The sequence below is a fragment of the Camelus bactrianus genome, chromosome 27 (assembly GCF_048773025.1).
Source record: "Camelus bactrianus isolate YW-2024 breed Bactrian camel chromosome 27, ASM4877302v1, whole genome shotgun sequence".
Taxonomy (NCBI): Eukaryota; Metazoa; Chordata; class Mammalia; order Artiodactyla; family Camelidae; genus Camelus; species Camelus bactrianus.
This window is the reverse complement of record NC_133565.1, coordinates 17,934,598-18,078,776: the sequence shown is the minus strand read 5'-3', so window position 1 is coordinate 18,078,776 and position 144,179 is coordinate 17,934,598.

Genomic DNA, 144,179 nt, shown 5'->3' with positions numbered 1-144,179 from the left:
GCCCAGTGGGAAGGGGATTTTCTGGTATTCTCCTCCTCGAGTGGACCTGGGATAAAGTTGTTCTTAAGAGAGTTCCGCATGAGATTTAGAAAGTGGAAGTGAAGAATCAGCCGTACATGTGGGGGCTAAATGCAGGGCCACAGAGGCCACCACTGGACCACGTGATGTCTCTGGTCTGCTATTAACCTCATTGTTGTGAGCCAGCAGTCAGGCTCCTTCAGCTTCCTTGAGTCCTGGATGGGCTTCTTTTTTTTTTTTTTTTCCTATGGGAAAGGGGACAAGCACATCTTGCAGCAGTTCATCTGCTTTATCAGGTTTCGATGCACGAGCACCAGGAACGGGATTCAGCTTGCTTTCATGGATTCTGCTTTGTTCTTTCAGGTCCCAGATTGCTCTTGCTTTGTATCCAGCTGTTTCCCAATAACCAGACAGGTTTGGAAGATACTAATGGAGTAAAAGAATTACATGATTTTCCAAGTTATACTGGCAGACCTTGGGGTACATGTATGTAGAGGGAGCCTAAGGGTGTTGGATAAGAATGAGAGGAAAATAATGTTGGACTGAGTCAAATTTGTAGGTGCGGTTGTGCCAAGCAGGTTGGCTGAGAGTGGCTTAAATTTCCTTCCTTGGTTGGTTGAAATATGGAATTGGGAAGCACTGAATGAAGTTGAAACACCAGTGAGATTATTATATGAGGCCTTCTTACTCATCTTCTAACTGTGCTCTCCACAAGGGGCCAGAGAATACCTCCTTCATCAAAGCTTTGAGAGTTACATTTGTGAGCAGAGCCCCAGTATCCTCAAGAACTCTGTGGTGGCTATCACCTGCAGGCCAAAAGTAAGAGTAGTGAATACTGCCAACAAACTAGGTTCCCTGAATTCAATGAAATTGATGGAAAGTTGAGGTTAGAGGGGCTAAGTGGAAGCACTTAATCACCAGAGACAAGATGGGTGTGGTAACCACAGGGAGAGCAGAGCCATAGTCAAAATCAAACGCATTTGACCCACAAAGATCTTTGGCATTGGCTAATTAATCATGGTGTTCTTCTAAATTAAATAGATGTACATCCTACTAATGTCTTACTTAACATATGTGAGTGGAAAATCTCTTTATCTGGTGAAAAGAAATATAAATGAATCACCATACTAAACAGGTATGAGACCTCAACAAATTCCCAGACTCGATCCAGTAGACCGTCTCAGGGCAAACTTGTAAAAAGGTCAGGGAGGAAGGAATCACATCCACTTTAGGAAGACTCTTACTACACTACCAAAAATTTATACTGTAATTCATTCTCCTAACATTATTCAGAGGGACCTATAACTGTTTATTAGAGTGACATGAACCAGGAAAGGAGAAATAACCCAACTTTCTAGAAATTACTAGCCACCAGCTCTGAGTCAACACTAATTACTAAAACCCAAAACATCACTGTGGTCTACCAATCAGAATGGGCGCTTATGAGATCAGGAGATCGGTGGAGTTTTGGCTTGCGTCCATCTCATTAGGGAGCTCAGTAGATACCTGGATCCACCCTGTGGTTATTTCCCCAGATTCAGAATGTATAGTTGGAAGAGACACACTTAGTATGTTTGCAAAATTCTTGTATTGAGTCTCTGACCTGTGGAGTGGACTTTATGAAGATAGGAAAGTTAAGCAGAAGGCGGTGCAGCTGAATTGTCATCATTGCAGGGCTGGGATGATGTTCCCCAAAAGATGTTCTATGCTCTATATCAGTGATGAATACATGAGGCTATTTCCTTCATAGCAAAGACTCATGGGTTTGGGAATCAGGGGATGGAAATGAGTGACTCTTGTCATTCTTACTGCCAATAATCCATTAGTGGAATACTTGCATCTTTTTCCTTTAACTGCTGATTCAGAGGTCTTAGTTTCCAAGGGAAGACTGAGTCTACCGGAGTTTACAGGACAGATTTCATTAACATGGAGGGTGAGATACCTCCCTGGCCTCTGTGTGCTCGTCACAGTAGTGAACCAGCAGGAACTGGGTGTTTACTGTACAAACTGTTATGATTAATCCAACTAACAAGGAATAGATGAGTTGTTAACCTTTCCCTTAGGAATAAAGGTCTAGGTCACTCTACCAAACAAGGAGCTAAAACGACCCAAGGTTCTTGCTGAAAGCAAAGGGAATATGGAAGAGGTAGTAAACAAAGAATACTTTAAATTTCAGCCACAGCCACGTGCTCATTGCAGAAATAAAGATTATACAAGATTCTCTGCATTATCTTAATACAACTATTCTTGCGTACCCATTAGCCAGTCCCTTCCCCTCTACTCAATACTGACTTCACAGGATATCAAATGGGGAGTGTGACTCAGTTTGAATAGGAATAACTTATCACCCAAAGATGGATAAACTGAAATTTGGACTTTGCCTCCTTTCTTGGGAAAGATTTATTGTGCTTTCCTTTGTAAAAGGATTGATTGCATCATCTTAGGCAGAAGCGTAATTTTGCCATCGTCTTTATTCGGAAATTAAATATAGTTGGACAGACGCGCATACGCATGTCAAGCTGACAAGACGCAAACTGTGCGTCAACTTAGCTAAGCTGGTACTGCATATCCCAGAATCTCCTCCACATGTGTTCTGGGTTTGGCGGGGCTCAGGGGAAACTGGCACAGAGCTGGGAAGCAGAGCGAAGCAAAGGCCACTTTCTTAGAGTTTAGCGGAGGACCCAGCTGCTGACCGGACGTGCTCGCGGGGTATTGGTGCGGGGTAGCAGCTGGGTCCAAAGGTAACTCCAGCTGGAGCCAAAGGGCTTCTCCTTCCGCCTCTCTGAGTTCTGGGCCAGCCGTGTCTGTCACTCTGCGTAGAAGGGAAACTGCCTCCTCTGAAAGTCACCAGGTGTTGGGTTAAGATGCAGTGAGGAAGTTCCAATTTGTCCACACGCGTTCTGGCTTGTCCTTGCCTTTCCAACCTGTGCTTCTGTCTTTCCTGCTTGCCTGCCCACCTTGCTGACCTCCAGAAAGATCAGTCACATCATTAGACTCTGAGGTCTCCATGGGTCACCTCTTTGCTTTCCTGCTTAGTGATTTCTTTTTTTTTTTTTTTTACTGATTCTCCACTTAATATCTCACGGACCTTTATTTTCCTAGCTTCTCATATAATTGTGTATGGTGAAATAATTATGATAAATCCTTTAATTCACATTATTTCATCATTCCTGACTTAATCTGATACACACTTTGAGTCTGAACCTCTTATCAAATGGGGTATCCCTTGATATCCAGCAAAACTATAAGTTACATTATTCAAGTTTAGATTCCTTGAACAGGTGTCATGATGGCAAAGGGTAAGGACACTTCCTGGAGCCCTGTTACCGTGTTTAGGCCTCGGTGGGCACTACCGAGTTGGAAGACAAAACTCACCAACTTTGCATTTTGCCCATGTCTTTATTTTGCACAAGTGTGTTTACTTTCCTATATTAATTTCTTCCAAATTGTATGCATGAAGAGGGGATTGAGTTTTGAGAACCTTTGTAAGAAAGCAGGGCTGGGGTAAAGACAGCATTTAACAAAATGCTGCTTGGCATTAGAAACAGTTGAGACTTTTCCCCATTTTTTTTTTTATGTTTTATATTATTCTGCATCAATCTCCATGTTCAAAACAATGAAGTCCCATCAGCACAAGCTAACGTTGTACCTGCAACGGGAGGTATCTGTTCTCTTACCTCCTCCGGACTGCCCTTGACAATGGACTCTTAAATCCAAGTGAGAAGCCCAGCTTAGCTGGTTTGGGTTCCTTCTTCATTTGTGTGGCTCTTTCTTGTCCTTCAGGACTTAGGTCACACACTAAGAAAGATGGAAAATCATCATCTGGGACCAGCTGGAGATGCTTCTCTTCTTAACTTGAGATCCATAAATGGTATTTAGGAGTCCTGTCAGCCCTCTAAATAATATGTAAAAAGTTACATGTGAACATACAACTTGTCTCATATCATTTATCAAATGTCACAACCTTTACCACTGTGGCTCCTCCTGGAGCTGCATTTAATAACTAAGAGCAGGTGGATGAACTGAATGACTACCCAAGTGGTCACTTTTTTACCCTATAGCTATGTCGTCCCCAAATCGCCACTTCTCATGGCTTCAATTATAAATGCTTTTAAACATTTCAACCAGCATTATGGCTAAAATGAGTATGACTCTTACTTGTAAGCAAAAACTACGTAAATAATTTAAGTGCATTAAGGACCCACTAGTATTAGTATATCACATGGGGTTTAATGTATCAAGTCAGGATTGTCCTAGATCTGTAGAAAAATACAGGTAAAATACAGATCAAACTTTTTTCTTGTCTTGATGCTCTCCTTAGGTGAGTTTATTCACCTCCAGGGCTTCACCAGCGCCTCAAATGCAAGTGACCCCAATGTACGTGCAGGATCATGAAAATTCTCCACTGGTGTCCCCTGACAGGTGAACACCAGAGACTTGAGGCCTGTGCTGAGAGAAGCAGACTATTCACAGGGAACCACAATTAGAAAACAAATCACAGTTGATACGTACACACACACACACACGAATTGGCAGGAATTGTCTCCCCTGGGATGTCCAGGGACGTTCTCCTGGCCTGCAATGTATAGATGTCAGATGCTCTGCTTATTACATTACATGACATTAGCCAAGTTCTCTTTTAACATACAACTGCCATTCAGTGCCTTAGTGTACGGAATACCATGTTCCTACTTTGCCTGTAGGAAAATAAGATTTTCTTTTCTTGCGATGAACTGTGTAGGTTTTTCCTCATTCCATTCCCTGGCTTGTTCCTGGCTTGTTGCTTTAATATTTCTGAAACACAAAGAAAGCAAGCCATTTAAAAAAAAAATACCAACTGGTAAAGATAAATGTACTCTGGACCCATGCACAAAATGCTTGAAAGTTAAAAAAAAATGAAAAATAAAAAGTAGAAAAAAATAAAAAGGGATAAGAGCTTTTCAATCAATTTGATCAAAAATTTAAGTTAATTAAAAGAAGACTTTATTTTCCCTAGAAGGCGACAACAATCTTTATTATTAATGCGTACCAGCGTCCCATAGCTGTGCATAATGATGGCCTGTAACACCAGGAGCATTTTCATCTGGAGCCTCATTTGTTATAAAATCTTTTCTAGCATTCTTGAAATGTGGCCTCTGCCACTGCCTCCCTCCTCCTTCTGGGCTAGTTCTGAACTCTGACAGAATGTCTTCCTTTTTTACTTTCACCTGAGAATTAATTTGCAAGATTGTTTGCAGCTTTAGTTTCCCAACCTTCCAAAAAAAAAGTCATTTATAGGATTTTCACTTTTCTTTCATTTTTTCCTTATGTTTTATTAATAGAAGCTATTGTCAAAACATCATACACATGTGATCTTCTGTTCAGTGATTACAAACTCATTAGAGTGAAGAGAAAGGAGATTAAAGAGTGTCGTATTTTAATTCAAATATTGGAGTTGGGGAAGATTAATATACTCTCAAAATAAGAGTATGATGCTTAATTGAGTCATTCCTACATTCATTCCTACATTCATTCATGTAAATAAATATTTATTGAGTGTTCTTCATATGCCCTGCACTGTATTTGACACTGGGAAGATAGAGATGCTTAAGACAGCTCCTGCAACTGAGACAGAAAGGAAGGGGACAGAGCACAATGATCGAAAAAAATGACATAGCAACTGAGGACAGGACAAACTGGTTAGAACCAAGATGGCAGAAGGTCCAACTTCCAGTAGACCTTGAGCCTCATGGCACATCCACAGGAGCCATGGCAGTTCCTAGGCTGACCATAAAAGGTCAAAAAGTGGGTGGGGCCCAATTCCCGGGAATCCTCGACGCTTCCCCAGTAGTTAGAATAACCCTCCTACTCACTGACATATGGAATTACCATCCCATAAAAATTCACAACCCCACACCTCGTGGGCTCTCTCTCCCTCTCTTGCCTTCTCAAACAGCCTGCGCTGTGTCTCTGGAGTGTGTATCTACCTTTACTTTAAACTCAACATCCCCTCCACCTCTCAGTCTCTCTCTCCCTCTCACTTTTTTGAGGTAGCTCACATTCTGCCTGTGGAGAGTGCACCTCCTAGGTCACCTTCCCTTCTGAGTGAGGTGGACCGCACTCTGCCTACGGAGTGTGTATCTCTCTAAATGAACTTGCTTTCACTTTACTATGCCTTCTTCTTGAATTCTTTCCTGTGGTAGGCAAGAAGGCAAGAACCTATTCTCCTGCAACACAACCAAAGGGTTACAGTATTTAATGCCTTGGACCTGTTGTTCTAGATACCAGAAGGAAAAAACGAAAATTAAGTTACTATCTCTACTTTCAAGGTGCTATGATTTCATACAAATGGATAAAATAGAGCCCAATATAGAACATTGTTCCAGCCTATGTGTGTGAAAGTCTATATGGGCCAAAGGGTTTGAAGGAAACTCTGTGATGGAGATAGTACTTAAGTTGGATCAAGAAGGATGGACTGAATTTATGGTACATTAATACTGTATAATATTGTACAGCTAGTTAAAACAATGAGCTAGGTGAATAAGCAGACGTAATAAACTGTTGAGTAAGAAAAAGAAAGTTGTAGGGAAAAAATACGTTGTTGATTCATTATTTGTAAAATTAAAGTCAAAGGCTCTAATGTGAGAAGGGGCGTGAATGACAGAAAGATTTTCCAAAGCCATATCGTGTTCAGGATCAGGGAAAAGATGGTGCTATCTACAGTATATAGGCAGTAACCGTCACAGGAGAAAAATATAACAATGTGAGAAGAGATTTACACTCTCTGTTGCAATCTGCAACCCAAGAGCCAGGTCAATAGCAATGTCTTCTCCTGAGTAAGACATCACCCAGGAGTGGGGAAGGACAGCCGGGGAGGGACTACAGCCTGGAAGTCTGCTTGCCTCCCTTGTAAAGAAGATTCTGGAGAAAATGATCAGCTACTCAGAAAAAATCAATCCATGAGAGAGAAGGGTGTACCTGCAATCACTCATAACAGGAAGTTATCCAGCGATTAAACAACGGTGTACAGATACAGTATTCAAAATTGATTTTTTCTTGGTTCTTCTCCCAGTTTTAATATCAAATTTTTTTCCTGACACCTGATAAGTCATAAACTTCGTTTCCTATCTAAAAATTAGAATTTGAACAATGATGTCTCTGAAGTGTCTGCCAACTCTAAATCCTGTGTTTCATTGTGATTAGCCTCAGATCTAGCCCTTTTGTCCTGAGTCACTGGCGTATCCTTGCTTTGTAGGACCTACAGATCTGAGAACCGACAGTGCTTCTCGCCTCCCAGCAGGAGCCTGTGTTATGATATCTGTTCTCCATTTGCCATTTTCAGAATGCCTTCCTTTAACCTGTTTACCAGCAAATGATGAAGATCTAAAAGTGGAGTGGGTCTTTTAAGTCTCTTCTCCAATGAAGCTCTAGGAAACTTACAGACAGATCAACAAGTGACATCTGACAAGCACATAAGACCTTATTCATACACTAAATACAAATTATATATTTGCTCCAGCTGACAAAACTGGCATTATATTCCCTAATTTGTTATTTTTCAGGTATTGTATTATGCTATGTAAAATAATCTTTGAATTTTTTTTAAATTTCCTTGGAACATTTCACAGATTAATCAGTGAATTACAAGCTCACAGGGAACTTCAGACTCATAGTCCAAAATCATCATTGATTTTCCCCATTCCGTATTTTTGACATTTTCATTTACACACTTCCAATACTTCAATTTATCTGGCCTCTCATCTGCCAGCCAAGAGTGGCCTCAGCAGATAATGGTGCAGTGGGAGCTGTTCATGTGAAACAGACTGGGTTCAGATCCAGCAGAGGTCCAGAGAACAGTTTTTGATACTTGAAACCATCTAAGTCTTTACTTAGAATTTATTGCATATACATTAGTGTCTTTCTCTTTAAAAAAAAAAAAAAAGCACATATGGGCATGCTCAGATAAAAGCTAGATCACTGTTATCCATCCTATGGGAATCTATCTCCCTAACTACAAATCAAAATGCTAACAAAGTTTTCCGTGCCACTGCTGAGTGTAAGAGGGCATCTGGGTTACAGTATGGGTTACATACTGAAATGCTGGAATTTCAGAATAGTATATGGCGACTAAGAGAGCTGGGTAATAACCAGAATCATAACTTCCCTGAAAAATCCAAAGCATACAGCCCTCTTAGGTGATTCGTTTTAATTCAGAAATGGTAACCTCTATTATGTGCACTATCAAGATGTTGAGTTTCTTGATAGGAAGTCTGGATCTTATTTTGGGTCCATCTTTGCACATTGTGCAGTCCTGGGAGCACACGGGCAGAACTGACAGTCAGCAATGAGCCCCAGTAAGGCTAAAACAATGATTTAGCTACCATCTATTCTGCCTGTCAGCGCTCATACCATACTAGTTGCTAAATATTTTTATAGTGTTCTCTCTCTTTCTCTGTCTCTCTCTCTCTCTGTCTCACATTATCACAAATATGTTTCATTTTATTTTAGAGCACTGATTTCCCCAAGAGGGAATGGAATGTATTGCAGAAGGGAGGCAAGACTGTGCATTTTTGCATACTGACAGTGTGTTTCTTCTATGTTTTATAAGAAGGTGATATAAAATACATTCTATATACACACATATTAGTATGTGCATACACACATGTATCTTATGCATATGTATGTATACTCTCTAGAGCATATACCTGTACATATATAATATGCATATATGCATATGTACACATATATACTCATTATGTATCACCTCTCTGTAAAATATAGAAGAAACATAGTTGTATAAAAATAGATGGTCTTATCTCCCATTTGCAGTGTATTCCACTCCCTCTAGGGGAACTCTGTGCCCTAAAATAAAACATTCATCTTTGTTTTTGTAAGTATATGTACCAATAACAAAAATACAAAACTAGAAGCTCTTCGCTTTTGAAGCTACAGTTCTGCTCAACTTAAATCTCCTGTGCCAACTGCACAGTAGTGACTCGGCTCAGGTGGCTTCCCAGTCATTTATTTAGGATTCCGGCTTGTGTGCTGAGATGTGGATTTGTGCAGACAGTCAGACAGATCTGAGTGTGAGTTTCAGTCCACCAGCGTCTGAGCCCCTTGATCTTGGTACTATGCCCACAATATCGCCTCACAATTTTACTGTACTGTTTTTCTAGGAAGCAGATTTTCCTCTTAACTGCAACTAGATGATATTAAATGTTTCCCATTCTTGTCAAGCCCTTAGCTCATCCCCTTCTCAACTCACTGTATGAGTTACAGACAAGATGGAAGCCTTTAGATGAGACCTTTCTCAAAACCCGCAATCTTCCTGCAGCCAATCTCACCTCCTCTTATTGTGATGGAAGAGATGTGTCTTCTCCTACTGGGGACTGATCTTTTCAAATAAGCTCCCCTTCTGACTCCTCAGGAATCTTCTCCAGAAAAGCTAGTGTGATCCTCTTTCTTTTGTTGATATTTAACATCGCCCTAAACAACATTGATGGGATATAGACTGAGGAACTTTACAGCTAGGTAATAAAATACTTTAACTTTACTAAATATTGATCAATCGTTCTTCTAATAGCTTAAATCAATTATATTACCAGCAATAGGTAAGAGTTCCTTTGCTTCACTTCCTTGTCGACATTTAATACTGTCAAACTTTTTAATGTTTCCTAATCTGATGGGAGTAAAACTAGATCTTATTAAAATTTAATTTTATTTAGCTGATCATTTATGGGATTCAGAATACTTTCATACATTTATTGCCCATTCATATTTCCTCCTTTGTGAATTGTTCAAGTATTTCCCCAATGTACATAAGATTTTTGTTTTCTTCTTTATAATACTATCTTCCCCAAAGATCATTCCAAAAGAAAATAGTTGAACAGATGTCTTTCAATGAACAGAGCAGAATATATAATGTTAACTTGGACTTGGCCACTGGATACATTTTGATTCTTTGGAAAGATGATAACAAAAAAGACTAAAGTTCATCACTAGACTATTGGGATCTCATTAAATTATAAATTGGCCATTGAGAAGGTCTCTTTTGGTGGCAATTGTTCTAGAGGAGTTGCCTTTATTATGGTGGTCCCCTCGTCTAGAAAGGATCCTGATCTAGCAATGGAGAATGCCTTGGATGTGTCCAGGGGAGGCACTCAGAAAGGCTTGAATCCAATCCTTACTTTAACTTATCTCACTGATTATAGCATGATGTCCAGACCCTACTGGCTCTTCTAAACAGATGTGTGCAGGTGGACTGCAATCTTAAGTGCTCCTCTATAAATAAAGTTTATTAGGGGATTAAGTGATCGCTTGTCAGCCTTGAAAGGAGTGCATTGGACCCCTGAGCCTGACCGCCAGAAGATCTGAGGGATGCCCATGGAAGCTATCTATTCTAGATCTGCCTGTGTCTCAGTACCTCTAGAGATTTCTGATTTTTTCCTTTTTTCTTTTTTTTTCCACAAAATACATGGCCCATAAGCAATGCAATGTATTAGTTTATACAGGGCATAATAAAGCATTCACGTTTTCCTCTCTCAACAGATAGAAAACAGATGTGTTTCTGAAGCAGCTCAGAAAGTGAAGGTGTAAGGAGGGAAAAATCATATTTTGCGGCCAAGAAAATGAAAGAACTATATTTTCATACTGGGGTCATGATGTGCATATGGGCTCACCTCCACACCTGGGCAAGGCCATTTGTCAACATAAAAAGGGGAAAAAGTGAGTGGTTCACTTGAGTGTAAGTTATCTGTGTGTAATATTTGTGGTCACATTGAGATGAATATACAAATTAATGATAAAATTAATGAGGCAAAAGCCTCTTCAGTGGATTAAAGTTTCATCGTACTCAGTGCAGTGGAGATGACTGAGTCCTCCTCTATGGATTTTAAGGTCATATTATGGTGGGAAATAGAATTAACTTATTTGACTCAGTCTCCTGGTGTGTAACCTGTGTATGTTGCCATACTGTTTGAGCCCAAGTACTAGTCTTAGAACTTAAGTAAGAAAAAGTATAATCTTATACTGTCATTTTAGCAATGAAAAACCACCAAGTCGCAGTATGTTTTCCAGCCCTCCTCATAGCCATAAGGCTTTATAATTGAAGTCAGATTCAACCTAGACGTTAAACCTAGTGTTATTTCTGCTAATCTGATTTACTTCTCCTGTTGGTACAGGGAAGCTTGATGATCCACTGAGGCAAGGGTATGAAAGTGTTTTTAAAAAGTAAGCCTGCAGTCAGTTATATGACTTGTATAAATTCTTATAGAGAAAGAAAGAAAGGGAGAAAGGAAGGGAGGTGTCCTTGTTCAGTCTATGTCAATCAATTAAAAATAAACTGAACAACAAATCATTAAGCTGAGTGCTCAGGGTGCAGAGCAGGGTTTCCCAACATCAGAGCTTTTGACATTCTGAGCTGGACAAGTCTCTAGGTGGGAGTGGGTTTGCCCTACACATTACAGGATGTTTAGCAACATCCCTGGGTTCTATCCACCAGATGCCAGTAGCAACTCCCCACGCCCCAGTTGGAACAACCACAAATGTCTCCAGACATTGTAAGAATGTCCCCACCCCAACACTCAGCAGGGAACCATTTGTGCAGTGATGTCAAGTCTGAAACTTGCTCTCTAAAGACCATGTGCATCGTAGGATGGAAGGGTAGTGTATAGATGTGTGGTAAATTTCTATACGTATGTAGTGAATGCAAAGGCTGGGAAGGTTCATATTGAACATATCATGGAAGGCTTTAAGTGGGACACCAAAGAACCTTGTTTGTGTCTCTGTTTTTCAACATTTATTCTGTAAGTATGAATAACAACCAAGACTTCTATGGCGGGAGATGAAACAGAATAAGGAGACCTTAACTTCCCTCTCATAAGAAGTCAGTCTGCATGTCCTGCATCAAAAAGTTTATCATAAATTAACAAATGAACAACAGAAAATTCATGCTCTGTCAAAATTCAAAGAGTACAGATTTTATTAGTTGAAAAGATGTCATTGCCTTCAGTTCTCTCATTTTATTTGAAATATATTCCTTGCTCTTGCTATTTCATTGGTTACTACCACTTTCTATAGGATTGAATTAGTTTTTTGGGGGGGTTTAATGTGTTTTTCTGATAGTTTATGCACCAATTATTGCCACACTAGATTATCCCTGTCTACCTCTACGTACGCTAATTATTTTCATCTTCTAATCTCTTTCCTTCTAATTTTTTCCTTTGTTTCCCTCAAACCTGTCTTCTGTGTCAGTGGTTCTACAGGAACCATTATCTACTTCTTGCTGCTTGGGACATACTTTTCATTTCTGTAGCAAATTTTTTTGTCTGAATTTTTTGAGACCATCGAGGAGGTGTTGAAAGAAAAAAAAAAATGCCGGAAATTGCTAACAGGCTAGTGTAAATAGGACGAAGACTCAAAGAGGAGGTCAAGGATAAAGACTGAAAAGCCATCTAACCTGCCAGAGCAGGGACAGAGAGGAGAGGTTGGAAGGAGCACAAGAAGAGGTCAATTGTTGCTCATGGTGAATTTGAGCCAGCATCACAGTTTTGGAATAGGACTTCTGGATGTGGTCAAACGGACTTAGAGCAGAAGGTGGAATACTGGACTTCTTAGTGCAGGGTGGAAAAAAGAAGAGGACAATGTCAGGTGGCTGTTCAGGTGGACCTCCAAGATAGTGTGGGTTCAGTTCTAGACCACTGCGTATGTTTTATGTCCCCTCCTAGGGGCGGGCGTCCCGACTTGATCACGCATCCTCCCTTCCTACCTGACTCCTTGTGGACCTTTCTTTACAGTCTGCATTGTAGAAGAGACTTTCTGCCAGTCTTCAGTTTGTTTTCAGTGAGAATTGCTCCACGTGTAAGTGTATTTTTGATGTATTCATGGGGGAGGTTAGCTCCATGTCCTCCCGCTCTGCCATCTTGATCTCCCTCCCCCACTCCTTCTTAATAGACGAGAAACTGAGGCTTGGGAAGCAGGAAAAACCTGCCCCCAGGTCAGCCCTTCTGAGCCCAGTTTTGTTGACATGCAGTAATGAGACGCAGTCTTATCAGAGGAAGCCCCCTCTTGGGATAATTCAGTATTTTGCCAAACACCGAAGACGCAGTTGGACCACAGCTCAAGTTGCTTTCTGTAGCAGGGTTCTGTTTTTTTTTCGCCTGAGTTGGCAAAGTTTCTCTGTGAGGACCGAGAAATCTCTGCATCTTCAGCAGGAGGCCTGCCGTCGGAGGGAGGGTGGCAGGCAGGGGCTGCTGGTTGTCAGCCTGTGAGGATGTCTTCAGGTGGTCACTGCATCTTAAACACAGCCCTGGGAGAGCTGGCGTCTCCTGGAAGGGCTGCCAAAATAATCCCACACAAATATGGACATTTGAGCCGTTAGTAAGTAGCTTACAGCTCCTGCTGCAGCCAGTTCAGCCCCCCGCTGAGAAGATCCCCACCACGTCTTGACAGTGATGCGGAAAGACCAGCCAAGGAAGAGAATGTTTTAAGGAATCCTCGTTCCAGCGGAGAAGTCACCTATCTTGCTACCACAGTCTCAGCTGGGAGGCTGAACTGGGACAAACAGGCAGTGGCCTCTCTTTCTCTTTCTCTCTCTCTCTCTGTCTCTCTCTTTCTCTCTCTCTCTTTCCACGTGTGTGTTGGTGAATCCCCATTCAATACATAATGCGATTTTTCACAAATATTGATTTCCTTGATTTAGGAAGGAAAAAAAAAATCTAAGCATAATTAGCTTGTCAACATGAACGTATTACTGGTTATAATTTATTTCAGAATGTTAAAGGTATTTGGGGTAAGGAGGCACCCTCAGCTGAAAATTTGCAATATTTTGCACCCAGTTGATGACCTTTTGCATATGGACTTGAGTAGAGTCCGTGGGTACATTTCCAGCATCCCAGTGGGTCAGGCCTAATTGATATCATTAGCGCCCCAGTCCTTTTGCACGTGGCCTTGGACATGTGTGTGTTACCAAGAAAGCTGCTTTTGATTTATTTTGCTTTTCTTCTTCATTCTTTCCCTCTTTTCTTTCTTCCTTTCTCAAGTTCTGCTCAAAGGCCAAACTTGTGAAGGTTAAAAACCCACAATCCAACTGCAGGGTTGGAACGTTCTGGCTTGCAAATCTGTTTCTAAAGTCGGGACATCTAACGAGACGCCCTTGGCATGTCTAACGCATAGCAAGGGAGTCCTTTTTTTTTTAAAGGGAGCAGTCTGTGTAAGACACACTAAAACAGTTCAGTCATTTCTCAGATGTTTCTTGTTCTCATTGGAAGAAAAGTGTCTTCTGGCTCCAGCTGCAGCAAAGAAAAAAAAGAAAAACTTGAGGTCTCTAAATGATCTTATAAAACTCTTGTCTGTTCAGGTTCAAGTTCTGTGTACCCTTAGCTCTAAGTTTTCATTCTCAGTCTTAAACTCACAATGGAACTTTTATGGTGATTGACTCTGGTAAAAAGTCTTTAGGTTTGACTTATTTTTATTTAAGCTAAAACAATCCAATAAATATGTTCAAACTCATTGTGGTAAGTAAGCTTATGTGTTTTAGATTATTTTCAAATTTCTCCATCTGTCAAGAAAAGAGATTCTGAAAGCCATCAGCCAGAGATCATGAATTTCTGTGGATTCTGGCAGAAACCAGTGTTCCAGCATGCCACCTAATAGTATAGATTCTGTTATTTTGTGTGTGTATTTCTAACAATTGGACCGCATTAAAATATTAAATGCCTCATTCTTTGATGTCTCACTAAACTGAAAACGTGAGAAAAATACCATTCACTGGAGTTTTATCCTTGAGATTTTGGGGGGTAACGTCTTATATTTATTAAGTACAGCATAGATTATAGGGCATTTTCACAAGCTCTCTCTTAATTGATGCTCAAAACCATGTAAGGCATACAGAGAATATACAATAATTAGTTTGCCTCAGTTCACACAGTTGAAAAAAAACAGAGGCTAGTGCTCATTGCTTATAGCTTCTAGTTCAGGGTTATGTCTACCACCCATAGCAGTCTGTTTTTGGAGGTGTACCAAACTCATAACGTGGCTTGCGAAGCTACGCGAAGTTTGTATTGCTAGGTCAGCGCTCCCTGCGTAGGCTTAATACCACTTCTTGTTCTGCTAAATCAAACTTAACTATATCAAGTTTTATTTGCTTGTGTATTTGTTTCTTTCTTTTTTCTAAACCTTCTCTGACATACTTCTCTCTGCCTGAAATATTCTTCTTAGTACATTGATACACTTGCTATGGGGGAAAATATAGTTACATTCCCTACGCTGTGGGACTTCTCAAGGTCTTTAATATGCTAGTAAGTGTTGCCAATCTCCAAGAGGCAGACTATGAAGGGTTTGCCTAATTTAAATAATCTTGGGAGGTAAATGATTTGCCCAAGATCATGCAGCCTAATTAGTGACGCCACCACGTGAGCCTCTGGGTTCTCAGCCTAGGGTACATGTCATCACGTCATACTGACTCTGCTTCTCCAGCAGTCATTCGTCTGCTCACTTTGGTCAAAAATATTGTTTGGGAATAAGGAAATCATAGAAAGAAGCCGATATGGCAAAGGAACTGAGATTGTATAAAAGAATCGAATCTCTTCCCAGCTTCCATACGAGCTGGGAATTGAAGGTGAGGGCGTTCTGAAGCAGAGAGGGCTTAAGAACTCATCTTCAACTTGGTAGCAACTTCTTCAGACGCAGGGGATCATTTCACGTGTTCTCCAAATCAGTAGCAGTGATTGGCTCTAATTTTTCACACATGGATTGTTCCATATAAAATATTATAATCTACAAGATTAAAATAGAAATAGATAAGCTTACATCGATATCCTGCCCTAGCCACTGTTGTAGGGAATTTTTTTTTTCTTTTACAACACACATTTTAAAAAAAATCAGTACCTCCGAAGTCTCATAAATTGGCAGCATCTGACCATTCATAAATTTCAGGAAGAGGACGTAAATGGGAAAAAGATTTGATCCAGCGAGAGATCACAGGGAACAGAAACTTAATCTTCAGGCTCGATATTCCTGACACTTCTGGGTTCCTTGGCTGCAGACCCTAGTCCACTCTACGCGTTTAGGCAAATTAGAAAAAGATGGATCTCTTGAGCAGAAACAACCCTATTACTAAGGCACCTCTTCTTCCAGGAGACCCCGGCCCTTTTCAGGGCTGAGGGCTTGGTGAGCCGGACTCAGGCTGGATTCCAGCTTCTACTCCCCCCTTAGCTGTGTGCTCTACTGCAGTGAACTCCATGCACAACTGTACAGGGAGCCCTGGCCATAGCGAACACTCTCCTCCCCTTCTCTCTCCTGCCTCCTTCAAAATAGGATGTGTCCTGCTCGGGCACGGAATACAGCACTACTAGAGTATTACCACTTGATACATTTTTATGGGCAAGGAGTGATCTTCTCTAGACTTCCACTTTGGGTACAACTCACACAACTACACATTTCCTGGGAATCTCTCCATTTTTTTGTTATGAAGCTCCATCTTCTCTCCACCCCATCAACCCTGCTGTCTGGAGTCCTCTTTCCTATTCATCAGAATTCCCTCTGTCCCACCTTTCTGGGCATAGGCACTCTGACCCTTATCTCTCGGAGCATGTGCCAGGTGCAAAGAGCTCCCTGGCCACGATCAACAATAAATAAATCCCAGAGGCAGCACCGAATTACCATCGTTTTATTTCCATCATCATTCTCTCCTGCTTTGCCCTCACTCTCAAAGTGTGAAGAAACTTGATGTTGTGGGGAACCCAGATGAATGTGTTCAGTGAGCAGAGATACAATTCTCATGCTATTTCTTTGGGACATTTGAGGGCTAAGGTGCAAAAGAGCCTCTCTTTTTAGGTCAGGGAGGGGCACATGAGCTGTTTGCTTTAAAAGGTGCTGTTGAGAATTAATCAGAATGAAACACAGGTTTTCACTCTCTGGGGGAAAGGTTAGACCCAGAAGTGAGGTCGATCTGAGACTAAATCTTGGTTTGTTACAAATGCATGGGAGTGAGCCACAGTTCATCTTGCACCTCAGTTTTCTTATCTGCAAAATGGGATTGACAGCACCTCCTGCTGGCCTTGTGTGGGAACAAAGGCATGTGGCATATTTTCAGAGGATGTTAGATTCCTGGCTCTGCTCTGTCCAGAGTCTCTTGCTTCTTTATGGCATTTCTTCCTCTTCAACTTTCCCTCTTGCCAATGGCGCCACCCTTCTTCCCTGCTTCTCTTCTGGTCTCTCCTTGTCCTCCTCTTCTCCCATTTTCCCAAAAGAAAGCATTATCTTTTTTTTTTTTTTTTTTTAGCCACCTTGTTCTTTAGAGAATTTTCTTGTGCAGGATGATGTCACAGCCCTTCCTCTCCTGTGAAAAGAACCATTTTGATCAAGACAAAACCACCGTGGGATCCCAGGAAAGGTCATCTGGAGCCACCATGTGTAGAACCAGCCCCACAAAGAGACCGCCCTTCACCAAGAACTTTTGAATTGAAAAGAATGTTTCTATTCACCACCACATCTTTCCAACTTAACAAGGGGAAGTTAAAAGACTCACATGTGAACTCGAGGATCGTCACACTTTACATATTTTGCTTCACCGTAACCCTAGAACAGTGACCTCTTCCTGGAAAAAGGCTTTTATGGCCATTTCAAGAGAAATACCCTGCAACTGATTAAGGACCTGACCCAGCTGCAAAGCAAGGGATGAGATTTTTGGGGTGATTTTCCCCCTGAGGTTATAGTCCCTGGGTCAGTAAAAAAGTATTTGTGTCTAATAGCTTTATACTGATTAAAAGAAAGTAAGATTCTACCCCTCCACCCTCAACTCCATCCAAAACCCCTTTGGGGCCAACTCAAACTTTGCAGGTGAACAAATTCAGTATTTTTTCACAGTATTAAAATACATTTCTTTCCTTACAGTTAAAAAATATATACCCTGGATTGAGTATCTGGACATTATTATGTAGATCTGCCATAGAAATAAGATTGCGCCCAGGTTGAGTTGGGAGGAAATATTTATCATTTCTGGTTCTACCTCTCTCCTGGTTTCTTTTTTCTTTCTGCCCTAGACTCCTCCTCCTTCTCAGCCCCGCCAGATACTCTGAATTGTGGTAAGCACCTATGACAAAGCCCCAGCAAATCACAACAGCTTTTCCAAGAACCAAGATCTTCTGATGAATTGATATGTCAATCCAGTTAAATGGTGAAATTCCAGCAGCTTTACTCCAAAGCTGTTTATTCAAACATATTTATAAAGCAAACACCAAAAACCCACCCGAAGTCAGACGCTCACACACACAGATACCTCAACAGCCCATACTGACCTGACAATCACCTTGGCTGCTATATTTTACATTATTCAAAATGCAATCATTAGTGCCTATTAAAGGAAATTTTAAAAAGCATCTCTACCTGGAAACAAATTCGTGAAATCAGTATGTTCAGTTTTCTAAGACTCAGTGCTGGAAGGAAAAACCCCTGCTGTAAGTTGATATCATGTAGCAGTCGTGGTGACTCTTGTCAGCAACGCGATATCAACAAATGGCTTTTAGTTTTTCTATAACAGGGAGACAAACTTCATCAGGATTCTTGGAGGGAAGTGAGCTGGAAAGCAAACTATCTCAGATTTTAATAATTTACTGCCTAGGTTTGCATTTCCTTTTCTAGTTTAATTTGGTTGTTTGTTTTTGTTTTTGGATGCAGGGTAAAATGTACTCATCTGTCAGGATGAAGCCATGTTCTTTCTCCTTCCCCATGGATGATCATTTCAGTCCATCCCTGTAGATTCCGCAAACTTCAATTCTCTAGTATGTCCACCAGGATGTAGGTATCCAACTCTTATTTTTCTCTGGAAGGAAACAGCATTCAGAGTGACTGACATTTCCAAAAGCAGAGAATGATTTAACGGGGAGGTCAGGCTTGATTCCCTAGGCTCTACCCAAACTGTCCCTTTGGGCTCACAATGTCATTTTATAAAAATAAAAAATGTATTCAAATAATATACTCCGAGAAGATAGTGAACCCAAAGCCCGGAGTCCTAACTGCACAATTTAAACTGACAGCAGTGGGATTTCTTTATACACAAGAGTCAATTAAAATTATGAAATTGGGTCCAGGGTAGGTTCAGGGCATTAACATTCAGAAACTCTTTGACGTTTGCAGCAGACATGGGCCAGGCACTCCCTCCAGGACACCTTTTAGTTCATCAGTTAAGCTTGCCTCTCTTTTCTCTTGATTTCAGAATAAGGAGCTCAGTGTCTTTGCTTCATCTTGCAAGGCTGATTAGCTGGCTAATGGGCCATCTTTCCATGGCTTCAGTTTTCTCATATTTCATTAAATGCACAAGACTTCTGTATCACCACTTGCTCTCCGGAGAACACTAGTTTCTCAGTTTTTTCCTTCAGGAACACAGAAGTATTTATGTCTCTTCTCTGTTTTCCAGAGACAATTCTAGAGAATTGCATAACACTTTTAGTCCTCAAGTCACTGACAAATGCCTAGTCCATTAAAATAGGTCCTGCGTTTGGTTTCAATTCCCCCACATCCTGAGCTGGAGCCAAGATAAGTGTCAGGGGCAAGTGAAGCCACAGGTCTCCCTGGTCCCCAGTCACTGTTTACTCTGCCTTGCCAAAGTGAGGGGCATTGTTCCGCCGTCCAAATGGAAACTTTCACCTGAAGCCGTCTCACGGTCCCTTCAGAGCTTCCCCGTGCCCTGAAGTCATCCCACAGTTCATGGAATGTGTGTTTGAAGCAATCGATGCAACAACTCTGTAAGGTAAGCACAAACTATATAACACTGCACGTATTAAAGATGAAAGATTCAAAATTCAGTAAAAAATTACAACATAGCCATAACTGACAAAGCTTGGGCTTGTAATTTAGTCTCGTTTATCCTATGCAATCTAATGTCACTCCTAATTTTAAAATTCTTCAGGGTCCAGCTTGCCTTTTTGTACATAATATGTATTAAAATCCACTTTTTATATTTATAGTTTTACCAGTGGTTCACAAATCTGATCAATCCTTTGTAATGGTTTAAGACGTCAAGTATGACAAGATAATTGATTACATTATGTAAACAGTGTAAAAGTTAAAGAGAATAAACTTGAGCATCAGACAGCTTGGGTTAGAATCCTGGTTCCACCAAGGCTTGGCTGGCCATGGGCATTGTTTAAAATGTGTTTGTGCCTCAGTTTCTCATATATAAAAAGATAGTGGTATTTTTTTCACAAGATGACTGCTTTATTAATTAAGTTTTAGAAAATTCACACCTGTTTTATCAACTAAAACTTTGATCTGACATGGCAAATTCTATTTTAGAAGATGTTGTGAATTGTCTCATAGCTAACAAACAGTCCAGTTCAAGCACGGTAACTGGAAGCGTACAACTCGCACGTGTCTGACCTGTGGTGAATGACTCGGTTGCCTCTCAGGTACATGTCTCCATCCAAAGAAGGAACACAAATTCCCCACGTGCACCAGGGAGAGTCGCATTATTTCTGGGACCTCAGGTCCTATACAAGCTCTGAATGAAATTATCTAAGTAAGACACCCCCAAGATGAGTCCCAGGGTTCTTCCACTAGGGGGGTAACATAGGGATGCACTCATGAATTTGGATAAATAGAGAAAGATAAATGGCAGCAAGTGGTTTAATAGGCTCGAGCAGTGTTCTAGTGCTTGCTAGAGAAATAGATTGGTACAAGCATCAGGCTTGCTGTTGCTTTCAGCATTTATTATTATTTAACCAATACATTTTCAACGTATAAGGACTGCTTCACACAACACATACCCTGTTTTCAATGTCACATTAAAAGAAATATACCAAAAAATGTGTGCCTTAGAGAATAATAACAAAGTAACTCCTATGGGTTTACCTAAAAGCTAACCCTCCCATGGAGGCACGCTCATTAAATTACAGTTCAGAGAACTGAAAAAGCTTGGAGTTATCTGCAGTACCGTGTATGACTGACTTCCACTTGAGTGCAGCAAGAGTGTCCTTATATGTTTTTATGTTTGTTCCTCCCTGTAAAAAATCCTATGTGGGATTTTGAAATAACATATTAAAGAGAAAAATCAAAGGAAAACATGTAAAAATAGGTTATTTTTAAGGATGGTGACCAACTGAACAATCATGGTGGTACAATTCATTCATTCTGTTTCCAAACAGGTGCTAATGTGGTCTTTTCATCATCACCGTGTCCACACTCAATATACATATGTGTGTGTGTGTGTGTGTGTGTGTGTGTGTATTTTTAACCCATTAGGGTTTTCCCTCATTTTACTCAAAGAAAATAATCCCAGTGAGTGAAGTATTTTAGTGAATCCTTGTCTATCTGAAGAACATTTTTCTGTATCAGGTCTATAGATTCTGAAAAGAAACCACTTTATGAAGAGTAAATGTTTTTAAAATGATGAGGTGCAAGAATTGTGACAATTGAAGGATTCTGACCAACCACGTCTTCTGCTTCCCTGGGAAACACGTGGCACCCGTACTGGGCAAGGATGGAGGCAGGTGTGGGTGGGGACAAGGAACACCAAGGATCACGGTGCCACTAAAACCTGGGAGAGGCATGGGACCTCCCTCAGGACCTCCAGAAGAACAAACCTGCCCACACGTCTATCCTGAACTTCTAGCCTCCAAAACTGTGAGAAGACAATTATTTGTTGTTTTAAGCTACCACGTTTGTGATATTTTTGTCCAGTGGCTCTGGGAAACTAATAAAGTAAATAACGTTGTTTTAGACATCATATTTTTTTCCTTATTCTTCATGAAAAGAACCCTGAAAAGTGAAAATGTCAGTGGTGCCTCAGTTTCTTTGTATGTGTCTCTAATAAATAAAATCGAATGGACTGCATGCTACCATGTAAAAAAAATGTTTGATTGTATATAAAAATTTATTTTATCAAATATAATTAAAGAGTAATTTGTGCATTTAGGGAAGCTACATTGCCATTTCCTAAGTCTAGATGTCTCTTAGGCATTTGGAAATTAGCAGGAAATCAATTATAGCATAGGTCTACAAATTTGCAATGATAATTCATAGAGAAATGGGATTTCAAACAAAATATCCAATACTGCAAATCTAACACTTTATCTTAAAGACAGTTAAGCAATTCAGTTGGGGGGAGGGAGGTTTCCTACACTGTGTAGCTGTTAAGATCGGAGGACTCGGAAGATTCTAGAACTCTTCTATCTGAATTAAAATCTGCGCTCCCCGATTTTAGCCATGACAACTTGGACAAGTCAATTAACCTGTCTATGCCTCAATTCCCATTTTCATAAATATGGAAATGATAGCTATCTCACTGGGCTATGGTGAAGATTAAATGAGCACATAAGGGTAAAGGGCTTAAGAACAGTGTCCAGCATGGATTAAGCTTTGATGGTTCCTATTATGAGGGCGACCGCATAACTTACCCTGTTCTTCTGGGGAACTGTGACGCTTGGTGGGGCTCTGCTCTAATTAACTTGGGTCATGTGATCTCAGTGTCCCGGGGAGCCTGAAGCAGATGATGACAGACGTTTTAATCGTTCTATGAACAGAAAAAAGTTCATCACAAAAGGACTAATATGACTTTGCATTAAGTTTTATTAACTTCCTTAGAAAGCCCTTATGGGTTTCCAGGTCCGCAGTCTTTTCTCTGCAATTATGAAATCCAAACAACTCTGAACTCCAAAAGTTGTGAAGTTTTTGTTCAATAGTGTTTTGTTTTGTTTTGTTTTTTCCATAAAACTGCAAAACTCTGAACGCAACTGGGACAGCTTACTGTCTTTATTTATTCCACTTAGTAAGAATATTGTGATGTTCCACAGCCTGAAATGGTAAAGCACTGAATGCAGGGGATAGCTAATTCTAGCTGGGGGCACCGTATTTCCTTTCCAAAGTCAGAAATACTCTTAATTCAAGACACACCTTGCTGTAAAGCTTTCTGCTAAGGAAATGTGGACCTGTACTTGTGTTTATTTAAATTCAACAAGTTATTGTTAAAATTCTATTTTATTAGGCATTATTATATTCAGTTAAAAATAAATTTGACATAATTTGTGTGTGTCAGGAAAAAAACATTGAAATTACTGGAGGAGGTAAGCACATAAGCTTTTATCTGTTACACAAAGCACATTGTCTAATTGTTCGATGGAAATATAAACACTGAAGTTTGGCCATGAGAATTTATCAGGGAGGGCTGCATGAAAGAGGAGTCATTTGACCCAAGTTTTGAAAGATGATTAGGATTTTATTAAACAAAAAAGGAGGGAGACAAAAACACATTTGAGATGTTCAAGACATGGCAAATGGTATGACTGAAGCAAAGACTGATGACAGAAAGGAGTAAAACCTACTGGAAAGATTAATTTCTGGGGCCTGAGAAGAAAAATATTTTAACTTTTACAGAAGATAGTTCTTTCCCCTGTTACTGAGAGAAGGAAAAAAAAGACAGTTTTGGGTAGATCTTTCATGAAAAATTTCTTTTCTAATAAAATTACATATTGTGAATGGCAGAATGTGACATTTCTGATTCGATCTTCTGAGACTGCAGAGAGAAGTAACAAAAAGATAAAACCTTTAAACCCTGTGCATTATCATTTCATGGAAGATATGGGGCACTGGATACAGAGCTTTGTTCCTCGGGGTGGAAAGCTTGCAGAGTAACCAGCTTGTCTGCTGCCACGGACAGTGTTAAGCCAGCCTTTTAGGACCAGAAGGTAGTTTCCTGTTTCTGGAAATACTAGAGTAACCCCGTTCCTACCAGTGTGCCATACAGGAGGGTGATTTTTCTGTTTAATCAAGGAAATGGGCACATGGGCAGCCCAGGTAGCCGGGCCATCACAGGTCTCCTTGTCTTATAAACCGTAATCCGAGTGGATGGGGGAAAGTGAGGGCACTTCATGTATTAAGTAAGCTTCTTTCGCTTTTGAGGACTGAGAACCAAATTAAACCAGCAATAAAAGTGATAGTTGTGGGTATGACCTTTGAATATTCAGTGTAGAAATCAAGGGTCTCAAAGGATCACAAGAATGCATGCTACCTGGCCTCAGAGGGGACCGCCCCGGGAATAAGGGAGCCCAGACAGCATGTTCCTCCTCTTGCTTGCCTCTTAGCTGTCTGCATCTACTTCCTTCTTTCGTCTGGGCAAACCAGCTGTCTGCTTCCTGCTTCTCAGCCTTCATGGTAGAAGATGACTGTCCCAGAATGTCCAAATTGCCTATTTCTCACCACCAGTTGCACAGAGGACTAACTGATTTTCTCTGCATTCCATTCCCAAAATCCAGAGAGATCTGGAGACACAGCTTGACAAGTATCTACTATAATTATTTTCTTAAATTAGTTGGTTCTTTGGATGATATTGGGTGAATAATATCAAAGTACAGTTTCTCTTTTGCCAAACCCTCACTGTGTATATAAGTCAACTTGCTGTGCAGTATTGACGTAACCACAGATTTTGGCGGTAGGCAGACCTGTGTGCCAGTCTGGCTTTCCAGTTTGGGACTGTGTGTTTTTTATCAAGTTCCTTAATCCCTTCTAGTCTCAGTTTCTGCAGCTGTAAAATGAAGACAATCATGCCAACCATATAGGGCTGTACACATACAAAATGAAAAAGTGCGAACAAAATAATCAAAATAAAATACTCAACATAGTATCTGGCAAAAAGCAGTTGCTCAATTAATAGTGATTAGTGAAAATATTGTTTATTTGGAATATACACTATTATTACAATAAATTTTTGAACCAACTCATTATTAGCATTGGCTTCACATTGATATTCCAGTGGTCAATCCGGCAGATTCACATATTCTAAGATGCAGTGATGGGATCAGGCTAATTCTATTACTCATTTACCTCTCCTATGTGCCATCTCCACACACCAAAAAAGGATAAACTGCAATGAAATGGAGAGTCACCCTGGCAGGTAAAGACAGGATATTGGCCATATTCTCTGGTTAAATACTGTAAGAAAAGTCAAGAGCAGATTATCAAAATTCACATAGAAACAAGAGTCCCCAATTCACTCTGTTGACTCACTGACATTATCACAGAGGGAGCAAGCAGCGACCCTTCACCACATGGGCTCAACCCAGAGCAAAAAGGAGGTAACATCGAATAAGCATTTTTTAAAGGGAAAATGTCTTTTACACCCTATAAGCTTTGAGCTGTCACGAGTTTAAAAAAGAAAAAGGAAGAAGACAAGAAGACGAGTGAAAGATGAGGATGTACAGGCATAACCAGTGCTTTCTGTTTGCTCTGTGCTCCAGGACGCAGCCAGGACAAGTCTCAGGTCTCAGAGTGAATTTTCTAGTTACCGGGGATGATGCATTCGGTTGGCCGTGGTGATGGATGGTTGGGATTAGTGGTCCTGAGTGTGATTAATAAGGCTGCTCTGTCTCTGACAGAGTAGGAATGGCACCACTGAAATTGAATGGAGGCAATCCTACTAAAATCTGTTAGGGATGCTCCTTGGGGGAAAATAAAATGGTACAAAGGATGTACCAGGAGTAGAAGCGTCCGTTCACCAGCTGGAGCCACATAGATCAAAGCAAGATGGCAAGGTCCCATTAGCCAGAAGAACCTTGTGCTTCTCTCTTGGTCTTCTTAATAACGAACAAGGCTGGATTCCTTCCTTCCTTCCACCGAGGCATGTGCTTTCTAAGTAGCACCACGTGTGTTCCACGTATGTACTTGTGTGAACTCTTATCTACACGGACGGAAGAAGAAAATTAAAATAATAACACATTCACCACTGAGTACATTTTTGTTTAAAAATTTGTCAATTGTCAGATTTGAAATGAAAAGGGAGGGGTCAAACTTTGGTCTATTAACAGCTGTGTTTAACATTCAGATCCTGGAGCCAGGGTTTTATGTGACACAGAATGGAAATATATCCTTTTATGACAGTGTATCTTTCATCACCATTAAAAGACAACAAGACTGTAGGATGGAAAAGAGGAAATATTTGAAAAGTTGGGGGAGGCTGTGTCATATAGGAAGAGTTACTATCTGAGAGATATGTTTCTGGTTAAGCCTGTATCAGACTTAAAAAAGGGTAAAATGTACCTTTGTCTATCTCTCAAAGCTTCAGAAATTGGAATGTGTAAGTCTAAAATCAGACACCTATTCTTACTGATCGTCTGTCCCAAAGGACTGACAGCACAGAGCTTGCTCTTTTACTAGTAGACAGAGTGTGGGGTGGGGGTTGCTTATAAGGTGCTATTACTGATCAACTGCCTTGTAAAATCAATGTGGACTTTGGAGGCATGTCCGTACCATCTCAGCACAACATTCTTGCCTCTCAAGGATAGCGGAGTCTTGCAGAGCAACATCATTAGTGACAACATTATTATTCATAGTGAGGATCTACAAGAGGCTAGGTGAGCTTCTATTAGTTCTAGAGAAAATAAACACCACTCTGTTGGTCCAGACCCTCCATTCTAAGCAGACACTCTGGAATCTTTTTCTCTCGTAAATGATTATGATTTCACCACGTTTACTTAATCTCTATTTTTTTAGTTGCAGTTAGGATAATTTAGCAATGGAAATAATCTATACGTTTATGACACTTTACAACTTACTAAGTACTCCGTACACATAATTTCACTTGAATATCACAACTTTTTGAAATATGTTGGGCTGTTCTAAATCTTTTTCTTTTTCTTCTTATTTTTCCCGCCACAGGTTATTGAAGTCTGGGAGAAGGAATGGAGAAAAGTTGAAGACTCTTAATGCCCAGGAGATGGAGATGATCTGAGATTTAGAAGTTGCTCAAGGGTAAGTTAAATGATGGAGTAAGTAAGGTGGTGATTCTGGGTTGATTTTATGTTTTGACTTTCAACCAATTACTCCAGCATCTTATAGATGGAATTCACATTTTGCCTACATGATGGAGATGTAGTGCTCACTTGCTATAACTGGGGTAATATCCCTTTTCTTACAGGTCTGGAGTGTGCTTAACAAAATGTTTATACTCATTATTCATTTGTTTGTGCATTTCTTTGTAAACACAATTAAACACAATTACAAACCTCATTCTTGTCAGATACAACCCTTTGTAATTGTAAGATCAGATCAAATCCACGAGAGAGCAACACGCAGCAGGCAACTTTTATTAAATACCAGATTCTAAAGATACAAGCAGAATCTGCCAAAAAGCCGTCCCTGTATCAAACTCAGGTATGTGCTCAATTTTTGTAAACACATTTTTGTGCTTTATTAAGTCCAAAATAGTTGACATACATTTACTCTTTCAAGTGATAGAAATATAAAGGTTTAGTTTTAAATTTTTAAGTGAGTAAAGCTATATAAATACATGTGATTCTAAAGAATCAGCAACTACCTGCCATACACCAATTATCAATCAGTGTCTATATTTCTAAATTAAATTCTTGATTTCCACGTCACCACTAAACACTGATGCATTCTTATGCTACAGTTATACGGAAAAGCATCTCACACCTGCTAACCCTCAGGGGTTTAATACACATAGAAAAGAAGACAGAACTTGGTCTGCAGGAGATGCCAGCCAATCTCACTGTGGCCCCATTCCATTCACTCATCGTGGTGCCCAGGCATGGTGAGGCGGAGATACTGTGTCGGAGTAAGAGAGGAGGGGACTCAGTGTCCGAGTGTCCAAGGTGGTCAGAATGTTTATTCTAGTCTGGGTGGGTCTGTATGGCCTGTCTAGATTTGTCACAGTGTCACCAGTAAGAGACCCAAACCTGTACAGAGATCAGCTTTTTTTTTTTTTCTCACATTGCCATCCCTTAATCCGTGTGCACAGCTATGCTACTTAACAGAAACAAAGGCAGATGGTCACAGAAACACAACTGCAGAACCAACCCAAGCCAGAAAGGCCCAAGGTGGCGACAGTCAACTGCCCTGAACGGGTTCCAGCCCACCACAAGGTCAGTGCCTGCACGGATGAGACCCCAAGTGTCCAAAAGTTGCCTCTGCCCCATGCGAGATCTCTGCCCCAAAGCGGGGACTTCCACTTTGCCAGGCACAATGAGAGCCACGTGCAAGGGAATCCAAAGGGCTGCACATGCCCCAGGTGTTTCTGGAAGTCACTGCTTCTTCTGAATTCAGATGATGCCCTTACCTCTTAGCCCTTAGAGGCTTCCCTCCCTCAGAGAGAAAGGGTCCTTAGAACATAAGCGCTCCCTTCCACATTCTCTGATCAGCTAAACAAGTTTCTGCTCTGCTTTGCTGAGCCCAGTCTAGATCAATTTTTGTGAGCGGCACTGTGCTAGGAAACAACCCATCAGAGTCAATAACAATAGTATTGACCATCCTTTTCTCCAAAATTTTTTCTTGGACAAAGTACTAATCTTCAGACAGTGAGCAGAACTTCAGGGTTGATTTGGCCCATATGGATGTGAGACAAGTAGTGGAAGAGAGGCTTCTATAGGAACTGGGATGGGGGGGGTGTCCCAATGCCACAGCCATTTGCCACTGCCAAACAACCTACACCTTAGAGGAGCCACCCCGAGCACCGGAAGTTGCCACTGCCTGGTCTCTACCCAAGGTCCACGCCGCCACTTCTAACTCAGGTTCTCCATAAGTCCTCATCGCGGAGGGACCCTTTTCCTCTCCCCTCAGGCAGCCTCCGGTTCTTTGGTCAGCAAGGGTCTCTGTGACATGGCTTCGGGGCTGGTCACTCATCACCTTTAGCAAAATCATTTTCTTTGTAGCTCTACCACTGATGCACTAAAAAATCTTGGGCAAGTCACCTAGACATGTTTGAGCTTCAGTTTCCTCACCTATAAATAAAACAGATAATAATAAACCATATATTATTCTGAAGGAAGTAAGTATCATGTTCTAAAATGAGTAAACTCAATAAATGGATTCCACACAGGGAAATATATACAAGATCTTGTGGTGGCTCACAGTGAAAAAAATGTGACAATGAATATATGTATGTTCATGTATAACTGAAAAATTGTGCTGTACACTGGAATTTGACACAACATTGTAAAATGACTGTAACTCAATAAAAAATGTTAAAAAATAAATAAATGGATTCTATTGACTTAAATCATCATTAGCATGAAACTATAAAATGTATATGTGTGTGTGTGTATTGCTCCATAGGTTAGTCTAGTATTTTCCTCTCAATGCATGTTTGTTTATTACATGGAGCTACACTTGATAAACATGCATAAATAAGTGTTGAGAAAAGAAAGAAAACCATCCTAGTGGGACCAAAGGGACATGTAACAAATACCCCATGCAGATGCATTGGTATTGGCTATAATTCAGTCATCCTCATTCAGAGTGTTATACTGTACAACAACTGGTAGACCTGATTACCATTACCTTCATTGACTCTCATTTTCACTGTTTTTTTTTTAATTGAATCACATAATTTTATTACTTATGCTTGATTTAATTTCTTATGCTTGATTTTATTTGGCATATTGCTACCATTTGTTGGATTTCTTAGGTCTTTTGCCATTGAAATCATGAGAGCCACTCTGGGTAACATAAAAGGCTTTATAAGGCGTTAGTTTCATAACACCTGGAAAGGAATAACGTCTCAGCTGCTTTGAAAGGTCTACAGTGATCCTGTTGAAATAGAGTTTGGAGTCCTATAGATCATGGCTGCCCTCCGTAAATGTTGACAATAGAATGGCCAGGGTGTACCTTTTTCATCTGGCCAGGCTGGGGCAGAGTCAGGATTAAGATGTAAAGCTCTTCATAGCTGTCTTAACCATAACAGTTAGAAGCTTTTCAGAAAGAGTCATAATGAGGTCACAGTAACTCATTTCAAACATCATATATGGCAAAATGTGGGACACCACGAAATTGATTCTCTTCTATAAGAGTTACCATCGATTTTCCTTTTTCAAATTCGAGCCTGGTTAAATTTTTATTTGAAATGGTAACAGTGCTCTTCTCATAGTTTTGCTAGAAATGAATGTTTATAATCAAGAATACACTGCCTTCTTTTTAGGTCTGTGGACTGTATTTATGAAGTTCTCTCAAAGTCTCAATTTTGTTTAAAGAAAAGAGATCAGTTTTCATCGTCTATGAGATCAGGTCACCTCTCACTTTGAGCCAATTCTGTTTATTGTTCATTCTTGATATTACCCAGTTTCAGAAATTTTCAACGGATGAAAAAAAAAAGCTAATTAATATGTACTAAAAAAAATTCTGTCAAAATGTCAAAATGGACATGAAACATTTCTGAAGGATTAGCTCGGGTGAAACAAGGGGCAAAAGAAATTGAATTAAAAAGAGAAGGAGGGGTCCTGAAATATCCACGCTTAGGTTAAGATAAAGCCATATAGTAAAACGGGGGTAGATCTGTTTGTTGTATTCATGAGTTGTAGATAGTTCAATTGAGCAGAAAGAGAGTATTGCTATTAAGCTTTCTCAGGTATGATCACAGGTTGTCGAGTGGGGTAGTAAACTAATCCATTGGGCAGATGAACACCAAGAGACATTTGGGGATAATGTTATATTGCAAGCTGCCATAAGGAAGCTGCTGCTAAATTGTCAAAACTGCACATTAAAACAATTGCTTAACTGGATGTGCTGGACCTACCAGGAACTAAATAGTTGTATCTCTGTCCAGAGCATACAGTTTGGAAGTTGAAAGACCTTAGCATTTTAGCATCGTGTGCCTTAGACCAGTGAGTTTAGGTACAAGCATTTAAAAAATAAATAAATATTGAGTAAAGCTTACTTAAAAAAAGAGGAGGAAAAAATCCTTCTCCTGGGCAAGGATCAGGTGGGTGATGCCTCTCAGGACAAGTTCTAACAGGGAGGGTGAAGGCATAGTTAGATTAGTGGACGAGACACAAACCCCGAGGAGTGTGCTCAAACAAGTTGAATGGGGGCTGAGAGTTGAGTTGGACACCAAGTTTTATACCCCAGCAGAGTTCAAAAAAGTCCTTGAAATAGAGCCCAGAAAAAGAAACATCAGAAACAAAGAGTTGAAGTTAAGGGTAGAGAAGAAGGAAAGGGGAAAGCCAAGGTAGGTCAAGTGGAAGCTCAAGATTTGCAGATACTAACTACTACATATGAAATCGATAAACACGTTTCTACTGTGTAGCACAGGGAACTATATTCAATATCTTGTGGTAACCCGTAATGAAAAGGAATATGAAAACAAGTATACGTATGTATGTATATGTATGACTGAAACATGATGCTGTACACCAGACATTGACACAACACTGTAAACTGACTATACTTCAGTAAAATGAATAAATAAAAATTTAAAAATCAAGGAAAAAAATGAAGTGGGAAGGGGGGCACGGTCCTGAGCAACTGCTTCACACAGCCTCTGTTGTTTCTGGTGCACTGGAAACTAAGTAAATCAAACAAGCAAACAAACAAACAAAAACACGAAAAGGTTTGACCCAAATCAAATGGGATCTATTTTCTGTGTAATAGAATCACTGAACTCATGCTGTGCTTCAAACCTACATTAAGGTCTTCAATGAAGGGGTTCCTTCTGGCTCTTGAATTGCTAAGTCTCACCTGCACTGAAACACAAAGTTGTAAGCATAGGAGAATGAATCCTAGTGGATTACCTCTTGCTTCTTACTGCTTCTGGACGTCTTAACAGAAATTGGCATTAATGGAGGTGCTGGGACTGAACTTAACATCTTAAGGTGTCTGTAGAGTCCATCACACACAAAAGAACAGTGGATATATATATATTTTTTCCAAACAGTGCAGCCAAAGGATAACAGGACTGTGTCCAGCCAACTTTTGACAACAGTGAATTTTCTCAAGTGAAATATAAAGGAAAAAATTGGCCTTCAGTCTCCTTTTTGAGGAGGATGGATGTGCTGCGGTTGTTTAACAGTGCTATCAAATGCCAAGTGTTATGCAGCTCAAAAGGCATTGTGAACCTGTTAGGGATACTTTGTTGTTGGGGAATCTGTTTTTGGTGTTATTTGAGTATGAATTTCAAGGATAGAAATAACTATTACTTATTGAAATTTTACTCTAGCTCATGCGAAGGATTTGACATCGATGATGTCACTCAATCGTCATGGCCACTCTATGAGTCGGTTCTTATCCTTATTTCTCAGATTTTCCAAATTTATGCAACGAGTAAATACAATACGATGATGCTTCCTTCTATTAAATATCAAGAACTGGTTTTTTTTTAATTTTATTGATAGATTTTATGGTTTAGACAATTTTAGGTTCACAGGAAAATGAAACAGAAAATACACAGTTCTTAGGCACTTCCTCCTTCTCAACACATAGTTTGACTGAACATAGTACATTTGTTACAATTGATGAAGCCATGACACACTGTTCTTAATTAAAGTTCAAAGTTACTACTAGGGTTCACTCTTGGTCTTGTATACAGTTCTGTGGGTCTTTGCAAATGTATAATGACAATGTATGGGCAATTACAGTTTTATACAGAATATTTTCACTGCCCTAAAAACACCCTGTACTCTACCTACTCATCTCTCTCTACCTCTTCTCTAGGCCCCAGCAACTGCTAAGCTCTGTACTATCTCCATTGTTCTGCCTTTTCCAGAATGTCTTATAGTTGGAATCACACAGTATGTAGTCTTTTCAGCCTGTTATCTTTCACTTAGTAATGTACATTTAAAGCTCTATGTGTCTTTTCATGGTTTGATGGCTCATTTCTTTTCAGTGCTGGATAATATCCCATTGTATGGATGCATCAGACTTTATTTATCCATCACCAACTGAAAGACATCTTGGTTGCTTACATGTGTTGGCACTTTATGAATTATAAAAGAACAGCTTTTTCTCTATGTAATTGTGATCTGCGTTACTGGGTTTTCATCATGTTATCTTGAATCGTGTGTACCTGTGTATATGTATATAACCGTTACAACATTCTATTAAATAATTTATTAAATACACACTATCCAATTCTATAGTTTGACTTTCAGCATTTAAGACTTTCAGCTTAAGATATAAGGAATTGAATGGACAAGTGCAAAAAATTGGATGGCCAAGTAAAAGCATACAACTATTTTTTATGTTTGCAAAAAAAATGCAAGTTAAAAGTATATGGAGAATTACTTTTTGATAATGAAAAAAAACAATGTTAAAAGTGTTTAATATAGTAGTAAAAATACTACAAGCAAAAATTTTTCTAGACATGAAAATTCAGATTTAGAATAAGAATCAGAAGAAAAAGCCATCTAATTTTTTCAAGGGATACTTGATTATAATGGAAATTTAGCTTGACAAAGTTGCAGAAAGATGAGGACATTTGAAGTAGAAGGAAAGGATATTATATATCCATGAAATAATTCATGTTTATAGTGTCAGAATACTCTGACAGTCACATTTCCTTGTGTAGACCATCTGTAATGTACTGAAGACTTAGACACCTCACAAAGAGCACCTTCTCAGGCGTGGAGACAAGGATGTTATCGTTCTAATTAAAGATAAACTGGTGCATAGGAGGAATATGTGGTTTGTTCTTGGAAAAAAAAAATACCTTTAAGATGATGCTGATTTTTATGAGGATCAAAAACCGAAGCAAATAAACAAACAAAGTAAACACACACAGAGAGACACAACAGAGAAGAATGCAAATCTAATGACTTCTAAACGCTGGTAGTAGGTTACTCACAAAATATCTGGAAATATTTTCTTTCAGATTCTCTACCTTTGACCATAAAAACAATTACTTTCCAAAGTTTTTACAAATAAGAAAAGAGCATATAGATATGCATAGCCAAAATATAGTCAGAAGGATAAATGTATTAAACCAAATCCAAAGTATTCTCAGAGTATTTTCTTCACATGCAAGTTAAATCACAGTGATGGCTTGGATGTATCAGCCAAATCAAGTTCCCAGATTAAATTAGATGAAAATTGTGAAGTTATCTTTTTTGCATCCACTCCTCCTTTACTGGAAAAATGGTGCTCCCTGCTTTGCTCATTACCGTATCCTTTGTGCCTAGATGAGAGCTTGGCGTGGAATAGGTTCTCACTCAGTAGTTGATTAACCAATTGTTTCTGTGCAAGTACGATTCTCAAAATCATGGAGACAGAGAAGAGGTGTCTACTATACCTACTCCATGTCCAGAAGCCTGTCCTTACTGTTACCTTCAAATTAGGGTACCATACAGCTTCATAGAGTATTAGTTTGCAAGGTTAGTGGTAAATATTCAATCTGTCTGAGCTATCTCCAGTGCAAATAAAAGATATGCAGTCTGTGTAAGCCAGTAAAAAAAAAAAAAAAATCCAAAATTATAGACTAATGGATATTGTCCTCGTGGCTCACTGCTTTCCAAATGCAGATCTTGGCTAAAGCTCATGTGTATATATGATAATCATATGCCCATACAGAAATGACATCCAATTTCCAGTATAAGCACTCACACAGCAGCATTTGTCATTAGAGGAGCTAGCGTCAGGCGAGGGAGGAAACACAATGTAGCCACGCTGGAGAGGATGGGGACCTCTGACCCAGTGTCCTATGTCTGTGCTATCACGCTTTCTCCATTTCTCTCTCTCCTACACTCACTGTCTCTGGGGATCGAGACCAATTCACAGAGTGGTACTGCCTTTAGAAGAAAAAAAAAAAATCAATGACCTTTTCTCTTGGTCAGAGCATGAAGTGTTGTGATGGCAGTCAGCACAGCAGGAGATACAGAGGAAAATGAAATAAAAGGATGCAATAGCAAGGGATGGGGGATATAATTATGCTTGCAGAAAAGTCCGCTCAGTAAGTAGATTTCTGGGGAGTGGCAGAGGCTAGCTTTTCATACATATGAGATTGGAACTGGGTTGAAAACTCAGGATGCTGAAGCTCTTTCTCTGAGTCACGAAAGCATGATAACAGAGCATATTTCCATCTCCGTTGCTACCGGCCATTTGCCAATCACCTAATTACACTTCGTAGAAGGGGCTGCAGCCAAAGTTCTCCGGGGTGCTGACAGCCTGGGTGAGGTTTCTGTGGGGCTCATTTGCTTTGTTTTGTGAAGTCAAACTAGTTTTAGGGAACTGAGTAAGAAAAGGAAAGGAAGGAAGGAAGGAAACAAGGAAGGGAGGAAAGAGGGAGGGAGGGAAGGAACGAAGGATGGGAGGAAGGAAGGAAAGAAGGAAGGAGGGAGAGAAAGCAAGGGAAGAAGGAGAAAGAAGAAAGACAGAGAGAGACCAGAACAGGCTGTTCATGTCCGGGAGGAAACCTGCATCTGGCTCAGCCTAAGCCTTGGGAACTCGGCCACTCCCCTTTAGTCATTACAGAGAGACCTGCCAAGATGAGAAATTACCCCAGGAGGGGCTGGTTATTAGGATTAATTGTCTTGAACCGGAGCAGTGGAGCAGGTATGCAAGGCATAGCCAGGTGGAGATAATGAGCAGTCCTTACTGCTTTTTTTTTTTTTTCCTAAAGAAAAGTAGAAATTTAAGCCATGCTACCAACACTTTCACCACAATTTCAGAAACTCAAACCAAGACGAGATAATGACTTTTCAGTTTGTGTATGATTTGCATTAAAGGCAGGTGCATCCCTGAGCAGTTTGAAATATCACCTTCTCTCCCCTACCCTTTCCCCACCTCCCAAGAAATAGATTTTACTTTTTGATGTTTATATTGATCACCAACTTATTCTTTGACACATTTAGATTCCTATCAACTTTTTGGGAAATTACTTATGGATCAAGTGATAACTTTAGAGTCATGGAAGTTAAGGTCGAAAGAAGAGCCTGGATGTGTCCCTCTGTAAAATGTTACTTGTTGACAATGGTTAGCTTATGAAATGAAATAATGGTCCCTGTCACTGAACTGAAAAACAAAGGGTTTCAGGCGATGCATGTACCCTGCTGTGTTATCTACACAATTCCACGTGACCATGTGTTAATTAGTGTGTGCACCTCTCCCTAAAATCCCTTTGCTCTTTTTCTTGATTTTTCTCACGTGGAGTCAAGAGTAATGACAATCAGTTGAGCCCTGATGCTATTTTCCTGCAATTGTATTCACAGTCCTTGTGCATAACCTGGGTCCTTCAAATTCAGATGTGCTGTAGGTCATCTTCTTTGTATGACTTATCAGCAATATTCTCCAGTTCAGTGCCTATTGACCATTCCTTCCTGGAAGTCAAATGGAAATTAGACATTTATTGATAAAACTCTTTGTATACCTGTTACCAGTTTCCCATTGGTGCTATAAGAAATAGTGGCTTAAAACAAAATGAGTTTATTATCTTGCTTTTCTCAAGATGGGAAACGGGTTGGCAGGGCTACGTCCTTTCAGAGGTTCTAAGGGAGAATCATTTCCTTGCCTTTCCCAGCCTGCGAAGGTTGCCCTCATTCCTTGCCTCTGGTCTCGCACCATGTGAATGTCTGTTTCCATCATCACGCCTCCTTCTCTGACTATGACTCTGACCCCCCCGCCTCCATCCATAAGGACCCTTGTGATTACACTTGGCCCGCCCAGATAATGCAGAATAATCTCTTCATCTGAACAATATTTAATGTAATCATAGCTGCAAAATCCCTGTGCCATGTAACATGTTCATAGATTAGCATGTAGACATCTTTGGGAGCCACGATTCTGCCTAGCACAGCATTCAACATTCAAATAAATAAATGAGTTTTTTTTTTTATCTTTAGGAAAAAAAGAGAGAGACTGTGTTTTCCTTTCAAGTTCACATAAAAGCATACTTTAGTTTGTGTAAGTGTGTTAAAAATAGGAGTGTGACTTTCTGAAGACATAACTTTCACTATATCAGAAGCCATGTATTCAGCACCTCTCATGTACCCAAGGCACTCAACACTGGGGCTAGGCCTGGATTGGTCCCCAGTTGTCTTTGTGAATGCCAAGGGCTTTGGTTTTTTTAAGCTTCTTTAAGAGCATATTAACATTTAAATAAATATAAGGGAAAATACAGCTTTATCTTATTGTAAGGGCACTTAAAGAGTTGAGCGCCTTTCATTATAGTTCCAGTGTTTAGTGTGGTGGTTCTATGGTGGGTCTTTATCCAGAGTTTTCATTGATACACTGATGATGAAATCTTTGTGCCTTGACCCCAGTTCCCTTGTGGTCACCCCAAATTTCATTTTAATGATTTGGTGAAGAGAAACATGGCAAGGCCTTAGAATTATTGGTGTCCTCTGGTAGACCTCTGGTGGAGTAGAGCCTTGGAAAAGAAGAAGCCTTTGCCAAAAGACAACTCTGGTGAGTGTCAACTCCCAAAGGCAGGAGGGCTTTGCCAGTTGAGACCATTCACAAGAGAAATGTGGCTAGTGCCTAGGAATGGAACTCAAGAGGAAGGAGCTACCAAAATCAGGGTGGCAACAAAATATGATTGGTTTCAAATAAATGCTAAAAAGGAAAGTAAGACTGGAGTTCAGTGGAGCTGATGGAAATGATTCTGGGAGGGGTTGGGAAGATGATATCTTAGTGAGCAGCAGGTGACAAGAGGGATCTTGCATCCTCCCTGGAGGGGATGGAGGTCAAGGAAGGACCAAGGACCAAGATTGCAACTTGAATCACGACATAAAACTCAGACCCACTGAGGAAGACAGAAGTTGACTTGACTGTTTCAGGAAGCATTTGTAAACTGCAGCTCTGACCTTCGAAGAAATGATGCCTCTACCTCATCGGAAACGGTAATTTAGAAATGGAATAACCTGGAAACAGTTGGTACAGCTTGCTGGGTATTCATGTCATCATCAGTGAACAGACAGACTGTCAGAAAGCAAGGGCAACACTGAGCACATTCAGTTATCCCAAAGCCTTTGTCTCCTAAGGCAGAGATGAGGGGGCATGTTGAGGGAAGTGATTTGTTCATATCCTCAAAGTCTGTGTCCTGGATCTTAACTAAAGTCACTGTCTCTTTAAACAGGCAACGTGGGCTTAGACTGTGTCCAACAGAGAGCAGAGGCCCTGTCTAATTTGGAAGAGTGCAGGCGTCCTTGTCAAAGCCAGGAGAAGCTCCAATCAGATTCTCTGTCAGAGCCTGACCCCATCAATCAGAGTGGCCTGTGGTCACAATTTTCTGGGAAATGTTGAAAATTATCATCTACAGTAAATCTGCTGCCTGAAATGTCTTTAGACTGTCTTTATTTTATTTAAAAAATGGTGCACATCTTCTATCCCTTTTGTGTCTTTGAACTTTGATCTAACAATACCTAGTTGAGGAATAGCCCAATTAGCTATGGCCGAAAATTCCTATAAAGAACAATAATTTTTTATTTAGTTTTTTAAATTTATTTTGAATCAAAATGCTTGGAATAAACCAATACTTTGTAATTATCAAAAGACCCCATATATAGTCTTTTGAATGATGGCAGGCATGAGACATGGTCCCAGCCCCCAGGGTATCTTGGTATTGCTAAAGAGAGAGCTATCTTTCTAAAGACACTTCTAGGGTTTGACAAGAAGAGAGATTCTGAGGACCAATGAAGAAAAGGAAATTTTGCAGGCATGGACATTGCATGGGCAGAGATGTGGCAAATAGAAAAGTTATGGCCCCTTTTTATATGGACAGGTAGCCTGATGTGATTACACCCAAGAATGCCTATGAGCAGGAAGCACATATGAGACTGGGAAAGTAGGCTGGAACCAGATTTTGTAGAACTAGACTGACTTAGTGACAGAAGAGAGAGTGCTAAGTGGCAGATGGACCTGGGGGTAACTAGAGAATGAGGAGGTGATGACGTCTTGTGGCCAATACCTCGTTGTGCTTGGTGGGACTCTTATCTCTAGAAAGGGGAAACATACTCATCATTTTCAGTTATGTAGTGCATGTGGTATTAAAATTAATTCTTAGATATCAAATAATCCAGTTTACTTTACTGTCTCTACAGTGTCCTGACCGAATAGATAGCCAGCCTCTATCTGAACAGGCGCACCGTATAGCCCATCTTAGCTCAGTGGTTGCGCTATGACTATGTTCTCCCTTATGTTGAGCAAAATCTGCCTGTGTAGCTTCCCCACCCCAGTCTCAGCATTGTCCTCTGGGATCTCATGAATAGTCCTAAATTCTTCATACATGATAGACCTGTGATTAGTTTACAAAACTGCCTAGCCATTTGACATATTCTCCCCCACATATTGTTGCTCACAAGACATAATTTAGATTTCCTACACTCTCCTTATGCATTTGCTCATCCATCAAAGCCCTTTCCTTAAAGAGTGGACCCTAAAAAATATGAGTATGTATTATATATATATACACATATATATATTTTATATATATATGTATGTATATATGAAACCTGATGGAAGAGAGTAGAATGTAACCAATACTTCTCTCCCCTTGCTCCCCAGAGATCTCTATTTCTGTAAGAACTCAACAGCTATAAATCATCAAGCAGACGCCCCAGGACAGGCACAGAATCGGTCATCTAAAAGAACGAATATCTCTGTTTCACCAGTGAGGAAACTGAGTGCCGAAGAGGCCATGGAACTGACCTAAGCTCATCCACATAGTAAGCGATGGAGTAAAAATTTAAATCTAAGCCAGCCTCACTACAAGGTCTACCTCTTTTCATAATGCCAGTATGTCTTTTGTTTACTTGCCAAACTATATCAGCAGGTCTCTGCACAAGGAATGTGGACACATCTAAGGGTAAGTTATTCAACTACAAATACAAAGAAATAACCAAAGCCTCTTAGTCTAGTTCATCTTCTAACTACAGTTTGAATTTGTACCTAATCCTTGGATATAAATAGTCATGTCAAATGAAAATTGCACTAACGGTTTTCAGGACATGGTAATGTCAAGAAAAGCACTGGGCTTAAACAGACTGAGTTGGGAAGTTATAAAAGGAAACAGGGTAATGGGAGGTATGTTATTGTTAATTAAGTAACTAAAGTGTTTTTATTTTTATTTTTATTTCCAGAAATATGCAGAAAATGTGGGAAATTATTGCTTCAGGCTGTGTTCCTTGTGCTACAATTGTCACATGTAGAGGCTCATGTCCTTTGACAAGGCCAGTGTGACTCACAATAGACCTGGTGGTCCTTCAACATCCTGCCAGCCATGTTGCATTTCACTCTTGAAAATTTGACCTCAAGGGCTAGCATTAGATGACACTTTCATTATTCAATAGCGATGCAAAGTAAATCTATTTCTTAATAAACTAAGAAAAAGTTTAAAATAGAAAATTATTTTAGCATTGCCATGAGGGAGCAGAGGCATCACCAATGTTTCAAGCAAATTATGCAAATATATTAAGGAATATGTTTGTTTAAGGCATTTTGGAGAACATCCTTTGACCCGTGACCTATTCAAATCTTTAGGCTAATGAGTTGTGCTAGATGCATTCTACTCAACCAGTAAGCATTTTTCTTATCTACTTGACATATAAAGACCAATACGAATTTGGTTTTTTTTTTCCAACTTCTATTTACAATTTCAGAAAACACTATTTTCTATATCTTCAATAATTGCATCATTTATTGCTGTAGCCTATATTTTGATGAATATCTGTGGGAAAAATAATTATTTCCACTGACTTATCCTGACCTAGAAACACTGACATAATTGATTATAGCAGAAGAAAATTGAGTTATTGGATAACATGACTCTGTATTGTCTCTGGGATTCCAGTATTCCTGTCAACTACTGCCACTGATACAAAGCTCAATTTCAAGTGAATTTTAGAATAGTAAAGAAATTACCATATGATTTCTATAGTCATTACAACTTCCACTTTGAAAAATAATGTCTGAGTCTTAGGCCCAGCCAATATAGGGAAACTTAAGAGTTAAAACTTTTGCCAAGTTGCATATGACTCTTACACTTAATTTTTCAGCCTGTGCATGAAAAAAAAAATACAATTCTAGGATAGACTTCTTTGGTCATTTTATAATTTAAATATATATTTCTAATTTCAATAAATGCAACCTTTTATTGATAAATGGGTATTTAAGATGGTCATGTGTCTTTGCTGCTTTTAATAGATGGTACGTTGGTAATCAGTAGCATCTTCATGTCATGAAAATACAGCGGGTCAAGTAAAGGACAGACGTGCTAACTCCATTGTGAATGAGTTCGCTTTGCAATTGTGAGGCCCTTTGGAATTCTTTTTCACCTTATGTATTTAAAGTGGATCAGAAAATTAATCTTTACCCTTGTGAGAAGCATGTTTTTGTTTTTTTCTAAGATTTACTGACCTTGATTTAAGAGTTAATGGGGTGTATGCTCTTTCTGGTAATAAGACCTTGAAAGAGATGTGACTGGAGGTCCATCACCATGGGACATTAACAACTTTGGGGAAGGGTACTGTTTGTGTTAGTTCAGTAATTTCTTGGGAAAGACCCAATCTAGGGAAGGGCATATAGCAAAAGTGGGTTTTTTTTTTTTCTGCTACACATGACTTTATGTGTGAATCTTTGAAGCCCCGGACATAGCCCAGTCACATAAGGAGCACAAGGGGAAAGCAGGGGATGTCACGGGGCATCTCCAGCCCAGCCCAGGAAGTAGAATAGGAACAGCCAAAGCTTGTGCGGCATGCAGGGGCCATCTAAAGAAAAAGCTAGCCAAAGGTGGACCGTGGCTCTTGCTTCTAAACAATCATGGGTCCATCTGGCCCTGCCAGGGGCAGCGTTGGTCCTGACCACGCCCCTGCCACACAAGCAGAGCAAGGCTGCTCTTGCCCCTTCTGTAATATCACCCTAGAGCCCACTGTTCAAGAGGGGATGTTTCAGATAAAGTAAAATAAGGGAGCATGCCTATGTAGTTGTGTCTGGTTCAGCAGCATGTCCCAACACTAAGTATGGCTGAGGAGCTGAGAGGAAAGGACTGACCTTGGGACATAGTGTGTCTACCAACACCACCTGACACCAACGTTTTAAAAGAAAGTTACTAATTTGTCAGAGAAAGAGAGAGATCTAACTTACATCTCCCTTAACTCCTTCAAAAGACACCCTGTACATTCATATGAGCGTCTCTGAACTCCTTCTGGCTTTCTGATACTCTATATTTCTATTTTCTGTATCTTTACATATAGTCTTTTCTAGAATACCTTCTCCCTAATTTCCATCGGGCCAACTTTTAATGATCCTTCAGATTTTGCTCAAATGATCACCTCCTGTACAATTCTTTCCCAGACCTCCTAAAAAACAAGAAACACCTTCCTTTGTGTTTTCTCCCAGAGCACAAAGACAGATAGGAAAGAGTAAGCGAAAATATAAAGGTGAAAAACAAATAAACAAAAATACCGTGCACAAGCACAGGAAAATACAAGTTGTTTATTTTGTGGAACTATAAGAAGTGAGTCATTGAGGGAGAAAATATAATGCTGGCAAGGTTGATAGAACTTATGAAGGGTATTTTATGCCCTATTGAAGACTTTGGTTTATTCTCTCATTCAATAACTTCCAACCAATGACTTAACATAGCAAAATCGTTTATGCTCAGTGAATAGTTAGCTTGATGTGTAGAACAGGAAGTTGTTACAGTCACTCATAAGAGAAATGAGGGTGTGAAGCAGGGTAGAAGAATCTGGAATTACAATTCAGATGAAAAATATTCAGAAAATAATACATGAGAGCTAGTTACCTTATTAGGGAGACAGAGAAGGAAAGAGAAAAATCAACGATGATCCCTAAGGTTTTAGCTTTTGATAGTAGCTCTTAATGTGCCATAATTAAGTTAGGAAAAGAAAGGAGAACTAATTTTGAGAAGGTGACAAGTTAGGTTTGGGAATGCTGGAACTGAGTGTCTGTGGTCTATCTAAAGAGAGAAATCTAGAAATAGAGAGATGCGTAGGCCTGAGGACCAGGAGGGGAAGCGTTTAGACTACAGTGACAGACTTGGGAGAAATTAGCATATAGATGGTAACTGAAGCTTTGAGAGTGGATAAAATCAACCGGATAAATGCATGACTGTGAAAAGCAGTGGAATAAACTAGAAACTCTATAAAATACTAACATTTCAGGCTAATACACAAGAATGGAGTGGAGAAAGGTATGCAAAAGTGATGCAAATAATATAAGGAGAAATTCAAGTGATCCAGAAAGGTAATTAAAATATTCATTACACTTGACAGTATTACAACATAAGATCCAAGAGAGTTGAGAGATTAGTCTCTTCCTAAGGGTTTTGTTGATCACTGCCTCCCCAGTGCCTAGATCAATGCCAGGCACATAGTAAGCCCTCAATATTTATTAGGAAGTCACTGATGGCCTTAGGAATGAAAATTTCAACACAGCAGTGAGGTCAAACACCAGATGGTGAAGCAGTTAAAACTCTAGGAATATAGATTCCTTTTTCAAGAATTTTAGATGGTAATTGAAAGAGAGAGACACTGAGAGGGCTTGACATAAATTAAGCATTTTTATTTTAGGGAGGGAGAGCCTCGGAATTATTTATAGGCTTAAGACTAAATTAAAGATTCTGGAGCAAGAGAGCTTGAGTACAGGAGGGCAGTCCCAGAAGAAAAGGCAGAGAATAAAATCAGGAGCTCAAACAAGTGAATTTTTAACAGGGAGGGAAGAACACTTCATCATGTGAGGAGACAAAAGGGAAGGACATGGCGAAGGGCAAGGCTGTTGGTGGACAATAGTAGTGTAATATTGAGAATTCTTTTGAGGACCTCTCTCTGTTCAACAAAGATGCTGAGAAAAAGGGGGAATTAAACCCAGGATGATGCTTCAGAGGAGTGGGAAGGCTTTGTGCTAGACTTTGGGGGAGTTACCCACAAAATGGGAATATTGGGGAGGCCAATGGGCATCCAAGACTATATACGTTTATGAGGTTCCACACTGCAGAGGGGATGATTCGCTTTAATAAGCCAGCACAAGCCAGGGAAAGTACGTACAGGCATGCTTTAAGCACACTCCTTATTTGAGGTTTGGCTGGTTGCACTGTACATTAATGGAAGGATGGACAGAGGTTGAGGGTTCTGACCAGCGATGGGGATCAGACAAGGATATTTTACAAAGGTAGAAACAGAGACAACTCATGATTAGGCCAACGAGGAAATTTAGTGGATGTGAGTTTATGAGAAAAATGACCCCCATCTCTCATTATGCAATTAGCTATGGAAATTTAAGGGTCCATGTTGAATTTGCTGTAGGAGATGACGGAATGTACCATGTGGCTAGACAGTGGAGCAGAGAGGAAGGGGACGTGAAGTAAAATGTTGGTGGAGGCACTGGGATTTGGGAAGCCCAATAAATATATGAATGATTTGGCAAAGAATAAATGCACCTCCATGACGTGTTTCACTACTTGGGTGAATTACTGAGTTACATCAACCAATTTGAAAAACTACAGCACGGAGGGTGACCAGAGGGTTACCTCTGGGTGAAGAACAAAATGACTGGCTTTCTCTAGAAGACCAGAATGAGTTTCTAATTCTTTGTGTCCTAGCATGTGGATCGGATCTGACATTAGCCATCAGCTGGAGAGCACTTGTCTCTAAGTAGAACCTCACCCCGAAAGGAGATCACATTATCTCCTTAGTAACTGTCATGTCCATTTGTAGACCTTGCAGAGCACATGGGAATTTAAGAAAATGGTGCTTTTTTACATGAAAAGATTATCTAATCCTGAGCATCCTTAATGCTATTGCAGGGTGATGGGAGCCTCACTTGTTCTCATTGGTTTCAGCTTTCTGAGATAACTGACATGGGATAGCCTCTTAGCTTTAGCAAACTTCCCAGGTTTCTTCCTCAGGAACTGGGATCTCTGAGGCATTCAAAATTAGCCTGCGATGAGAACTATGTTAGCCACATAAGATGCGCCTTCAGATTTGACTCAACATTTTTTCCCTTTAAAAACACTGGCCATAAAAATGTTTAATTGGCCAACTCTGGAGACTCGGTGTTTCATTAACTCAAGGAGACATCAGAGACATTTTCAGAGACAAATCTGACCTGAGGAATGCTAACATTTTGTGAGATTAGAAGCCTAGGCTGTAAAAGCAGTTTGCTGGAACATATATTTATAGTTTTTCCCTGAGGGACCTCTGTCTTCTCCTTCTGTAGGGAAGCCTTTTCCTACTGTCCTAGGAGCCACGTGAAAATGTAAATAATTAGGACTTTAGAGAGATCCCCGCCCAGGTTTCTCAGGAATCGGCTGAAGGAGATTTCTGCTACAAGTGCCGTTTTATCTTAAGGATGACCTGAAATCTGAAGCTGTCTTTAATGTCAGCCGCATGTGAGGGTCTCCGCAGAAAGGTGATCAAAAGGACTCTCCTGCCTTAGGTGCCCTTTGTTTCTGAGGAAGGTGATCCACAGCATCTGGAGATGATGGAGCGCGTGATTAACATTACCACCAAGAATGATTAATATCTTCTTAAAGCACCTACTTCCAGATTATCCATCATTTCATTAGAGTGAAAAAAGTTCCCTGTGAAAAGGGGCTGGCCCTCTGAACCATGAATAACTCACCCACCCCTTGACATGTTTACTAATTGAGTAGCAGAGCGGGCTTAATACTTTAATATATTTATACTAAGCAAATTATGACTTTTTTTTTCAATGCTCAGGGTGAGTTCGGGATTGTAGTGAAATAACAAAGTGCTTTTGTTTAGCAATTAAAGGTCATTTTATGATTAATACTAAACTTAACCCTTATTCTTGACAGAAAGCATTAATTTTTTTGTCGTAAACCATTGACCAGATTTCTTGTGAGGGATTTTTGCTCTGCAATATTGGTTAATTTGCACTGTAGATGTGACATTTAAAAGATTCCTCATTAACCAGGGCCTTTGAAAGCATGTAGTTTTTACATGGGTCCTGAGTCTATGGTTTTATTTAGTGTTTTACTTTAAGAGAGATTATATATTCAGGAGAAGAAAGCACATGAATGACGTCAGATTTTTTTTATTGTCTTCAGCCCCAACATAGAATGAAATATCTCCTTAATATAGTAATGATGGCTCCAAATCCTGGACCCTTCCCAGAGCCCTAAAATATATATTATTAAAGCCAAGCTGAAAGTCATTTCAATACACGTGACTTACTTAGAGAATCAAGAAAATTATCTGTGAAAGTCAAATAATGGGTCACTTTTTATTTACTGGCCTTAAAGTGTTTATTTCGGTTTTGGTTTTAATAACTCAAATAACAGTCAGCCCTTTCTGCTTCATCTAACTATGGACAAATTATGGAAAAATGTCAAATTCATATTTGTTTTTGGGAACCATCTCCATCCCACCCCACTCCCAGCACTGTGGATTGGTTTATGATTTTACTTTTCAACCAGTACATTGGGATCATAAGAACACATCAAAGCAAATGGAGAAATGTCTTTAGAAACATGTCTTTGAGGAGCCTCAGGAATCAGCCAGTGTGGCACCTTGAGTTCTTGGTGCCTAGAGACAAGGCACAGAGGTAAGGCACCTTTAGACACCCAGGTAAGAGCTTAGGCCAAAGTTCTTCTGCTCATCATCTGTGTGACTTTGAGTCGCTTCTAGTCCCTTAGGACGCATATGAAATGAAAACTCAGGCTGAACGATCACTTGGTTAATGAGACAGACTCACTGAACAATTTTGATAATTTTCCCATAATCTTCTCATACAAAATCTTGTATCATAATAAATTCTCCCTACATACCCAAAAGTGGTCATTCATTTTAATATCATAGTAAGTAAATATTGCCTATATCTGTGAGATGTGCCTGTGCATATATGGGTAACATACATCCTCAATTCCCAGAAATTGACTTACCCTTTAAGTAAAATGCTTCTTAAACATTTCGTATATTTGTTTGAAAGGAACCAACTGATTAAAACACATTTATTTCAGGGGAGTTCCAAACAATAGTGCTGGAGGACACAATATATCTCACACACCTATGAATAAAATGTTTTGCTGCTGCAAAAACCTGAAAGACTAGGAATTATGAAAAATAAATTCAAGTGTATCTACTACACTGCATTATACCCACTATAAGGTAGAATTAAACTGAATAACATGGCATATTCCCTAAGGAACGGTCTATAGCACACTGCTCTCTGGGTCTTTTAGAAGCACAAATTAAAAACAAACTCAAACGCTTGCTAGAAATGCCAAATTAAATAAAGTTAAATAAATTTCTTTATGATAGGAGTTTTCAGATCCTTGTGAATTTTCAAGATGGCAGTAGGGTTCGTAATCCTCAAACTGATTTGACAGTGAAATTTATTTGCTTATTTATGTATTTATTCATCAGGGAAATAGTCAGAGGATACAATTATATTAGACAAATACACATAAATGTATATACATATATATGTATATTGCTCTACATTTCTCTCTATACACATAGCAATAGATAAAGATCAGTAATATTTAAAAACTATAACTTAGGATCAAGTCAGCAGATACGTTTTGTGAGCATGAAGAAATGAATGACCCAATGATAGAAAATTCAACAAGAAGACTGTAATACAAAAGGTGAAAATGTAGAAATAATTTAGCGTTGGCAGAATGACTGTTCACTGTACACAGATATATCCAACTGAGTCCAGGATAAGAAAAGGAGGATATGGGATTTGGGTCCTTGGATTTATCTTCAGTGACCATTTCTCGACTCCCTTGGTGGAGGGGTGGCTTTAGAGCCACGTCAACACAGACTTCTTTTCATGTTCAAGGTTTCAAAGATAATAGGAGAAGTTCCTCTGAAACCAACTCTAGGTGAGGGGAGTAGGGAGACCCCTACTGTGGCCAAATTAGGTGCCCTCTCTATACACATAGCAATAGGCGATTGTGCCAATAAACACCTTCACTCTAAATGTCTGTGCCTGTGGCCAAAGGGAGCCACCTGCTCTTTAGGTGGTTGGTCCTACTGGTCGATTCTATCTATAGCCAGGTTATTTCCTTCCATCCTACCAGTTTTATAAGTATCCCCTTTCAGTTCATCTTGTTTAAAACCAATATTCAGAAAGCCAACAACTCGAGGTATGGCTAGCTCTTCCTTATGGAATCTTTTCTACTAACAACATTCCAGCGCCATGGCTCACTACGAAGACTTTTTGATGGCCTCGGGAACGCTCAATACCTTGGTCATGAGGGGAGGAATCATCTGAGAAAGGAAATGTGACTTTTATTTGCCCAAGGGGAGGAATTCCTCCACCAGTGAAATAGGGGACATTAGAACATATCAATTTGCTTTTCACTATGGGTGCCCATTGTGTGCATGTGTGTGTGCGTGTAGGTGTGTAAGTAGCAGTATTATAGCTGAGAATGTTTGAGAATACTTTGTTGCCATCCTTGTATACAAGGACAGAGGGAAAAAATCAGAATAAAATAATTTGTAGATACTGACAGGTATATACAGAATAGATAAACACATTTATACTGTGCAGCACAGGGAAATATATACAAGATCTTGTAGTAGCTCACGGTGAAAAACAATATGAAAATGAATATATGTATGTTCATGTATGACTGAAAAATTGTGCTGTACACCAGAAATTGACACAACATTGTAAACTGACTATAACTCAGTTAAAAAACAAATCAGAATAAAATAAAAATCTTGACAAAACCCTTTGAAAAAGGGGGCAAAAAAGATGTTGAGTAGAAACTAGGGCAAATAGACAGAAATGAACTGTCACAAATTTTATTTATTTTTTTTAATCTCTAAGGAGTCAGTTTCATTTGGTGAAAAGAATGGAAGTTTGGGAGTCCCGGATCCTGGTCCCACCTATTAACTACGGAACTCTGAGCAAGTTACTTAACTTCTCTGGCCCTCAGTCTTCCCATCTGAAGAAGAGGAAATTAACCCCATTACCTCAGCCTGAACTGTGAGAATTAAATAAAGTCCTGAATGGAGTGTGTTAGTCACACAGCGGTCATACGATAAATACCACAATTCTTCAAGATTACTCACTGTTTCCGGAAAGGCACGCACTTTCCACAAAGATTCAGCTTCGGTTTGTCTTTTCCCCTCAGAAGCACGGCCTCTGGGGCTCAGGTGCACATGCCTAGACGGCCCTGAGCATTAGCTAAACTGCAGAGTAGGAAGACCTGGGGCCAGCTCCGAGCCCGGGCCGCCGTCAGGCCTCGGCGCCCCCACTCCGGTGGCTGTTCGTCCTCCTCTTTGCCCTCTCTGCTCCGTTGCAATCGTCCCGGATTTTCCCCTTAAGCAACTGCTGTCCAGACCAGCTGCACCCGCTACATCTTCAGCAGTGGACCGAGGAGGGTATTAATCATATTTTTGAGGAGGACACTCTGCTATTTATCTCCCTGACACCTCCAGCGACGGGCCGCCGGGGCCTGCCCACAGTCCATTGACTGGTGAGATTACACATTACCCTGCTCCATTGCCTTTCCCTGCCCTCTCCATTGACTGGCTGTTCAACAGTGGAGTTGTGTTTGTTCAGACATAATTTATACCTTTTTTGTTCTTGCTGGAGAGTGCATGTTAATTTTTAGTTGAAGGGCAGTGTTTTCGGTCTAATTTCAAGTGAAACAACACTCACTGAGATGAGACTTGCTACAAAATTCATTTTGTCACCCCTCCCGTACTTGCCAGCAGCCACCACGGGAATCGTGGGGACATGTGGGTTTCCACCAGCCGCTGCATTCATGGAATGTATGATCAGGTCTCCAGGCTCCCATGTTTTGTTGTAAATTGTGTACAGATGTGTATTTATACGGAACCTCCACCTCGAAGTGTCGAAGTTCCCTGCAGAGAAGTAGCCCATCTTTCACTCACTTCCACAGAATCCCTTTCATCCTTTACATGTAAGCTCTCATTCCAAGTCCTTATGCACCTCGCAGCTTAATTTGCCACTTATCTTCTCTCTTCTTAACCCTCTTGCTTTAAAATGCAAAGGAAGGGGGAGGGTAGCGGGACTACTTAAGAGCTGCAATAATCCACATATGTAAATAGCATTAATAATTGAATTAATTACTGATTAGCTAATCAGAAGCTCAGTAATAAACTGGCTGCAGGGGGACAAGATGGCTCTGCCACGACACACCAAAGCAACTTGGCACTTTGTTTTCCAAAGCATTGTTCTCTTGAACGAATTTCCATTTCCACCATCAAAAACTGGCTCAAAATCTGCCTAATTATGTTGAATAGAGCAGTTAAAGAAAAGAAAGAGAAGATCCAATCAAGAATTCTCTGAATTGTTCATACCTTTACTCAGCAAGTAATTATAATGTCCATACTGTGTGCCAAGTACTGCTCCAGCCGCTGAATTGGAAGTGGGGACAGAGGAGTGATTAACACACACACACAGAATATTTTATTTACTTATTTACTTAGTTGCTGTAGATGGCACTATGGGTTTCATATCTTAGTATAAACCCAGAAATGCAAAACTTCCAAACTGACTTCTCATTGTGTGGTTTCTGTGCTGAGCATTAGAAGGTGGAAATGTCCATCATCTGGCTAGTGCTTAGTAGCACTGAAAATAGTTGAGGAATAGTGGAAAGAGCACTGGATTGGGAGTCCAATCTGATCATGATGGAATCCGGACTCTGCATAACAGGTACATGCTTTTTATCCCCTAACCCTTATGAACCTTAATTTTCACTTCTAGGCAGTGGGCATAATACCCATGAGTTAGTGAATTGTAACAAGAGTCAATAAATTAAGTGCTTAAAGTGTTAGGCACGTAGAAAACATTCAATCCATGTCAATTTGGTCATTATAACTTTTATTAGGGAGTGGAAATAGAACTGTCTATTGTCCAATAAATATTGGATCAATCATATACTATCAAGCATGTCCATTTTATAGAAAACTTAGGAAAATACATCATATAGTGTAGAGTTACTAAGCAAAGTCTACATTAGTCTCTGCTCTGCCTGCCATCTCTGTACTGAAGCATCCTGGGGGTTCTGCTAGGTAGATGCGCACTTTGCTGCGGTCCCCTCTGGGCATAATCCATGGATTTGTCCATCATTTCCTGCATCAACAATTATCAATGCTTTCAGACCCCATAGGCTTGTTGAAATCGTCTTCTGATAGCCCCATCCAATCTCCTATGATGTATGTAATTATAGCTCTATATCTCTGTGTGTAGATCATTGTGTAGATCATTATCTGTCACTGTTGAGGCACTCGAAGGAGGGATCAGATACAGGGACTGAATTCTTGAATCAGAATCCACCCTTTTGAATCTCGATCTTCATATCTAAACTGTCTTTGATTTTCTGCCTCCTTCTAGGCTGGAATTGCTCTGGTGTGTGTGGTTCTCCAGGACAAAATCACATGTCAGTGGAAGGTAACACCTTGGGGTCCATTTGGCTCAGCATAAATCCTGGCTCCACTGCTTGCTGTATGATTTTGATGACTTTTCTAAGCTTCAGCTTTCTCATGTATAAAAAAAAAAAATCCAGGTGTCAGTTCTGCTGTTTATTGCTTTGTAAGGACTAGAGTGACATGGAGAGCAGATAGTAGAGACTCACTAAGTGCCACTTTCCCTCCCCTCCTTCCTCCTGCCCTCCCTCCTTTCATTTTGCATTGCCCTTGTTGCTACTTTAAAAATATATATATCTTATATAGGTGGGATTAAGATAAGAGAAGGAAAAAGAGAGGAGAGAGAATTCTAATTACCCCAGTGTAAGCCCCAAAAAAATCTTTTGACAGTGTCCCAGAACTTTCTCTAGAACACCAGCAGATTTTCTGCCAATTAATTTTGGTTTAGAAGAAATTCTCCAGCCTATATTGCAGAAATTTCTCTCTGGCAGAGATAACATCTAAACAACCCAGGGAGGCTTTTCCACTCTAATTGTAATAAGGTTTTGAACTCAACGAAAGAGTTTGACAGAGGCGAGAAGATACCCCTGCTGGGATGCTCCTAGGTGACCATGTGGCCGAGACAGTCTCTGAGAGGTGGGAATGGCAGTGCCACCCTCATTAGGAGCCTTCAGCTACCAGGGTAAGACCTGGGTCATAGAGTTCCCGTGTGAAGGCAAGAACTTCAGAAGAACACACTGCAAAGGAGGAGAGAAGAGCCAAGAACGCAGTAAGAATATCTGAAGAAAGGAATAATAATTAAAGCCTTCTGTAAAGTCAGAAGCTGAGACAAGTATTTATCGTCTGGTCCAGTTCAAAGTCGGGATTTTACAACCTGATCTCTCGGATTTAGCAGGTAGCCCTAAAATTATGGTTCTTTAGATGCTGCAAATTTCCAGCAGCATTCAAAAAAACCTCCTATTTAAGGAAGATGTTTCCATCTTGTGGCTTTCTCAGTAGATTTCTCTTTTCTCAGAACATAATGATTGGGAGCTACAAACAGACCAGGAGAAAAATAGCCCTTTAAGGTAAGGGTTTTAGGTTTTCGGTAGGAACCACAAAAGGGGGAAAATGACATTTTCATCGATAGGATGAGAATTTTGGCTGATTAAATGCAAAACTACTAGCATCAAGTTCCTTTGGAGTATGTAAGATCCATGTGTTTGCCTTTAAGAATCCGTCATCAATGTTTGGCCATAATGCCTCTTAAATAAAGGGAATTTCTTTTCATCCGTTTTCAGATTTGGAGATCAGAGATTACATGACTCAGGTGAGTGTCAAGTTAGTTGTAGATAAATGGCCTTAAATTGTTTCTACTGCAAGATTTTATAAGAGCCTTTCTCTTAGAAGGCTTTCGGTTGCAGAATTATTCACTGTGATTGTTAAGCCAATTGTTTGGGTATTCAATTTCTAGACTAGGTCAGATGGGAATATAGCAGTGCATTGATAACTTTCTCCTGGTTTGTTTGACAGTGTCTGCATCTATAATTAAAATCTCATGGTAGATCCATTGCTTCTACTTGTCCAGGGCCTTGAATTCAGTGCTTGCAAATAGGCAATAGAGAGAGAGATTAGAGCAAAGTCTGTTACTTAAACCACTTGATTTGGAACATTTTACATAAAAGATTGGGGTAAACCTACTTTCCTAAGAATGACTGTGTCTTCCTGAAGAAGACTTAGCAAGCATAGAGTTGTAGACTACACTGAGGGACATGATTTCAAAAGCAGCAAGCATGGGGCCCAGTGCAAAAATCACAAGGCAGAGCTCCTGATTCAAAAAGTCTTGAGGATTTCAAGATGGCGACAGAAGAACATTAGGTCAAGGGTAGGATCGTTATAAACATGGGGGCCCATGCTCTTGCCCTGCTTCTAACAAATCTATGATTTGATTAAATGATATTTCTTTTCAGTGTTTTCTGAAGATTCAGCTACCGTTGATTATGAAACTGATGCATAAATTCAGCTAGCAGAGAGATTTGCCTCTAGTTCACTTTTAAAATTTCAGAATCCGCTAAGTAAGTAGACCCCAACTTGCTGTTTGTTTGCATACCCCCCAGACATTAGATCGATGCCTTAGTTTGACGTGGGCAATGCAGATAGCACTGTGCGCTCTGCCTTTTAGGGGTAAGACTGTGCTTATTTACCATTGTGGGTGTCACATCCCACTGGGGACAAAGCAATGCAATGTGAGTGTCACACGGTTTAAGCCAGGAAGCCCAGTGAGACACCTTATTGAATAGCCCTTTAGACATCTGAACGGGGGCGTTCAGTTCAAGGAAAGCAGGAAGAGCTCCACGTGCATTAAAACTGGACCATCCCAGGGGCAAGCTCATCATGGACGTAACTGCAAATGGTTTTCTCATACACGGGCAGTAAGACTACCTGTGGAGTAGGTTTTTGAACAGCACTCAAGAGCTAATCCATGGAAAAAGTTGAGCACAGTCTACCATATAATATATTTATATGTTAATGCATGTTTATTAATATATTATTAATTCATATTGATACTATTAATAATGTATTATTAAGTATTAATCCACAATATACAATTACTATATATTTAAATAAGATAAGGGTCTCAGTGAATGTCAGCTCTTAACTTTATTCTAAAGCAGGAATCCTGAATTTCTAGTTTCATTTATATTTCCGTTAAAAATTCAGAGGAGAATGTTAAAATGGCCTTAACAGCAGTGATTTTTGTTTGAACCATTCTATTCCACCTGAAAAGTCCTAGAAAAAAAAAAAAGGAATTATTTGCTCATTTGACAGTTTGACTTTTCAGAGTTTCCTGGAAGTTTAAATAATTTCATGACCATGACTTCGGGACCAGGAGGGGCATTTTTTTTAAATAAATTTTTAATAATAAATTGTGAAAATTTCAAATTTCCAGAAAAGTTGTGAAGACAGTACAGGGGGTTCTCATATACCTCACATCTGTTTTCTTATATTATTAAAAAGCTTAAATCAGTATATTCATATTGTCAAAACTGATGAACCAACATTGATACTTTATTTTTTATTAACTAAAATGAAATCTACAGTTTATGTAGATTTCCTTAGTTTTTACCTGCTGTAGTATTTTTTTTCCTTTTCTGTTCTTATACCACATTTTAGGATTCCACACTGCACTCAGTTGTCACTTAGTCACTTAGGCTCCTCTTGACTATGACAGTTTCTCAGACTTTCCCTGCTTTTGATGACCTTGACAATTTTGAAGAATGCAGAGGAGTTACTTTGTGTAATGTCCCTCAATTAAACTTTGCCTGATGATTTTCTCATGATTAGGCTCGGGCTAAGAATTTGGGGGGAAAAGAGGACAGAGGTAAAGTGTCCTTTCTCATTACATCGTATCAAAAGCACATGCTCTAAGATGACTCGTAACTGTTGATGTTGACCTTGGTCACCTGGCTGAGATAGTGTTTATTTCTCTTTCTATCATAAAGTTACTGTTTTTTTCTTGAGAGGCATCATTTTAAGAGTTAGCAGTTCTAGGAAAAGGAGCCTAACACAACAGCATCACTAAAAAAAAGGCTCCTGCTACTCTACATGCAGGTAAATCCGGTTCATGAAATATGGAATCTCGCATATAGAAGACACTCAGTAAACGTGTGATGGGTCCATGAGGGAGAAGTGGCCCAGGGTGTCGCTATCTGGAGAACTCTGCAATTAATTTATATTCACTTGACATAGTTATAATATCGTTTCCCTGACTCTGGTCTAGATAATTGCATTTATGATGCACTGAATCCTCATAACAACCCTCGTAGTTAAGACATATTTCATTTATTTTTATTTTACAGAAGAAGAAACTAAGACACAGAGAGGTTACATAAGTCACCCAAGTTTCTGAGTGAGGTAATGATCAGGATTTAAACCCAGGCAGTCTGGCCCCAGAGCCCAACTTATCAAACACTGCAGCATCTCCACTGTTCCTGGTGAAGGCAGGGCTGTGTAACTGGAAATGATCTCTTTGGGAAAGACTCCAAGTTTTAAATCATTATTCAGAGAACTTTCTTTATAGGAATGTGTTCTCTTCTGCACAGAAGACATGAAAACAGAATTAAAATCTGGGTCTTTTTTATAAATGCTAATGCTCTCTCAATTGCTGAATAATCATGTGGAAATATTTTATCTCAAAGGACTTGCCAAGAGTTTTCCTGATTGAAGCCAAGGCTTCTATCTTCTTTTAAAAGATCCATTAGTGTTGCCTCCAATGGCTAAATTTGACTGGAATTTGACAAACATAGAATCAAGTAAGTTTCAAAAAAATGAGGAAAGATTCACTGAAAAGAACACCACTTGAGAAATATGATTTCAAGTCATCAATTTGAAGAAATTCAGCACTTTTCTAGTTTAAACTTTTACTTATGGGAATGCCATGAAAAGTTCGTGAGAACACAGATAAATTTTTCATACTTTTTGGAACACACTATTCCTATATACATATTTGATACATCTTTGGCCACAAATTTCTATTTAATATTAATTTTTCAGAACAACACAAATTCCAACATCACAAAATAAGAGTTTTTTTTCTAGGCTTTCTTATAATTCAACAATTCTACAAATAAAGCATGAAGCACATTTTAAACACACACCACACACACACACACACACACACACACACACACACGCACACATTAAATATATAATGTATATGTGTGTATATGGTAGCAGCTTTCATACAGTGAGAAGCCCTGAATCGCCTTAGCTCCAGGTCATACTGATTTTTCCCTCCATGGTGTTGGCAGCTTCTGTATATATTAGCACATTTTGGCATCCTCTTTCTTCAGCTTTATGAGTCAATCAAGTTATATAAAATCCTAATAAGAAATTGCTCTTTTCTTTTCAAGCGTATGAGTATTGGTACTCAGCTATCCTATTTGAAGGATGGATTTTGCTCTCAAACATGGACTTGCAATCATTCTTTGGTCACACCAATCACTTGCAGGTACAAATTTTGACCCCGAGGGGTATCTAAAAATGTCTTAGTCTTCAGATTTATACACATGGAGTAGGAGCAGTGTGAAATCTCACACAAACCTTTACCTTCTTTTTCATTTATTTATATATATTTTAAATTGTATTTTTTCAAGGTGTACAACATGATGATTTGTTAGAAATATAAATAGTTAAATGATGACTACAGTCATGCTAATTAACATATCACCTCCTTCCATAGTTACAATTTTTGGTATGTAATGGGTGTGCTTGAAATCTACTATCATAGCATATTTTCAAATGTTCATTGAATATAATATTAGTAAGGATAGTCATCATGACTATACATCAGGTTTCTAGACATTTATTCTAAGAATTTGTAATTTGGACCCTTTGACCAGCCCTTCCTCATTTCTCCTACCTGCTCCCAGGTCCTGGTAACCACCATTCTACTTTCTGTTTCTATGAGTGGAGTTATTATGTTCATTTGTTTTTAGATTCCACATATAAATGAGATCATACAATATTTTATCTGCTACTCAGCATAATGTCCTCAAGTTTTATCTACATTGTCACAGAGGCAGGATTTCTTCCTTCCTCATGACTGAAAAATACTCCATTCCAAAAATATATAATGAAATATTTAATATAACAGAATTATAATATAATATAGGTCTTCTTTTTTCCATTCTAATTCTTAATCCACTTATTTGTCAACAAATACTTGGGTTATCTCCATATCTTGGCTATTGGGAATATACTGCCATGAACATGGGATATAATGGTTTTATTTTTTGACTATATACCCAAAAGTAGATTGCTGGATCATATGGTAGCTCTATTTGGACTTTTTTCAGGACCTTCTATAATGTTTTCCATAATGGATGTGCCAATGTATATTCTCACCACTAGTATACAAGGGTTCCCTTTTCTCCACACCCTAGCCAACGTTTATTAATGTCTGTCTTTTTGATGATAGCCATTGTAACAGATATGAGGTCATACGTCACTGTAATTTTTATTCGCGTTTCCCTGATGGTCAGTGATGTTGACCATGTTTTCATGTACTTGTTGGCCACTTGTATTTCTTCTTCTGAGAAATGTCTATCCAGGTCCTTTACTCATTTTTAAAATTGCATTATTTATTTTATTGCTATTTATTTGTTTCAGTTCCATATATAATTTGGATTTTTAACCCCTTATCATATGTATGGTTTGCAAATATTTTCTCCTATTTCACAAGTTGTCTATTCACTCTGCTGATGTTTCTCTTGCTGTTCATGAGTCTTTGGTATGATGCAAACCCATTTGTCTTCTTTTGTGTTTGATGCTATGCTTTATGTATTATATCCAAAATTCATTGCCCGGAGCAATGTCAAAAGCTTTTTCCCCTCTGTTTTCTTCTACTAGTTTTATAGTTTCAGAACTTATATTAAGTTTTTATTCTGTTTTGAGTTAATTTTGTGTACAGAGTGAGATAGGGTATTATTTCATTAAAACAGAGATCAGAAAACCAAAGGAAAAAATTGATGAAACTAACAGTTTAAAAAAATAAATAAATAAAACAAAATGGACAAACTTTTAGCTAGACTGAAAAAAAAGAGAAAAACTTAAATAAATAAGTTTAAAAAAGAAAGAGGACAAATTATAACTGATATAACAGAAATACAAATATCATAAGATACTACTGTTAATAATTCTATGCCAACAATTTGGATAACCTAGAAGAAACGGACGAATTCTTAGAAACATATAATCTATTAAGACTGAATCATAAAGAAATATACAATTTGAACAGACCAATAACAAGTGAGGAGATTGAATCAGTAATCAAAAACCGCCCAATGAGTCTCCCAAATTCAAGGTCTGATGGTTTCCCTGGTGACTTCTATTGAATGTTTAAAGAAGAATTAATATCAATCTTTCTCAAACTCTTCTGAAAAGTTGAAAAGGAGGAAACGTTTCCAAATTCATTTTATTAGGCTAGCATTACTGTTATACCAAAGCCAGATAAGGACACTACAATAAAACAAAATTTAAGGTCAGTAGCCTAGTTGAATACAGACGCAAAAATCCTTAACAAACACTAGCAAACCAGATTCAATAGCACTTTAAAAAGATCATTCACTGTGATCAAGTAGGATTTACTCCTGAGATGCAAGGATGTTTCAATATACACAAATCAATATATCTGATACACCACATTAACAAAATGAAAGATAAAATATTGTGATCATATCAATAGATACAAAAAAGCATTTAACAAAATTCAACTCCCTTTCATCATCATCATAAAAAAAAAACTCTCAATAAATTAAGTAAAGAAGAGATTCATCTCAACATAATAAAGGCCATCCATGGCAAACCCATAGCTAACATCAAACTCAATGACGAAAAGCTATAAGCTTTTACTCTAAGATCAGAAACAAAACAACGATGCCCACTCTCACCACCTTTATTTAATATAGTACTGGAAGTCCTAGCCAGAGTAATTAGACAAGAAAAAATTAAATAAACAAAAGGCATCCAAATCGAAAGGAAGAAGAAAAATTAATTCTGTTTACAGATTACGTGATCTTATATATAGAACACTTGAAAGACACCACCAAAAAACTGTTAGAACTAATAACCTAATTCAGCAAAGCTACAGGATACAAAACAACATACAAAAATCAATTTCATATTTATACACTAACAATGAACCCTCCAAAAAGTAAGCTAAGAAAACAATCACATTTACAATAACACCAAAAAGAATAAGATGCTTACAAATAAATTTATCCAAAGATATAAAACATCTGTATGCTGAAAACTATAAAACACTGGTGAGAGAAATTGATGAAAATACAAATATAGGCAAAACATTATCTCACATACATCTCAAAAATGTTCTGGGACAGTCTACCCAAGAAATAGAAATAAAAGCAGTAATTAACAAATGGGACCTAATTAAACTTACAAGCTTCTGCACAGCAAGGGAAACCATAAGTAAAACAAAATGACAACCTATGGAATGGGAGAAAATTTTTGCAAATGAATAGACAAAGGCTTGATCTCCAGAATATATAAGCAGCTCATACAACTTAATAAGAAAAAAACAAACAACCCAATCCAAAAATGGGCAGAAGACCTAAACAAGTAATTCTCCAAGGAAGAAATAAAAATGACCAATAAGCATATGAAAAAATGCTCAGTATCACTAATTATCAGAGAAATGCATACAAAACTACAATGAGATGTGACCTCAAACCAGTCATTATGGCCATCATTCAAAAGTCCACAAATGACAAGTGCTAGAGAGTCTGTGGAGAAAAGGGAACCCTCCTACACTGCTGGTGGGAATGCAGTTTGGTGCAGCTACTGTGGAAAACAGTATGGAGATTCCTCAAAAGTCTAGGAATAGACTTACCATATGACCCAGGAATCCTGCTCCTGGGCATATATCCAGAAGGAACCCTACTTCAAAATGACACCTGTACCCCAATGTTTATAGCAGCACTATTTACAATAGCCAAGACATGGAAATAGCCTAAATGTCCATCAACAGATGACTGGATAAAGAAGTGGAATACTACTCAGCCATAAAAACTAACAACATAATGCCATTTGCAGCAACATGAATGTTACTGGAGAATGTCATTCTAAGTGAAGTAAGCCAGAAAGAGAAAGAAAAATACCATATGATATCACTCATATGTGAAATCTAAAAAAAAACAACAATAACAACTAAAAACAAAAATACAAAACAGAAACAGACTCATAGACATAGTATACAAACTTGTGGTTGCCAGGGGGACATAGGGTGGGAAGGGACTGGGATTTCAAAATGTAGAACAGATAAACAAGATTGTACTGTGTAGCACAGGGAAATATATACAGGATCTTGTGGTGGCTCACAGCAAAAGAGAATGTGACAGTGAATGTATGTATGTTCATGTATAACTGAAAAATTGTGCTGTACACTGGAATTTGACACAACATTGTAAAATGACTATAACTCAATTTAAAAAATGTTGAAAAAAAAAAGAAAATACAAATAAACAAAAGGATATCACATGTTCATGGATTGGAAGAATTATATTTTTAAATGTCCATGCTACCCCAAACAATCTAAAGCTTCAACACAATCCCTATCAAAATTCCATTGATATTTTTCACAAAAATGGAAAAAAACAAAAACAAAATTCTTGTGCAACCACAAAAGACCATGAATAGCCCAAGTGATCTTTAGCAAAAAAACAAAGTTGGATGTGTCACACCACCCAATTTCAAAATATACCACAAAGCCATAGTAATCAAAACAGCATGGCACTGGCATAAAAACCGATATATAGACCAATGGAACAAAATAGATAGACCAGAAATAAATCCATGTGTTTATGATCAATAGACTTTTGACAAAGGTATCAAGAACACACAATGTAGAAAGGATAATCTCTTCAATAAATGATTTTGGGAAAACTGGTTTTCCACTTGCAAACATCTCACATGTGTACCAAAATGAGACAAGAAATACCAGTGTTTAACTGCCACCTCACATTTTCTGTTCATCTGTTCCCCCAAATTACCAGGGGGAAAAAAGACAAATAAGTGAACCAGTCACTTTGCTTTAGTGAAATTTAGACCCACAGTAGGTACTAGGGGCCTGCAGTCATAGGAGCTGAAGGTAAAGTTTTCTGATTTATTTCTAAATAACATGCAGTATGTTTTCTTACTCTTGGTCGGCATTTAACGTTTGTCCTTTGATTCTTTCAGCATTAGTGTTTTGCAAATGGAAGCCAACATTTGGAGCACCAGCTGTAAAAACAATATATCTGAAGCAGGAATACTTGATGAGTGACAACAAATAACGTTTGACTTGGTATAGAACATGCCTGTACATGGAATGATGTTTTTTTACTACACATGATCTAGTGAAGACTCATACTTTGATAAAAATGTTCCAACATGATAAAGTTACTTTGCTATGATTTTATTTCATTTTTTCCTTTTTCTACTGAGGCATAAATGTCCTATAGCATTATATTAATTTCAGTTGTACAACAAAATGATTTGATATTTGTATATGTTGTAAAAGGGTCACCACAAGACTAGTTCTCATCTGTCACCAATGTTAACAATTATTTCCTTGTGATGAGGACTTTTGTGATATGACAGACACAGACAAACCTGGGTCAAACCCTCACTTTAAAGTTAGCCATGTGCTCCCAGGTAAATTGTTCAACTTCTTTAAGTTTTACTTTCCTATTCTATGAATATTGTAAGAGTATTTATATAGGCAATAAGTTAAATAACTAAGGGGATATGAACAGTCAACAATAATAAGTAAACTATAAATTATTATTGCAATGGCAGCCCCATCAGGTAATCATAGTTTTACCAGGGTATGCTCTGCACAAGGCAATGCATGAAGGAATCATTGACTGTGATCATCTGGGGAAAGCTAGAGCAAAATCCTGGTGATTTCCAATGCCATATTGTCTGTATCATAGAAATCCATTCAAATTTGTTTAACCAGTGTTTCCCAAATATATGTTACTGAGATACTCTTCATAAGGTGACCTCCATCAATAATGCAATAATTCATGTGTTCTTTGCATCATACTTTGAGAAAACCTGGACAATATAATTTTTAACAATTTGCTGATATTTAAGAAGGGTAAAGCCATGATTTGAATATAAGAAAAAATTAATCAAAAGTTATTTTTTTCAAATTCCAATTTTAAACTAAAAGTATTTTTGTTAACTGGATACTAGGCTTCTTTGACAATCCTAATAATTGGTTTCATAATGACAAAGGAACAACCACTCGGACTCAACCTGCAACAGACAAACACATGCACACACACCCATCATACACATAATAAAACTTTGCTGGACAGGAATGGGTGTGAGAGGAGGTCATTAGGCTCTGAAAGGGTGGGAGTCTCCAGTCTATGGGGCAGGAGACACATCTTATCTTAGGTCCCCTTGCCCCTACAGTCCACTGGGACTCACCTTGTATATGTTTCAAAATGTCAGATAGGGTGTCAAACTAAAAGCAGATAGAACTTTGTTACTAAATACACATTTAAAACTCTGTAGGGTATTAATGGCAACATTTTTACTTGCAGTTTTCTTGAAAATATTGTAATAAGGAAGAATAATGGAGTCCTTCCAAATATATAGTTTATTGGTGCATACTGGTACCAAGATTTCATCTAATTACTCCGATTATGTAGGTTAGCATATTTACGTAGAGTGTGTATACAGTCACACATTTCCTGTATACCAGTGAATGTGTGCATACATACATAGAGTGTGTATACATATACATGTAATACAGTATGTTCCTGTGTTCTCAGATCTCACCATCATTCAATGTCTTGCCAAATAGCATTACAGGCAAAGCGCCAGATCTTTTCACGTCCCCACTGAAGTCACTTGGAACGTATCTGAACGTGGCAAAATACATTTGCCAAGTTATGTGCATAAAAACATCCTTTGATCTTTCAGAGTCATAAATATGTAATAAACTACATGGTTGCCCTACTGATCTGTCCAACATCAATCTTACCTTCCTTTTTTATGGGTTCATCAAAATAAGATATGATCAAGGTACAAAAGAGTTAAAGAAGCTATTTATTTTAATGTTTCCTTGGAGAGCATGCTTGTTATTGTGAGTACAAATGATATATATAATATTTCATGAATGATGTTGAAGCATTAAAAATCACCTCTGCTCTTGAAGTTAACACAAAACTCTGGCTCTCTGCCAATACTCCCCTTGTCCCCTGTGGCCTGCTACAAGATGCAGTGTCATTTTTCCAGGATAATACTGGAGTGCTAGTCTGTTTTTAAGTCATAGTCTAGATTCTTAATATAATCATTTTTTTTAATGTCCAGGAAATTGCACCCTAAGCAGCTATTTGGTTTGAGCTAAAGAGTGATAACCAAAATTTGGGATGATTCAAGTTTTAGCAGACATCAAAATATGATTTATGGAGGGAAAATTAAGGAAATGCAGGTAACAGGAAGGGATCAGGTAAGCAAGACATTTTATCGCTGTTGTTTAATCCTTAAAAGTGCAAATCACTGACTTCTAGGCCCACTTGTGGTTTATTGAGTGTTTCTTAACATCAAGCTGCGACCATAGGATACATCAGGTGATGAGATCTTTAAATTGACTATTGTGAAGTATTGAAGGAAAGCATAAAAATTATGCAAGCTATAAACTGGGTGAGTGATGGAGTGGGTAGTAAAATCTACATTTTTTCCCCACAAGGGACAAATAAGATTGAACTAAGTGTATCATTGCTACAAGGATGCAAGTTTTACCTTATAGCAGAACAAAATAATGATCTGTGCTTATTCTGATATATTTAGGTCAGTGAAAAAGGATGATTTATGTCAATGGACACAGTTTCACAGGTGTAAGTTGTGTACTTTCTTCATGATAGCATAAAATGAACTAGATACTAGTGTATGATTAATAATGATCCAGATAATTTTCTCCTATGTACACAATTATTTTATCAGGGAAGGAAGGAAAGACTAAAATTATTCAATAGAATTCAATAATGTGGAAACATACCACAAGATTTTAGTCTCACTGTCAGTTGTGCAACTGACTTATAATAAGAACTTGGTTTAAAATTTAGCAAACTGAACTCAGCAACACCTAAAACCCTTGTATACCATTGTTACATGGCATTTATATAATATTACTAAAATAAAGGATAGAAAACATGTTCTTTTTGTAGATATAAGAAACAGATTTGACAAAATGCAACATGTGTCCATGATAAGAGGTCTCGGGAAACTAAAAACAGAAGGAAATTGTCTCAACCTGATAAAAAGAATCTGTGGAAAACCTATAGTTTATATCAAATTTGAGAGTGAAAGACTGAATAATTTTTCCCTAAAACTGGGAACAAAGGAAGGATGTCTACTCTCACACTTCTATTTAACGTTGCAATGGGGGTTCTACCCCAAATAAAGTTATTGAAAGGAATCTAGATAGGTAAGAAGGAAATAAAACTGTCTTTATTTTAAAATAACATCATTTTATATTTAGAAAATCCTAAGGAATACATGATTAAGTTAGTAGAGCTAATAACAAGTTTAACAAGGTCAAAAGGTACAAAAATATATTGATAGACAAAAATCAATTGTACTTTTATATACTAGCAATAAACAATTTGAAGTTGAAATTGTTAAATGACTCCATTACAAAAGCATAAAATTAAATAGGCATAAATTTAACAAAATAATGTAACATTGCTTAGAGAAGTTAAAGAGGATCAAAATAAATGGAGAGCCATCCTACGTTCATAGTTTGGAAGAGTAAATAGTGGTTGAATGGCAATTGTTTCCAAATTGTTCTACAAATTTAATATAATCCCCATTAAAATATTGGAAAACATTTTGGCAGAAATTGGTAAGCTGATCCTAACATTTATGTGGAAGTGGAAATGGAAATGACTCAGGAGAACCTAAAAATTTTGAAAGGGAATAAAATGCAGAAGGGCTTATGTTACCTGATTTGAAAACTTGTCATGAAGCTACTGTAATCTGAGTGTAGTTTTGGCATAAAAATGGTGATGTAACCAAGTGGAAAACAATTGAAAGATCATAAATTATCATTTATGTTTATAGTCAATAAATTTTGGAAAAAAAAGTGCCCTGAAAATTCAATGATGAAAGGATAGTCTTTTTATTAAATGATGCTGAAAAACGAATACCCAGACCTACAAAAGATATCAAAATAAATCTTTACCTCATATCATATACAAACGTTAATCCACAATGAATCACAGACGTAAAGTTAAACTGATACAGTATCTAAAAGAAAACATGAGAAAATATCTCCATGACCTTGTGTTCTTAGCCAAAAAAAGAAAAAAAAAATCACAAGCACAAACCACACGAAATAATAAATAAGACATCATTAAAATTAAGCTTTTTGTGCTTCAACAAGCTCCGTTAAGGAAATGAGAAGGTGAGTCACAGACTAGGAGTAAATGTTTGCAAATCATATCTCTGACAAAGGACTTGTATCCAGAATATGTGAAGAAACCTTAAAATTCAATAATATGAAGCCAGCCCAATTTTTAACGTGGATTTTAAATGGATTTAAACATCTTACAATATCTACAGAACACATAGAAAAATACTCAGTCTCATAAATGATTAGGGAAATGCAAATTAAAACCACAGTTAGATAGCTCTATTCATCCACTAAAATGCTATAAACCAAAAGATTGAAAATTGGCAAGGATACAGAGACACTGGAACCCTCACACATTGCTGCTGGGAATGATAAATTGTGAAGCCACTTTGGGAGACAATTTGGAATTTTCTTTACAAATGAAACATGAGATTTTTACATGACCTAACACTTCCATTTCTATGAATTATACACAAAAAATGAAAATATATGTTCATAAAAGACTTGCATGTGAATGCTTAGAGCAGTATTATTCATAGCAAAATAATGGAAATTGTTCTAAAGCACTTCAGATAATAAATGGATGAACAAAATATAGCATATCTATACAGTGAAATTTCTCTTAGAAAAACAATCCTGAAACATACTACAGAATAGATGAATCTCAAAAGCATTATGCTAAGTAAAAGAAATTAGACTAAAATGACTGCATATTGTATGATTGCATTTGTATTAAATGTTCAGAAAAGTCAAGTTTATGGAGACCAAAAACTGATTTCCTGAGCCTGAGTTCTGAAAAAGGAATTAACTGCAAATGGAATTCTGAGAATATATAGGACTATGAAAATGTTCTCAAAATGGATTACGAGAGAACTTGTTTTATATAATTTAATTATTTTAATTCATAAAGATTCATTTGATGACCTGAAGCATGTTGCACACGTACCTGGATAGACTATATATTCCCCTGTCCTTCAGTGCAGAGTCTATTAGTATCAGACTCCAGTTCATTAATGATGGTATTTTGTTCTTCAATATTTCTGCTTATTTTCTGTCTACTAGTTCTCTCTGCTACTGAGAGATGAGTGTTGAGTTTGCTAATTGTACTTGTGCAGTCATTTATTTTTCCTTTTGGCTCTATTAGATTTTGCTTTATGTATTTGAAAGCTGTGTTGATAGGTACATAGACATTAAGAATGCTGTATCTTCTTGGTTAACTAACCTTTTTAATCATGGGTAATATCCTTTTTTATCCCTGGTAATTATTTTTACTGTGAAGTCTACTTTATCTGATACTGGTAAAGCTGCTCCAACTTTCTTTTGATTATATTGACAAGGTACATATATTTCTATCCTTTTGCTTTTAATCTGCCTGTTTAATTATACTGGGAATAAGTTTCTTGCAGGAAGTATAGTTGGTTCATGTTATTTTCCCCCTTCTAATGATATTTGTGTTTTAAGTGGTGTGTTTAAATCATTTACATTAAATATAATTATTGATCTATTTGGATTTAGGCTCATTTTCTCATTTATTTTGTTTTCTCTTCTTTTGGTTACCATCTTCCTGCCTGTCTTAGTGGAGCTGCGAAAGCAAAATACCACAGATTGGGTAGTAAATTTATTTCTTACAGTTTTGGAGGCTGGAATCCCAAGATCAGGGTGCCAACAGGGTCAGGATTTGATAATGGCCCTCTAAGAGATGAGAGCCCTCTCTGAGATCTCTTTTATAAGGGCACTAATCCCCTTCCTGAGTGTCCACCCTAATAACCTAATCACATTCCAAAGGCCCCATCTCCTAACACCATCACTTAAGGCATTGGGTTTTTGACACATGTATTTGAGGGGGACACAAGCATTCAGACCATAGTATTGCCCTTTTTTGGAGGGGGTGTTATTTAAAAATTTTTAGTGTTTAATTCTATTTTATTGATTCTGATGATTATTTTGCATAGATTTTATTGGTTGTTCTATGATAATATGCATACTTAACTTTTCACAGTCTGCTTAATATATAGAAAATGTACCATAATTGAAGTCCTTATACTTTGGGGTAATAGAACTATTCTGATTCCTGATTACAATGTTGATTACACAGCTTTATACATAAACTGAAATAGATGAAAATGTACACCAAAAATTAATTAATTTTAGTGTATGATAATTAAAAAGAAAGTAGTCACTGAACAAGTGAAAAAGTTTAAAAAAGATATAAAGATGATTGAACAACTCTAACATCATTGAATCACACATTTACAGTGAGTTAAGTTTATGGTATGTTATACCTTAATAAAGTATTAAAAATGCATGTCATTCAGAGCTGTAGATCCTTGAGTTTATGCCTCCTGGACTTTTCAGGTAATAGGGTGGATCTACTGCATAGGCATGTGCAGCAAAATGTATCAAAAATGGATCAGTCATTGGAGTGAAAATATGAAAACATAGAAGCACTAGAAGAAAATATGGAAAAACATTTTTACAAATGTCTCCTACTAGGCAGGCATCATACCCCAGAATAAATGATAAATGGATCAACAATTTAAATGTAAAAAATGAAGCAAGAAGGTATTCTAAGTAAACATGAAAAAATTGTATTACAATTCTGGAGTGTGGAATGACTTTCTTAAAAATGACTCAAAATTCAAAAGATAAAAAATAAAATATCAATAAATTTGACTATGTAGAAATTTAAAAGTTTCCATGTCAGTGTTTTTATTTTATGTAATAGACACAAAAAAAAACTAATCTTTAACTATATAAACAGCTTATAGATATTAATAAGATAAAGATCTACAGTCCAACAGAAAATGATCAAATAATACAAAAAGTAAATATAGAGAAATATATACAAATAGGTCTACCTTGTCATAATGAGAGAAATACTGATTACTACCATAGGAAATGCAGGGTCCTGGGCAGCTCTGAGGCTCCAGGTAGCAGGAACGAGCAGAGAATTTCTCCAGGGCTACATGGCCAGGATGAATCCCTTTCAATGCAGTTCAGTTAAACTTTAAAAGTAATAGAAAAGGAGGGAAAGGATGAAGAGTATCAAAGAAAAGATAAAGGTGACATGATTTCACTGCAGCTCATGGTAAATTTGTCTCTGATGTAAAAAAAAGAAAAAAAAGAAAAGAAAGAAAGAAAAGAAAAGTAACAGAAACTCTCTGAAAAGCACTTTGACAATATGTATCAAAATCTTAGAAAAGTTTTATACCCATTGCCAGACAACTTCATTTCAGGGAATCCACCCCAAAGAATAACAGTCAAGTTTATTTACCAGGATACTTACAACATCAGTGTTGATCAGCTGTGAGTCTGTTTGAATTTGGCTTAGGTACTGCACTACTCCTTGGCCAGGAGAATAAGAAAAGAGTCCCACGAAACTGGAATGCAAGGGAAGGACATTATCTACTTAATTAACAAATAATATATAGTGTTTCTGATGTGCTAGACGCTGTTCTAGTTGCTTTTGCAATTGGAGTGACTGCTCAATTAATCTGCATAATGCCCCCACAACATTGGGACTATTTTATACCCATTTTACAGATGATTACCCATAAGCACAGAGGTATTACTTGTCCAGGGTCACAAAGCAAATAAGTGCCAGAATCAAGATTCAAATAAAACATTGTGACTCCAAAGCCAATGTATCACATAGTTCTCCCAAAGAGAATCAAGGTGCTATTGCCAGAGGGGAACGGTTTGTGTTCAGGCAAAATCATGGCATCTGCCACAGTCAATGGTTACCGCCAAGCGCAGTTCCCCTTTCAAAGATTTCCTGACTCCCAGAGGCTATAATTCTCACACTACTTGGAGGACTGCAGTCTAGCTGCCTTGAAATACCTGTCTTCTTTGAAGGACCCGATGCGACACGGTATCCACAGCGCAATGCGTTCAGTGCTTGCTGAAAAATAAGCACTGTTCTATGGTATTGAAGAGATTTAGGAGAGAAGTTTTCTTCTTTGATGTTCACCTTGAAGTTTGTATAGACAGGGTCTTTGAAGGGAAATGGAAACCTGTGAATAAACGTGATTCAAACAATATGCAAGTTTCAACCTTGGGTTCCATTCATTTCCCTGTTGCATTATAATACCAAATTTGTCTGAACATAGCTGGGAATTTGTCAACCAGTCTAATATAATAGCAGAAGAGACTAAGGAATTTTGATGCACTGGAGGTACTTGTTTAAAAGTCAAAACAGTAAAACATGTGACAAGTATTTGATATACATTAGTAAATCCTTGAAATTTATTTATTCAAAAATATCTGTTAGGACCTAGAATGAGCCAGCTACCAGGCTAGGCTCTGGGCACCATTCTAAGCCATGTCTCTGAAATTTGATTACTGAAGAAAAGGAGTTATCTGTGGTGATAACTGTTGATTTAGCTACTTTAGTCAAATAATTCACAATATATTTTGTAGAGTAATATAATAAACATGTTGCTTGATTTAAACATGAGTCAATTCATCTAAAATACTCAAACTAGTGGCCCAGATATACCATGTCATATATATCCACTTACACGCAGGTGCTCAGTGTTAGAGTTGCCTCTGGTGCCACAGAATGCCTGCCTCTGGCTCTTACTACACAAGTTAGTAAGTGAAAATTACACACCAGATTTGATTCACGTTGGTCAACAAGCAATACAATTCTGACATCAAAACAAACGTTTGTTTCAGCTCTCAGTAAATGAATTAACTTTACTTTTCTTTTTATTTTGGGAATACACAAGACAAGTCAATTTTATAGCAACTTTTCTATTCATAAGGATATGAGAAATTGTGTAAACTTTAGAATTTTGATAAAAGGTTTAAAGAAGAAAGCAAAGAACTGTATCATTCTACGTAATTATCATTCTTAGAGTAGATTACCTGAAATGGGATTGCCAGAGCAAAATATGTAGAACTTTTAAAGATCTTGTATATTGTGTTACATTGCTCTTCAAAGTGTTTCTCTTACTTTTAGAATTTAATGGGGAAGTGAAAGGAAATACCAGATTTACAGCATTGTTCTGAATCCCATTGCTTCTTTTTCTTTTTCATGAAGTGCAGTCATTTACAATGTGTCAATTTCTGGTGTACAGCACAATGTCCCAGTCATGCCAATATATGTATTTTTCATTGTCTATTTCATTAAAGGTTATTGCAAGATACTGACTTTAGTTCCCTGCACTATACAGAAGAAATTTAGGGTTTTTTTTAATCTATATTTAATCTATATATAGCAGTTAACATTTGCAAATCTCAAACTCCCAAATTCATCCCTTCCCACCCTCTTTCCCCCAGTAACCGTATGATTGTTTACTGTGTCTGTGAATCTGAATCCCTTTGCTTCTTACCTTTTAAACCATTACCATGCTTCATTCAATAGGAGAAAAATGACACCTTCCTGTTGTAATTTGCATGCTTTCAAGAAGTATTTATGGCATGCCCACCACTAGAAATGTTGACAAAGATGTTCGTTTCATAAATAACGATGTCAGCACGTGAATTAGGAAGCAGAGACCAGGGATAAGATATTCTCAAAAAACATAGGCATTAAATAATGGAATAGATATAATCTTAACCACAAGAAGTTCTGAATGCAAAAACTTGAGATGGCAAACAAAAACATTAACAAAAGGCATCTTTATGTTTTTTTTTTAAATTTTGAGTTTCATATATTTGCCAAAAGAACTTTTATCACTGAATACGTTACTGAAATAAATATTCATAGAATGCACCTGCCCATGTCCTGCAAAATAATTGAATAGTATACTGTATCGTGCCTTTACTCGTACTGAGAGCCTTACATTTTAATTAGAATTATGCACCAAAAAATGCCTTTCCATTTAATCTATTACATTAGCTTCCCATTGCTGTTGTAACAAATTGCATAGGACTTCAAGCAACACACATTTCTTATCTTAAACCCCTTGAGATCAGAAGTCAAACTGGTTGCAGTGGGTAAAAATCAAGGTGATGGCTAGGCTATGTTCCTTCTGGAGTTTCGAGGGGAGAAGTCGTTCCAGCTTCTGGTTGTTCCTTGGCTCATGGCCACACCCTCCAAGTGCAAAGGAAGTAGCTCCTTCAAATCTCTCTCTGGCTCTGCTTCCATTGTTGCATCTTATCTGACTCTTCTAAAGACCCCAATGATTACACCGGCCCCACCCAGACAATCCAGGATGATGCCCTTAACTTAATCACATCTGCAAAGTCCCTCCTGTCATGGATGGTAACAAATTCACAGGTTGCATGAATTAGGATCCGGACATCTTTGGGGGCCACTCCTCTGCTGGTATCACCTATATTCTGTGAAAATGTAAGATTTTGTGACAAATTGCATTTAAGATGTCACAATGCCAGTGTGTTCACTTTGCAAACATTATTGAATTCTGTTATGGTCTGTGGTGGAGACAAAATATACTTCATCTTTTGTGATGAGCTGTAGGAAAGTACCATTTCCTTTCCTTAATCGCATGCTACTCTCATTTTTCTCATTTCAGAGTAAAGTTAATGCTTTAACAAAAGCATACTTATTAGCTAATGAGAAAAATGAAATCAGGCTATTTCGTAAATTAATAACTGCATTATACTCAATGCACATGGAAGACATTAGATGGCTAGAATTTTCTATGTACAAGAAAGGATACATTTTAATTATCTCATTTTCTCTTCTTACTATGTGACTTTAATAATAAGAGCATTTCATTATGGAAATAGCTACAGGCTTTAGAATCAGACCAATCAGAGTTCAAATTCTGGCTTTTCTACCTATTATTTATTTTCATTTAAAAATGTTCAAAAAAGAATAGGAAAACAAATATATGTACGTTCAGGTATGACTGAGGCATTGTGCTGTACACCAGAAATTGACACGACATTGTAAACTGACTATATTTCAATAAAAACATATACAGAAACTTTAAAATATATATTTAATGTTTCTGAGCCTTTGTAAAATAGGTATTGTAATAGTTACCCTGTGATATTGTAAAGATTAGGTAAAATTAGAAAAAAATTCAGTAAACTAATGTATGAAAATGATATGACATGTAACATGTCCTCAAAAATGTTAGTTTCCTTTTTCTACTATTTTGCTTTAAAAATTATTGTATTCCATCTACTTATATAGATATTTCTTTATACTGATAGCTCAGGATTTGAAAATATTCTTTTCTGTTGCTTGAAGAAAGATAAAGACAACTGGTTTCCTCCTTTACTGAAATCTGTTTTTGCTGCATCTGGAAAAATTAACGTGGCAGTGCATTTGTTTGCAGGTAAGGAAAACACATCACTTGAATGTTAATATATACCCATCCATATACTATTTGCCTCCAAGTCCTTTTGAGGTAGAGTGATTTGTTTCAGATTATAATCTGAATAAGTGGTGCATTTTATAGACTCTCATTCATAGGAGTTCAGCTATGAAGATCTTAGTGGGGAAAAAGAGCAAGAGATCATTAAGAAAGGATGGACATTCTGCATAGAAAGTTGTATTCCATGTATGTATGCAACAGATGACCCTACTTTTGAATGACACTAGAACTTTCCAAAGCAAGAAAAGTTACTTGCTTTAGGGAAATCTTGGAAAAGAACTGTACCTTCAAGTCAGTTTCCCTGGACTCCTCCCTTGCACATCTTCAGCGAGTTCAGCTCTTGCTGAAAATGTCCTCCCAAAGGAAGTTTCAGGGCACAGTTATTATATTAACTGAACTACTACATACTCATTAAAAAGTTTGAAATATGCATTAGCATTTTATTTTATTTATTTTTCTGATACAAGATGGTTTTCCAGGAATATAACCCTGGCTCATAACACTGCACCTTTTCTATATAAGATCTGATTTATGTGACTAAATCTATAACTATCACTCAGGTGGCAAGCAGATAAAAATCAATGAATCACCTAAACTTTAGGAATTCATTTGGTATAGAATTCATTACAGTTTGTGGACTGGAATAGGCAACATGATATTTGAATAGAAATTAAACTAGTCATATAACTGCAGATTCTGAAATCTTTGAAAAAGTTGTAACCTCACTCTAAACATGGAAAGCAAGTATGTTATAAAATGGAATAACCAGTTAAAAACTGATGAACTGAAAAGCAGTACACTGAAACACATTTTAACTTTTCTAGCATTCCCTTTTGAGTTTTTGGCAGATGTCTGAATGAGTTTTTTTTTTTTTTTTTCTCATTTGAATGTGTTTTCTCATCATTGAAATGAACTGTCATTAGAAATCAACTGTCTATATTCCCAATGCATTCAATTTATTTTATCAGTATTTTAGATTTTGTTTAAAGAATAAAAAGAAATAGACAGAAGTCAATGACAAAAAATAGGAAATCATCCTCTTACTACCATCAGCCATTCTTGAAATCAACAAGGGATAATCTTGGGTACCAGACTATGAAGCCTTAGAGATTCAGCTGAGAGTAAAAGGTGATTGCAGATTTACATCCAATCCCTCACTTGAAGTTTGCTCATATATAGCTATCCAAAACTTCTTATATAAGTTTAAATTCTGTTCATTGCAAGTTGATCTGGTGGTTTGTCATCAAGAGATCTGTAAGAAAAGTATTGCACAGAATTAGAAGAAAAGTTGGGTAATTCAACTTCAGTAAACTGAAGACCCAGCGCATATCCAGCAGCCTCAGTGGTAGGTCTTCATGGGTTTTTCTTTTTGTCTGCCAGAGACATCTGGCTGATCCTCAGATCCCTGACCCTGCTAGGTTCTGATTGGCTCCGATTAAGTTATGTGTCTAGGTGCCTAACCTGGGACCAATTGGCCAGGAGTCAAGGTCTTGCCATCACAAATTGCTTCTGAAAGCCCACTTTTTTGGTGGAACTAGGGATATTAGAGAAATTATATTGGAAAGCCAACTCACTAGGTGTCTTCTAAATTGGTACTATTTGGAGAAGAGGTAATAGGAATTTTTTCGTATATCCTAATTATTGTTGTAGCCAAGAGCTTACTAACTATATTTTCTAATATTTTGAGCTACTAAGAGGATTATTTTCCATGGGGTTTAATAAATTGGTAGCTGGTTATGATATCTGCAATGGTAATAACAGATAGTTTAGGTTCCAGATGAAAATAGAGAAAAATGAATCTGCCTTTAACAAACCGGAAGAAAGAGAAAGAGGAAAAAAAGAAGATCAAAAGGTAGAGAATGTTTTTCTAAAAAAGAAAAAATGGGGGATGATTTTAAATATTAAAAATTTAAAGACTGATTTGGATGATTATGTTATTTCCAAGTAAACATATTCTTAGACTCAGCTGGGAGTGAAAACGTTACAGATGTGTAATAGCAGCTGTCTTTTTGTTGTATGCTAAGGATCCCACTTATATATCAAGAAGGACTTGAATATGCACATTTAGTGTAAGGAAATTAAATGCATCTCCCCAGCAACTTGTTTAAAGCCAAGGTCATTAATGAGTCTCATATCAAGAAGGACATCCTAGCATCTGTATGTGGCGCTATATCAGACCTTCCTAATCAGAACTAACAGAGGCTAGAAATATTTCCTTAAGGAAAAGATGTTTGAAACTTTGCAAACTTCTGATGTCAGATCCTTTCGGTTTCTTCTTTTACGGTGAGCTCAGAATGTCTTTATTGGACTAGAACTTTCCAAAGTTATAGGACTGGCTTTGGAGCTCCACAGAACACATTGGCAGGTCTGTAATTGAGGGAGACAATGCTGCCAGTACAAGCACCGGGAGAGTTCGGAAGCCCAGGAGCGGAGCATTCATCACCATGATTCCACACGACACTTGACTGAAAACATTTTGCACTAATGCGCTTTGTGCCTGTCCAGACAATCTAAAAAGAAAGGATGCAAGGGCAATAGGTGTCTATTAAACAGAATAAACAGCCTCTGGCACGTGAACACATTTCACACACTTGTGGCTTTTGGAGTGCCAGAGGGTGGTGAGGATGAAGGGAATGGAGGAGGGATGAAGGCCCAGCCTTCAGCAGCCGGGAAGGCTTGTCTCAGGTCACAGGGTTCTGCACAGCCCAGGCCACCCCAGCCTGGAGAGTCACAGCCACAGTGCAGAAGGGGGCTGCAGCCAGTGCCACCTTCTAGATGTGCAGTTGAACGGGTTGAAAGCCTACCAGGCCATTCCTTCCAAATCTCTGATGAAATAGATTTGAGTCTCTTTCCCAGGATTATATTTTGAAAACTTAACTTCTGCATACGCACAACTGCTCTAGGGTGGTTTTAAGCCTCTGCTTGTGGTTCCATTGAAAACAAAGAAGCCTTGCGCTTGTTGGCACAGTTGTCCGGCTTTGCTGATAGCACGCAAGGAAGACCAGGGTAAAGGCAGAGGGAGAGGAAGAACTCACTCTGGGCCCCATAATTGGCTCCCGTTTTGAACTGTGGAGAGGAGGGAAGACAGCAAAGGAGCCAGAAGGTGCTCTAACAAGAAACACATGGTCTTGGGAAAGTAAACACAGCTGGGGCCCAAACCTCGCTCTCCTCATTGTCCTCACCTCTGGCCTCCCCAGGATCGCATTTTCATTCCTGGTATTTATGATCATCTGTTTGGATTATCATTAAGAAATGTGGCAATTTTCAAGGGAGAATAGATACGAATCTAATTTCTAGGGCTGTGCTTAATCAGAAAAGTCAATCATATTTTTCAAAGACTAGAACAATGGATTTTATTAATAATCCTGTTTCTTGAGCTATTCTAAGTCACTGGATATTTCTAAGGTGACTGCAGTCCAACCTTTCTTTACTCACTTGACTTTCTAAGTAAATAACATGTGATTCAAGGATCCTTTAGGTCTCATGGAAAGATGGGAAGATTGTAAGACTGGTTATGAAACTAGTAGCCCATCCTCTTCCCTCTGTGTTGGAAAAAGGGACTTGAGATTTGAGTAGCACCGTGGTGTCTTCGCGTCCATAACCATTTTCCTCACTTACTGTGTAGTGTCATTCATTCCTTTGGTTGGGGCTGGAATACAAGTGTTTTCTAGAAACTGTAAAATAATAGGACAATAATTTAGATAGTAATAACTTGGCGGAGATATCTTAGTCGATAAGCATAGGACAGATCAAGAAACATTTTTGTCCTGGGGAACATGTGGGAAACCCCAAAGGGGAGTGCCCAGGTGGGCAACTTATACTAATAGATTTTGAAAAAATCTGTATCGTTCAGGGGTTCAGAGTCATATTTAAGAAAAAGAATGCATATAGGAGAGGTGAGCCGTGTCAGCTTTACAGTTTCACCTAAGCCAAATAAGACTACTACATTTTGTTTTAAAATTATCTTACTTCTTTGGTGCAGAATTCTGTTTGTAAAAAGGATCCTGATGGAACGTTCAGGATTTTTCTATTTTCACATATACAATCCAAATGTTCTTAGAGCTATGAATAATGAGTTCATTCATAATTTTCTTTGAATAATGACTTTATGCATTCATTATTTTAACAAAGTGATAAAGAAACATATGACAAGAAAAAAAAGAAAGAGGAAACAAAATGTTTTTAAAATATCTGCATACAACAAAACAGCCATTGTTAACATTAGGGAAATGTTACTGCACACATTTTAATTCATGTGTGTACATCAAAGAAATAGATACACACTCATATGTGGAATCTAAAAAAAAAAAAAGAGAAAAAGAAAAAAAAGGACACTAATGAACTCACCTACAAAACACAAACAGACTTGCAGATTTAGTAAACAATTTTATAGTTACTGGGGGAAAGGGGGTGAGAAGGGATAAATTTGGGAGTTTGAGATTTGCAAAAGTTAACCACTATATATAAAAATAGTTAAAAAAAAACACATTTCTTCTGTATAGCACAGGGAACTATAGTCAATAGCTTGTAATAAACTTTAATGAAAATGAATATGGAAAAACATATATGTGCATATATGCATGACTGGGACATGATGCTGTACACCAGAAACTGACACATTGTAACTGACTATACTTCAATTTAAAAAAAGAAATAGATATACAAAATATAAAACAACAGAGAGAGACAAAATAGATGGAAAATGTGTGGCTGTGTATTCATCCATCTATACATGGATGAATATTTAAAATGTCATAAACCGTAGGTGTGAAATTTTTAAGGTTGAGAGTGTTTTATTTTATTTGAAGTTTATAAAACAAGTAGAAATTGTGATAAAACTGATAAATTCACTCAACTTTAGAGAAATGCTTTTATCACTGCAAGAACTATTAGTTCCAAAAAGATATTAAAGACTACAGAAAGAGATAGCTATGAAAATTAAATACACTGGAGTCATTCTGTTTTTCTGAAACAAAATATTTCCATTTTAGTCAATGTCTATTGACCCCAAACCATGAAAAATTAGAAAAGTAGCATCCCTTCTTCCACATCTAATTCTTTTTTTTCCACATCTCCTTTTACCCTTTCCAAGTTGATGATGTTTTCATATTATGTTCCACAACTCTATTTAATTTTTTTCCTAAGTGCCATGAATGCTATGGCTAGTTATTTTTATTGTGGCTAATCCTTTTCTGAATTTGTTATTTTTATTTCTCTGTTGGTTCTCAACTGGCTAAATGCTATCATTGTTCTTATCATTTTGTTTCTTTCTTTAATTCTTTAAATACCATATGATATCACTCATATGTGGAATCTAAAAAAAAAAAGGAAAAAGAGGGCACTAATTAACTCATCTACAAAACACAAATGGACTCATGGACATAATAAACAATCTTGTGGTTTCCAGGGGAAAGAGGGTGAGAAGGGATAAATTTGGGAGTTTGAGATTTGCACAGGTTAACCACTATATATAAAAATAGATTAAAACCACAATTCTTCTGTATAGCACAGGGAACTATAGTCAATAGCTTGTAATAGCCTTTAATGAAAATGAATATATATATATATGCATGACTGGGACATTATGTTATACACCAGAAATTGACACATTGTAATGGACTATATATCAATAAAAACAAGAAAAGAAAAGATTTTAAACTAAGTATTTTTATTTTTCATTTTCTTCCTGGGCAGGGTAGTTTCAAAATTCTTGTGTGTTTAGAATGTGCAGAGCTGATCGGCTCCAGGATAATCAGGGTATAAAATGTGCATCCCCTACAGTTCCTTTCCTCAGTGCACTGTGGACACTTCCCTGCTCTCCTCAGCTATCCATGCTTCACTCATCCTTCTACAAGGGTTTCTTCATTCTTCTTTTGAATTTCATTGGTTTTTTTTGTTTATTTGTTTTTTGGGGGTTATTTTTGGTTTTCAGTGACTTTTATATATATATATATATATGTATGTATTTTATTGAAGTGTATCAATTTACAATGTAGTGTCAATTTCTGGTGTACAGCACAAGGCTTCAGTCATATAAGAACGTATATATATTCGTTTTCATATTCTTTTTTATCATAAGTTACTATAAGATATTGAATATAGTTCCCTGTGCTATACAGTATAAACTAGATTTTTCAAATTTTTACTGTAGTTCTGTATATCCACCAGTCCCATCTCATTTCTGTCTTTCAGTTTCTACTGCTATAGCACATTGCTCTGAAGCTCCAGCCACAACCATTCAAATAGTGATACATGTCCCAAAATACAAATATGATTTGACTTTCAAAGAGCCAGTGCAAAATATGAATGAAAAAAGGCTACTTGCAAATCACATTTTTACCCGAAACAATCTGCAGAAATGTAGGTCTGCTAAAAGATGCGCCCAATTAATTTGACTATACAAAGCACTCAACTTCTATTCCAAGCACAAGCATTCTACTTTCCTCTAGGAAAAAAAAAAAATCAAAGATATATTCAAGTGCAAACATCAGAGGCTTGCAAAGGGTTAAAGGGTTTAATAGCTTCACGGGGAGTAAGTGTTCAGTGTATGTCAAAGCACTGGCTTAAAAAGAGTTCTTTCTCAAATTTCACATTCAAGTCCATGGATGCAAATCAAAAAAAAAAAAAATTCATACAGTTCACCCACTTCTGCTTCACCAAGAAGCAGAACTTGCCTGTGACTCTGTTTTGGAGAAGGTGTTTATCCAGAACTAGGGGGTGGTCAGTGTGAGAGAGAAATGACTCTATGTAGAGTCTAACTGCATTTATGCAGCTAAAGTTACAAGTTTTAAAACTGCCTTCCTCTAAAGGAAAGGCTTGATTCTATAGAACATTTTTTTTTTAATTTTAAGATACATATGAAATAGAGTTTACTTTTTCTCTCTCTAGCTATAGGATTAAATTATTTGGAAGAATTTCATCTCTTTCATTAGCTGACTAAGAGTAGAATTCGTTATTTGGAATATTTGGGGCTTAATCTGTAGCTTATGTCTGCGTTGCTTTGAATAGATGCATCTTTGAGTAATTCTTTTAAATTAATTGTGCAGAGCTTTAATCTCCATTAATTAATAGGGAATAAAGAAAAAAAAACTCAATGATAACTATCACTGCTTACTAAGCAAAAAGTTTAAGCTACATGTATGTACTAGGACCAGACAAATCAAAGTTATGTTTTTATCTTTAGGGCATGGCAGCAGAATAGCGAAGACCTACATGAAAGGCTCTCCCTCGCTCTTCACCAATCCTGTCGGAAAATGGAGCTGAGAAAGCTAATGCTGCTATTAAGAGGGTGCAGCGTGGAGAGGTAGGCAGAGGGAACTTCAAAAGCGAGTGCTGCCGTGGTCCTCGAAGCATTTGATATGATACCTGGACTCCAACTCTCATTTTCTCCCCTTTGAAGAGTTCTAATTGGGGAAGGAAAAAAAATCAAGCATTTTTGACAAGACCTATGCCGAAGAAAATTATGGGAGGCAAAGATGAAAAGGAATGTGTCCTGATTGTCCTGTTTTTAAGTCTCCAAACAGTAAGAGCACCATTGCAGTCACTGACGCTGAACAGATTCATCAGAGAGGATTGGGGAGGACCCCTACGTGTGGCCAACCAAACCTGGAGGTTTCCCCGAGGTAATGGACCAGATACTTCTGGGAGGTTAGAAGTAAAAACAAAAATTAAAAAACAAAACGAAAGGTTCAAAAAAACAGAAGCTGAGTTTGTTGTCAAACAATCTAAACAGTTACTTTTCGGATACCAGGAAATCAGTACAACAATACGGAGGTTTGTGACATTTTTGAAGTTGAACACTTACGAATGGTGAATCGTTTTACCTTAAATCATTTCACCGCCTCAAATTTCACTTGATTAGTTTGGAAATGAATGTTTTTAATCCACAACAGAAACAGAAAACAAAAAAGTAATAAATAAAAAACTAATCAAAGTCAAAATATGAGGGACAGCTATCAGACACCCCTGTGAAGACGATTACTATATTAAACTTGGTCCTACCAAAAACTTGATGAGTACAACATATTTTGAACATCATTACACATGTCATTTGTAAAGAAATTCTTGGATAAAAGCCATTTCTTCAAAAAAAGATGATACTTATCTGCTGTTAGAGCCAGTAATATCTTTGAAAGGGGGTCTGTATATACATTGATTTTAGTTGATCAGATATCTGTCCAAAAAAAGAAAAAAGTCAATTAAGTACAAAATAACAAAATAGTTTTTAAAATGCTATTCAATGACAGGGTTTTTTTTTTTCGAAATAGGCAAAAGAAAAAAGTCACAACCAATTAAAATCCAACTTCTGAAAATTCTTTGTTTCATATTTTTTATTAGTCTGACAAGGAGAAATACTTGAGAAATACTTCAGGCTTGACTAAAAGTAACCTGAAGCTGGAAACCGCTTCAGGAAAAAACAATTTAATAAAAGTGTTCAGGTTAAACATATATTTTCAAGAATACATCTGTTTTGAAAGAAGCCCTATTAAATTACAATCGTAGTGCCTCACTTGATAAATGGGTACTCATTGATTGACTGTCAGATATGCTCTTCTGAAGAGTTTATTAAATAAGGGTAAAAATAGAGCTTTCAGAAATCTTCCTCCTTCTGGGGTCTAGACACCCACATCCCTAGTCTTTCTCATTTTACCTAGGAGCCTCCAAGGGCAACCCCCACTGGCATCTTCTAGGTAAGAGCAGGCAGCACACAGTTGGGTAGTTTTGATACAAGAGTGGACATAATATCATTTTTGCTTATTTGGAAATATGATAACATTTTCTGTTTCAAAATTTAGCCAAACTTAGGTCGTCTTTGGCCCCATGGCTTTAAATTAGCATGCCTTGTTCAAAGACTATTATCTCCTTCAGGTGGGGGCTGTACTTAAAATTCAAAACCACAGAATTTTTAGACCTCAGAGGAAACATTTTAATCTAGCTTCAACTCCCTCCATTCCATCCAAAGACTCTTACTAAGGTCACTGCTAAGCTCTGTTTTGTCAAACCCAATGGGTATTTTTTTTTATCCCATTTTACTTTATCTCTTAGAAACATTCAAGATTATGAAAATGTGCACATTCTCTTCCTTTAGACTCTGTGACCCCGTCCTCTCTAGTTTTCCTCTCTCTGACCAATCTTCTCCACCAGCTTTGCTGGCATATTTAACCCTCCTCATCACTGAATTGCAGCATCCCTCACGGCTCTGTCCTCTGACGCTCTCATATCCATTTATACCCTCCACCTGGATATGGTCACATTCTAAAATTATTTCAGTCACCGACTACGTATTGATGACTCCTAATTCTAAGCCCGTGACCTCTTCCTAAGCTTCCATCACGATTACCTAAGAGCCACCAGGGCCGCCTGAGTTAGAGAGAGCCACAAACACCCATGTCCTTTACATTCAACTTGTTCAAAATGACGGAACCTAGGACCAAATCGCCTGGATTCCAGACTCGGATCCACAGTTCTCCAGCTGTGGGGTCACTGCCTACTCCCGCACACTGCCCTGCCTCAGTGTCTTTAACTCTGAACATGAAAACTATTAGCACCCCCACCCCCAACACTCTTGTTATGAAGATTAAAGGAACTACTGTATGAAAACTCTTTACAAAATGCAATCTGGTCAGGTCACTGCCCTGCTAAAAAATCCCTTCAATGTCTTCCCTTAATTCTAGATAAAACTACAAAAACTGACCAGCCCTCAAGGCCCTGTATGACCTAAGTTTACCCTCCATCATTGTTCCCTGCTGACCACACTACAGTTAGGTAGGTCCACCTTCATTTCTGCCACCGCCCAGCCCCCTTCCCACCTCAGGATGTTTGCACAGACTGTTTATTCTACTTGGGATGATTTTTTCCCCTACCTTTGTCAATATCATGGCTTTTTATCATTGGCACTTTAAAACTAATGTCATTGCCTCTAGAAATCCTGCCTGACTCACCCGGATTAGACAGAAGTCCCCTATTATTTTCTCAGATCATCCTGTATATTTCCTATTGTAAAAACATAAATCTCTGAACGGCTTCTGTAATATGTATTTATTTATGCTATTACATGACTAGTATTTTTTTTTCTTTTGCTAAATTGTGTGACAAAAGATTAGAACAGAAGGCAGAGAACAGATCGCAAGGGGAACTTGGGCCATTTTAAGTAAGAAATGACATGGTCCCTTCTATGTCAAAAATGGAACCAACCTCTGGATCTCCCCTGTTCCACCTCAGTCTTCCCTGTTGCTTTTTTTTTGAAGTATAGTCAGTTACAATGTGTCAGTTTCTGGTGTACAGCACTATGTTTCAGTCATACACACACACACATATATTCATCTTCATATTCTTTTTCATTATAGGTTACTACAGGATATTGAATATAGTTCCCTGTGCTATGTTTTATTAGTGACAACTATGCTTTTCCCATTGCTCAGAACAAAACTTTTGGAATCATAACTCATTGTCTTTTTCTCTGCTAACCCTTGCTTTCCAAATGTCAGGAAATCCTGTGGGTTCTATCTTCCAAATATTATCAGAGTCCAGTCATTTCTCTTCATTTCTATTGCTCTCATTTTGGTCCTAGCCAACACCATTCTGGGCTTCATGACACCTCCCATGTTCTCCTAGAAGTTTCCTCCATATAATCTAGTCCCAGAATAGCAGCCAAAGGGAACATCTGAAATTATACAAGATCAGGACATTGCTCCTTTGAAAACCTTTTGTCGCTCCCCCATCTTAACCAGAAGAAAAGCCCACAGCCATAGCGGCAGTCCAGACCACTGCTCTCCACCCTCCTCTCCCTGGCTCTGCTCTTTCCACCACTTCTTTCTTCAGTCACTCGGTTCCGGCCCCAGCAGCCTTCATCTTCTTCCTCACTTCTTTGCCTCCTCAAGTTTTTGGTCAAATTCCACCCTTCCAGTCAGGCCTACCCTGACCACCATGTTTAAAATTTAACATATCCACACACTCCCCATTTAGAAGTCGTGATCTCTCTTCACCCCTCCCCAGTTTTGTTTGTTTTTAGCCATAAGACTTATTTCCTTCTAGTATGATTCTTTATTATATTTAATTTTTATTAAAGTATACTGATGTATAATATTATATAAGTTACAAGTGTGCAATATAGTGACTTACAAGTTTTCAAACTTACACTCCATTTATAGCTATAAATTATTGGCTGTATTTCCTGTGTTGTACAGTATATCCTTGTAGCTTATTTTATGCCTAATCGTTTGTACCTTTTAACCCTTTACCCCTATATTGTCCCTCCCTTCTCCCCTTTCCCCACTGATAACCACTAGTTTGTCCCCTATGTCTGTGAGTCTGTTTCCCCTCTGTTATATTCACTAGTTTTATTTTTTTAGATTCACATAAAAGTGATACCATACAGTATTTGCCTTTCTCTGCCTGACTTATTTCATTTAGCATAATATCCCCCAATATACTTCCACTAAAATGTAGAGTCCATGAGGATAGGATATGTTGCCTGTTTTCTTCACTGATAATCCAAAGCCCCTAGAAGTGCCTTATATTGTTGGTTCCCAGTAATATCTGTTGAATGAATGAATGATGGAGGGCAATCTAGAAAGTGGAGAGACCCATTTGAAGATTATTTTAGTCACTCATATAAAAGGGTAATTTCAATGAAGATAGTGGCAATAGAGATAGAAACAGAAAGAATAAGAGATACATTTGGCAGAGGAAATCAAAAGTACTCCTTGGATAAAAATACAAAATGTGGGGAAGGGAAGAATTCATAATTATTCCCTGACTTCCGGCTTAAATAAATGCTCGGATGGTGGTGCTTATGGCAGGTGTGGTGAAGCTGAGAGGAGGGGAGTGAATAAGAGGTGGGATGGGTGGGAAGGGGTCTGTTTGGATGTTTATTAATGAGGAAACTTATGAGTTTTCAGGTGGGACTGGCCCATGTGCACATACTCATACATGTCTGCAGACCAAATGCAAACAACAACTCTATGTGGTTAGGAAGAACTACTGTCAAGGTAGGAGATGCTGGGACATGCTTGGTTTTGATGGGACATTGAGGAGAGAAGGACAGACCAACTAAAGGCGGAGCTGCTCTGCATTTGAGATAATGGAAATAAGTGAGGAGAAAAAAAAGGGACCACATCCTGTACTGTTGCAGGAAAGAAGATGGAAACACGTTCAGGAAGGACTGAGGGATGGCATCCTTTGGCTTAGTGTATGGTGCTTAGTGTATGGTGCTGTGGAGACTTCAGAAGACAGAACCAGTTACAAAATAATCATATCAAAGTGGAAAAATGAGCCTACCGGGAAATCATAGGAGAATCTCCATGCAGTGTTGAGTGACCTTCGAGCATGAATTTAAGGGGAAGCCAATCTGGTCAGTGATGACATAGAAACAGTGAACAGGTGGGCTTATCTGAGCCACAGAGATTTGTGAATGTGTCCATGATCGTATGGACAGACCAAGTTGGAATCTGATCTTCAGAATTTATTTCCATCATCCTTTGCTCCCCTCCACATCCTCTAGGACATGTAAGCCTCATCTCCTCAAATATGGCTGCTCCATTAAGGTACTTTTAATTGATTTCTTCAGCAGATCGATTTATTGAGCTCATATAATGCACTTGATGTTAGGAATATGAAAATGAAACAAAACATAAAGTTCTGAGTAAATACACATTGATATGCTGTGGACAGAACTATTTTTAAATTTGTTAATTTTGATCCATCTGGGAAGTAGGGAGATAATGTCCTTTGGAACTCTTAGATCAAATTTCTCTCAACTTTACATCACATAATAATAAAGTTTATATATATAGAAAGAAAATGCTTGCTACACTAACTTTGTTTAAATTGTAACATTCTTTTGGTTGGTACCCTATTTTATATACCATACAAGTTATATCAGCAGTCTAAATTTTATAGCATGTTAATGCCCCTACAAGTTTTTAACAATTACTTGAGATCTGCACTGTTTCCTATTTTCCTTTAAGAAGCAACTAAAAACTGTTTACCTTTCTAAAACAGTCTTTGGATAATCTCTTCCCATCTTGAGGATTACATGGAAAAGCCTGGAATCAATAGTAAGAATTCTTTGCCATTGAAATCCCAAGCCTGTAAATTAAATAAATAAGGGCATGACCTAAAGTCTTTTTTAGCCAGATTTAAAGGTAGAAACATCACCCTGAAGTAACTTCGCTCTTGAGGAAAGTAAGTCTCTTACACTCTGGTGATGGTTGAGGATTAAGAAAATGATTTTTTAAATCAGAGCTAGGAACCTATGAGGTTGAGGTTGAGGCAAGGGTCTGTTTCTGGCTTGATTTAGGAATTTCAGAAAGTTCAAGCAAACTAAAGCTTGCCAGCCTCCAGTCTTGATTCACAGAAATTCCTCACACTCTCCAAAGAGTGTCTTTGATCTACAAAGTGGCATCTCTTCAGATTTCTTCACCTGCTTGTTCCCCTTGTCAAAGTTAACTTCCCGGAAGTGAAAATGTCTTTTCTGTTCCATGGAGCAATCTGTTGTACCAACACATAAGAGGAGCCACCTTCTTTCTCTAGGTTGCTTCCTCCCGTCTCCCCTGCTAGGATCTCCTTCCACGCTTACGTGTGCAGTGGAAGCTCCGCGTGACGGAGGGAGACAGTAGTTAGAGTAAGACTGTGCCCTGTCAAAAAGGCACATGCATTGCTTTGCTTTTCAGATAGATGTAAAGAAAAAAAATATGAATTTCACTAAGTATTTTTGGCTACATGCAGAAACTGGGAGTGAAAATAACCTTTAATATTGAAGAGGTTTTGCATTGCAGGGACAATATGAGAAAGTTGGTTCAGGCTACCGATTTTTATGTCTTTGAAGAAAGTTGACAGAAGCAGTCAAGCATTTAAAAATAATAATGATAAAATAAAATAAAACAAACAAAACTCAAAGGAAATGAAAATATTTGGCCTCAGAAGAAAATGTAAGAAGCACTGCAGGGAGACTGTCATTTCTTGGCACCTGTCTAATGACAGGGGCAGTTCTTCTGGTTGAAAATTTAGTGCCCACGAATGCACAAGCCAACCTGTCCTTTCTATGTTTTTCAGGTGATGGGTTATTTCTACTTAGCAGATTATTTCTGTTTAATGTTAGGACTCAAGTTAGGTCCCAAATCCTTTGACAAATACATAAATAATAATAGTGCATTCTAAATTGAGTGCCTATACCAGGTACTCTGCAAAGTGTTTTACAGTTTCAGAGTCATTGCCATTAATCCTTGAAAATAATCTGAACTAGGAGTGATGTCAGTCAGAAACAGTGGAGGGAAAATTTACCTTTGTCTGTCACCTTCAGTCTACGGCCAGTAAAGCATCCACAACTCAGCAGGACACTGGAGAGTCCCACACCTCGGGACGTCTAAGTGTAGGCAGATCAGAACACAGAGAGGATGCGGAACCGAGGGCGCAGTGCAGTCAGTGTCTGCAATTCTGGCCCTCTGGCCATGAGAGCTGGCAGCCCGCGAGCAGCCGGGGAAGTGGCAGGCATGACTCTAGGGTTTCCCATCATCACTGACACACGTGGCCACAGCTGGCATAGCGGGCGCAGGACCCAGTCTCTCCGGCCACTGAGGCACCAGAACCCCAGTCCCTGCTCTCCCCAGCATCAGTGGTGGGGCCCACAGACTTTACAAAGCTGGACAGAGTAGAGGGGCCTGTGGGACCCTGGCCCCACCCCCCCACACTGCTTCCCTCCCCCCACATGGAAGCCTGCGTCTTGGGGAATCCCAGACTCAAGGGAGGAGCCCACCATCCTGGGGATGACGGCCGCTCTGGCAGAGGCAAGGTAGCAAAGACCTCAGAGGCACCAGGAGCAACACTGAGACACATCCCTTACAGACAGGGTGGAGGCTGGGAAGTGCCAGTTCTCAAACACAAGAGGCTGCTCAGGTCAGAGAAACCAAAAACCTGTGTGATTGACAGAGTCACTTACCAAAAACAAAACAACTTCTAACCTGTCATTGAACTTCAAAGGCACCAGCAGAGGAAAAATTCCAATTCATCAAGCAACATGAAGAACTGTAGTAACACTATACCACAAAAAGGAAATTACAGTCCTCCAGAAACCAGCCTCTAAGATTTTATCCAAGTGGCATTTGTGTATGACCTTCAGATGTAAAAGTGATGGAAGCAGGGCCATCTTGGTGAACGCGGGGTGCTAGCAACCAGGTATAACAAAAGCCTCTTCGGTGGAAGGAAAACGTTATCGATAAAATCATCATCACTGACTAAGAGAATGACAGTAGAGAATTAGGTACTAAATGTGATACGGTCAGTATGAAACAGCGAAGAGAAGGGATGAACTTTGATTAGAGTCACAGAGAAGGTTCTCAAAAGGAAGTGGGGTTTCCCATGGGTCGCCTGGATAACGAATCTGCCACGTGAGGGAATAGCGGTAGGGAACTGCCCACGAGCATCAGTCAAATGAGCTGTGTCATCTGCAAGGGCCCTTGCCGAGTGGGAATGGGCTGGGTAAGATAGAGCAAGGGGCTGGCAGAGCCATGCAAATAGAGAGTAGGCTGGATTTCATTCTGCAATTAGAGCTAGAAGGGTTAAATAAAAAGTATTGATTTGCTTTGGTAGACCAGATTAATTTGGTTGCAAACCAATTTGGCTTAAGCAACAAATAGATTCTTTTGAGTCTTGTAACTGAAAAGCCCTAAGAAATATGTTTCAGATATGGCTGTTTTCGAGTAACCGAGAAAGTCAGAACCCCATCTCTATCACCAGATTCTGCTGGCTGTCATGCTGGTTTCATTTTTGGTCAAGGGATCCCCCAGCTGGGGCAAGACCGAGAGCATCAAGCCAATAGCCTGTCAACTCTGTAACCCCACAGAAAGGGAGTCTGCCTTTTGCCCCTTAAAATTGTTTACTCAGAAGTCAGGATTGACGTTCGCTGGACCAATGATGAACAGTATCCCCATCATTAATCACCAGGTGACCAAGTCAGTGTCAAACCCTAAGAGCCAGGTCAGATGAGGAATAAGACCAGCGCCCCAGCATCCCCAGAACCACTATACTGAGGAGGTGTTCTTCAAACAAAGCATGAAATGCTCCTACCAGACACTGAGCATAAATAAATCCTATTTCTGAACTTTCAAATACCCATTACGCATGCTTCAAAATGAGTTACTTTTTGGACTTTTTAACTTTCTGGGAGATTCATTCTGCCCATTCTTCCTAGTATAGATTAAAAAAAAAAGATAGAATATGAATACATTTTCTTTCCAAGGACAGTGATATATACAAATGGCTTTAGTATCTGTAGGAATATACCATCCAGGGGTTGAGACAACAGTAACATTTCACCTATTGAATTATTTAAGAGGTGGACTTATCAAGCATCATGCAGCCATGTTTTTAATTATATCTTCACAAACTCGAACTACCGTCTGCAAGCTCATCAGTAAAGTTCAACTGAGATTCCCCTGGCTTGCCAAGTTCAAAGCTAGACTCCAGGTCGATTTTATTTAAAGTCGACTGACAGCGTGCAGTGGGGAAACATTAAGTACCACTTAAATCTGCTACTGAATATCTCATCAGGAATGTACTGGAAGAATACTCTTAACTCTGGCTTCATCGTGATCCATTACTGCAATCTCCCCTCTGGCCCTATTTTCACACAGGTACCTAGCTGCATCACAAAAAAACCTTTAGCTTTTTTTAAATTATTTTATTGAAGTATAGTCAGTTATAATGTATCCATCTCTAGTATACAGCATATTGTCACAGTTATACATGCATATACATATATTTGCTTTCATCCTTTCTTATTAAAGGTTATTACAAGATATTGAATGTAGTTCCCTGTGCTATACAGAAGAAAGTTTTTTTAATCTATTTTTATGTATAATGGTTATCATTTGCAAATCTCAAACTCCCAAATTTATCCCTTCCCATCCCCTTTCCTCCAGGAACCATAAGATTGCTTACTATGTCTGTGAATCTGTTTCTCTTTTGTAGATGGGTTCATTAATGTCCTCTTTTTTTTTAAGATCAGGGATGGTAATTATTCTTTCTGGTCCCTGTCAATTAGCAATAAAATCTAAATTCAACAAAATATTAGCATTGTAGGGCCACAGTGCAAAGTTGACTCTACCTAGCTCCTTGGCATAAAGATAGAAGACTCAGCTCAAGGAATTCCAAGAGGACTCCTAGAACAGAATGTTCCTGAGAGAGGATATTAATCCTGGAGGATCAACATTTGGTATGAAGTTGATTTAAGCCAAGATCTAAGTGTCCAGGTGGTAACTCCTCTAGGTTTAGTACAAAATGAATACTACAAGGAATACTTCTCCACATGGAATTGTTAATGTGCAATAACAGCTCTTGAGTTGGTCCTCACTTTGTAATAAACATTTTGAAATCCCAAATTCTCCCCAGCAGAAGTAGTGAGGAAAAACTCCCAGGTGGTCCCCTGTGCCCTGCCATGGTTAAGAGTTTGAGCTCTGCTCTTTTAAAATGCCTGGTCCTAAATTTCAGCGAACCAGGGAGCTTTATCCTTTTCAACTCTCCAACTCTCAGTTTCTAGTCAGAGGATTGGGATCAAAACGACACCTGTCCCAAAGGGTTACTGCAAGAATTGAATGGTAATATGTAGTGAACGCATTCACCAAGGAACGTGAAGTTGCCCAAGTTCTCAATAAGTCAGAGTGATACTCAGGAGACATAGGCTACAAGATTGTCGTACCTGAGACGTTTGCAGGTGACTATCCCGCCTTAGGAGATGCGTAGGTGACTGTACGTCTGTTTGGGAGAAAGGAAATCTCACCTCTTTGGGTGTTTCAACTCAAAAACGTCAAAGTAATCTCTTTGGTGATTTTGTCTCATCTCCTTTTTTTTTTTTTTTTCTGAGCTACTTTTTTTTTTTTTTTTTTTCATTTGCCCTGAACTCTTTCTGGATGATTAAGTACTATTTTATCTAAAGGCCAGATTTTTTTTTTTTTTTTTTTGGTTACAATCCCAATGAAGCACCATCCCTTATCATTTTAGCAGCTGTGTTTGCTTAGCACAAACCAGAGGCACCTTCTTATTGGGAGAAGCACATTGGTAGTGACTAATCTACAAGGTTATACCACGAAGCATTGCTTTCTGTTATGACATTTGTGTATGTAACTCACATAAAACAAGACTGAAAACAGCAGGCAACAGGACAGAGAACTAAGGACAATGAGCAATTTTAAAAAAAAGTTCCATGATGGACAGCTAAGGAAGAAATGCATTTCTATTTTGTTTTATGCTAGTGTTTTTGTTTTCTTTTGTTTTGTTTTTTAATATATAAGACTGAGACACTAGACCTTCTGGGAGTCTTTTCAGGCTGGAAATACTTACTTGGTCAACGTGCCTCAGACATTGTCATCAGTGCAATTTCCAGAAGACGTTCCAAGGAGTCTGGAAAGATGGCAAAAGATTCAATTCACATATTTGGTATGTTCTTCACTGAATCATCATCTTATTTAATGATATCAACCTCTTTTTCAAATCCTCCAACTTTTTGAAGAGGATTTTATATATGGAAAACCAACACTGCTAACATTATCAAGAAATTGGAGAATTACCATGAGAAAAATATTTGTGTACAGTATTTTTTTACAAAGAGATATTGTGCCATTTTTATTATCAGAAAAGAAAAATACCAATTGTACAAATATATATATATATAAATTACAAAGCATTGATAATAATTTTAGAACTTAATACTTAGATACATCCTGAGATGATGCTAATAAAAAAGTAATGCCTAGTATATTTCGTATTCCAGAGCCTGAGGACATATATGCATGGAAAAGCAATTCGTACCAAATTGTTTTACAAGTGTGAAAAGTCTGCTAGCCTAAAGCAATAGCTCTTCACAATCACACAGAAGAAGCAACACCCCAACCTAAAACTTCTGCCCTGGAATTATTCTGTAAACCTAATTCAATTTGCTACTATGGTCTTCTTCACAAATGGGTCTTTTTCCTACATGGTTGAGACTCAGAGGCTGGCATATGAAATCTGCTACATGTTGTTGGCTCAAACCCAAGCACTCTCTTCAGTCAATAGGCAGAATTCATTCAAATGGATTTTCCACATCCGAGTAAAAAGGTGAGAAAATACAGAAAGGCCAGGGACTGAAATAAAAGAAACCCTATCCCAGAGAATGGTTTCATAATTATAATAGCGCGTTTTAATCACTGTGATTGTTTAATATATTATGAACACAGGGCTATAAGGATAATCATTGTCTTATCAGTCACGATCTCTTTGTTATAACCAGTGCTCATTTGGGATTTAGCAGTGGATAGCTCCAGTCCTTACACTTCCCTCACATATCAAGTGGTCTTAATTATGTGGGCAGTCAGACGCTCTCTGGAGACAAAGCGGGGGATGACAAACATCAGGTAAGGAGAGATTCCCGCTCCTTCCTTCTTTGTTTCTGCTCAATCCCCTGTAGCCAAAGCCGCATATGCAGCTTTTTTCCCATCTTTGAGACACTTTAACTGTGAAACGAGTAATTTAGCTGAAAAATTTCAGTTGTTTTTTTTTTTTTTTTGCATGCTTCATATGCTGGGTTAAAACCATTAGCATATAACAAAAATCTGAGCAGATGCAACGCAACAGATTCCTTAAGGGAATCCATATTTTTACATATTTTGTAATAAGGAAACTGTCACTCCCAGATGGTCTCGAGCTAATACTGGTGGTTTGCTTGCTGATAACATACTAAAAAATAAAATTAATTGTATTCTATTTGATGACAATGAAGTCATTATCATATATACTACACTCTTAAAGAAAACGGATCCAAAGGACCAGCTTCCTGAATGATTAGGTTTATTTTGTTTGTTGGCCTGGCCAGAAAAAAAAAAAAATTCAGCTTGGATCTTAAAGTTGGAATTCCCTCACACCTGTCACGAAAATGCACTATGGTTTATAAATGTGGTGAAGTAGGGAAAAAAAAAAAAAAAAAACGCTCTGCGGAATTGCTAACAATATTAGAGAGAAGCCTGGTGGTATAAATACAACACATCAGATACTTCCAAATCTACTTCCCAAAAGAGGTATGTGCACTATTGAAATCACTCTTTACCAATCTGTGGTGAAGCCATCTTTCACGATTCAAGTCCTAGTTGGTAGCCTTGACCAATCACTGCAAGTCATACTTACCTGGAAATATGCATAATAGACCTTGAAATTAAAATCTCACGTTGGTACATACTTTGGTATATTTGCGTAGTTATTTTTCATAGTAACGCAGCACGTTTTCTTGATGTGTCTTTTTACCTGTAATCAACTTAGAATAGTTCCTTTCACATAAATAACTTTTTCACATATAACATTTTTCACATATAACATTTAGGACTTAACGGTAATTATACAATAAAATGTATCTTGACTTAGCATTCTCCTGTATCAACCACAACTCCGTCTAGATCTTACATTCAAAACTGTTTTTACAGGTAAGATGTTCTTAACTTGTATTATAGGTTACCTCCTTTTATTTAAAAGCAAACAAAACAAGAGGAAAAAGAAAACCCACATGACTCTATACCCTGGTAACTAACTAGCTACCTACTTAACTACCTACCTATTTATCTATCTATGAACTTTGTTATGCCCAAATCAGTGTTTTATTTTTGGATACTTTTGCTGGTGGGAGCTGAGATTATAATATTATTTGCTGGGAGATGTTGGTGGTCCTATTTTTTCCAAGTAGGGATTTATTTCTTGTGTAGCATCATGAATGTGTCCCCCCTATTTACAGGACTCAATTCTAGCATCGTATAGAAAAATAACTATAGTAAATAAGGCCCCTTTTTTGGGGGGGAGATTTGAAAGCCTGGAAGTCAACTGAATAGGTTTTCAGAGATCATGAGCAAAATTAAAAAAATTTTTTTAATCTATGAACAGTATAAGTATATGAATAATAGAATAGATTCGTATACATTAAATCTATAGATCATAAATGTTTTAACAGAGAGGCAATTTTTAACCCTGAATCAATATTTTTAATAGTCAGTTAACAATCAGCTATTTGGCTTGTCACAAGCTAAATCGCAGAAGATGATAATGGCTGTATAAATATCTATGTGTCTATATGGCACATATGTAGGTTAGAATTTATTGGAAAGTTATTTGTGGTAACATAAATAGAGCTGACTATGTTCTTTCAACTCACATAGGGGTTAGCTGTTGTATCTTAAACAAGATTTCCCAAATGGCTAATGCTAGGCATTACTGGACAACGTATATTAAGTTTGCTAGTCTGTAATAACACAGTTAGCCATGGATGCTCTATGGTAGAGCAGTGGTGTCAGGCAAAAATCACAGGCAGGTAAAGATTGGAGCGATCTTAGTGATCATCATTCAGTTTTTTTCTTCTTGCAGATAAGAAACCCCAGGCAGAGTGACATCATGATAACAAAACTGAGACAAGGAGAGTCTCAAGGTTTTATTATCATTGTTGAAATGTATATGCACGTGGGATGTTAAAGGGCTGACAAGATATGATTCACCAAGCAATGAATTAGCAACCAGATCAAAATGGATTTCAAAATTTCAGTTGAATTTGATCTGCCTAACTCACCGCAAGGTGCCACTTTGGGAAGAGGGATAATTTCAAGGTAATTTCTCTCCATTCCAGGACTACTGGAAGACTTTTTGTTTTGTTTGTCAAAATCACCAACAGACACAAGAGGCAAAGAGGAAGTAGATTAAACAAAAATATAGTAATTATCATCACTAGTACCAAAATCATCAATCATATAATTTTATATGTAAAACTTTATATATGTACATATATATATATATATATATATAATGTAAAGGCTGTTCTAACATGCAATGGGATCTGAAAATTTTTATGATTTTACAAAGATTCAAATCACAGTCCGAAGTCTTTCTATTGTCTTTGTACCATGTCTCAAGTGTTCTATAAAAGCTAACTTGAATATAAAGGCAGAGGCTATATGGTGTAATGGAATAGTCCCGGATTCAGGTCCCAAAGCCAGGGCTGGAAGTTTAGCTCACTTTTAGAGGGCAAACTGTCAGTGTCCATTAGCCTCAGTTTTTTCAGCTGTTCAATGGAGATACAACACCTGTTTCACTTACCTCTGCTGGATGGCCCAATGAGAATTTATGTGCAAAGGATTAGGACACTGTTAACGTTCAACAGATACGTTAGGATTTATGAAAGCAACAAGTAGACGGGTCTGACAGGAGGGCTTTGGGGTCCGTGCGAAGAGCGTGAAATTCCAGCCGAGACACAGAAAGCAGCTCCTTCTCCTCAGCCCCAGGGAGCAGCTGCTCACGTCCCCCAGTTTGGAATGCGCAGGCTTGTGAAGCAAGATTTGAACAGACTGTTTGGCACTGAGTAGAGTTCTTCCAAGACCTGGCAGGGGAATTAGTTTAAATAATAGTATGTCAAATACTCATCAAGACAAACACTAATTGAAGTTTCAAACAAGTCAGGCTTTGCCTGTGTAATACTGGAAAGGCAACAAGTGTGTCTTCTGCATTTGATTCGCAGGACGTCTGTCATGCCTTTCTGAAGCATAAATATCACACCGCTTTTCAGTGTCTGCACCTGCACACAGAATCGAAAAGCTCCTGCAACCCTCCAAGCACTTTCTGAGGCTAGGAACGTATGATGTCAGAAGCAAAAAAAATTTGAAAGTCACTTTATGTCATAATTAATTTGAATTCAGTGGTGTAACATTCCAGTGCCACCTTTTTATCGATACTCTTGGTTAGAGATGCTATTTCATACTTAAACATTTTTATTTATCTTTAAATCCCTCAAGATCTACTCCATCGTATTTAGTAGGCACTCAGTATACATTAAATAAACCATCAAATAACTAAATTCACTTGTTGCATGGTAAATATTCAGCACCCTTTATATGGAAAGCACGGGGTGAATTTTATACTTCATTATTTTATTAATTGTATGATTACTGAGTTTCAGACATACCCTAAGTCTTTCATTCCAGTTCACCCTTTACGAAGCCTGAACTTTCTGTCGAAGAGTAATTTTCAGGAGCAGCCAGTGTATCGCAAAAAAAAAAAAAAGAAAGGCTACAATTTTGAACTTGCTATTCCAAAGCTGAAGAGTGTTGCATGGCACCCTGGCTCGGCAAGGAAACACCTGCTCTGTCACCCAGAAGGAACACCTACTTCCTTTAATTCAGAATGCACAAGCATTCCTGGGAAAGGGAGGAAGGCGGAAGCTGGGCTAAACGTGAAAAAAAAAATTGGGTACCCATTGAATACCTCTGCCAACTAGTAATTGCTCTGGTCTAGGTATTTATTCTTATAAATGGGATTTTAGGACCCTAAATTGGTAGGTGATGTGTTTGGTAGGGTTTCCTCTCTGTGTGTGTGTGTGTGTGTGTGTGTGTGTGAGAGAGAGAGAGAGAGAGGGAGAGAGAGAGGAAGGATTAGTGTTCTGTACAAAATCAGCTGAGGGCTTTAGAGGTTAAAAAATATATACTTCATCCTAAGAAAATGTAATCGGCAAGGACATTTTCTTGCTCATGCCAGTGAATTACGCAATTTGTCTAAGTCAAGGGGTCTCGTGAATGTTTGGTTCAAAAATTTTGAGTTGGCATTAACATGGCTGTATGAGAATTTGCCAGGACCCTATAATAAACATTAAACACGGGATGTCTTCTGTAACCACAATCCTCATGGCAGATTCCTTTTAAATATAAATGTGCAGCTGGAGCTAAAAAGATACCACATCTTAAGAGACTTCTTGCTATAACTCATAAGGTAAAAAAATTAACTGTTTCCTCTTATAAATCTTTTCTCTAATGGGTACATTTATGTAAACAGCCCATGGAGGAATTAAAGTATCAGATTGCAATAGGAAAAAGATACTGGAAGAAAGCTCACCAATTCAAAACAATGCAACCTCTTTGTGTATTACTTTATATGTTTCAAGGTAATTTGATATATTTTATCACACTTCAGGATTCACAGTAACCCTTTAAGTCCAATATTACTATTCTCAGATAATAAGCCAAGAGAAGTCAACGGACAGATATTTGTTTCCGATGGGATATGATCGTCTGCCTTTAGGACCAGCTTGCTTGGTCTGCCATAGCACTAAGCTACACCCTCGTGAACAGTAGTTTGGGTGGAAAAGATCTTTCTGTTTAACTCCTCTAATGTCAGGGCTCTCCTCACTCATCCTGGCAACTAAAGCACGAGTAGTATTTTCAATTTAGGGTGTGGTTTCTCTCTTCGTGGGAGATCAGCCTGAAAGGTTGTGAGGCTTCTGTTTTTAATTGTTAATGTTTAGTATTTACTTGTGAACATCATCATCAGGAGTTTCAGGAAGGTAGGGAACGTGCTTACATCTGACTGGTTCGCTGCTGCATCCACTACGTTGAGACGGTTCTCAGCACTTAGCAGAGGACTGTCGATAAATTGTTCCTGAAAGAGAGAATTAGAAACTGAATTTGTACGTGCTCATAACTCAACTTAAAAATGATGGCTCCCTCAGCCATCAGATGTGTGTGTTCAAATCTCAAGACTTTTCTTTCCTGCTTATTTACAGCATTGGCGCTGAATCAAGATAGTTTATCAATAAATAATTTGCATTTATCTTGTTTTCTCTCGTTGACCTACTGCGTAAATCTCCCCATTTGATGTTTTACTTTCGAGTGGTGATAATTCATTCTCACCAGGCTTCTGATTCTTCTAACATTTCTAGCTACCCAAATATCTGGAAAAGATACAAGGGACTTTAGCAGACTGAACTCTCCCTGGTGAGTTTCTTAGGTCGCATTCAAAATAGCACATTTCTTTTATTAGCTTTGAATTTTCTCACCCCAAAATGTGAAGTGCAAATAAAGACATATTTGGGTGGGAATGTTGTACTGGCTGTCACAGTTTTAGTCTTGAGGAGCCAGTCCTGCTTTATTTAAAGCAGTGTATTATTTAAAGCACTGGTTTGTTATTACAAGGTCATGTAATATTGTCTGGTTTCCTTTTAAAAAATACATTTTTTATTAATCCCATTGCTTGGGTTTATTTGTATTTCTGTTAATAACAATATGTTTTTTTTCCCACAAATAAAATGTGAGTATGTTCTCTTTGTAAAAAAAAAAAAAAAAAATAGAAAACTACAAATAATTGCCAAGTGCTTTTTACATACCTACCACAACCACTCCCCCCCCAAGCCACTGTTCCTCCAAGGGAAGTGACCACTGATGCTAATGGAGTGTGTATTTCCTTCAAGTCTTTTTCTGTGTGTATGCACAAAATAAACCCAGACTCATGGGAGATACATAATATTGTTCTCTGGCTGAGTTGTATTCTTAATTTGTTTTCAGTTTAAGCATATCTTGGTGATTTTGTCCATTGTAGTGCCTGTGGAACAATTTCATCTTCTTAACTGCTTCATAATATTTCACGGCATGGGTATGCATCTATGCCAGATAACTATCCTGCTACTGACAAACACTTAAGATTAGTATCAATTCTTTCCATGAGAATCCATAACTCTGTAATGAATGCTCATGGATACCATCCTCAGGGTTGCCAGGTTTGCCAATTAAAATATAGAAAGGAACATACTTAGACTAAAAAGTTATTGTTATCTGAAATTCACATTAACTGAGCACCCTGCATTTTTTCTGTGACCCTGCTCCTCATGCAGATGTGAAAGTACATTATAGACTAGATATCAAAAAATGTAACAACCAGGGAGACAACAATGGACGCTTTTTGTTCCTTTAATTTTACAAGTTTTTGCCTTCTGTCTTCCTAAATGATAACACCAATTGATACTTTGTTGGATTTTTCCTGGCCTCATGAGTTGAAAGCTAGTTAAGTTCAACTGTTCAACTGCCTTTTTAGTAATATTTTTGTCTATAAAGATTTGCCAACATAAGTATCATTGAAAAAGTAATTAGGTGTATTATATGTAATTAAAATATACATCAAGAAGAGCATGCTTATCTTCAGTGCATAGTTCGATCTTGCCTTAAAACTGAACATGGCTGTACAACCAACCCAGAAATAGAATGTTACCTTTCCCTCTTCCAGTCACTAACAACCCTCTACCCAACACACAAACACACACACACATACACACACACACTCCAACGTACAATCAGTATTCTGACTTCTAACATTTTAGGTTGCTTTTGACGGTTTTGTTGGTTTACTTCTTGGCATAAATGGAGCCATAGTGTGTGTGATCTTATGTGTCTGGCTTTTTCCTCTAAATGTTGTGTTTGTGTGTTTCATCCATATGTGTAGTTTTCATTCATTTTCATTGCTGTATGGTAGCCATCTAATTTCAATCTTTCTGTTTCTGGGAAAAACACATAAAAGACTACAGCTTTTCCTCTGAGCACCACTTTGGCCTCATTGCAAAGACTTGTGTCAGTCTCATTTGTTCCTAAAGCAATCCTAAATTATGTTTTAAATATTGTCTTTAATCCAATAATTATTTAGAATTGAATATATATTCATGAATTGGCTTTAGAGTCCCTTCTTTTCTCTTTTTTGTTGGCCAGTGTCTAATTTTGTTTAATTGCTTTTTTCTTTTTTAATTTTTTTTGCACTATTCTTTTCACCAGTTTCAAAATATTACTCATTCACTCTTTCAAAATCTTGAACTCTGATTTTCTCTGAGGCAAATATTGCTACTCCTGTGCTGTTTGGTTTACTTGATATGTATTCCCTACCCCCTCCACCTTTACTTTGTTAGCATGTATAGTAAACAGCTGTTTGGTTTATATTTGTATTTATTTCCTTACCCAGTCTTCATCTCTGCTTCCAAGTAGGGGAATTTCAGCTTAGTTACTCATTTTCTGAGTACTGATTTTAAAATATTTTAATTCTAATTTAGTAACTCTGGAGAAAATTAAGAAATACATATATTTTTAAACAGATTTTAGTTAATCTAGCCAAATCTTCTCCCTGAACCAATCAAGACTCAGCCCAAATTTATATGCTACGGTCTTATTTCCATGCACCTACTCGATTGATGTTTTCTTTTAGTTCTATCATTATTACTTCTCCAATAATTAATATTTATTTGCACTCAGATTTCTTTACTATCCATTGCTGCCTACATATCTCTTCTTTTTTAAGCTCCATTTAGGTTCTTATCATGTCTTCCAATGTTTCTTCGAAGAGGGTCTATGAATATAACACTTATGAACACATGTCTTCCTGGTATTGTTTCATTTCACGTTGCCCTCATATTTGAGAAATAATTGAGCAGGGTATAGAATAATAAACTCCAAGTCACATTCCTTGTGGACTTTGAAGATACAGATTCATTCTTATACATAGTGATGCGGATTAAAGTCTGATGTAAAATAAATTCTCTTCCATTCTAAGATACTTCATGTGCTTTTTCTTTTTTGAAACTTGTAACTTTTTAAAGAAATATGTACTCTAAAATTTCAGCATCTGTGTTTAAGTGCATGAAAGTTTTTTGTTTGTTTGGAAAGGAACAGCTTATTCAGTTGGTTTGGCACTCAGTGCCCTTTTCCAAACTGGAGCCCATGTATTACTTCTGTTTTGGGTCAATTTTTCTATCACTACCTTACCATTCCCTTACTTCAATTCTCTCCAGGTCCTCTTTCTGCAATTTCTATTAGATGGAAGTCAGGAATACTGAAACTATCCTCATTGAGTGTTCATTTGTCTTTTGTATTTTCCATCTTTTAAATTTTGTTTGCTTCATTTAAGTTCAGTTCTACCTTGACTACAAATTAATCCTGAGATTGTTTTGTTTATTTCAATGCTCATCTTTCCATTTCTGAGATCTATCGTTGTGGTTTTATAGAAATATATTTAATTTTTTTTTTGGTGCATTCATACTCTAAAGTCTTATTTCCCCAGCTTCCAGAAACTGTTGAGTGTAAGTTGTTCTACTTGTTTATTCTTTCCTTTTTTCTATACTTGTGATTTTTAAAAATGTATCAATGTTTGATGTTTTGGCTTTGTCCTGATTTTGGTTTTTGCCGGGTTTTTAAGGCAGTGGGTAAGACATAGGACATAGTTCACCTTTGCATTTAAAATTAATAATTTTTAATTTATGGTAAATCTATCATTGTGTTTGATGAACTTAGAGTTTCGAGATCTGAGACCTATATTATGTAAAATGTTCACATTGAAATGATTATGTTACTCATTTAAAAAGATGCCATGTTCTTAGTTTTTAAAAGTATTGTTAAAGACATTCTTTCTCACCTTAACCTTCATTTTTTGCTACAATTTCAAAATACTTTCTTACCAGGATTAGATAAGAATTATGGTTATTCTCTACCTTCTAATTAGCAACCTTTGAATGATAATGTGCTGAGTTTTAAGGGGGCCAGTTTTCCCAAACATGTCTTCTGGAACCATGGGAAAAGATACTGATTCTCTGGCCTATCTCTTAGAAATTCTCATGTGGGTAGTCCAGAGAGATTATTTTTATTAGCAGGTGTCTCAAGTAAATAATCTTACAACCTGGCAAATTTGGAATAAGTGATCATTTTGGAACAGGGGCAGAAATCCACAGAACCTAAAAAGTCATTCTATTGGTCATTCTATCATTTGGTCAGAATGATGGGGTTAAACTGAAGTTTCACATCAGGTAAAGTTCTGTGTCCTCTTTGATCAAACACTCAGACATCTGCTAAATGTGCTGTTTTAATCCCTAATTGGTGACGTTTACTGTGCCTGGTGGCACTTGTGATTCAAAATCTTGCTTCTGACACTTGACAGAGAAGGGATGCGGTGCTAAACCACTTCCACCTGCTAAAATCGGTTGCATTTTGAGCAGGGTTAACTGAGGTGCACCATTTGGAAATAGTTTGCAAAAATGCTTCACATCTCTCAGGGGGAGGCGGCTTGTGTGCCTGGTGGTTTCTGAGTGCTTCAAGACTTAAACTTGATCTCTACGTCAATCAACTAGGAATCAAAAAAGTAGACTGGATAGCAGTTTTACTAATCTGAACAATTTTTGAATATTGTAGAGTTTTGCTGCATTTTGATATCACTGTCAACTAGTTCCAGTGTAGAACTTTATGATACACTGTGTAATACTGTGTCATTCTCGGAGGCTGATTGCCTCGATTTCACAGCAAGCACTAATAACTAATTTCAGCTAAAGCTGATAAAGAGTGCTAGAAATTGCTTGAATCACCTTAGTCAAATCCTGCAGTAAGAAGCTTGCTTTCCACAGCTTATCCTTAGCAAGATGGGAGATAGACAAATGTCAAACTGTTTGAAGGTTTAATTTGTTTAAAGCAGGAGTCAAAATGACTTTTGTGCAGGTTATTTGTTAGTTTATTTGTTGGGTGGAGACAGGAAGGAAAGAGGGGGATAGAATATTCAAATTCCCTGGATATCCATGCTGGCAATGGAAAGGGAAATTGTATGACCAAGTCATGCTGTATTCAGCACATGCATTTATTTAGCATTAATCCATTAATTTTCAAAGTCATGGGTTACTATTCATTAGTTGTAGTTTGTGTAATATTTTCTGTATTTTACGGAAGCAAAGAAAAAAGAGGAATAGTCATTGGGGGAAGTGAAAATGCTACTTTTAAGGGAAAATAAGTTTAATTTAAGCTAACTTCAGGTTAGATCAAAGGTTTGCTACCATGATCTTATAATCTTTGCTTCTACAGATCAGACTTGAAAACTGGAGAAGGGTCCATCAGGTAATCCTGGAGCCCTGGATCTGGGCTTGAGAAACAATATTCCCAATGTTGTGACTTTAAAGGGCATTGAGTCTCTGATAAATTAAAGTTTAATAAGTACACTATAATTATTGATATTAATTATTAATAACATCAAATACATTGTGGTTTTACTTTGCGTTACCCTGATGAGTAACAATGCTGAGTATCTTCCTATGCCTTTATTAGCAATTTATGTCCTTTTTTTGAGCTATCTATTCAACATTTTCCTTATTTTTATTGGGTTGTCTGTTTTGTTATTATTTAATTGCAGAAGTTTTTTATATATCCTGGATGTATGTGATTCTCAGATATATGAGTCATGAATATTTTCTTCCTATCTATGTCTTGCATTTTCATTTCTTTAATAGTATCTTTCAAAGACTAATTTTAATTTGAAAGAACTGAAATTTATCATTTTTTTCTGTTATGTTTTTGGTCCCTTATGAATCATTTCCCCTTAAGTTTTCCTCTAAAAGTTTTATAGTTTTGGTATTTGCACTTAAAATCAATGATCCATTTAGAGTTTATTTTTAAATAAGATGTGAGGACAGGGTCTAGGTTAATTTTTTTTTTTCAAATGGCTATCCAATTATTCTAACAGCTTTTGTTAAAAAAGACTATTGTGTCCTCCATTGAATTACCTGGCACCATTGTCAAAAAACAGTTGGCTATACATGTAAGCTTATTTCTAATCTTTCTTGTGTCCCGTTGATGAACATGTCTATCATTATGTTATCATCAGGACTTAGAACATTGCGTGGTAAATAATAGCTGTGTAGTATGTATTAATTAATGAAACACATGAAACCTAATAAACGTAATTTATATATGCTTTGGACAGTAAGATCTAGATGTGCAGTAAGCCCTACCGGTCTCTACACCCATTGGAATAACAGCTTCCACGTTCCAAGTGGCAGGACCGTATCACTTCTATAGGAATGCTTCTACAGGACCGCTCGCCTCTATAGGAATCTCTGAGGAAGGGGCCCCCTTTCCCTCCTTCCTTCCTTAGCACCACCCCTCCGCTCTAGGTGATGCCCCCTCCCTCCACGGCCGTGAGCTGCTCATGAGCACCCTGGAAATGCTGGCTTTCCCTCATCTCTGAGGTTCCCAGACATCTGTCTTCACTACCACCCTTGACTGGTCCTCTTTTCGCTGTCTTCTTCCCTTAGGCCACTGGTGATGTAAGTGCACCAACAAAAACGTTCTGTTTAAGCTGCCCACAGGGGTGTTGACCCGACTTTGACCTCTGGTGTCCCCAAATCTACCCCCACCCCACCTTTCTCTCTATACCCCCCCAACCCTCTCTCTCAGATAGAGCTCTTGATCTTTCCTATTAATAAAACGGATCATAAATCAGTCTGTGCCTCTCAGTATAACTTGCGTGTATCTGTGTGCATACGTACGTGTGTGTGCGCATTCACTGTGAGCACTGGGGGGTGGGGGAGGGGCTGTGTGGAGGTTCCGTTCAGGAACAGTGTCTTTGGCGCCACTGATTTTTCTCCCTGGGGAATTCATTACCTCTGTCCATAAAGCTGGCTTTCCTCAGGCCTCCCTCCCACGAGTATTGCAGACTTGGCTTCTGTATCTAAACCCCAATCATAGACAAGTTTTTACTGAAATAACTGTGTCCCAGTTGAAAGTAATTCTTACTGAAGGAAGTACAAATAATAAATTTAGGATAAATGTTCAATTTCATTATTTATAAAAAAATAAATTTAATTATTGCGTTTAATTCTCTGGTTTAAAAAACAAGGCAAAAGACACTGCTGGAGGAAACTCAGAAGCATTGTATAACACATTGCCTAAGGTGTACTGACACTTACAACTATAAGATGCTGATTTAAATTAAAGAAAACGCCTGTTTAGGCAAGTGTTTTCCTGAGATACCCACTCACCTATTGAATTAGGAAAGATTCTTAAAAATAGAATTTAATGCTTCGGCCTAACATTTCCACTTTGGATCATGTATTTTATATTCCCACCATCAAAAGATAAGAATGATTATTTACCCACAGTCTTTCTAGCAGAGCAGACTGTCAAATTTTTAAAATTTTTTGCCAAGCTTATGGGTAAAAAAAAATAAAATCTTGATTTAGTTTTAATTTTCATTTTGTTTGAGCACCTTTCCATACGGTGAAGGGCTACTTAAATTTCTTATCCTGTGAACTTTATGTTCATAACTCTCGTTCATTTTTTATGGGAGATTTGCCATGTTTCTCTCTATTTTTACAAGTTGGTTTTTTTTTTTTTGTATTAGGGAGATGAACTCTTTCTGGGATAAAAATTGCAAATTTTCCACGTTATTTGTTATTTACCTTTTTATTTTGCTGATAGCTTCACTTGCATGTTTTGAAGTTCATATCTATATAATATACACTGTAATATATATTTGTGTATCTAAGATAGATTGTATATGTGATAATATGCAAAATATAATAATATATGTTATATAATATTTAATACATATTGTATACATGTCACGTGTAAATATATGTGACATGTGTAGAATATACATATATAAATGTATATATTAATCTCTTTCCTCATTGGTTCTGAAGTCATAGTTATGAAAATTTCCCCATCTTCCATGTTATAAAGTAATGCACAAATGTTTTCTTCAAGAGCATTATTCATGTAGAATTTATCCTGGCCTAAGTTCTGAGGAATACAGCTAATTCTAAACCCAGATAACTCAAGACGTCTTCTGAAAAAAAATCCTTGTTTTTCCCTATTTAATTTCAATGTCACATTTTACTGTGCAATAAATTTCCATTTGCAATTAACTTTCTGTCTGAATTGTCTATGCTCTTACTTGGGTTGCCTATTAGTATAACAATCTCATACTAGTCCAATTATAAAGTGTGTATAATATGCTTTGATGCCTGAGAAGGCTTCATCCCTTCCTTTTTTTATATTTTTTTTGCTTGTCGACTCTTTAACATAAATTTTACAACAGATCTATCACTAGAAAAAATATGACATTTTTAATTCAGATAGGGTTAAATTTCTAACTTGTGAGGATCTGACATCTTTATGAATACCCTATCCAACAGGCACAAAGCCTCAGTTAAGCAAGATGAATAGTCTATGGACATCTGCTGTATGTCTCATCTATAGTCTACAATAATGTATTATACACTTAAAAGTTGTTGAGGGGAGATCACATGTGAACTGTTCATGCCAAATAAAATAAATATTTAAATATATATATGCTTTTATATCGTTAGAAGTTTTTTGAAACTCTTTTTAACGTAGACTCTGAACATATAAACTGAAATGGTTTAAATGTAAGAATCAAATTGGAAACTTTTCTAATGGATGATAGGCTTGTTGATGGTGATCTAAAACTATAAATGCCTTTATAACTGTCACAAGATTAGCTTCACCATCCACACACACATATAAAAGAAACAGGTAACCTCATGTGCAATTTTATCTTGTGAATGTATTATCTTAAAGTTTTGCTTCTTTTGTGAATTTGTGCATCTTCAAGCATTATTGGAACATAATTTAATAAACTCACTATATGTAATATCCTTAGATATCTAATGAGTTTGCTAATTCCTTATTTGCTGAACAGTCTAAAATGCCTCTCTCTTGTGTAGCCAATTTGAAGGCTGTAAATCCATCAACCAGTGCAAGCAAACTTACTTTTAAACTTGATTTAACTGAGGAGAGTGGAGAAAGCACCTTAAAAATGGATCTTATAATAAGGTGCAGTGTAAAACGGCATTGGTTTATATGCTGGCATCGTTAATTATCTTTCTTTAACAATAGCAAATTGGTTGGAGAATCATAGATCTTCATTTATAAGACAGAGTGCTAGAACAATATTATATGAAATAGCATGATTTATTGAACTTGGGAATTTCAGTAAAAGGCTGAATGGCTTTCAAAATCCAGTAAGAACTGTCTCTTTGATGATCACACTTGATCTACTGGGAACTGTCACTGTTTCCTGCCAAGAAAATATGTAATATGACTTCTGCAAAACCTCCATGACTTCCTGTCCATCACTGAGCTTTGTGAATCACGTATTCCCACTCTCTCCTTGCAAATGTGTGTGAACCAGGACGCTCCCCTGTATTTCCCAACTGGCTGCCTTGTGGAGCAAAATAAAGAAAGACTTAAACTTGACAATTGCCAATAATGAGCAATCATTACTCAAATTACTCCAAGCACTGATTAGGTTTAAAGTAATGAAGAAACCACCATAATCAATCATCATCAACCCAAAGGAAGTCAATCTGTGTGGAGAGACCCTAGGAATTGACACAGGGCTCCACCTACAGGGTTCCGGGCTCAGAGGAAAGGCGGGCCTGTTTCGGGGCACGTGCACCCCATGTTGTGGGCCGCTCCTTTATGCTGGCAGCCCCACTGCCTGCCCAGAACTCTAAAAGGAGGAAAAATAATTCAAAGTCTTTTTTGAATGGGAGCCCCTTCCAAACAAACAGTCTTTTTTTTTTTTAAGAAGACTTTTTTTTTTAATTGAGCTGTAGTCAGTTTACATTGTTGTGTCAATTTCCAGTGTACAGCACAATTTTTCAGTTATACTTGAACATGCATATATTCATTGTTGCCTTCTTTTTCACTGCGAGCTACCGCCAGATCTTGTATATATTTCCCTGTGCTGTATAGTATAGTCTTGTTTATCTATTCTACATATGCCTGTCAGAGAAACAATTTTAATGACACTTTTAAGTATAAGAATGAGTCAGTTTAAGAGACCATGAAAAGGTCACATAAAAAAGAAAATTAAAGTTACCAAATACACCTAAAAATGTTGTGATCACAGATGGAGATATATATATATCTATATATAAGAATGTACACAATTTTGAATTTAGGCATTTCTCGGTCTGTTTGGAAGATAACTGGTTGTACTGTGCCCAGTAATATTTCACTAAGCAGATATTATTCAAAGGAGAAATCAACTGATTAACTGATTTAAATGCATATGTGCATGTGAGTGAGTGTTTAGTTATGGAGATCTATAATATGTTATGAAAATATGATATAAATATGTGCAATCTTTTCCTAGTTTTTTTTTCCATATTAAATTGGTTAGAGAAGTAATAGAAAAGCAGGGAGTTTCAAAAAGATGGATTATATTTTTACATATTCTTGAAAATACGTACAAAAGTTTTATGCTGATGGTGCTCATAACTGAACCAGAATGTCACAGACTGCTTCTTAGAGCGAGGTTCTCAGAGACCATACAGAACCAGTCTTTTTATATGAAACTTTCTACATTATCCTTATTTAAAATGTAGGTGGACCATCCATCTTTGACAACAATAATAAATTATTTCCATGGCAACCCATGGATAGAACCAAGTAGATGTCATCTCAGCATAGCAACAAAGGGGACTACAGAGGAAGTCCCTTGTCGATGTTTTGGTCAAGAAACGGCACCGTACACATTTTAAAACTAAATTACCATGACTGTGACTGAGGGTTATCGGGCTGTTAGAAAATAAATTGTCAGGGGGGAGGTAAAAATTACCTTTTTGGCAAAATGAGAAATAAGAAGGATGGGAAAGAAAATATCACTTACATGGAGTTTGCACACAAGGACCAGAAGCTGATTTGGGTTCTTAACAATAGATTAATAATAAAAACTAATATAACCCTTTGTCAAAATGTCAAACCCCAATGAGGAGTCTGTGCTGAAAAAGGATGCGAAGACGTAGATTCAATTTCCATTTAAAGCAATCAGCAATAACCTTGTGTCAACAATTGTTCCATCATTCTCTTGGGTGATTTTGTTAATCTTGAATCTCAGAATAGTGTGTTATTTGGTAGATCCATTCTTGTTTATTTTCTCTCTATTGAATTAAGTAGCCCTACTCTTAGTTGGACAATCGCCAGCTTATGATCAAATTCCAGTTACTTAAAATGTTTATAACCACAACATTTATAGCAGCTATTCACACACGTTCTTTTTCAGGTATAAACTATATTATCTTTCAAGTTCAGTTTGGAATTGCTAAATCCCAAAAGAAATTGTTAATATATGTTAATAAGTCTGTGCTGAGGCTACCAAAAAGCATAGGTCAGGAAAAGAACTATTTAATAAATTTACTAGTTTCTCCCTATTGCTTAGACTAACCAAGTATTTGAATAACTGAGAATAGCAGGTCAGTGAGAAAAGATGAGTCACATTCAACACAAAATTGGAGTTGATGTAACAATAATAGTAATCATCATAAAATGATGACAATGACACTGACCCCAGTATTACACACACCGGTCACACTTCCTGGTACTTTGTATACAGTATCTCATTTAATCTTCACAGAACCATTTCAGGGTTACTCCTATTCTCTGTGTTTTCTTGGCCAAGGTAGAAATCAGATTCAAATGCAACCAACAGAATAAAATGCTCTCTTATATGTCGTTTGGACCTAAGAGAATTGTTAGGAGTCGCTTTTGGGATTTGCACACTTCTCATGTGTTCGGCACCACTGATGAGTGAAGTTAGTCAGGGAACCCACACCCAGCCCTCTATGACAACCTGAAGAATGACCATCAGACCGACTTCTCTCTTTTAAGTGGGGACTGGAAATTCTAACAGCCCAGGGGATTTTACCTTACTGGGGGGCAGTCACACACTTTATTCACTCTTACAACTGAGAGTTAACCCAAGCTTGGGTGAAATTGGAAGGAGATAGCACAAGCGCAGATCCACGTGGGAGAGGAACAGACTGGGTCACAGAGAAAAATAAACCTACACAGTGAATCTCGACATTATTCTTTTCTTAAATATAATAAAAACATATGAAATCCCATAGCATCATAACATAAAATATTAATAATTTTATATAAATTTGGTTAGTTTCACTACCAGATTCCTTTTTTATTTTGTGTTTTTCATTTTTTAATTGAAGTATAGTTGATTTAGAATGTTGTGTTAGTTTCTGGTGTACAGCATAGCAATTCAGTTATATATGTGTGTGTGTGTGTGTGTATATATATATATATATATATATATTCCTTTTCATTTTCTGTTTCAATATAGGTTATTATAAGATATTTCAACCTAAATGTCCATTGACAGATGATTGGATAAAGAAGATGTTGTATATACATATACAACAGAATATTATTCAACCATAAAAAGAATAAAATAACGCCATTTGCAGCAATATGGATGGACCTAGAGATCATCATTCTAAGTGAAGTAAGCCAGAAAGAGAAAGAAAAATATCATGTGATATCATTCATATGTGGAATCTAAAAAAAAAAGACACAAATGAATTTATTTATGAAACAGAAACACATTCACATAGATTACACAAACTCTTTTAACAAGATCAACAGTGGAGAAGATGAGGTAAAACAGAAAATATGACAGTTGCCAAGATCACAGCAGGCTTTTTAAGGGGAGGTTCCTCTAGCAGAGGCCCCACGTGGCCAAACGATATGTGTCCTTCTTCTGCACAATTTCTTTCCTGTCATAATGTTGATATGTTATACTCCTTGATCTGCTGTATTAGTGTCACCAACTACTAGTGACACTTGGACCTGCCATATAATTTTATATCTATATTAACTGCATCAATCTAAGATATAAATACAGTTTAACAATGTTGAGAACTAAACTTTAAAATTCCCTAACAAGTCAAGTCTCCAAAGAGAGATGAAAAAGTAATTCACTATCATTTAACAATAGTAGAAAGTTAAAAAAAACCATCTACTGTAAAATGCCTTAAATATAAATTTCATGTTTTGAAACATTCCTTTCAAAAATAATCCCCAATTCCATTTGCATGTAGAAAGCTCAGACAAATGAACAGGATAAAAACCAGTGACAGCCACCCACCATAAAATAAAGGGTCAGGTATATGGAAAGGGGACCCAACAGAAGCGGCTAATAAAGCCAAAATTGCTTGGAACCATTAATGAAGGAAATAAATATAAACTAAAGCCTCAATAAGATAGCTTATTTGTGTGTGTTTGTTTCAACTAACATATTACTGAACATTTAAATACAAGAACGTTCAATGTCAATAGAGTACATTTTAGCAAGTACAGATTTTTTCAAAAGCAGTTTGGCTGATCTATTAAAAATTTTTAAATGCTCATATTCTCTTTTTCATTAACTCCATTTCTAAGGATTAACCCGCATAAAAATATTATAAATGAGAGCAAGCTTTACTACAGAGAGGTTCATGAGGAATTATTTTAATAATGAAAAACTAGGAAAAAAAAAACAGTAGGCAATAAATATTACTATAGATTAATGTAGTAAAAATAACTATCACTTATTTATTAAATGATTGTTAGGTGCATGCAAATGTGCCAAATTTTTTACTTATGTGGTCTCTAACCTCCTAAAAACTCTATGAGGTAGATATAAAAACTTCCCCCATTTTATAGGTGAGGATATGGAACTCAAAGAAATTATGTGACGTTCCCAAAATATTCAGGAAATAAATGGCTGGTTAAGGATTCAAACCAAACTCCTCTTAATCCAGAGCCCATGTTCTGACCAGTACACTCTACTGCCTGCCATAGAGTGGAACAGTGTTTTTTAAATTGAAGTTATCATTATAAAAAAGCCTTTAATGACCTGTTGAGAGCATGACAGAGCAGCGAGATACAAAATACTACATGACATATTCATAGAAGCAGTGGTCATTGAACACGTATTAGCTTCAAGGCATTTGTAACCTGAGTTGAGAAAGTCAGTGAGCTCAACTATTAACAGAAAATCTGGAAGGAGACCAGAAAACGTGTTAGTAATCATTTTTTTTGGTGGGGGGAGATAGCAAAAATAATGGTACTTTTTATATTCTTTCTGAGTCTTTTCTATATTGTCCAAGGGTATGTAAAATGAGAAATGCTTTGCGGAGTCCCAAGGAGTGTGCTTTCATTACTGTTGTGCCTCGGTCCCTTGGTTGGCTGAGTAGTTAAGGATGGAGAAATTCTTATTAAACTTGATTACTTATGGTTACAAGGGAGGAAGGGATAAATTGGGAGTTTGAGATTTGCAGATGCTAACTACTATATGTAGGAGAGATAAACAGAAAGTTTCTACTCTACAGCACAGGAAACTATATTCAGTATCTTGTGGTCATCCACAGTGAAAAAGAATATGAAAAGGAATATACGTATGTATATGTATGACTGAAACATTGCACAGTACACCAGAAATTGACACATTGTAAACTGACTAGACTTCAATAAAAAAAAATTAAAAGCAAAAGGAAAAAAACTGCATTACACATCAAGTTTATTTTTTGTTTAGATATAGATGCCTAATTATTTTTTTGACCACCAGTAACAGGATCATCCCCTTTAAACACTGTGACTTGTCCATGCGGGTTCCTCTCCCTTGACTGTTCCCTTCACACATTCACTTGAGGAAGACAATAAGCTCCTATTTGAAACTAACCAAAGCCTTTCCACACCAACCTCCAGGAAAACAAGCAATTAGAGAAATACCAAGAATTCCAAGTTAGTGAAACTTAATAAATGTGCAAATACACATCGAATTCACTGGTTTTTACATACTTAAAATGGTGCATCAATCTGTACATTCCCTATTCCCAACATAGAAACCAGAGATATTCTTGCACATCTTAGATCAGTTTACTTACACCATTAAAATTCTATCATGATATGTAATTTCTCTACCTGCCAAAAGCCAAATGTGTGATAGTCTAAAAGACTTATCTGGCCCACTCCTTTCCCCCGGGGCCACCCCAACCTCCTGAGCTCACCTTCTTCCCTGAGTACCTCATTGCATCCTCCACAGCTTCACTCCCCTCCACTCTCACCCTATATCAAGCTATTCCCTCTTTCTGCAATGTTTTTCTCTCTTTGTTCTTCTCCCTCCGTTTATCTATTGGAGAACCAGTTCACATCCCAGCTTTTCAGAAGTCTTTCCAACTCTCCCAGTTGGAATTGGTCCTTTCTTCTGCCTCTGCCATTTTCCCCCAGCACGCCAAGCCCACACCTGGATAAAGTCTTCATCTGCCTGTTCCCTCTGCCTGCATTCATGCTTGTTTTCCAGCTTGGGGAACTTCTCCAAGCTTCCATGAGACCTAAGTACCTTAACTACCATATTTAAATCTGCCATCCACCCCACTCTACCCTGCCCTCCTCATCCCCCTAAGCACACTCTATGATTTTTTTCTTTTTTTTTAATACAAATAACCTTGCAAAATTACATATTTAACTCATTCGTACTCTTTCCTGTTTATTGTTTATCTCCCACCATTAGAAGGTAAGCTCCTGGTGGGTAGACATTCTTTTCTCTCTGTTGTTAACTGATACATGTATCAGAAGTCCAAATAGCCATGTGCACCAGAACCGTCTCTGGCACATCGTAAGTACTCACTGCATATTGGTTGCATAAATGCACATCACTGGTGATTGAGACATAAGAGAAAGTGTACACGGGCTGCCTAGTCTAAATGTCTATGCCATATCCAAGTCCAATACCAGTTCTTGCCAGTAACTTCAAAGCTATATAGCCCTATTATGGCCCACCTATTTTTAAAAGAAATAAAGAAATATCTACACCCTTAATCCCATGCTCACAAGTTATCTGTGAAGTACTTGTGGCAGTTCATTTACAGTGTGTTTCTTAAAATGCACATTTCTATCTTATATAAACTTCATGAAAGACCAGACTTTAAGGAAGCTGCCTCAGTTTCTTACCTTAGCCCAAAATACAGTCTTTAGTCCACTCCTCATCCCACTCTTACAGATATTTCTCTTTTTCTAAGCTCTGGTCCATTTTAGAAAAATTATCATCATAGTAAAGCACTCTTCATCCACCTGCCCATTGTCGACTAATGATGCCTCATTAGACAAATCGCTTGGAACGCTGATGAGGTTTTCCTGAGCACAAAGGCCAGCCCAATCGATCATGTGCCCACCTGTGGCTCTTGAGTGAATAGCCAAAGGTTAGCCCAGTTCTTGGGGGCCTCCATCATGTCAGCAAAAATTAGCAAGAAGGTGACCGAGTTGTCAATAGAGCACAGAGACAATTAGTTAATGATTAGGGAGCCAGCAGTTGGGGAATTGATAACAAAATGAGGCATCCCGTGTACATTTGCATCCACTTAGAAACTCCAAGGCACAGTAAAAAGTATAATACCACAGAGAGAAAAATGATGTGCTTTGAAACCAAATTAAACAGGAGAACTTAATCATGACGGGAAATTTGCACAACTTAGTAGAAGGTTGTGGCTATGTCAGAATAATGCAGTAACACTAATCAAATAGATGAATTATTAACCCCAGCGGTGCTATTTCCCATACCTTTACATAAGACCTTCCTTCTGAATTTGGATTCATTCATTCATTCATTCATTTATCATGTATTTATTGATGAACCATTATTGGCCATGATTTACCTTTTAGGCATCAGGAAGAAAAAAGGTCGAGTGCGACAGGCTTGGTCCCTGCCCTTAGAGAGATGAAATTCTGGTAAGGAAGTTAGAGTTTTAAAAAGAAGCAACTAAAGTACTTAACTGTTGTGTGATGAAAACATACTGAGTATATCCCGGGATGGTTGGAAGAGAGAGGCTCTATAGACATTTAGGAAAAAAGACTCACGGTAGAAATTTAAACTCTATATTTGAATGTATTTTTCCCCTTAGAACGTGGAAGTTCTTGGGTGTCCCTCACTGGGCATTTCCAACAGAACAGCAACTAGAGGGAAGTGGATGGGACTTGAGCTGTTGGAAGTGTCACAAGCGGGCAAGTTAGTCAGCTTGGCTTTATCTTGCATTATTTAAAATTCTGCGGTGGCTTTAGCCTAAGGGTGTATCTACAGTCACTGAAAATGACGGGGGTGTCTGAGGTCATTTTTCTGACAGTTTGCAAATCACTTGAACCTGCTGTTCTCATTGAAACGGCAGCAGTGGGAAATCGTGTGAATTCAAAGTAACGCTGCACGCGTGACAGGCAAAGATTTTCAAATGTTGGAAGGATCGCGCCAAGTAGAGATGCCACGGCGCCCCGTGTCACCTTGGACAAAAGGCTTCTATGCTACGCCAGACATTGGGTAAATTGTCAGGAAATTCAAGTCACGAAGTCACAGGGACAAAGAATCCTGGCACTAGAAAGAGTTGTCTTGAAATCAGCGACTATCTCATCACTTCACAGTGAAGTCCCCAAGGCCAAGGTCTTTGGGGGAAGGTTCAGCCTAGAACCCACCCCTGCGAACTCCAGGCTTGATCAGATCCTATCCAGAGAGGCAAAGGCCAGACACTGTAATGCCAAAGAAGATGCAATTTCAAAGTTTCCAGCTAAATGCAAACCTGTTACTTCCATACACTTGAGTATAAGTAATTGCGTTTCAAACCAACATTGTTCCTCTAACTCACATGACCCAAACCCCTAAGTAAAATATATTCCTGCCAAGTTTATTTTCACTTCTTTTCTATACAGGCCCACTTATACACAGTTAAATCAGTTATCCAGCCAATTCTGTTCCATAAGAAAGCAGAAGACTGATTCAGCTGGTGGTCTGTATCTGCTAATTGGATCCTTAGTACAAAAAGGCATCTTACTTTTTCTAAATTCTTTGCTTTTTACTTTTCATTTGGAAGAAATATGTGAAAAGGTGATGTTTGTTTACTACAATCTCAATTCACTCTCCTAAAAATAAAGCCCTTTATGATTATTATAAAGTTGGTATCTCTAGATGTGAATGTATAATGATATCTCTTCACTATTGTCTACATTTCTCAGCTAACAAGGCCAATATAGGAACAAATAAAGCCATCAACTCCTTGGATCATTAATAAAGTGTATAATTCCATCTGGATTCTTTCTATACAATGCCAAATCAACCGATTCATTCAATCTTTCACTCCATTTAGTCCACTGAATCAAAGAATAATTTGGTTTTGTGGAGATAAACTATACTTCTCTTTGAAACAAATATTTGTTATAATTCCACTGAAAAATTTGATTCCATTCCAGTGGTGATACAGAAGGTGGGAGGGAAGTATATAGCCTTGGAGTTTTCCATCTTAACTGTTCTCGATTTTTTCATAATAATTTTTAAAAACTGTTTAAAAAATCTGTTTCTAGTTGAGCATATGACCACACAGATATAGACTACATTTCCCAGCAGTTATATGTATATATGTATGTATGTGTGTGTGTATATATACACACACACATACATATATATATATACACACACACACATATATATAAAGATTTACTATGAAGGACTGGCTTACACAACTATGGAAGCTGAGACATCTCAAGCTCTGATGATGTCTGCAAACTGAAAACCCAGGAAAGCAGGTGGAAGGATTACAGTCTCATCTGAGGTTCTCAGAACTGGCAAGCCGATGGTGTTAGTCCCGGTCCAAGGGCAGGAGAAGACTTAGGAGAAAACAGAAAGCGCACACCCTCCCTTCCTCTGCCCTCAGAGGATGGGAAGATTTCCACCTACCTTTGAAGGCAATCTACTGTATTCGGTCTACTGATTCAGATGCTAATCTCACTATGAAGCACCCTCAGAATGCATCCTGAAATACTGTTTAACCAATATTTAGACACCCCATGGCCAGATCAAGTGGACACAAAATAACCATCATAGCAGCTTGTTAGTGAAAGTCCTGTCCAGTGAGATTAAAGTTGGAGGCACTAACAAGCATTCTTGAATTGAAGTCATGTAGTCACCTCCATCCCTCCCTCCCGGTATTATTATGATGGATGAAGGTGGAGAGCTCTGCTGAATCATGCTTTGGTAACCACAGAACCACCATGATCACCCTGGATTTGCCTACCTTTTCAAGAGGAAAATTAAACTGTCTGGTTTAAGACACTGTTATTTTGGGTTTTCAGTCACTTGTAGTTGAGTCTAACATTAACTCTTTTATGATGGAAAAAGAGAGAGAAAAATGGCAGGAGAGAAAATACATGAATGTATATTGGCCATTTACTATTGCTTTAAATGGGTTATTGGCATTAATAACCATAGTAAATGATATAATAGCTATCGTGATCCTTATTTTAAGAAGGAAAAGGCTGACACTCAGAAAGGTTAAATCTCTTTCCTGAATTCATATAACTAGGATATGACAGAGCTTGGTTTTCGCTAGGTACACTGACTCCAAACCACGCTTTATTTCCTCTGGATGGTTTAGCACCGTCTCCGAGAACTCTATTAGAGGCGGATTTTATTACTAAGATGTAGTGGTGGAATCACTTTTAAGTGCCCAGGATCTGTAATGTTTCATACCAGACTTTGGTGTCATCAAAAGGCTGAAATGAAAGTGAAGACTCTTAATATAAAATACATTCATCCCTTGAGGGATTTCTTAAGTCAGAATATTGCACTCCAGTCAAAATATATAGAATGTTAATTTAAAACTAACTAAAGTCTGTGTCAAGAAGTGGATGAGTCTCTTATTTTAATACTTTTCAGAGAATAAACCTTGAATGAAATTTAGCAGTATTTTTTTCCTCTTCCATGAGAATTACATACACAACTTTGTGATTTAATTACCACATCAAAGTGACTGATTTATGCTTGTCTAATCATTCTCTTCACTTTCTTATTAACTTAGAAAAGTTCCTTTTGCTCAGGGACTTGGTTTAGGAATATTTTCAAACATTTCATTCTATAGTGTAGGGATTTGTCAAGGTTTACTTCAGGTTTTTACATTCCCTGAGCCTTTCAAGATGACTCCTTTCCATTCCAAGGATCTTAGCTGAATTGTCCAGCACTATTAACATAATAAGAGGCTTTGACTTCATTGGGTTACAAGAGAACACCACGAATTCCAAAGCGAGGCTTTAGAAGACAGATACAGAGGGATCTAGGAGATACAGGTTATCTTCTGACCCACTTGCCTTTCTATTGATGTTCAGATACTTGGCTTTCTGAGCCTCACTGCTCTGACCCACAAGCATCCAATTATTTTCAATTTAGATATAGTTGTCACCACCTTTGCTTTTCTGCCTTGAGCATGGGTTTCCTAAGTTTCAAAAGGAAATTGATGTTGAAAAGAATAAGAGGAAGCTTGTAGATGTTTGACTCCTTTTCTTCTTCTTCTACAAATTATAGTAGCTTAAATTCTGACCAAGCAGGTTGATCTAACTAGAAAGAAAGTTCACCATGAAAGCATATCAAAGGTGCTGTGGGTTCATGGAGAATGACACAGGCAATGATGTCATCCTCAATTCCTTCTTCGCCCTGATACTCCACATGTATGGACCATCAAATCCAATTGACTTCATCTCAGACACAGAATTCTAACTTCCTTTTTACACTTCGATGCCACTGAATTTGTCCAGAAGTTTCAATAATACATTTTTTTAAAAGTTGGTGGTCGGTGCAGTTTGTTGGTGTTTGGATGGATCATATCAGTTTGGTGTGACCAGACAAGTCAATCATATCTGACCATCCAACATATGTTTATCATCTGGCTGAATGAGTTGCTATGCTTAGCTCTGCAGAGTATGGTGTGAAAAGTGTTCAGTTCTGATTGTCACACCTGAGCCTATTCAAGCAATAGTTCAAATTTTATCGAAACCTGTATTTTAATGGTCCAATTAGCAAAAATCATAACATTTTCACATAAGTATCTGGCATGCCATGGTTCAGAGTCTTATGAGTCTTCCCCAAGGAGAATTGGAAAGTTCAAGTATGCTTAAGGGAGAGATTTAGTACTCCTGCACAGGATTGTGTTACCATCTCAAAAATGCTCTTTGATTTAGAATTGTCAGTTCAAGTGTGATTATAAATTATGGAGTAAATCATAATGGGCAGGGGGAATAAATATTATACCTGAGGGTTTGCAAGACAGCCTCCAGACACTAGAGAGCTTTAAATCAGCTAGTCTTGCTTCCTTTCTGTTCTCTATAGAATATTGGCCAAAACAATGGGATTTTGAAGGAACAGTTCTAAATATTTCATGGTACTATTTGTATTGCTATGTAGGAAAACTATTTGCTGTAGTTATATGAAGTTCTGGCCAAAGATTAGATCCTATCAATCTTTCTACTAAAAACTACTTCAATTTTAATAAGTTCAAAATACTTATGATTATTTAAGATAGATCAATTTTCTAAGCTTTAAAAGGTTAAGAGATGCAAGTTGATATTTTCCAGTTATTAACACCAGAAGACTATTCTGTACAAAAGAAAATGCCAGTTCAGTCAAAAAGCAGAGGAATAACAAGTGCTTATTGTTACTGTGCGGGCAAGTTGGGAACGTAACAGTAACACAAGTATATTGATCTTGGTGAGTGGAAGCCCATACAGATGAACCCATGCGAGACCAACAATATTGCTACACCAGTCATGAGACTACTAGGCAAAGACGGGGAAAAAATGCTGAATTAACATGCCTAGAATAGGCCACCAATTTACTCATTTGCTTGTTCATTTATTTAATGTTTAGTTTTTATTATGTCTTTTATTCTTGTTTCCCCATCTTTACTGAGATATAATTAACATATAACTTGTGTAAGTTTAAGGTTTATAATATGCTGGTTTGATACACTTATATACTGCAAAATGATTACCACCATAGCATTAGCTAACACTTTCATCCCATCACATAATTACTATTTCTTTTTTGTGGTAAGAACTTTAAGATCTACTTTCTTAGCAACTTTCAAGTATATTATGCAGTATCATTAACTATAATCACCACTCTGTATATCAGACTCCCAGAACTCATTCATCATAAACTGGAGCGTATACCCTTTGACCAACATCTCCCCACTTTTCCCAACTACCAACCCCTGGTAACCACCACTCTACTCTGTTTCTATGAGTTCAACCTGTTTAGATCCCACACACATAAGTGTTATCATATTATATGTATCTTTCTCATGTATGGCTTATTTCATTTAGCATAATGCCTTCAAGATTCACCCATGTTGTTGCAAATGGCAGGATTTCCCTTCTTCTTGTGACTGAACAATTTTCCACCGTGTGTGTTTGTGTGTGTGTATGTATCACATCTTTTTCATCCATCCATGTGTTGATAGACACTTAGGTTGCTTCCATATATTGGCTATTGTGAATAATGCTGAAATTGAATATGACACTGCATATATCTCTTTGAGATCTGTTTTCATTTCCTTTGGATATATACCAGAAATGAAATTGCAGGATCATATAATAGTATTGGTTTCTTAATATTTCCATAGTGGCTCTGCCAACTTATATTCCCACCAACAGTACACAAGGTTCTCTTTCCTCCATATCCTCACCAACATTTGTTATCTCCTGTTTTTTGACACTATCCATTTGTAAAATATGGAGTGATCACTCATTGCATTTTGAATGTGCTCTTCCCTGATGATTAGTGATGTCAAGTATCTTTTCATGTGCCTGTTGGCTACTAGTATGTCTTCTTCAGAAAAATGTCCATTTAGTTCCTCTTCCCATTTTTAAATCAGATATTTTTTTTTCTATTGAGTTGTATGAGTTATTTATTTATTTTGGATACTAGCTTTTTATCAGATATATGATTGGCACACATTTTCTCCCATTTCATAGGTTTCATTTCATTGTTTCTTTCACTACACAGAAGCTTTCAGTTTTATGTAGCCCCATTTATTTATGTTTTCTTCTGTTGCTTGTGCTTTGACTGTTATATCCAAAAAATCATTTCTAAGACCCACATCAAGGAGTTGTTTTTTTTTTTTTTTTCTAATTTTCTTCTAGGAGTTTTACAGTTTTCATTTTTACATAAAAATCTTTAATCCATTTTGAGTTAACACTTGTGAGTGTTGTAAAAGTGTAGGTCCAGTTTAATTGTTCTGCATGTGATTATCCAGTTTTCACTACACCATTTATTGAAGGGACTACCTTTTTATCATTGAGTTATTTTTGTCTCTCTTGCAAAATATTAGTTAACTGTATATGCAAGGGTTTTACTTCTAGGCTCTCAATTCTGTTCCAATTTACACATGTATGTCTATTTTTATGCCAATACCATACTGTTTTTCATTACTGTAATTTTTTAGAATAGTTTAAAATCAGGTAGTGGAATGCCTCCAGCTTTGGGCTTCATTCTCAGGATTGTTTTGGCTCTTCAGTGTCTTTTCTGGTTCTGTATAACTTTTAAAATTGTTTTTCTGCTTCTGTGAAAAAGCCATTGAAATTTGATATGGAGTGCACTGAATGATGTCTTTGGATTGCAGACATTTTACCAATATAAATTCCTCCAGTCCACGAACACGGGATACCTTTCCATTTGTTTGTGTCTCCTTTAATTTCTGTTCTTGTAGTTGTAATTTTCAGTGTACAGAACCTCCTTGGTTAAATTCACTCCAGAGTATTATTGTTTGTTTGTGATGTTATTGTGAGTGGGATTGTATTGTCTCTCAGATTTTTTGGTTAGTGCATAAAAGTGTGACTGATACCTCTGTGTTGATTTTGTATCCTACATTACTGAATTATTTTATCAGTTCTATCAGATTTTTTGTGGAGTCTTTAGGATTTTCTATACCTAAGATCATATCACCTGTAAATAATAACCAATTCACTTTTTCCCTTAAATTTGGATGACTTCTTTTTCTTGCCTAATTGCTCTGGTTAGGATGTCTTTCACTCTGTTGAATAGGAATGGTCCAAGTGGGCACCATTGTCTTGTTCTTGGTCTTAGACAAAAAGCTTACAACTTTTTACCATTGATATTAGCTGTGGGCTTGTCACATATGGCCTTTATTATGCTGAAGTATGTTCCTTTTACACAGAATTTGTTGACCATTTTTTATCACAAAAAAGATGTACATTTTGTCATTTTTTCTGCAATGATTGAGAACTTTTATTCTATTAACGTGGTGTATTATATTTACTGATTTGTGGGTGTTGAGCCATCCTTCATGCCAGGGCTAAATCCCACTTGATTATGATGTATGAGCTGTAGAATTCATTTAGCTAATATTTTGTTGAGAACTTTTGCATCTGAATTTATCAGGGGTATTGGTCTATAGTTTTTTTGTTTTGTTGTTTTGTTTTGTTTTTTGTAATGTCCTCTTCTTCCATTTTTTGGAAAACGTTCCCTTCTGTTCCATTTTTAGAAAAGCTTGGGAAGGATTGGCATTAATTCTTCTTTAAATGTTTGATAAAATTCACCAGTGAAATCATCTGGTCCTGGAATCACTGATTCCATCTCTTCACTCATTATTACTCTGTTCAGATTTTCTATTTCTTCCCAATTCAGTCTTGGTAGGTTGTATATTTCTAGGAATTTATACATTTCATCTAATTTACCCAATTTATCAGTGTATAATTCTTCATAGTAATTTTTTTTGATACTTTGTGTTTTTGTGGTATCCGTTGTAATTTTGTTTGTATTTTCAAACCACTAACTTTTAGCTTTGTTAATATTTTCTATTGCCTTTCTGGTCTCTATTTTATTTATTTCTGCTTTGAACTTTGTTAATTCCTTCCCTTTGCTCATATTGGGCTTAGTTTTTTCTTTGTTTTCTAATTCCTTGAGGTATAAAGTTTAGTTGCTTATTTGAGATTCTTTTTTTCTTAGTATCGGCATTGATCTCTATAAACTTCCCTCTTAAAACAGCTCTTCCAGCATCTCATGAGTTTTGATACAGCTGTTTCCATTTTTGCTTCAGGATTTTTTTTTTTAATTTCTCTTTTGATCATCTTTGAATCATTGGTTGTTCAAGAGTGTGTTGTTTTATTTGCATACATTTGTGAATTTTCCAGCTTTCCTCCTGTTATACAGTTCTAGTTTGGACCATTGTGGTCTGAAGAGATACTTGGTAGATATAAAGCTTCTAAAATTTCTAAGACTTGTTTAATGACCTATCGTATGGTCCCTGTGCACTTGAGATGAGTGTGCATGGTTCTGCTGTTGGGTGCAATGTTCTCTGTGTGAATGTTAGCAATTTGATCTAAAGTAAGGTTCAAGTCCAGTGTTTTCTGGTTGATTTTCTAATTTTAAAGGTCCCCCTTCTTTCCAATAAGACACCCTGAAAAGTTGTGAATTCAATTTGCAGTGTTATTCAGTCCACTTCAGCATTAGCCTTGGGTTTTGTTTTTGTTTTTGTTTTTTGTTTTTTCAGAAATCTTAACCTTATGGCTACAGGAGACAGGAGTTTACTGTAGGGTGGTCATAAAAAGTTTTTGATTCCTTATCCATATCTTAAGCAGGGAATTTAAAACCTTGACCTTAGAGTTTTCTTTATTCAAGTTATCCTTTGTAAACAATAAACTCAAGTGTCATTATACTCTTTGTTTTCATTAAAATGTTATTTGTTATTAGCTACTTGCCCAAAGCTTTGCCTTCTATGGGCACTTGACTCCAGCTGATTGTGGATAATAAGCCAAGGTTTAGCCACTGCATGCCATGAACCACCCCTGTCCCATTTATAGGTGACATCAAAGTCTTAATTTTCTTTTTTAACATCTAGTCAGATTACAGAACCAATTCCATCTTTAAGGTCCTGTTCCTGTAGGATTGGTTCTAGGAGCAAGAACTGTTCTAGTCAGTTTACTCAGGGAAGCAGAGTTACTGTGAATGCTAGGGGCATAAGGGATTGATTATAGAAACTAGACCTTACACAAATGAGGGGAGAACGGGTAAAAGAATGTCTGGAAGGGAGAATCAGAGACCAGAGAGTCACTAAATGATTTTCTTGAAGTGCCAGCAAGGGTGAAAAGTTGGAGCTTGAAGGGAAATCTGAGATGCCTCATGTTAGGTACCCAATGAGGACCAGGCAGGGGACGCTAACAAAAGGATAATAGGCAAGCTGTAGCCGCCGTGGGGCTATGACCTGTGTGGATCTGCAGTCAAGTGTCTGGTGGCTGCTGTTGGAGAGCAAAGCCAGTAGTCCGGATGAGCTGGATGTGAAGTGGAGGAGACCAAGGAAGCCAGCACCCAGCAGGCACCTGTGTCCCTTTATCACTAAGTCTGATTGTAATAACCTGCCTTACTTCCACCTTCTAAGCTCAGCAAGGTCGCCTTTAGGCCAACTCTAGCTCAGAACCATGCAGGGAAGGGAAGGTGGTACCGCATTTTCCACCTTAACCAGAGGATAGCGTAATCCAGCACTGGAGAGTCAATAGAGTGGAAAAAAAAAGGTTTATATCATTCCTAGGTCTGCAAATTTCTAGTTTTATAATCTTAAGCAAGATGTTTAATCTCGTTGGCTCTTACTTTCTTCTCCTGTACGTTAGGAACAGTATAATAATTCTGTCTCATAATGTGGAAAATAAAATGAGATCTTTTTCAGGGAGGGGATAAAATGCAAACTAAGCTAAACATATGAAAGAAAATATTATTCTTCTTCCTTAATTGCCTTGTATTCATTACTACAGCATGAAAGGTACACCCAAACTACCTAACTCCTAAAAGATATTTCATAGTGGTAGATTGTATGGTATTTAGAGAACAGACAAAGAAAATAAATGCCCTTAAAAGCTAGATAAAGGTGTAAATGCTGGCTCACAAACTTACTATTCATACAACCTTGAGCAAGTTACTAAATCTCTCTAAGTTATTAAAACTGTAAAACTGGACAATAATGTCTTCCTGTTTAGAATTATTCTAGGTATTAGAAATAATATGTTGGATAGTTACCCAGTTACCACTTAATAAATGCTTATTATTTTTATTGTTATTATTACAACTCAGCCTGAAGATTACTTAGTACAAGAATGAAACTCACTCCTGAGCCATTTACCTGAGCTCTGAGGAAGAAAATTGAACATGTCTGTATGTGTGTGTCCACCACCAAGCACTGTCCTTAGATGGTTCATGACTTACTTAGTTTTTTTTCTTTAAATCAAGTGCCTAGTACAGGGCCTGAAACATAGTAGGCCCTCAATAATCATCTATAAAATAGGACACGGAAGACTTGGCAAATATAAATGAATTGCCCACATAACTTAATAATAAAAAAAACAAACAACCTAATCCAAAAATGGGCAGAAGACCTAAACAAACAATTCTCCAAGAAAGACACACAAATAGCCAATAGACACATGAAAAAATGCTCATGTCAGTAATTATCAGAGAAATGCAAATCAAAACTACAACGAGGTATCACCTCACACCACCCAGAATGGCCATCATTAAAAAATCCATAAACAATAAATGCTGGAGAAGGTGTGGAGAAAAGGGAACCCTCCTACACTGTTGGTGGGAATGCAGTTTGGTGCAGCCATTATGGAAAACAGTGTGGAGATTTTTATAACAAAAACAATCCAGCAATCCCACTCCTGGGAATATATCCAGAGGGAACTCTAATTCAAAAAGATACATGCATCCCAATGTTCATAGCAGCACTATTTACAATAGCCAAGACATGGAAATAACCTAAATGTGCATCAACAGATGACTGGATTAAAAAGCTGTAGTATATTTATACAATGGAATACTACTCAGCCATAAAAATGAATAAAATAATGCCATTTGCTGCATGGATAGACCTGGAGATTGTCATTCTAAGAGAAGTGAGCCAGAAAAAGAAAGAAAAATATCATATGATATCACTTATATATGGAATCTAAAAAAAAGACAAATGAACTTACTTACAAAACAGAAATAGACTCACAGACATAGAAAACAAACATGGTTACCAGTGAGTGGACGGGGGTGGGACGGGATAAATTGGGAGTTTGAGATTTGCAGATACTAACCACTACATATAAAATAAATAAACAAGTTCATACAATATAGTGCAGGAACTAGATTCAATATCTTGTAAGAACCTAGAATGAAAAAGAATATGAAAATGAATATATGTATGTATATGTAAGACTGAACTATTATGCTGTACACCAGAAACTGACACAACATTGTAAACTATCTACTTCAATTAAAGATAAACGGATGGCACTGAGTCACCCTGAGAAAGTCCTCCTCTCCCTGTGTCCCCAGCAGCAGTATCTTCTCTTATACTGCTTGCAAATCGTTGCTTTGAAGAGTCTCTGACTTACATCCTCACAGAACCACGAATCCCCTTTAGTGCAAACTGAATACCTATCATGTTCATCTCTCTGTGATATTCCTGCGAAGATACCGTCTACAAATCTACCCAAAGTCCGAGTAGCAGCTTGAAATTCAGAAACTTCTTTTAAAAATAATTAATGTTAAACAAATAAAGAATCAAGTCCAAGTAGGAAAAACAGCTAACTCAGATACCTGGCAGTTCAAAGCAATGAAGTTTGCATATGTCCTGCACAAGGGAAAATACACTGAAGGATTCAGGAGAGTCAATACTGATGAAAATAGTCAAAGAATTCAGTCAATTCCAGGGGAGGGAGAGGGGGAGTCGTCAACTGAATGGGCAACTCAGACACAAATCCAGGTAAAATCAAAAAATTCAAATGTTAGAAATATTACAATCAGAGCCTTAGCTTTGCTATTCTATTTTTTTCTCTTTTTCCCTTTCTTATGAAACTTTTCCATCAGAGCTGAGATATCCGATAAACTGCCGACACTGGGAAAAACAGCGATATTGAAAGGTTTTTCATACCTTAAGACTCATTATTAAAATTACCCAAGTCCACAATTGAGTTCTTGAGCATAAAGTAATCAAATGGTTCAGGTCTTCTTGATGGAGGTAAACACATTGATTCACCACTACACGCCAGCTTTATGCTAATTTAGGGAAAGTGCTGGCAGTTTGTTTTAGTGAGACAGAAGCCATTTCTCTTTTCCAAGCCTCCCACTGCACGTGTTTGTTGAATTTCCAATTACCTTAGTGCTTATATCAACCTCTTTGAGTTATTGCATGGGATAGAAACCCTGGCTCCCTTGTCAGCTCTCAAAACAAATCAACCCAAATTATCCACATCCTTATCTTTGCAGCTGAGATGGAAGAGTGAAAAGAAAGAAAGACCTAAAACTTTCTTTAAGAAAGGTAGGAATCTGACTCACATGGGAGATTACCATCTATTTTTTTTCTGGATGCTGAAATAGTTAAGATCAGGGTCTTTAAACCTGTTAAATGACACCAGGAATGATGACTTCTTCAGAAATCAAGAGCTTGTCAGTGAATGAACTCCCAGCCAGCGGTGCCACAAAGGGACATTTCAAAATACAAGCTTTGTGTTATATCTTGTGGGGCCGTTTCTATACCGAATGCAAATCAATGTCCAAACAGCCCTTGAAGCATTTTCACTGACATAATCAAAGAGTGTTTAAAGGTGCATAAATGCTTTGTTACCAGTGATATTGTTAGGCACACACATTTCAAATCAAATATTCAAACAAATATTCAATCACGTTTAAGAAACAATGTTTCTTTTTTTCCCCAAATTGAAGTACAGTCAGTTTACAATGTTGTATCAATTTCTGGTGTGCAGCATAATAGTTCAGTCATACATACATATTCATATATTTGTTTTCATATTCCCTTTCATTATAGGTGACTACAAGATATTGAATCTAGTTCCCTGTGCTATACAGTATAAACTTGTTGCTTATCTATTTTAAATATACTAGTTAGTATTTGCAAATCTCGAACTCCCAATTTATCCCTTCCCACCCTCTTCCCCCCAGGTAACCATAAGTTTGTTTTCTATGTCTGTGAGTCTGTTTCTGTTTTGTAAATAGGTTTATTTGTCTTTTTTTTTTTTTTTTAGATTTCATATTTAAGTGATACCATATGGTATTTTTTCTTTTTCTTTCTGGCTTACTTCACTTAGAATGACGATCTCCAGGTCCATCCATGCTGCTGCAAATAACATTATTTTATTTATTTTTATGGCTGGGTAATATTCCATTGTGTAAATATATTATAACTTCTGTATCCAGTCATCTGTCGATGGACATTTAGGCTGTTTCCATGTCTTGGCTATTGTAAATAGTGCTGCTGTGAACATTGGGATGCAGGTGTCTTTTCGAATCAGAGTTCCCTCTGGATATATGCCCAGGAGTGGGATTGCTGGATCATATGGTAAGTCTATTTTTAGTTTTTTTGAGGAATCTCCATACTGTTTTCCATAATGGCTGCACCAAACTGCATTCCCACCAGCAGTGTGGGAGGGCTCCCTTTTCTCCACGCCCTCTCCAGCATTTGTCATTTGTAGACTTAACTGTAGAGAAAAGATGTTCCTGAAAGGCTGGGTCGTGCCTGCCCAGGTACAGAGAGCAGAGTCGTTGATAAACACACATATGAACGTAGGGCTGGAGAAAAATGAGCCAGGAGCAAGGAAATGGTCCTCCCAGTGAACTACCATTCACTAGCTGGTGGACCCAGAACCCTAGGTTCTTCTTCTTAAAAATAATGTCAGGCTCCTCCTTGCCCTACTTCCAGGGGATGGGGAGAGCTGATATGTGCAGTTTGAAAAGATGGTTTATAGCTGAAGCCGCTTGACTCTCTGACTTTGGGGTGTTGAGGGAGGGGACAACTGGCCAAAGAGTCTTTCCTTTTTAACTCATCTTTGTAAGGAGGGAAGACTCTGGTGCCGTCACTTTTGCATTTTGGGAGATCAGGACTTAAATCAGTCAGAGGTGAGACCCGGGCATATTTCCTGGTGAAAAACAACGCAGGGCGAGGACGTCGGCACACTTACATTTAAGGGAGCACATCGCAGTGCAAATTGGGTCATCGCAGGAAATATAAAAGCATTATTCCTCCGAGATTTGAAAAAGAAAATGTAATTACTTCTTCCACCAAGCATGATTCTTTTCAATAACCTTCATTTTTGTCCCCGGGAAATGAAAAGAGGTTTACATTAAAAAGGCATTTCCTCTGACTCCGTGTCCTTGAGCCGCACAAAATGTAAGCCATTCCCTCCCGCCCTCTTTTGAGGAAAAAGGGGGCTTCAATCTCTCCTTCTGAACACGGTCCATTTAAATAAGGAGATGGAGTCCCATCTTTTCGATCAGCCCCATTGTTTGACTTGTCAGTAATAACACTTGAGCTGAAATTGTACAGGCGTCCCGCTAATTTAGTAATTATTGACATGGTGCTGAGCAGGAAATGACAGCAAACAGAAGGAACTGTTAAGGAGAAATGAAATAAAAGATGTTCATATCATTGTTGAGTAATGGTCGAGATCATTTTGTGCTTTAAGTAGGCCCAAGACACCTTTTTCCATTTTCCTGACACATTTATAATTTATGCTTTGTAATAGTTCCAAATATTTTTAGGACGCCGGACTTTGTTTGAGAATCTTGCCCAACTGAATGAGGATCACGAAGCATACACACAGACGAGTGGGCTCTGTGACCCATGGCAGCGTCCCGGTTAAGCAACAGCCCCGTTCAGTCCCAGCCTGACTCCCCTAATGCCGTTTCTTCCCCTTTCTCTCTCTCTCTTTTTTTTTTTTTAAATTTGCATTTCCATTTATTGTCTTAGCTCTGACTAAGATCCTTGTTGCTAGGATAGGCGATGCAACTCATGCAGTTACAAGTCTAGACGGCATTTTCATTTATTTATTTAAGTTTTTCATCTGGAGCCTTTACTTAGCTGTAAGAACTCCCCTAAAGTTTGGTAAGCATGGATTTGAATGGATCATTTTTTTTAAAGTTCCATATATGTGCATTAATGTCACTGTGCTAAAGTAATGTACGCAGGCGTGTATTAATTCATGTGTATGATAACAAACTGGTCACAAAAATGCTGGGGCTGAAGAACACACATTTGGAAATGACCTGCTAGAAGAATATAAATATTGAGTCTAAGAAAATACAGTGTATCTTTTTACTGACGCTGATACTGGAGAATAAGAAAGACATCTTTTGTACAGGGCAACCATGGTATATGGCATTTACTATTATGAAATGATTTTGTATCAGAACATAACTTGCCAATGCTAGAGGACAAAGCTTTATAGCACAATACAACATGTTAAATGTGTTTGTGTTACAACACAGTTGTATGGCATTGCATTTTCCTTAATGTAGCCTGTCATCAAATCAGCACAATTTTAATAAGAACATGGAAACTTTTATTTTTAAAGGCAGCATGATTAGCTTTGAAAATGCTTCACCGAAAGGGGAACGGATATACAATAGGATCAAAATATGTAAGACAAGGAAGCATAGAGTAAAGGATGGGAAAGAAAGAAACCAAAATTGTCTCGGAGAGCGGGGTTGCGGGAGACTGTGATGAAACAGACAGTAGCTCTGCTCGTTTACAGGAAGAGAGCAGCGAAGACGTGTTGACCAAGCGCATGTGCCAGGTGCCATCTGTTGCACTTACCATGACTTAACTTCTCTATTCCTCTAACGAAACATATTTTTCAGATTTTACCAAGGAGTGATCTGACGCTCAGAGGGGAGGGTCAAAATGCTGTCCAGAGTCATGATTATGGTTTTAGCAGTTATTGGCTCTCTGATTTCTGAGCCAGAGCTCTCAAACACTGCACTATTTTGCTCTTTCTAACTTTCTTCTCTTATTTTCCTATTTTTCTCTGGTTGACAATATTACTACAGGGATTAAACCAAACACAGACAATTAAAAAGAAGACTCCAAATAGCATGGATTTATAATAGCTCACATCACGTCTTACAGCTCTACCTTATTGTCTAGTTCTTTATACTATGAGTATCATTTTTTTTCCCTGTGGCCTTCACATTTTTAAAAACTCCATTGTACATCCAAAGATGATAATATTGGAGAAATAATTCAAGTGCTAATGTACCAAATCAGTGGAGAGGTGCCATGGATGAACATACAAAAGATTAGACTCATATGTAGCTGAGAAAAACACCCGCCCATTAGAAACAAACAAACAAAAGCTACTTTGTTAAATGTATTTGGGAAGAATCATGATATAGCTTTACACAGATAATCTTAAAGCGTTCACATTCCATTGAAAGACTACATACTTAAAAATTCCTTTTTGGTTGTGTCACAAAATAATCCTTCCATGATGTCCTGTTGAACAATCAGCACGAATGGAGAGCACTCTTGGTTTCATTTGTCTATACTGCTATGTAGATAAATTTCTCAGCTCAATTTCCATGCTAGTGCATGGTCAGAAAAGTCTTAAGCACAGGGACACTCTATTTAAGAGTTCAAAATACAGCTGATTAGGGCTACCCAAGCCATTCCAACATTCTTTTCTCCAGGAAGTGTATTATGTACTGCAGACAAGCTAGATAAAAACTGCAGCATGTCATCGTGTGAACATCCCTATGTATACACACACATATGTACTCTCATCCTCTAGGTAAAGAATAAAAAGAATTTTTTTAAAAAACTGCCATCAGCTTATTATTCTATCTCAAGATATATTGAATCTCAGGATAGGTGATTTTACCAGCAGCATACTGGAATCTATGTGATGTATTAAATCTGAAGCAATTGCTGATGTGTGAAAGAAGGAAGTGGCCCAGAGAGCCTCAGTAGTGGCTGTTGAAAGTACCAATTCAAAACAATGCCAGGGCCAGGACGGTACTAGGTTACTTAAGCTCAGAGGTAGGGATTTAAGTTCCTCAATCTGTGAGTTGCAACTTATTTATATTAAGGGAAGGCCTATCACATTCCTTGCATTTCAGTAGAGGTAATTCAATCAAAGATGTCTTAAAACTGTACTCACTTTGAGAGTAAATAAAAACTAATTTGCAGACTACATAAAGAATTCAAGGATTCCAATGGGAGAGGCTATTAATTGAGGAAAAGTAGTTATCCATTTGAAAGACAGTCTCTTGAGTGGTGCTTAGTATTTATACCATTTCTTGTTAAAAACAAACAAACAAACTTGATTTTTGACTCCTATTATCATTGAAGATATAATACGTCTGATTTTCCCCTCTGCCTAAGTGTCTTCAGGGCATGCTCCTCACCCTGGGTCCCATGATCTTCTCAGCTGCAAGGTCAACTGAACTGGAAGAACTTGTCTCAATGGCTGATTCTGACCAGTTATGGCTATGGTTGAGTGGGTGCCCCTTCCCCGTGTGATTCCATAGTATTTTGTACAGAGTGTGCCTACTTTATGCAAGGAATTATGAACAGAATGCCTAGTTTGTGTAACCCATCTTTGTACCTCCAGCACCCAGCCCTGATGCCCTCACGACAGATTCCTACAGGACAGGATAAAGATCACATCCCTTATAGAAATAAATAAGTAAACAAAAGACTATCTTTATTTAGAAGAGTTGTTATTAGGAAGGGAACGAACTGAGGATGATGGCAGCAAAAGCTCCGTTCATAATTTGGGCGCATGCGAGTTTAGCTCCGAATCCAGCTAGGAGCGGTTGAAGCCCTAGGGGGACATTGCAGTGATAGCGAAGACTCCTTTTTTTATGTCAGAGCTACAAAAGACTGATTTCAGAGAGACTTATTTTTGCTGGATGCTCCTACCAGGGACGGATGTGCAGGTTCCCACCATTCTGGCTGCATCCCCATCCAGAAGCCATTCTCCTACCCCGGAGGCCCTGATACTGCCCTCCCACAGGTAGGCCCAGCAGCCTGTGACCTGCCCACAGTACCTAAGGATGACTTCACTACGTGTGGACCAGCAGCTGTAGCAGATGCATCAGATGATCAGCAACCTGTCACCTGTGAGCCCTGAATCAAAACCATGATCTGGCTACAGACTGGTGGGAGTGGGAATCAGGCTGGAAGAATTAGCGGCAGGTGGCAGAAAGAGAAAGTGTTATGAAGATCAGGATCATGGGCATGAGTTCACTTTGGACAGGAAGCAGTAACTAACTGAGAAAACTCTGAATGCCTCAAACACAAGAAAAGCATATTTTCACTCATATAACAGTCCACGTTAGACACTTCTAGTCAGTAGGCTGCTTTCCTCAAGTGATGGTTCGGAGACCCAGGATCCTTGCCCTTTTAGATTTATCATTCCCTAGGGACTCCGTGGCTTTGCCAGCCCCTAGAGAGAGAGGGAACATACACTAGGGACACAGGCTTTTTTTTTTTTTTTTTTTTTTTTTTGCCTAACCCACTAGAATTTATAGCTTTTATCGTTCACTTAAGACCAAGGGATTTTAAAAATTATATAGTCAACAAGGGAAGAAATGTGCCCAAATGACACTCCTGAATGGGTCCCCAAGTATCCTTCTTGAGATGATGTTGAGTTTTCCTGTCCTATCGGCCCTTGGGAGAGTTCCCTAGATGCATTACTATCATTTTTTATGTCTTTTTCCCCAAAGGTGAATGAATCCTTTCTTTTAACAAAACATGATATTGAGACGATACCAATTCTGTTTCAAACCAATGTGTTCATAAGTGATTGAACTTTGAATGAGAATGCCCCATGAGTGTCCCTGTGTCTTGATGCCACAAGCAGTAAGACTGTTAAGAAGTTCAAAGGAATCGTGCAGCCCTATGGTTACAAGGCAGCCAGTTCCTAGATACAGCTCACCGATCTGGGGTCGCAGGTTGTCCACAAATGGTCGTCGTCTCATTTGGACCATCAGCCAGTTATTAGTATAGGCTACAGACAAGTCATCAGAACCATGGATCAACACCAAAAGCATGAGGAGCCCTCCTAATGTGCTAGAAGTTCCCATTGCTTCACATCTGGATCCAACGCTTCCCAGGAAACAGGGACACAGGCTCCTTGAAAGCCTGGGCTTCAAGCAGTTGCTTCCTTCAGATTCCATTGGTGGGGACCAGTCATGAAACCACCCTTAACTGCAGGAGATGCTGGGAAATTCATAGCACTGGAGGCGTAGAAAAACAAGGGAATCGATTGTTGGTGACCCACCACAGACACAAGCCAAAAGTCAGATGCAAGCTGGTTTCAAAGAGTCATAAAGAAACGACTGAGTGGCTCTTGGAGGAAGAAAGCAGAAGCAAAAATCCTGAGAAGAAAGAGGGGCCATGAAACCATCTTGATTCCCCTCTCTCTATTGTTCTTTTTCTGAAGGTCTGAGAATATTCCTAGGGTAGCCTTCCTACATGCCACCCTTTAACAGAGTCGGCGTGAGTAATTCTCATTTCCTTGCAACCAAAGAAAGGCACTGTGCAAAGCCCTGGAGAGATAGAAGAGGTGAGAGATTAAATAAAAATATTAATAGTCTTATTCTATAAACAGATGACATTACATAGACTTATTCTGTGTATTTTATAAATCTACTAACAGAATCAGCACTTTTTCTCTATGTTCAAACCAGAATTGAGAAAATTGAGACCAGGATACCATTGAAACATGAATTCTTTCCATGATTCTCTTAGTAGAACACAGTGAAATGAGATGCTCACTTCCATCTATGCTTAATCATTGATTTCAGTTATCATTTTAGGCAAAACTAGAATTTCCCAACAACTACTTCACTTCAAATCTGTCTAAGTTACAGAAATATTAGCAGTTTACTTTGGTCCTATCATGGGCCCACGCGCCAACACTCTCTCAGGAACGTAAACCTAATTTAACTAAAAATAGAAAGGAAGGGAGCTGAATTCTGAAGCGTTTCTCTCCCTCTCTCAAGCTGGTGGGGAATATTCCCATGTGAAGAACAGCTCCACTCGCCTGACAACATCTCACACATGCAGCATGAGCGGCACAGAGAACTTGACCACGTTTTCCCCCGAGGCTGGCCACAGTGAAAAACTAGCTGCCGTAAGACAGCATTTACAGGTCTTTACAACCAACACAGACTGGCCCTTTCCATCGAGATAAGGCAACGCCTGCCACACACACCGTGGGACTCAAATATAACCACTCCCTTCAGTGTCCATGATGTCTTTGAAATGAACAAGGCTGTTAACAGGAGCAGTGTCTTCAATGCCATCGTCAGCTTCACCATTCACAGCTTTTATTTTTTCCTTCAAGCCACCACCAGTCAGCTGGCCTCTTGATCAGTCTGGTAGAAGTTGAGAGAGACACAATGTTTGGGGAGAGAGAATATAATTTAAGGAAAATTAACTGAAGGAATGAGATTCCTTACATGCCTGGCCATTTTCAGATGCTCTCACACGCTCTCCTGTTTGGTAACTTCCCTTCCCCTCACCTCCCCAATACTGCTATCAAATTGCGTCTGATATTTAGAAGTGTTCTGTTTTAATGCCACCTGATTTTGTCTTTTCTATATCTGTCTTCTAACTGATCCAATATTTCAAGGCAACAAATAGAAAATGGCTTTGTTATTGAAATGGGGACAAAAGATAAAGCGGAGAAGCATATTAAAATGTCCAGAAAATCCTAAACTGAAATCTGTTTACTGAGCCACCAGCTGTCACTTCCTCTCCTGGCTACAATGTGCTACCTACACAGCACTGCTGCCTCGCATGCATTGTCCCTCCTCTATGGTATATCTGCTCATATATATATATATATATATGTGTGTGTGTGTGTGTGTGTGTGTGTGTGTGTGTGTATATATATATATATTTTTTAAAGTCTACCAAAAATAAACTTCATATCTAACCATACTAGACATTTGCTTTCATTACCAACTAAATTCAATTCACTCCCTTTCAAAGTGACTTAAAATGGATGTTTGTAAGGGAGTGATGTAACATTCAATCTATTTAACAGTAAAAGTCAAAGATTTAAACTGAACAACTAGTTCAAATGTGCAGTTCCGCCGACTACAGTAAGAATCACGACTGTGGAACAGAGGATGTTGACTTGAGTACTTACAGTCTGATCATGAATTTAAAATAGTTAAAAATCGGGGTTTGAAGTTACAAATGCTGTTCCAGATTATGAGTAGCTATTTCTGGCACATTAAAATTATTTTCTGATCTTAATGAAATGCTCAAATGGAGTTGTTTTGTTTTTTTTTTTTCAGGAGACAAAAAAGTGCTTTTAGGACCCCATTACTAGTCCTCATCTCCAAACCCACCCCCACCCCCACCCTCTCACCTCCACTTCAGGGTCGGCCATGTCTGGCATCCTTTCTGGCAAACTCAGGAGAGGAGCCAAGGGTGAAATGGGCCATGGAGACTGACTCCCCCTCTCCACAGCTCAGGGGCCAGCAGGAAGGAAACGGGCTTGGTAAATTCCTGTCTGGCCAGGAGGACATAGCTGCCCTCACAGAATGGATGAACTGTCTGCCTCTAAAACTGCCAACGTGGCTTCTTCCAGGACCACTGGTCTCCATCTTATTCAATCTGCACGCGATTCCTGTTAAAATCCTGATTTCTTCAAGCAGCAGTGGTCTCCTCATGGGGAGTAGGCTACCCGACCTTGGGAACCCATAGGCCCTCCAGGCTATGAATCCTCACCGAATCACCCAGCAGCAGATAAGCCCTATTGACAGAGGAGAGAAATGTGCAAAGTTGATGCCGCATTAATCACACGTGAAACTTTATTTTGAAGGTGTCACGAGATCCACATTGACTGACTGGTCCTTTTCATCTGCATTTTGAACAGTTGCTACTCCAATTAAATTCTACCACCTAGCATTTTCAAACAGCTCCTGGTTGTTTCCACAAACTGTGTTAATGGACAGCTGTTTCTGACAGCCACCCCCCTCCCCACCCTGATTTGCCAGTGCTGTGTTGGCTGCCAGAGCAGGAGGCTCCGTTCTGTATTCCGCGGCTGGCACCGGGGGATATGCAAATGAACACATGAATCGGTTGTCACCACCACAGACACCGGGCGGGGGAGACGACAATGATCAGAATGTGCGGGGAGCTTAGCGGGCTGTGAGGAGGGGAAGAGGGGGAAAAAAAAAAAGCTTAGATTTCTCAAAGTGAGCTTTTTTTTTTTTTCAAGTGTCTTCAGTTTATTTTCACTTTGTGGCATTCATTAGATTTCAGTGCAGGAAAGTACAATCTGTTTCTCGCCAATCACCCACGGAAACCCAGAAGTTTGGGAATGATGGAAACATTTCAGGTAAATGCGGTTAGAACTTCCATTGCATAAGCTGAGTATTATATACACTTGGGTGTTTCAAATATTTTCCCATCTGAGAAGGGAAAGGGAACGCAAAACTCTTCTTTCCCATCAGGACGTGCTTAAGAAAATTGTGCTCAAAGCCTGGTTTTAAAGTGTGCTGAATTATTTCCAGAGAGGGGTTCTCTGAGCTGCTCCACCAGTCGGGTCAAATGCTCACCCACGCAGTGGAAGTAAGTTAAATAAATAATGGAGCGGCACCAGGGGATCCTGCTCTGTTGCTCAGAATTGGCTGATGTACCAGATACTGGAGGAATGTTTCTGCTATTGTGTTCTTTAGGGTTCAGTAAGGTCAGCAGAACCATGATGAGTGACGTGGAGTAAGGAAGTTGTTACGAGGATTGGACCTTACAGACTTGTGGGGTCTGGTGGTGGGCCTGGGGTCCCTGCAGATCAGCAGAACTGATGGGTGGGAAGAAAAGGTATACTTAGATTGGAAGAGGGCAAGGAAATGCTGAAATCCCAGAAGACAGACTGGAGCCTCTGAGGACAACTGGGAACACTTGACAACTTGATTCTGTTCTTGTCTCTCTCTGCCTGCCACCTGGACCCCCCGGGCGACCTGCAGAAGGAGCTGACACCGTCGGCCTCAGATCATTACATGAACTTAGCCTAAGACTTGAAGAGACTGAAGGAAGGGAGGTAGTGGAGCTGGAGGAGAGGGGACTCTGACGCTCTCACATCAGTAAGGCGAGCCAGCTGGACAGCAGCAAGACATAGGAGCTACAATGGTGCTGGGAGCCTCCCTCCAAATTCTGAGCACAACCGCTGTTTCACTTTCCCTTCCCCAGCATGCACAAATTTCCATGTGGCCAGTCCTAACTCAAATCATAACAGGAAGGCAATTCTAAGAAACGTATTTCCAGCTCTGCTAAGTTGATCCATGAAAAAACACCACGGATGTCTGTATACTCAATTCCAAGTCTGCCTTCAAAATCTGATGGGGTGTAGTTTTCTCTAGTTCTCCACATCAGGACTAATACCAGACACAGGAGCTGGAGGATGGAGGATGTGGACAAGAAGAGCTGGAGTTAGGGATGGACTGGAGCAGTTAAACTACAGGGGGAACTGGAGTGAAGACGGTTGGGAAACGTACCATTGTTCGGGGATTAGGAAGCAAATCAATATCACATATTGATTTTATTCAAATACTGTTAGAAGTCCTACATTGTGGGGAATTCTGTGCAGGGCCAGACACTGCACAGACAGGTGCAAAAAATGAGAAGGATGAAATGTTATGATCTCAATTATACCTGGCTAACGCACCTTACCTGGGCTTATTTTTTGCCCTCAATCTAAAATGAAATGAATTTAGACGCTATTTCTAAGCTGATTTCACGTCAGTACCTACAAGTTAATTTAAAATTTTGAAATGTTTGAGAATGTCTTGATATAGAGCAGATCTTAGATGTGATTTGACAAGTGAGCAATAGCTCAAAAAAAAAAAAAACCCATGCAATCATCAGAGTTGTTTCAAAACACTTCTAGGTCTGGCGTTGTTACTCATTACCAGAAAACAGTTTCCCTTAAGTCAAATATAAGTTTAGAGTTCACAGAAGTTAATTGTCACCTATGATTTTGTATCAGAAAATCCAAATTTAAAATTATTTAATTATACAGTTAACCAAAGAATGACTGGCCTGGTAGCTTTCCGGAAGCAGTCACACGTACACACACGTACACATACAAACATATACATACACACAGACAAACTATAAGGAACAGTTCCCTACCCACTAGAGGTGTTCCTGCTCTCCACTTCCAGCCCTAATACGTTTGGTGCTTCTGGCTTGTTCATCTTTCTATCCTTACAGACAAACATGTATGTATATTTTTCTTTTACAAAAGGAAACTATGTTGCACATATTCATTTGCAATTTTACTGAACACCTTCCCCTATCAGTAAAAGATAGAGATATCTCCTTCTTTATGTGCATTTCACTTTGTCTCTTTGCCATAATCTGTTTAATCATTCTTTTATTGATAGAAATTCAGGTTACCTCCCTCCCCATCTTTAAAAAAAAAATTACGTTTTCTCCTCTAAGCTTGTGGCATCTCTTTCTTCGTTCGTCGTTCACAACTAAGCTCACTGGATTTTAGGGCATGAGGAGGAAGAAGCTATGTCCTTTTTCCTCACCTGAACATTAATTTGCACCTTGCTTCATAACACACGTTTGGTTTGTTTCTTTCTCCTCACTCAGAGCAAGCTCATATAGCAAATGCCAGGTCCTGCCTTCCTAGTCCCCATCCACAGCTGAGCTCACTGCACTTGGAGAAGTCAAGAATTTCATTCCTCAGCTCTGTGTGGCATCACTAAAGCAGATTCCCAGTTTCAAAAATATATTAGGGATTTGACTTATTGTCATTGTAAAGTTTTCAGAAATGATACCTTAGGTAAAAGTCTTGGTATGGACCTAATTGATATAATTCCACCATGAAGAATGCTCAGCTCTTTCTAGATCTACAAGAAACACTGTTCTGTATTTCTCATGTCTAGATTCCTTATAACCTCTCTTTGCGCTAAAGGGCCCCCATCTCCTGGCCAGAATACCCCAGCCTGGGAGACACCTTGTAGAACAAGATTAAAGCAGACATTTTGCGGCCACTGGTCAATGTGTCTCTTGTCTGAACTGATTGTGTCCGTTGGCACTTACTCCATATTTAATCAATTAACAATCGATGCTAATGGCAGCATCATTTGTTTCTCATCAGCAAGTCTTCCTTCAGCTTCAGCACTTTCTCGTGTTTTGGTCATGTTCTTCGTAAGGAGCAGGAGAAATCAGAGCTTTAGATCAATAGGTTGCTTGGCATAACCCGGCCCAGCAACCAGTCAGTTCTGCTTGGAAAGCTAGACGTCTGATGTTGGTCACCATTCCTTCTGTTACTGAGGGACAATGATCTCTTGAAAAACTTTGCTTCTTATCAGAACCGTGGATTATTGAATACAAAAATATCATGACAATCTAAGTATTACCTAGAGTACTCTTGTCAGAACAAGCCTATCAAATCTCAAGATTGCAACTTTGATAAGAGTGACATTCTCCTACCCCTTACCCTTATCTCATATTTTTATAACATCCTATAATTCTGGATCGATAGTCTTCACCATGTGAGTGTTGTAATTGTCTGTTTGCCACTCTAGATTGTAAGCTACTTGCTTATCATGTGTATCCTAGACAACGGTGAAGGGAGGAAAGGAAGGGAGGAAGGAAGGAGGAAAGAATGAAGGGAGAGAAGAAGGAGAATGGAAAAAGAAAGGGAGAAACACTTTTAAGGCAGTATGCTGGGGAAATTGAGAATAAAGATCTAATGAGATAATTATAGATTGAAATGTACCAATCACTCTACCAACACACTAGCCATGAACATTTACTCACTGTATGCCAAACGCAATGGTTTCCCAGAGTGCTAAGCGTGACTTAGGAGACCAGACGGTTTGTGATATTTAAAATAAGGACCTTTCATCAGTTCACCTGGTGACTTCTTGAAGGGAACTGGTGAGCTTGGCTGATCTTTGGCAGAAAGCCTCAGACTTACTCAACCAGAGAGGCATCTCCCTAGGCTAGCACCCCATTTGGTGTATTCACCTAGTTCTCAGGAAATATTTAGAGAAGAGATGCTTAAGTCAACAGATTCTTAGATCAAGGGTTATACTTTATGCCTACTTCTTTTTTTGACAATACACAACACTAATCATAGGAAAATAGAGGAGAAACTACAGTCAGGGAATAGTAGCCTTGGGGGAGTCTAAATGGGCCCATGAGGGCCCGATAGTGCTGGGCTTGACTCACGCCATCTCGAATTTCTTGATGTTCTATTATTTTCACTTACTTTATTATTTTTAAACTTATTTTCTCTATTTAATAATCTTGTTGTTTTTCCCATGTGGTTTTCATTTTCTTTAAAAGATTAATATATCGTATGAGAGGAGAATCAAGAACAATTTCATCTTTCTAGGTCCATCGACCGGAGGACACGCTATATAGTAGACACTCAAAAATATGGATTTCTTCACGAATAAATGGCCAGCAAATACCACTGACTAACTGGTCAGAGAAGTTCGTGTTTGCAGAGCAATGCTTAGAAAATCTTTCGAATGATAACATCTAGTTATTCACATGTTAAGGTGATGTACGTGTCCCATGTTGCCTCCTCATTTTGCAGTATAAATTAGGATGTTACAAGCACACCTTTATTTCTTGACAGTTTGGAAGGACATGCTACAGTAATGTTATTTTCCACGACGTTAAAGGAAAAGGCCATGTGGCTTGTGTGTGTGTGTGTGTGTGTGTGTGTGTGTGGCAGGGACATGATTCTGTCCCATTTCCATGTCAAACCTGATGGCTATTCCCATTTCTTCTCAAAGAGAAATTTGGGAAGAGGCTGAGAACTTGACAAATGGTAAGTGTCATGAAAAGCGCTGTATTTTCCAAATCTCGAATTCCAAATTCTCGAGCTTCAGGGGCACCACAGACGAGCAGTGTTCTTCTCTGTGAGATACAGAATAAAATAGTGCAAGAATCCCCAGACAGATCCCTGATCCACTAGTGCCTTTTAAACCACAATGAATCCGGTGGGGCAGAGGCGGGAAAGGCAGAGGGATCTAATTGAAACTGGATTTCCACCTATGAACACCACCCAAGACCTGGTCTTCAATTGAATACTCTGGAATCTAATTTCCCAATGTGCAAATGGGCATACTTTCCTCTTAGACTTTTAAGACAATTAAATGAAACAATATTTTATAGAAACAAATTAGTAACATGATCATTACACATATTCTATCATAAATGATATTTGTTCTCCTTTTTTCATAAATGCATCAGATTTTTAAATTTAAATTATGTTTTTTTAGAACCAGATGGGCAAGGTAGGATAGTCAATGAATATCTCTGTACGCCAAGCCTGCTATTTATGGACAAAAACGCAAAGCAGAAGAATAATTGCTGACCTATCACACACAAAATAGTCCAGCAGGGACCAGTTCAAGCCTTACAACATTTTAAAGCACCTCTTATATATGATCGGGCTATTTTTTAGATTAAACAAATGAGAAGGAAAACATTGGGTGTTTTACAGAAGTGATTTTGTTTAATTCTCATTCAGCTGGAGTATTATTATTCTCATTTTGCAGCTGAGGGATCTGAAGCTTATAAGTCTTAATTAAGCCACCCAAAACCCACATGGAGACAGTGGGGTGCTGACTGTTACCTCACACCCTACATGCTCTCTTCCCATTCTATAGATGAGAAAACCGAGGCACGGGGCAGGTAAGTGTGGATTGGAGGACGTGGATTGGCTTTGAATCAGACATCCTTGTGTTTTCCATCCCGCCTCTGCCCTTTGCTGGCTGCCTGAGCTCTGACAAAAACAATTAACCTCTCTAAACCCCCAGAGGCTTTAAATTGTATATTTTTAATTGGCTTGTTTAGCATCTCCTAAATTATATCCCTTTGGAACACTTGTTCCATCAGATATTTTAAAGTGTTAAATAAAAAAATTGTTTCAGTGGTCCAGTAAATCTTGGAAATGCTGGTTTAAAACAGAGTTACAAAATCCGTAGGGCCCCTAACATGCTAATTGCATCAAAATCTCCGAGGGAGGAAGGACAGTCAAGAAGCACTGATTTTTTTTTTCACAGAAAATAATACGGGAAGTCCAGTTCTTTGTGTTCCGTTCTATTGTATCGCATCTTAATGTTTCCAAAAGGCGTTTATTTTTCAATTTTCATTTAAACATTGTGTCAACTTTATAACTGTTATACAGATTTAGATCTAGAACATTCTGCCCTGAGTTTTCCACCTGCCTCTTCGCAGTCATTCCTCCCTCAAGCCGCCACTCACAGAAGCAGGCACTGTTCTGACTGCCATCACCTTGGACTAGCTTTACCCACTCAAGAACTCCATGTAGAGGAAATCACAGAGAACATACTCCTGTGTGCCTCGCTACCCCAGCTCCATGTCTGTTTGTTGTTCGTTTTATTGTCATTATCATTACTATTTTTGCTGTGTTAACATCTTTACTGAGAGGAATAACTAACATACAATAAACTGCACATATTGAAAGTGTATCAATTTATAAATTTTGTCATATGTAGGCACCTGTGAAAGGATCACCACAACCAAGAGAATGAACATATCTGTCAGCCAAGAGTTCCCTCCTGCCCCTGGCTAACCCCTCCCTCCCATACCCCTCTTCCACTGTCACTGGCAATCTCTGATCTGCATTCTATCACTATGAGTTGGTTTGCATTTTCTAGAATTTTATTTAAATTAAATGATGCATAGGTATCATTCTATCTGGTTTCCTTCACTCAACAAAATTATTTTGAGATTCATCACTGCCGTTTCATGTTTCTATAGTTGATTCCTTTTCATTGCCAAGTAATATTCCATTACAAGGATCTACCAAATTTGTTTATCCATTCAGCTGTTAATGGACATTTGAGTTGTTTCCAGTTATTGACTATTGCAAAAAATGCTGCTATGAACATCTGGGTACAAATATTTGAATGGACAGGTGCTTTTATTTCTCTTGGGTGATACTTCAGAGAAGAATGGTTGAATCTTATGCTAAAACTTTTTTTTTTTTACTTTTTAAAAAATTAAGGACATATTTTATTTCAAACCCTGAGACTCTCTTTTGTCATCCAGAAATATTTTGCAATGGAATTACATTAAAATATAACTTTTGGTCTCTGCCTGTAGAAAGGTGCCTGACAGTAGCAGGAGATCAATAAATACTTTTTAAATGAATAAATAAAAAATGACTGTTTTTTAAAAACACAATAGAAAGGTTTGATGGTAGAATGGACACTCCCTGAGAGGTATTCAGCCTTCATAGGAACATGTGAGGATTCCTGTTTCCGTCTTCACCCACTCCTGCCAGGATACAGGCCATAAACATAGATGTGACAGAAGCAGTCCCTAACCTGGAGATACTAATTTGACACAATAACCCAATGAGAGAGGCGTGTTTGTAAACCAAGGACTGGGTTGATCATTTAAGAAAACAACTGTGAGTTCTGTATTCTATCCTCTCGTTCCCTGGGTGGAAGGCTGGTTGGTAGTTTGACGCACAGGATAACTGAAAACCTGTCTTTCTCCAGGGTAGTGAGTAGGGAACCACCCGTGACCCTGGGGCTCTCCCAGAGCTGGGAAAGGAAGCACCATGGGCCAACAAGTCTCTCAGTGCAAGTCCAGGTTCTTTTGAGGTGGCTTATTTAAATTCTTCAGTTAATCCCTCTGGGTGGTAAGTGCCTGAACGCCTGTGGCTCAGGAGGATGGGACGCGACACGTGCAACAGGGCAGAGCAGAGTGTCTGGCACAGTAATTCTATAGTCAGACTGTAGTTTCTCTGTTTTCAGGCCAAATTCTGATTTGGTATCCTTTGCCCCTGAGTTTAGAGGTTCTCTGGGTTCTTCTGAAAATCTTGGTTCCTTTCTCAGCTGCAGGTTTTCTGCACAAATTCTGAATCTCGAATTTCTCTGCCACTTTTGCTCGTCTGCCTGTATCATCTGCTTTCCATCTCCCAAAAATCTGTTGAAATATCTCACCTGCAGTTAATCCTCCCTCTGCTCATTCCTTTCACCGTCACTCGACTTCCATTTGTACAACCCGGGATGGAGGAGTTCACCATAATGAACTGGAATTCACGTCTACCTTTGATTTCTTTCACTAAGCCTTTACTTTGCTCTTTTAAGCCTTAAACTTTTGTTATCTGCACTTAGAGTGCCTTTCATTCCTTGTAAAAGCTCCATATTTCTAGATTTAATATCAAAATCTGTTTTTTTTTTCCTGGAAATGTATAACCAAATCACCATTTTGTATTGACCCATAAGGGAAAAATGGCAGCAAATATTTAGAGTGAGATTTACTGATCTTTTAAAGCGGAAGAAAAATCTCTAAGTGGTACCACTGAGTAGACCCTGATGGATAAGTGAGAGGCAGCATTCTACGCATCCTTTGTACGTATATGCTCTCTATGTCTCTGCTGTATCTTTTTCTCTTTCTCCGCACCCCTTCTTCATCTTCAGTTGCTTTGCATGGTAGCTTTTTTCATGCTATTTTATTTTTTAACTGTGCGTGCATTACCTTGATTAAAAAGAAAAGATCAAATAGGTAGAGCAAACAGAATATATGCACATAGGATAAGACCTTTGCAAGCAGGTATAGAACTGGCATCAAGCAACTACCTCATTCACTCTGAGCTGATCACTACCACGGAAGAAGGTAAGGAGGAGAAGCAGTTTCTTCTCTTTAAAACTTTCTTTTTCTACACGTGTTTTTAATATGTCAACTTGACTAAATGAAACTACAAGAATGAAAGGGAGGGTATCACCTTTCCCCATGCCCACGACTTTGGCCTGTTCATTATCTTCTTTTATTGATTGCCTACTCTGCAGATTTCAGACTTGCTTGTCCAAGCCCCCACAATCACATGAGTTAATTTCATGAAATCTATCTTCCTTCCTTCCTTTTTCTTTGTTTTCTTTCCTTCCTTTTCTTTCTTT